At 42.6% G+C, this 144179-nt stretch overlaps 4 protein-coding genes across 5 annotated transcripts; 1 reads left to right on the top strand and 3 right to left on the bottom strand.

Moving 5' to 3' along the window:
- Positions 1-33519: 33519 nt before the first annotated feature.
- On the bottom strand, positions 33520-40869 carry RWDD3 (RWD domain containing 3). Of its 2 annotated transcripts, XM_075711456.1 has the most exons (4): positions 40785-40869; positions 34538-35022; positions 33733-33848; positions 33520-33634 (listed from the first exon to the last, which is right to left on the bottom strand). In XM_075711456.1, the coding sequence occupies exons 1-4, from the start codon at positions 40867-40869 to the stop codon at positions 33520-33522; spliced, it is 801 nt and encodes a 266-aa protein (XP_075567571.1). The 2 variants fall into 2 exon arrangements, with proteins under 2 accessions (XP_075567571.1, XP_075567573.1); XM_075711458.1 differs by lacking the exon at positions 33520-33634 and having other exon boundaries at positions 33820-33848; positions 34585-35022.
- Positions 40870-49026: 8157 nt separating this feature from the next.
- Positions 49027-53455, bottom strand: HCCS (holocytochrome c synthase). Its single transcript, XM_009486415.2, has 6 exons — positions 53317-53455; positions 52450-52586; positions 51683-51831; positions 50510-50629; positions 49567-49653; positions 49027-49317 (listed from the first exon to the last, which is right to left on the bottom strand). Exons 1-6 carry the CDS (start codon positions 53429-53431, stop codon positions 49119-49121), a joined length of 807 nt encoding a protein of 268 aa, XP_009484690.1. The 5' UTR covers positions 53432-53455; the 3' UTR covers positions 49027-49118.
- A 10934-nt stretch (positions 53456-64389) lies between these two features.
- TLCD4 (TLC domain containing 4) lies at positions 64390-106226 on the bottom strand. Its single transcript, XM_075711238.1, has 10 exons — positions 106117-106226; positions 105872-105999; positions 103375-104144; positions 101932-102011; positions 83820-83985; positions 79078-79167; positions 73329-73387; positions 71342-71436; positions 69117-69190; positions 64390-64705 (listed from the first exon to the last, which is right to left on the bottom strand). Exons 5-10 carry the CDS (start codon positions 83972-83974, stop codon positions 64390-64392), a joined length of 789 nt encoding a protein of 262 aa, XP_075567353.1. The 5' UTR covers positions 83975-83985; positions 101932-102011; positions 103375-104144; positions 105872-105999; positions 106117-106226.
- A 471-nt stretch (positions 106227-106697) lies between these two features.
- On the top strand, positions 106698-130900 carry ALG14 (ALG14 UDP-N-acetylglucosaminyltransferase subunit). Its single transcript, XM_075711443.1, has 4 exons — positions 106698-106827; positions 107702-107853; positions 115243-115365; positions 130643-130900. Exons 1-4 carry the CDS (start codon positions 106698-106700, stop codon positions 130871-130873), a joined length of 636 nt encoding a protein of 211 aa, XP_075567558.1. The 3' UTR covers positions 130874-130900.
- Positions 130901-144179: the final 13279 nt, after the last annotated feature.

Here is a 144179-nt window from a genome sequence, read left to right as displayed (position 1 = left end):
GGGAGAGATGATGTTGCTTAAAGTTTTACTAATGCTATCACAGATTCTCTAACAAAAAAAGTTGAGATTTGAAATTTTCAAGTTTTTAACCAAAACAACGCCTCAAAAGAAGCTCACTTCTGCGGGAGACTAATGTCCGTGCAATTGTATTTCCTATGTTCTTCTCAGTCTTCAAATGAAAAACAAGCTAGTTTGTTAATAATATGATGTTACTAATTCTTACCTAGAGCCCATCCTATACTTTGGGGGGCTCCAGTGCTAATCAGTTTTCTTACATCCATCCTTTCTTTCCCACGCGTACTTCTGCTCACGTGTGTGAAGGTTGAAGGACCCTCTTCCCTCACCGAGTTATTGTAAACATGTGAAATTAAAAACCCACAGAAGAGCTGACCCAAAGCACACAATACTAATGGGGGATTTTCTTTTCATTTCAACAGATTTTGGATCGGACTCTAAGAAACGAGTCGGGCCATTTATCAATTTCCTTGCAGACACCGCACATAAAATTATGAAGCCGTTTCGGTAAAGCGGCTCATTAATTTAAAAGGGTGGCTGATCCCTGAAGGGAAGACCCACTTCAGCAGGAAGGTTCTGATGTCACACCGGGATTTCATTAGTGCACTGGCTAGAAAAGATGCTAAAATAAAATGTAAATAACTACCTAATTATGCATGCACTACAAAATGGAGCGCCTCCAAAGTAATTAGAAACGTCCATACATGGCAGTCGGAACCGTACGCTGAGCACAGAGGGTTCGTGCTCTCCAGCTACGACAACTGAGTAATCACGGAGAGTTTCCAGGCTGTGATGGGGCAAAAAGAGATGGCATTTCCTCAGTGTGCTGCCTGTGACTAAATGGAAATTAATAAAATTACAAGGGGTTGAACCATCGCCAAACCAAGACACTCTGGGTTCATCCTCGTCTATCGGAGACCCATGTTGAGGAAGGTTGAAATCTTTTGTTAGATAGATAAAACTGGATAGAGAGATAAAACTGGATTGTTTTTAACTGAGCTGAACCTCAGTAAAGACAAATATAGTTCTGTATATTGCCAGTGAAAATGGTGGGAGCTACGAGAGAGGGTGAACATAGTGACAAGGCGGGAACTAAGACATTTCTCCTTCCCTTCACCAATTAAAATTTTCTTTTATTTTTGTGTCATTACTTTACCTGTAAAACCAAAGGATTCGATGTAAATGCTTCGTTATTTTTTTAGAACTCCTTGTTAGACCTTTTTAATCCTTGGCACAAAGAGATGTCATTTTGAAATTATTTTCCTTCTAATGAAAGTACCATCTTTGCTAGGAGATGTAGGAAACTTTCTTTGTAGAGAACACAATTATGCAGAATGGCACAAATTTTGCTGTCATTTGTAATCCTAAAACTCCCATGGAGCTATAGAAGCTACATGGGCATTTCAGAGAAGAATCTATTTTAACTCTCACGCACTCTCCACTTTTTTTTTTTTTTTTTACAGCAAGAGCTGTCACTTCCCACTCAATTCTTCTTCTTCTTCTTCTCCTCTACTGCAATCTGAACCGCGCCCCGCTCTGTCACAGCGACGCGATGCTCGGCACCTGGGCCAGAGGTTTGGCCCCTGACGTGGGGTCACACCTGTAGGAACATTATTAGCAGCCCGCATAACCAGCGGGCAAGGCTCCTCAGCCCAGCTGCCTCCCTTCTCAAGCCTCCCCTCCATTTTGATTCAGAAATGGGTACGCTGGGGAAGAGCCTCTCACGTCTCCTTCTTGGCTGGGTGCTGTGGCTGCTACTGCTTACACAAGCATCTGCTTTGGGTTTCTCTTTTTTTTGGTTGTATCATAGTAAAACAAGAAACACCCTTCAGTTTTAAGGTTCTTGATGGTTCGTTCTTCTTCTTTTCACTACTGGCGCCCAAGCCACGGCGTTTCCTCCTATAGATCCACTTTCTGTGCTTCATGCAAGCGTCTATCTTCTTGTTGCCTCTGTCATACAGATTCATAACTACTACTTCTCCTCCTCCCAGCGTACGTCTGAAAATGCTCCTATCTAGTAAAGCCAGATTCCTCCTCCTTTCTTCTTTTCAGAGTCATTACGCATCAGCCTTACATGTTACAAGAGGCATTCCAGCTCAACCAGCGACAATTTTATATATGTTTGTAGAATTCCTCACACGCCACAGGTCTCTTCTGTTTAAACTGTAGTGGATTAGAAACCCCTGGCCACCCTCTCCCCAAGGCCGGTCTGTATTTTACCTCTTTTGTATTTTTAGGTGGAAAGCAGAGCTCGGCAACATCCAGAACCAAAGTCCCGCTCCGAAATGGCATCGAGTCCATTTACCAGGTTCCCCCCCTTGCAAAATGAAAGCACCCAACATCACACTTGTCGTAGTAACCTGCATTTTGGAACGGGTCATGCTCGATAAAGTATAAGCTGCTTTTACAGCGCGTTTTTGATGTACTGCTCAAGTCAGGTTTGAGACGTACGCTCCTGGAGAAAGCACCGCGGTTCCCCCGCGCTCCCTTCGCACTCCCCTCAGGCCAGCAAAGTCTGTGCCATTAATAACTAAGGTTAAAAGACAAATAAATTTGAGGCAAATAAATATTCTTTCCCAAACAAGGAAAGACCCAGCGCTCTGGAAGAACAGTAAGAAGATCCCAAGACTATCATGGGCTTGGTTGCAATTCCTGCACAGTTTTTTTTATAAACTGTGATGTTTGTTTACCTCGGGCGTTTGGAGCTTCTAACGCAGGGCTGATTTTTGCATGTTTGAAGGGAGAGGCCGCGCTCGTCGGGACGAGCGAGGCGGGGATGGAGCCGGGGACGCCAGCCCGGCCGGGCTGCAGCAGAAGGCGGGGACCCTGCGGCGCGGGGGCCGAGGAGGGCTGGCCTCGCACGAAGCCCCAGCCTGGCCAGGAACGGATGTCACATACGTCTGTCACATATGTCTGTTACATACGTCACGTGTGGCAGTTGCCATGGGAACCGCCTTCATTTTCCCCAGCTGAGTACATGGATGCATCTTCTCCCAAGTAGTTAGCGATAGGATGAGTGGAAATGGGCTCAAGCTGCGCCAGGGGAGGTTTAGGTTGGATATTAGGAAAAATTTCTTCACGGAAAGGGTAGTCAAGCATTGGAACAGGCTGCCCAGAGAGGTGGTGGAGTCCCCATCCCTGGAAGCATTCAAAAAACGGGTAGATGTGGCACTTTGGGACATGGTTTAGTCTAGCCTACCCTTGATTGGCTTAGAGTAGACTTGGTAGTGTAGGTTAATGGTTGGACTGGATGATCTTAAAGGGCTTTTCCAACCTCAACAATTCTATGATTCTATGACCCAGCAACCTGCTCATTGTAAATCATTGCTTTCTCAGGGGGTCAGTAGCTTAGGGAGGCTCCTTTCCAGAAGTTGCTGGAAGTGTTATTAAATAAACTCTGGCTTGGGTTATTGGAATGACACCTGTGCCCAGGAAGGCGGGTGTCTGCCCCGAGAGAAAAGGGGAGCGGAGGGGCAAGAGGGGCAAAGGCCATTCGGCGCCCCGGAAATAAAGGGGAGCAGTTCAAGGAGGGATGTCCTATGTCGAAAAAGGTATCACGGAAAAACAATTTCAGCTTAAATACACCGCGGATATTGTGACCTGATTGATCAATTATAGCAGGTTTCACTGGAGCCACTATTGTAAATCCTTAAAACCCATAGGGTTTGGGGTTTTTTTTAATAGCATGTCATTGTAAAAACCACCTGCAAGTTTAAAAACCACCTGCAAGTTTAAAAATGTACCTAGGTTGAAGCTGAGAATGGAGAACAGGGCATGAACAAGGTGGGCTTATTTTGCTGTGATTATTAAATAAAAATAAATGCTCTTTTCAAAGTTTCAGAAGTGAAAAATAAACAGTTTAACAACACAGGTGTACGCTGTATATCCTTTCAGAATTACAAAAAAAAAAAAAAAGCACCCACATTAGAAATCCTTTGGCATAAAAGTTAGTTACCAAAATAAAATAAAATTAAAAAAAAAAAAAATCAGTGCATTCATAGTCAGTTACTTCTTTGCCTTCGCAAACTCTCCAGAAATAAACATACAATTATTAAACTAGAAATCTGCTCTCTTGAAGTGGAAGGGTGAACACCAGATTCTGAAAAGACGACAGATCCAAAGGGCAAAACACACTCAAATTTCTCTGGGAAGCATTTGCTGCATGAGCAGAGCATTTACAACTCTCCGTGTGCAGTCTTCGGCATTTTTTTTTTCTTTTTTTTTTTTTTTCTTTTTTTAGAAAATAAAGAAGGGGGCAGAACCGCTTCTGGTTTACAGGCTACAAGACGGGATTTGCAACATGCCATATTTTGTGTGGTCTAGCAAGCTACTCCTGGTTCAGGGAGCATACTATTTGCAACTGTTTTCCTGGATAATAACAGCACGTGCAAGTGTTTTATACCCAAGTCATATAGAAGGTTTATAATCCCAATGTATAAATGCTCAAATAACCTTGTGCTAAAGCAGGTAAGAAATGCTAGAGGGAAAACAAGTAACAAGAAATTGTGTTTGGCGGAAAGGGGGGAAAAAGAAAAAAAAAAAAAAAAGAAAAAGCAAGGAGAGCGAGGGAAGGTGCTGCTGCTATTTTTCTAATGCAGTGAGGTGGTTTGTGAGGAGCTTTACATTCCTGGAAGATAATGTGAAATTATAACCATGCTTTACCCATTCAAATCATTAACAAGATGATTTAAGCTATCTCCTACCGAGGACTTGATCTGGGGGTAGGAATACACAGGAAAGAAGAAGGCGCTTCACCGCTCGCTATGTTCTGGAAGTATGACTTAAATTACATTCAAGTCATCAGATAATTAGGAACTTTCTTTTCCTTTATATTTATATGGAATATTTATTGAATTGCACAGTGTGCTTTTACAATAAAGTGCTTTTTACGTCGGTTTCTTTGTTCATCCAAAATAAAACTGACAGTTATCCTTTTATAAGCTATTCTGAGAACATTTTCTCTTCTTTGAAACTGATTGATGCACTACTTTAAATGTTCCTGCAAATATCGTTTCAATTCAAGTTTCTGCATAATGTAATAAGAAGATAAAAGAATTCTATACTTCAACAAGAGACATTACAAAGCAACTAGAGACATTATCAAGGGCATTAACAAGCTCCTAATAGCAATAAAACCTTTTAACTGTCTGATGTAGAACATGCTCCCACCAAACCACCACATATTATGGTAATTGGCTCCAATTTCTGAATCTTTCATTGTAAAGTTACGAAGAGTTAGGTAGAACTGAAAAGTGAACCTGGAATCCACAGTTTAGTTGCTTATCCTTTTTTTTATTATTATTATTGTTATTGTGGTGTTTTTCCTTACAATACACAGAATCAGCATGAGTCGCAGCTGCAGCAGCAGCATTTTATATCCCACTCTAAGGTTGCTGACTCTCATCTTATTCTTGTTTGTCAATATTTAAACGTATATGGTTTTAGTCCTTCTAACAGCTTATCATTTAAAGAGTATTACACCATGTGAATTAGTCGTATTTCAGCCGCTTCACAGGTTGATTCACTGGAACACTGGAAGTTTAGAAAATGAAATACAACTTCAAGGCTCTAATTTACCTTAGGAAATAATGTGGGCTATGTTGCTTACTTTTCTTTTTCGGGTTCCCCTCTCAAAAACATAAAACTCAGGCTCCAGCCAGGGTCCCGTGAAAATAGATACAAAATTCAGTAAACTACAAAAATAAAACCAGAACCTGCAGCAGAAAAGCAGAGAAGTGACATGAGGCACTCCGGTGATTAAGCTGCGGTGTAAAGCCATACGTCCCGCTGACACGTCTATCATACCATGCCACTCTTCACAGGCTGGCGACCTGTTTACTTGAGAAGGGTATCTGGAATCCTATTGGTATCTAGAATCATACTCCCCAAAAGAAGCTGTCATTTCATGCCTCTGGAACAATCCTGGCTTAATGGACAAGACACCAAGAAACAAAGTGCAGCAAAGGAAACTCCAAGGGGAAAAAACCCAACCAACCAACCAAATAAACAAACAAAAAACCCCACCCCTGTGATGTTTCCAGCCCAAAGCTTGGTGTTCGGACACCACAAAAGCTGTCAGGCTCAATCTGCGTTAAAATGATCAGCTTTGGGGGCATATGCGCAAGGTCTACAGAAGAGGTGGTGGAGTCCCCATCCCTGGAGGTGTTCAAAAAATGGGTAGATGTGGCACTTGGGGACATGGTTTAGTCTAGTCTACCCTTGATTGGTTTAGTGTGGACTTGGTAGTGTAGGTTAATGGTTGGACTGGATGATCTTAAAGGGCTTTTCCAACCTAAACGATTCGATGATTCTAAGAGACCGCGCGCTAGAAACACCAACAAGGGTAACTGGACTACGCGCGTCTCCGTCTCGGAAGAGGGAGGAACTGCCGCAGTTCTGAAGTTCTTGCTGATGGCGTGAAAGAGGATCGCTTGGACTTCCCCGAGACCATAAAAGCACAGCATGCAATTTCTATTTGCTCTGGAAAAGTAGTTCCACTATTTCCTGTAATGTTTAATGGCACAATCCTTTCATTGCAGTGTAAATTAAAGTAATCCTTTATTATTGCCATTATCAAAGGCTGCTTTAATTAGACTCACATAAAGGTTTGTTAAGGTTTTTGACAACAGAGCACACAATTACTACACAGCTACAAACGTGCTTTCAGCACGGTTACTAACAAACCTCCTGAAGCCCACTCAGAACTCAAATAAAACCAGGACAAACTCCTTTTCCCCAAAACACTGTGAGTGTGCTTTTCCCATTGCAGCTATTGTAAAAGTTTGGGGGATTAAAAAAAAAAAAAAAAAAAAAAAGACTTGAGGAGCAACAGAAAGAGAATAAACCTGCAACGACACCAATGACGTAGGCGAAACATTTTATCAGAACATTGTAACTCCCGTCACTTCGCTTTCACAAAACATGAAATGGAGTTTTTGCTTGACACCAGATATTCTTCATAAATTCCACTGAAATCCTTATAGCCTTGCCTTGTGCTTGTTCCAATCTACTATATCTCTGGTGTTAACTCATTAACTACTACAAGCGGGATATTAGCCTTGCGAAAACGAAAATTGCATCACTCCATGCCATAGGATCTTACACATTTCTGCAGTGAATCAAAGCCTACTCCTAAGGGTGGGCTGTGTCATGGATCAACCTTTTGAACGGTGGCATCGCTAAAGGCATTTTTAGGGCATTTTAGATGAATTTCGTTGTTAAAGCAGTACGTTTTCAAGTTATTATTTTACAGGAAATAAGCAGAAAGAAGGCAACGATCCTAGGAGCACGGGCAGGGGAATAACCAGGCACCGCAACGCTGTCTTTAGTCTACAGTCAAGATAAAAATCTCCCTGATACCGCCTTAAGAAAGGGAGGCACGGGAGTTATCCCCTGTAAACACGTTACCGTGTTAGATTATCGCCGAGGCTGAATGACAGGCAAGCCTTTCCAATAAACAAGTGGGTTTGTTGGACCGAAAGTTTAAATCACGGGATTAACGTCTTAGGGGGAAGGAAAAAAAAAAAATTTCAATAAATAAGTAAGTAAATAAGCAAGTAAGTAAATAAAAAAATAAATTATCATGGGGAATTAATTAAAGCCACGTCCCACTGGCTGGGGGGCGAGGGGCCGGCCGGGAAAGCGCCCCACGGGCCGCGGTCGTGGGGGGGTCAGCGCGGGAGCCCGGCGGCCACGGTCCACGAGCAGCCCCTAGTGGAATCTCTGCTATTTGGGGTGCAAAACAGCATTCCTTAGGCAACGAACTTGTGTAAGGAAGACACAGCAGGAGCCCCGAAAGCGCCGAGGCTTCACGGGGATGGGGGGACCCCACTCCTGCATCCCACCGGGATGCGCCCACCCAGCAGGAAAGCCGCCGCCGCTCCGAACCCCGGGCCCAAATGTGGTCCTAGCAAAGACTCCGCACGCCTGGACCGCTCTTCCAGCACGCAGGGAAATGAAAGCGGTAAGATCAGACGGTTTCTGGTTACAAAAATCAGTTTGATTGCGATTTAGAGAGATCAGTGAAATCAAATAAACCGCTGCGAGGGGGATCAAAAGCTCCTTTGCAAGTTTCTACTAAATGTCACTTTATTTGAACAAGGGAGGGAGGGATGGATGCGAGGAAAGCAAACAGCGTGGATAAACTCACCCCTAACAAATGATTAATAATTGCTGCTTCCCTGATATCAAAAGGCACCAGGAGAGCCCTGGGGGCCAGAGCCCTCGCGGGCACTGGGCTGCTGTACGGGGGCTCGAGGGGGTTCACGCCAAGCCCCAGTCGGGGTTCAGGGGGCTCCCGCATGCGCTGCCTCTGCACCCTCTCCCCTACGTCCTTGTAACCCCCCAAAACGCAGAGGTCTGGGCACGCCGAGCACAGCTACAGGAGGTGCTGCGGAGGGGGGCAGCTCAGCTCAGGCCACCTCGCAGCCACCCACCCCTTGGCCCTACGGGATACTAACCTCCTCGGGAGGGCACGCCAGGCCACCACACACCACCCTTCCCTCCCGATCCTGCCTCCTTTTTGCAGGCAGAGCTGGATGCCCTTTCTAAGTGCTCAGCCACATCCCTGGGGTAGGATGGCACGGGCGGCTCGCGAGCTGCCGCACCGGCAAAGCACACCCGCCTAAATCACGAACCCCAGCACCACGCATGACTCGTTCTTGCACCGAGCAGAGGAGTTGCTTTCGCTCGTTCATGGAGCTCAAGTGGCACCAGCAGCTGAATTTTACAACCATCCTCCCCAGATTTGTTTGCGTCTCCCTATTAAAAGAAAAAAAAAAAAAGAAGCGTGGCCCCGCATTTTGCAGAGTATTCTCGAAAGTAATTGGTTTAGTGGTGGACTTGGTAGTGTAGGTTAATGGTTGGACTGGATGATCTTAAAGGTCTTTTCCAACCTCAACGATTCGATGATTCTACGGTTCTATGATTCCACTATTTCAGTGCAGCTGCATACTGTTTAAGATGCACCCCAGCTTAGACTAACAATTTTTCAAAAGTAAGTGGGCAAAATAAAACTTTTTTAAAAAATAACAACAATAAACCCCCAAAATAAATAAAGAAAAAGAGACTCCCCTTTGAAATCCCGCTCTCAAGTCAACAAATCTCTTCAGGGTCATTCCAGCACTAGAAGTGAGCAGGACTGGGCTCTCCAGAGTAAAAGCACCTGAAGTAGGCCACAGTGTTGTTTTCAGGAATTAGCCAACCAGAACAAATACAAATGGTTAAATATAATCTAAAAAGACTGCACTGGGCAAACAGCTTCCTAGTCAAGGGAGTCCACAGAAAATCTAAAACCAAAATGTTTAAGAGCCTCAGCATTTGGATGTCCACCACTGAATTTTTGAGCAACGTATTTTGATCAACTCTTCTTTTTCCCTCCCTGTTTCATAGGCCCCTGAGGTAATTCAGGTTGGAAGGGACCATGGGAGCCCATCCTGTCTCACCTCTGCTCAGGACAGGGTCAGCCATGAGACCAGACCAGGTTACTCAGGGCTTTGCCCAGTTTGGTCTTGAAAACCTCCAAGGATGGAGATTGCACAACCTCCCTGGGCGCCCACTGCACTGCTGGACCACCCCCATGGGGAACATCCCTGCTTGTACCAGCCTGAGCCTCTCCTGCCTCAGTTTACCACCGCTGCCTCTCGCCCTCCCACCACACACCAGCACGAAACACCCAGCCCCGTCTCCTCCGTAACCTCCTCGCAGGCACTGGCAGGGTGCTGGTCGGTGCCCCCGAAGCCATCCCCTCCCCAGGCTGAGCAAGCCCCCTTCCCTCAGCCTGTCCTTGCAGGGCTCCAGCCCCTGACTGTCTTGGTGGCCCTTTGCTGAACTCACTCCACTTTAAGGATGTCTTTCCTGTATCAGAGGTCCCAGCTTGATCTAGTGTCTAGATGTGGTCTAGCAAGTCCTGAGAAGAAGGGGATAATGGCTTTCCTCAACTTCCTGGCTTTGGTCCTCTTAACAAAGCCCAGGATGCTGTTGGCCTTCGTTATTGCTGGGGCGTGCTGCTGGCGCAGTTCGGCTCGCGGCTCGCCAGACCCCAGGCACTTGTCCGCAGAGCTGCTCCCAGCCACCCCATCCCAGGAGAACCCCAGGGGTTCCTCCTTCCCCACAGCAGGACGTTGCATTTGTCCCTGCTGAATTTCATGCGCTCCCTGGCAGCCCCTTCCTGCGTCCTGGCTAGGTCTCTCTGAAGAGCAGCCCAGCCCTCGAGCGTGTTGACTGGCGTCCATCCCCCAGTTTGGTGGCACCTGCAAACTTGGTGAGAGTGCACTCCACCAGCTCCCCCGGTTGCTGCCAGGGATGTCAAACAGGCCAGGGCCCAGGACAGACCCCTGGTACCCGACTTGTGACATGCAGAGTGCAAGCCATCACCCACAACCCTCTGAGACCCATCACCCAGCTGGGATGGTATCCACCTAGTCATCCACCCATCCACCCACCCATCCACCCATCCATCCACCCATCCATCCATCCATCCACCCATCCATCCATCCATCCACCCATCCATCCACCCAGGCCTTAATGTCCTAACTTGGACACTTGTTAGCCTCCTCCTTTTTAAAAGCTTTTTCTCCTGTCCTGATGTAACCTAGAAAGGAACGCCAGCGTACCAACCTGCTCAAGAGGCGGAAGAAGCAAGCGGTCACTGATCTCATGGAAAAGACCGTTCCTCCCAGGAAAGAGTGAAGTAAGAAAACCACACGAATGTCCTACATTTGACTTCAGAGACAAGCCTGTTTACGCAGTTTGCCTTGTACCGTAAGTGCCTGAGCAATTCAAGGAGTTATCACACAGTCTAACAGATGTTTAAATACCTTACAGATCTAACAAACAAGTAAAAGCCACACCAAGTTGCTGTCACCAGCTTCAGTGCAGACAGGGAAAGAGGTGACCCCTCCCCATTTTTCTTTCACAGCATTAATTTCTTTCTCCATCACCGCCTCTCCCCAGAGCCCCCATTGCCTTCGCCTTTCTGTCTCCTTGTGTCAAGGCCCCCGCCTCCCCACTGTCCCTAGGGTCCCTATTTCAGTCTCCCCTCTCCCCTCTCCTCCCACTCCCGAAGGACACAAGCAGCCAAAGCCAGAGAGGCCAATCCAGACTTTTTCCATGGTCCCAGCAATCCAGGTGAGCCTCTCCTGACTCTCGCCCGTCTCCTGCTGGGTCGCTGCTGCAGGTTGCCTCCAACACTTCATGAGGAACATTTTCCATTACGCTTTTCATTTCCAACTCTCAACCTTTCTATCATACGATTTCAAGTTAAAACAGCAGGAATTTCGTACGGCTTATCTAGTTCAATATGATCTTTCTGTCAGCTGCTGGAAAAAGATTAGTAGACGTTAAAGCCAAAAGCCAAAATCCAGCTGTGATTCGTCTCCAACCTCACCCTAGAAACTTAACCTCATCCCAAATACCAGACTTTTTCTAACTGAAACCAAGGGCTTGTACACATGAACCATCATTCGTAACCTTAACGCTCACCACAACGCACTTTCAAGTATCAGAACCAGATTTTCCTCAGCTATGCATGTTTTTTTAGTGATTAACATAGTACAACAGCTAAAATAGAAAATACCATGTCGTTTCAGCGACTGAACCTGTATTTAATGGCGGCTTTTGCTACAGGCAGGTAAGAGAAGAGTGTGAGAAGAGTCACTTTCACTTAGACCACCAGTGCACCCGGGCAAGGGCTCCAACCACGGCCAAGAGGGAACGGGAGGAGAACGCACAACACCTACAGGGATAGACCCTCTGGCCATCTCTGGCCTTAAAGATGGTGCCTTTGTATTTAATAAGCAAACATACAAAGAAGAAAATACCTCGCTGCTGTTCCCTATTGCATTCCTAAAAGAAAAGGGAACACTTCTGACAAAAGGAGTCCTTCCCCGAACTGATGGTTTTCAGCGATCCTGCCAGCACAGCTCTTCCAGGGGATGCAGAGCCCTAAACCTAACGCATAACAGCTCTGTAATGCCACGTGATTTATACGTATTATACTGGATTAGCAGAGATAAATGTTATTTCGGCCATTTTAAAACTATTCCCACATTTAGCAGACTTTATATAGAATCATAGAATCGTTTAGGTTGGAAAAGACCTTTAAGATCATCCAGTCTAACCATTAACCTACACTACCAAGTCTACTCTAAGCCAATCAAGGGTAGACTAGACTAAACCATGTCCCCAAGTGCCACATCTACCCATTTTTTGAACACTTCCAGGGATGGGGACTCCACCACCTCTCTGGGCAGCCTGTTCCAATGCTTGACCACCCTTTCAGTGAAGAAATTTTTCCTAATTTCCAACCTAAACCTCCCCTGGCGCAGCTTGAGCCCGTTTCCTCTTGTCCTATCGCTAACTACATGGGAGAATATATCGGTTCACAGAAGGATACGTACTTCTGTTAGCCACCACGCCTGTACCCCGCACTAGTTTCTTCCATTTTTTCCATCTACCCTGTGTCAGAGCAGTGGTTCCCGAACCGTAGTCCACCAAGTCACAGCAAGTGATCCCCAGGAAAAGGCGCACAGCTCTGCCTTTGTACCATTCAATAAAGTTTAGCGAGGAGGACGCTTTACTCCTCCCATCAGCACACCCCTTGCAACTTCATAGTTGCAAAAAAAGCTTGGGAGTCACTGTCTGCTTTCTGTTCTAAAGAAGAATGGCTTTATAATGGAATTTCCCGACGAGAAAATTAATCTGGCCATACAACCAATTAGGATAACTAAGAACTTCACAAAAGTACGTCTCTGCAGCAAAGCACCCGGATTCCAGAATTTTGCAAATCCCAGACACTAACTGGCTTGATCTGCTAATTTACACTGACACCACACTACAATGACCTGCCTACATCTGACATTAAGCATAATTTAATGCTTGTTAATCAACAATGAGGGGAAGTGTAAGCCCTGCGTTCCTTATCTACTGCTTTCCCCCTCCTCTGCTGAGAGAGTCAGAGGATTTGCCTTGTTCTGTCTATCATCTTCTTTGGTAAACACCAGTCACCGGAGTAAATCTGATAAGTAGGCTGACTTCCGACCTCTTTGTTCATATTTGTGTCATATATAAATATGTTGCTGGCAGTATTTTCTGGTGGTAAACTTCTTGGGTTTGTTGTTTTTTTTTTTTAACCCTTTAAACAGAAATGCATTCTAGAGCAGAACATAAGGGAATTTCAAAGTATTATAAACACAGGATTAGGAAACTTGCCAGCAATATCTATTGCTGACAGCTGACTTTATTAAAGTTCATCAGCATTAATTGCCTCATTGTTGAATGACTTTTGCATGTAATTATCACCAGTCTAAACACAGATTGCCTCAGGTACAGTATCTAACGCGATCATGTGTTCTGAATCCCATTAAAATAGCCAAGATGTAGCAGAGATTATTCTCTGCCGAACAGTAAGGAAGTGAAGGAAGCAACAGAAATAGGGGGAAATTATTTTGCTCAGCCTAAACAGCGTTAATTTCTCTGTCTCATTCCAAGGTTTCCAGCAATGCTTTGGTGCCATAGATGCTGAAGCAAGACTTCGAGATGCCAGTTCTATACCAGTGTCATTTATCTCAAGGACAAGTGAAAATTCCTGTGCCCCACTAGAAAGAAAATGCCTGAGGCATGATTGCTAAAATGGGCTTTAAACGTCATGCTATATTTTCATAGACAGAAAGATGGATACATCAATGTCTAAAATAATAATTCTCAGATTATATTTATCAGAGCAAGGCAGGGCTGGAATTGTAATTTGAGGAAGTCTGAGTGCCAGTGTTGTGAGCTAATACCCAAGGAGAGAGGACACACAGCCCCTTCTTTGAACTTCTATGCTGTTTTAAGATGTTTTCAAGATCTAAAGGCTCAGCATCAAAGACAAAATTTCATACTTTTTTTACACCAACCTAAAATCTTCACACCATATTACTATCCCATTCCCAAACCCTACTTTCTCAATAAAAAAAAATTAAATAAATCAATTACTATTCCCTTTCCTCAATGTACCGGCTCTTTTGAGGCTTAACAGAATACACTTCTCTCTTCTGAATCATTACACACAATAGACGCGTGAAGGGTTTTAAAAAAAAAATTAAATAAAATAAAAGTTTGCAATTTTGCTCATAGATTTATTTAAAGTCTTCAAAAGGATCATCTTTAAAGCCTCAATATCATCTTAGGAATGAGTTGTTCATCATAGCAAATTTTGTCGATGTCAAATACCCACCGTTCTCATGTATATGCCTCCTTATATGCATAGCTACCTATCACCTGCCAGGGTTCTGGAGTGACTTTTCAGAGAAATTCATATTCAAGATTATCTTTCAGCCACAGATTTAACAGCAAAGGACTTCAAAACGATGTTACGCAGCATTTAAAAATACAGCATGAAAAGCTATATTGAATAAGGACTTTCAGCAGTGAAAAAGGATTTGACTGTGGAACACAGACAGACAGCTTCAGAAATTGTACAATATTTTTAAAGACTACTAAGCTGTTCTTGATTTGATGTTGCGTGTTGTCAAGGGCTTTTGCAGTTCTCTTGTAAGAAAAGTAGCTGCAGACGTAAATGTTTGAATAAAGACAAGACTTGTCACATATTTCCTTCCCTTACCCCTCCTCACATTGCTTTTTCTCTCAAGTTTATTAGCATTAATAACTGGAAGCACCGATGTAGCCTTTTAGGGTATTAGACCAAACCTGTAAATTAATGCATTGGTTCATCACAATTCATTAATCAAGCCTGTGCTGGATTTAACAGACAGCAGATTATTAAAGACACCAAATTACACAGACAAAAAAACCCAGCTCCCAGAGGGTCAGACGTAATGTGAATGGTTTTGCATAAAACCATAAACCTGCTATTAAATTAAAAACAGGCAAAAATTATGTCCGCTGCTTATCTAAAGTAATTTTTTTTAAAAGGGATGTTACGCTAATTTACTTCTTAACTGGTCCTGGTTACACAGCAGAGGACTAAAGGTTAACTGCAATGGCTCCTCTGATGCTTGGTTAAGCAACTTACACTAACATATCCTGACTGAGGTGAAGAAATTAATGAAATTACTACTGTAATTCATTACTAATGGAAAATTGTCAATGCTTTCAGCCAGCAGTTCACACAAATTTTCTGCAGACATGAAGACCTAGTACAGTGACTCATGCTCTTAGACTTGCTACTCTTATTTCAAGTCCTAGCACCATTCATCACGGCCGAACTTCATGCCATGCTATCCAGCAAAGTTTAGCAACCTTTGATCTCAATAGCTGAGGTCTTTCTACTTCTGTGACATGGGTTTATGAAGGAAGAAAAAATAACATGTAATTTTCAGCATCAATCCAAGGAATGCTAAAATAAAGAGAGAAGAGAGGCAGCATCGCGGCAACCAGCATCCAAAGTACAACACACAGAGGAAAGATTGTAATTTGCCAACTAATGATGCCAAAAGCAAACAGTGTAAATGAGTGTAGAATTTATACATCAATTACCAATTTAAAGGACAACAATCATAACAAATAGTGAACGCTAACAGTTAGCGAAGAGCCTGAACAAGACGGGTCTGTTGTGCTACACAGTCCTGGCTCCCCTTTACGTTCTTCACTAAACCACAAAACAGAATATCAAACTAAGATAGGAGAGCAAATCATCCACCCCAAAAGAGAGATTCATCTGTGACTACTGGAACAGTTGTCACCTACACATAGCAAGAATACGTTATATTCAGTGACTTTGACAGAAATAAAGGATTTAGTATTACTTGACTGCATATAACATGAAACTCCTAATAGGAGCATTCTTTTACGTTAATTTCTAGGACAACTTTAATTTATAGGATAACGTTGTTTTGTGGTTGTGGGGTTATGCTGGGAGGAAGCTAACAAAGTTAATCTTTATGATCTTCCTGTTGATTTGCTTTTTCTTTGCGAGCAAGAAAGATACTGTTTTCTGATGGTCATAAATACCCAGGAGACGAGATCTGTGCAGCACGGTTCCCACCGGAGCAGCAGGGTTAACTTATGCAAACAAAAATTAAAGTTTGAGTATCAGTATGGTTTTCTCCCATGGGGAAGAGCAGAATTAAAAGAGGTAGGGAAATCCCTACCCATATAGGAACTGGACAAAGCTCACCCAAAGCTGCTTTGACTCTGCTCTGTGCCTCCCACCATGTGAAATGGAAAGAAGATCTGACACAACGAGAGTGACACCAGCATAGGGAGAGCTTTTAATGGAAGAAGGCAGCAGGTTTGCTGTCGCATCCATCCCTCCCTGTGAGGAGTGGGGCTCTGCGGATGACATTCAGCAAGCGTGGCCAGAAAGCTCCGGTACGTCACCTATTTTAAGTGATATATGGTCCCCTCAGGAGACGCCAGTGCAAGTAAAAGCCAAAAGGACGCGGACCGGGGAAGAGCCCCTCTGTAGATGTTGCCCATTCCTTATACTCGGTCCACAAGCACCCCCTCGGCTGCTTTTGGGGAACGAGTGCTGAGGCAGACAGGATCCCCATGCACCCCAAATGGTAATTCTCAGGCTAAGCTTTTGCAAAGTTCAAAAAGTAGCATTTCTCATAACTCAGTGAAGGTATTACAAGAGCTCTTGCTCAAACCCCAGCTAACCCTGGCCTCACAGCGCACCCTGAGAGCCAAGCGGCGTGCAGGAAGGTGTCTCTCTGCTTCGCTTTGCAGTTGTTACTCCTGCAGATTAGTACCACGGCAGAGCTCAAAAATTAGGTAACGCAACCTAGAAATCAAAGGAATGAGAAGGTCTTCGCGGACAAAGGATGCTCAGAATGCATTCAATGTAAAAGCAGCTGGTTATGTTATTTAATACATAAAAAAGCCTTACACTTCTACGGCAATTCTCACTGAAATCAGCTGAGTGCTGCCCTTGCGTGTGTATGTATATATATATATATACTGACAGACTATAACGCGTTGTACCAAGGGCAGTCCCTTCGCCAGGTTCCCAGGCCAAATCTTGACTTCAAACATGGATCTCATAACATCTGACGATGCAAGTTAGCAACTCTCCTATCGAGTTTTTAAAGCATTATTTGTCAAACCCCACTTTCGCTTTCAGTGGGATGGTATACACGGTCCCATTCCTTATGCCAAGTGTCCCGAAATACTCGGGGGTTACACACATGTGTAACACTGCTGCAATAGCTGGACTTCTCTATATTACAAGCAGGTGAAAACAAGGGCTAGTTTAACAGCAAAGTACACCTTCCACGCTCTACAAAAATTACAAAATTTTCATGTCGAATGTGTTCCTTAATTATATAGAACTCTGCAAAGAATAACATGGTTTAAATTTATTATGCAAATGCTCTTAATTTATGACAGATTGCTACTTCAAATACAAGTATTAAATCTCTATTAGATTCGTTGAGGTAATGCACTAATATGCATCACTAAGGTCTTAAATTTCCAAGCAGCAATAGTGTTTGTTAGATGCAAATAAGGATTACCTTAATTAAAACACTATCCTCAACATCTCAGAAGATTTAATCCAAATCTTTATATAGGGCACATTCATTATCTATCTCCAGTTAATAAAAATATGACCTACTTTGGTTACATTTTAGAATTTAACGTTGATTACCATTTTGTTAATAGAAATAAGATACTAAAGACTTTAAAGACAAGCCAAAAGCAATTTTGCCAGCCTAATTAAAATACTATTTAATGGCCTCAGAAGGAGCTTTATATTTATTCATAACTGTAGAGTAGACTTTTTAGAAATGTTTTTAAAATACCGAATTAGACAACAGACGCCTAAAAATATACCTGAGGATAACAAGGGAGATTTATAACCAACGAGCTTAAAGCAGAGCCTGAAGAGATTCAGAGAACTCCTAAACCCTACAGGGACGCTTTCGAACACGCGCTGTTCTGATAAGCTCAACGAGACTCCTCACTTCTGGAGGAGGAGGAGGCCCATACCATGTGTCTTTGCAGAAGCAAGGCTTAAATTAATCATAACACTCCAAATGTAGCGTCAAGTTACCGCTAAGTAGTAGTTTCCAAGGAGACATGATGCTTATCAAAATACTCTGATGCGCTGCAGCCTGCCAGATCTAAGACAGTATCTGAACGGGTTAGTGCACTTCTTAGCAGAACACAGCGTATTCTGGACTAAATCAGGGACGCAGAAGGCTCGGCGAGAAGGCAAAGTTTTGGGAGAGCAGGGGGAGCACACGTCCTCACCATAAGGCTTCTCTGGTACCTACTACTGCCATATTAAACAGGATAAAGGGGGACCAGAGGGACCACGGCCAGCCGAAGCGTGTGGTCAGAGGCCCCACGGGGCCACCGCTTCCCCAGAGGCATCCACTCACCTCCGTGGATTTCTCAAGCCCATGCGCAAGGTTGTCTTTTCACAGCGTGGCTCAGCAAAACGTAGCCTCCCTGTACGTATCCTCTTCTCCATACAGAAAGGTTGGACAAAACCATGCATCCTACAGAGAGAGCGTGTCAGGATTTGTCCTTCAATCCCCCCCACAGGCGCCACTTACAGTATCCTAAAGCAAAAACACTTATTCTTGAAGGTAAGAATGCCAGGTGATGGCTGAATCCAAAGCTTTGTCCATTTATCACCCAACAAAAACTAGCATAGAGTTTCTCTTACTAAAACTAATTCAGATTGGACACCTCTACTTATTGCTGGGGTGAGTTTATTGAGAGGTTTTGAGGGTCTGTCGTGGTTTAACCCCACTCGGCAACCAAGCACCACCCAGCCGCTCGCTCACCCTCCCGCTGCAGTGGGATGGGGGAGAGAACCGGAAAAAGAAGTAAAACCCATGGGTTGAAATAAAGGCAGTTTAATAGGACAGCAGAGGAAGAGAAAGTAATAATAACAATAATAATGATAAAAGAATATCCAAAGCAAGTGCTGCCCAATGCAATTGCTCACCACCCACCAACCGATGCCCGTCCTGTCCCCGAGCAGCGATGGCTGCCCCCGGCCAACCCCCCCAGTTTCCATACTGCCCATGACGCCGTATGGTATGGAACAGCCCTTGGGGCAGTTGGGATCAACTCTTCTGGCTGTGCCCCCTCCCAGCTCCTTGTGCCCCCGGCAGAGCATGGGAAGCTGAAAAGCCCTTGCCTGGTGTCAGCACTGCTCAGCAACAACTGAAACATCCGTGCGTTATCAGCATCATTCTCATCCTAAATCCAAACCACAGCGCTGTACCAGCTGCTGGGAAGAAAATTAACTCTATCCCAGCCCAAAGCAGGACAGTGACTGAAGAATCTCGCCGCTTTCAAGAGACACGACGTTTATGGCTTTCTACTAAAAGTGATTATCAATTCCTACACTGTAAGCCTGAAAGTAGTACAGGTGAACAGTGCCACAAATCTCTCTCAGGTTCTCCCCACAAGTGGAAATCCCCAGTTTAATTAGAGTCAGTACATAGTGTTTTCTCTTGATCTCCATCAGGTAGAAGCCACCCGCCCCACAAAGGCAGCGGGCCAGGGGCAGCTCCCTGCGCAGAAGACGTCTCTGGTTGGAAACACAAGGAGCAGGGCTGGGAACAGCAGTGACCCTCATCCTCCGCTTCTCCCCCCGGCGCGGGGCGGGGAGCCGGAGGGGCAGCCTGCCTCAGAGCCCCCAGGCACCCTGCAGCCCCCGGGCACCCTGGCCTCACCGGCAGCTGGTCAGTGAGTGGGGCTGTGACCCACAGGGCAGGCGGGAGGCGGGCGTGATGCCCCACAGACCCCAGGCACGGGGCAGCCGGGGGTCCCCGGCACCCACGCAAAGGCTCGCCGCTGTCTCCATCCACACTTTCTGCTGTCACACATTGCGCTCTGCCTGGCACTGGTTTTAGCATCGGTTTCTAGTCCAATGTCACAGAATCATAGAATCGTTCAGGTTGGAAAAGACCCTTAAGATCATCCAGTCCAACCATTAACCTAACACTACCAAGTCCACCACTAAACCATTTAAGGGTGGAGTAGCAATTTCGTGTTTCCTGGCTTGGTGGCTGGATTCTTTTTAATGAAAGTAAAAACTAGGAATCATTAAGCTTGGAAAGGATCTCTAAGATCATCATTCCAACCATCAACCCAACACCACCATGCCCACTAAGCCATGCCCCAAAGTGCCACGTCTACCCGTTTTTTGAACACCTCCAGGGATGGTGACTCCACCACCTCTCTGGGCAGCCTGTTCCAATGCTTGACTACTCTTTCTGTGAAGAAATTTTTCCTAATATCCAATCTAAACCTCCCCTGGCGCAGCTTGAGCCCATTTCCTCTCGTCCTATCGCTTGTTACTTGGGAGAAGAGACCAACCCCCACCTCACTACACCCTCCTTTCAGGTAGTTGTAGAGAGCGATAAGGTCTCCCCTCAGCCTCCTCTTCTCCAGACTAAACAACCCCAGCTCCCTCAGCCGCTCCCCACCAGCCCTGTGCTCCAGACCCTTCCCCAGCTTGTCTTTCTCCTTCTCCCTTGTTCAGTATTTCCACTCTATTTCATAATCCACTGCTGGCCCTATATCGCTAAAAAGTGACGGAAAAGCTCCTTCCCAGCTCCCAAACACGCTTTCAGAAAAAGCAAGGGTAACGACACATTTTTCCCTCCACCTCTTTCGCCACGCTCAGTCCGACAGCAGCGTCCTGCCCCGTCCCTCCCCGGGTCCCCAGCCCTGCAGCCTCCCGGCGTGTCCCACCACGTGCACCTTCGGGGCTGTCCTCTGCAACCCCCAAAGCCGATCGCCGAACACGAGGAGTTAATTTGAGGAGCGAAGGAGTTTTTTTAAGCCTAAAAAAACTGATGACATTAGAAAGCTCATTGTAAATTTTACATAAAGAGGTCTTGTCTCTTTTTCATGTACATAAATGTCACCCACTGAAAGACTGTTGTCACAAACGCCTCCCATGAGTGCCGGATCTGTCTGTAACCTGGCATCTAAGATGCTTGTTCTTCAAGTAATCTGCACTTTTCAGCAATTATTAATTCCTTAAACGTTTAAAATAGACCTTTTCAACCGTGCTCTCACCTCTTGAGGTCACTGCAGCGATCTCAGCCCGTGCGGCTCATAGTCCCCCTTTTAGCATTCATTTTCAAAGACATATAAAACACCCAGACAAACCAAGAGTCAAAAGCAGACTCCTGAGGCTAAGATGTGTTTTTCCCCAAAACTCTTCCATATGTTAATATCACTCCTTTTTACCAGGTTTCATGCATGAGACAAGGGACTCCAAAATACTCCTTATCTCAGGGAAAGCACAATAGTCAGGATTTTTCCCCTTTCAACTCTCAGCTACTCCTCTCCATGAGAGTATAGGCTGGTAAGACGATAAGGAGAGTATTCGAGCAGATCTATCCCTTTCTCTTCCTCTATTATTAAGAAAGCAAAAAAATAAAAAACCCATTACCTCCAAAATGGAGGCAGGCTTTTTGTGAGATAAGCCACTCCTCCACATTGTGTATTCCACCGAAGGGATTCGTATTGGGCTCAGTATCTTCTAATGGTTTCATCAGTTAATATTAAATTGGTTTCAGATAGGAAAAAAAGAATTTTCCTTGCACTGCACTAAATAATTTGCCTTTATATAGGCTGCATAAACTACATTTCTGAAGAGGAACAAACAATTATTGTTCCATTTATATAAGTGGTAGTGGATGGATTCTCACAGATTGACAGTCTGCATCCCATACCGCCGGTATTCTGCTGCATAGCTGACTTTCACTACTGGGTCATTCTCTTACACTTTATAAATGGAAAGACATTTCACGGTAAAAACACAAAAGGATGGTCTTTTGTAGGACAGAGCTCTGGAATTAAGGTCTTCCCATCCTCCCAGCGGCAAGATGGTCCCCAGCGTCAGGGCTAGAATTGCCCGTATATAAAAACAACCCGGGTAACACCTTGGAGAGCTCATGGGATAACGTGGCGTGTAATAGAATCATAGAATCATCGAATCGTTTAGGTTGGAAAAGACCTTTAAGATCACCCAGTCCAACCATTAACCTACACTACCAAGTCTACTCTAAGCCAATCAAGGGTAGACTAGACTAAACCATGTCCCAAGTGCCACATCTACTCTAAGCCAATCAAGGGTAGACTAGACTAAACCATGTCCTAAAGTGCCGCATCTGCCCGTTTTTTGAACACTTCCAGGGATGGGGACTTCACCACCTCTCTGGGCAGCCTGTTCCAATGCTTGACCACTCTTTCTGTGAAGAAATTTTTCCTAATTTCCAACCTAAACCTCCCCTGGTGCAGCTTGAGGCCATTTCCTCTCGTCCTATCGCTAACTACATGGGAGAAGAGCCCAACACCCACCTCCCTGCCCCCTCCTGTCAGGCAGCTGCAGAGAGCGATCAGGTCTCCCCTCAGCCTCCTCTTCTCCAGGCTGAACACCCCCAGCTCCCTCAGCCGCTCCCCACCAGCCCTGTGCTCCAGACCCTTCCCCAGCTCCGTTGCCCTTCTCTGCAATGCACGTGGGGTGACAGTCAGGTGTCCCCAGAGGCACTGCCAGCATCAGTGCTCACACAGCCCAAAAGCAGCTCTGATGCCCACCTTGTGCCTGTCACCAGGTTGGCCAGGGACAGCCACTGCCTGGGACAGCTTCTGCCCGGCCAGAAAACACGGCGCTTTCCCATTTCTTCCAGCCCCAGCTGCCGGAGCTGCTTTCTGAGTGCTGGGACCAGCCAGACTGAATTCGCGCCCCTCGGGTGCTCCTTCAGACAGCGGCCGCGCTTACACAAACCGCAGGAGAAAGCGAGGAAGACCGCGGCTTTCAGCGCACACCCGTGCCTTCAACAAGCAAAGCTTTGCTCTCCTCTTCAGGTCAGGATTGGCAAATGCAGCAACTGAAGTGACGCCCAGACTGTCCCGACCACAAGCATCCTCCGCAGGAAGCAGCGGCTTCGCCACTGCCAGCTCTTGTTCTCCAGGGAAATGACGCTGCCTCGCTGAAACCCTTCGGATGCCGCCGTCATAAGCCAATCGCCCTTTTCAATTGCTCGCCTGCCCAGGTTCCGTACAAAAGGGGCTGTGAAACAACACTGACCAAACTAAGAGCAGCCCGCTAACCACCGTACATTTCTGATTTTTACCACCCTGTGCAATAATTTTCCAAAACTGCCAAAGCTTCCCGTTTCTGCGGAGCCGCAGTTTTCTGCTCCTCACGGGAAAGCCCACCCTTTTTACTTCATATGCAAAAGGAAATTACTCCCTTTTGGAACAACTCACACCGTATTTGCCCTTGAGTAACGACCTGAGGTTTACTGTAGGTTATTTGCTCACATACTAGTTCTTGTTGAAAGGTTTGAACATGTTCCAGCATCCCCTCTGGCTTTAATAGGAAAAAAACCCCAAACCAAACCAAAACCAAAACCCACCCCTTATCCCTGCAGACAGTAGTCTCTCAAATACATCCCTGCACTACCTAAGAGCTGTCCCTGCAGATTGCCACAAGCTATGTTTTGCCATAAAAGTCATCTTTTCCAGGCCTCTGCTTCCTCTCCTGCTTGCTACTGGCCACTACAAAAATAAGTCTCTTACACAAGAAAAAAAAAAAAAAAAAAAAAATCTTCTGTTCAGGATAAAGAACCAGAATCCGCTAGAAAGTTTTTGATATTTCCATGTGTGCGTGCTTTGGGTTTTGGTTGTGGTTTTAAGTTATGAATGAGACCTACAGATTTGTTAAAAGTTCTGTTACCCCTTCATGGCACGCTTCCGGAAGAACATCCCTTTTCTTTCTGCTATTGGAAAAATGGCCTAAATAGAATCCCTTGCTGCTGGCTCAGGGAGAAGAAAAAAAAAAAAAAAAAAAAAAAAAAGAAAAAGAAAAAAACCCTTATTTCTATCCAGAAAAATCTTAGACCCCCTTGCTGCTACTCCTAAGAGTCCCTGCAAAATACTGAGACACAGGAATTACATGCACTCACATCTTTCTCTGTGGTAGTTTATTCCACAGCAGCTGAAATTTTGTAACCTTTGTTGCTCCGCTTCTAATGATTTACTGTTAATAAGAAATTTTCAGTGAGCTCTACCCCATTCCTACTTTAGGTCCATAGGAAACCTAACAGCTAAAATTTCTCCAAGGACTTTCAATCTCCCATTCTACCTAAAGGCAGGAAAACTTATTTTGCTGCCAAACAATTGTCCACAACTCATTTGTTTCAACTTAGCAATGAATTTATAGGAAAAAAAAAAAAAATCCATAAACTACATGAGTAAGTACCAATTATTTCCCTTTTTTACATAGCTATTTCTAATAACTATGCCAAAAATCCCAGTGATGAGCTTTTCATTGTCCCAGCTACCGAGAACATTCCAAGCGCCCAGCTTTCCAAACCAGCGCTCCCCAGCACTGAACGGCTTCACCTTCTACAATGACCGCCTGCCTTTGGAACCGATCCCATGGTTTCAATTTAGTTACCTTTTCTGATAGATTTGATCAGTTAAATAAATATTCCTGAGCCAGCACCAGGGCTCCGGTGGGTGTTAGCTACACATCACACAGCCCAGCTTCCACGACTGTTTAAAAGCCGGGAACTTAAAAATTGCCAGGGCGCTGCCTGCTCTTCCGAGCTGTGCCTTTGCCTTTTGCCGTCCCCAATTTCTCCCCGAAAATTGCTCTTTAGTGCCAGCAACAGGCACTGCTGCACAGGTACCTGTTCTCCTCTGCCGAGCACTCACATCAGCCAGGAGCTGGGAGAGATGGCAACTCCGGGCCAGTCTGGGGACATGCCCTTATTCCCGCTCCACTTCACGATTGTCCTTCTTGTTATGATAATTTTTTTTTCACAGCACCAATATGCAAATGAACTGCTTCTCCCGAGGTTTTAACACTGTTCCTTTTTGCATCGTTTTAAAAAGCATTCCCCTGATTCTTCAAAATTAGTCTGGAAGAAACCTGTAGCATCTTTTCGTAATTGGTATCGTAGCAAGTAAATAACAGAATTCACAGCAAGCAGCTTCCAGCTCCCTTTCTGCAGCTGCCTTTAAATGAAAGAAAAAAAAAAAGAAAAAAAAAAAAAAAAATCAATCTGGTACATGTGGCAGGGAAGACACACGCTCCGTGCCAAGCTCCAGGCGCTCTCCAGGTACCGTACAGCCCAGAAACTCTGACTGACGCCCTCACGCCCAGCTGAGTTTCCAGCATTTGGCTCCTCGTCAAGGCAAAGGTAACCTTGAAGTCCTCCTCTGCCATACCGGTACCTCAGAAACACGATTTTCCGGAACTCTTGTAGCCATTCCAGTGGAGTATTTTCTATCTCTCCCATTTTTGCTCCTATTAGGTGTGCCTTGTCTAGCCCATACTTAAAGGGCGGCTCTTAATCCCATAGCAAATCCTTGACCCAGAATGGGTTTGCAGCACTTAAATCTTGTAACGCCGCTGACCACCGTTATCATCCAAAACGATCTTTGCAACTGATGCGGAACGGAAATACATAAGCCTCGCGAGATGTTACGCGCTATTTGAGCAAGGACCATCTAACATCTCCACGCCAGGTCTCTACAATACCAATGCAGAAAAAGCCTCATCAAAATTAAACACTTACCTGTGTTCTCTGATTCCACACATAAGTGGACATTCTTGGGTTTTTTTCCAAAAGTGATTTGTCAACCCTCTTAGTCCTTGCCTTCCAGAACGCCCCTATTTTGAAGATAATCTGCTCCTGACAGCTGCTGGTCACCTCTCCCATCAATCTTCCCAACCACCCGGAGGTACGACAGCCTGGTTTCCCAGTCTGATGAGACTTTTGGAGGTTGTTGCCTCAACAAAGCCTCTGCCATCCCTGGGTCATTTGAGGAAAATTTCTAAGAATTACTCTAATTCCTTTGCGGACAGCCTACGGCTCTTGAGTGAGGTTAGTCATCTCTATACCCGTGACAACTTCCATGACTTGCTCTCAGTTCTACACGCCGTTTCTGCTAAAAAGAGAAAATGACAATGACGCTGCGCATTTATTTCAGGCATTTCTACTCAAAGCTTGGATACAGTAGCAATTTCTTTGCTCATATTCCCAAACCTCTTTCCAAAGAGTAATCGATCCAAAAAAGCTTTCTCTTGGCTTCTCTGGGAGCCACATCACCAGTGTTTTTATTGCCATCTGTGCCTTTCTAACATCTCCACTTCTACCAAATAAAAATCAGCCTCTGGCATAGCTCTACCCATACAGCTCAGCTTCTGTTCAGCTTCTCACGTGGACAGTGTTCTCACAAGTAACTCAAGTTATTTTTCTTTAAAAAAGAACTGCTTTTTATATTATCTTGACTGAAAGGTACTCATAGCATCAACTCCCATAAAAGCATACCCTGCCTCTGTGCACTACTCCCATTTAGTGATTGATCAGAGACCGACAAAATCATTTGGCGCTGATTATTTTTTCCAAGCACCTCCCAAGAACATTGATTTTAGCACCTTCAGCCTCAAAACCGGGGCACTGATTTTGCTCTGCAGCGTTCTCTGCTTGCTCTGCAAGCGTAAACTTTAGGTTACTAGCCCCTGTGGCACTAACATAAAAGGAGTAGCGGGCTGCTCTCCTGATGTAAGGCTCAGATCAAGCAGCAGTCAACCCTTCGTTTTCTGCATAGGTGAAATTAGCTCCCTCAATTCTCTCCATAAAGTTCAAGAAATATCCAGCTAACTGCTTCAGCCGAGCAGTCAAGATGTTGCCAAAAGTGGTCCCGTGAAGGCGTAGAGAGGAGCCCGCCTCCCACCAGCAGCTACCAAGATCTACTGCAGCACGCTTGAGTTGGCCTGCAAAGCTCAGCTCAGGAAAACTCTGATCGTCTGACTACTCCCCACACAAATCAGTCTTCATTTCTTACAGGAATGTAAAAGGTGACGATAGAAAAGGAAGCACAAAGTAGAGTTACTGTTCTCATGCAGAGATCTTCTGTTGCAAGTTTCATCCTAAAACAACTCTTTGCCTTCAAGCTGCAAGAGGTAACAATGCACACATATAACGAATCGTAGATATTTATAATGGGAAATACTAAAAAAATATTGACCCCAATTCCACGATCAGCTAGGTTCTAAAGCAGGATACAAACAGACTACTTGTATTACATGAAGAAACACAAAGAAAATCAAAAGTGTAATGGTTGTTACCTTATTAGCATAAAATTAAAGCACCTGAATGCATAATTAACTGAAAATATTAAGGGATTCATTTTTAGAGTCCAAAGAATTCCTTAAATTAATGTGTCTTTTAAGCAAATTTTTCTGTCACTCTGAAGATTTCTCTTCACTGCAGGTTAATACTTTGAGGTTAGAAAACATGAACTAATATTGATATAAAAGCCAATATATGAAAATAGCACAGAATAACAACTGCAAAATGCTATTAGCATATTTACATTTCAAGTTCCATTTGTCTATCAATAAGCATACAAACAACCGTAACTCTTGCATAAGGTAACATAAAATTAAGTATACATATAAAATATAAAACCAGAACAGACTGCTGCCAGTGTTGCATGCATTACGCACAAAGAGACGCGATGATAATGCTTAATACTGCTGTGAGATGTATCAAAGCCGATTCCAACGATTGCACTATTTCATAATATAAGCAATTTCAGTTTCAGACTCTGGCAGAAATACAGCGCGTCCGACATTTCATCATCTTATTTCAAATGACCTATAACACGATGTGGAGACAGAGAAGCAGGTCCCAGCAGGGATGGCTCCAGGCAGCAGAGACATGGGCAGGGAGCGAGAGGGAACTGCGAACTAGCGCTGAGGCGGGCTGCGTTCCGGCAGCTTTCGGTCCTTTGCTGTAGGTGTCCAAAGAAGGGCAACGGAGCTGGTGAAGGGTCTGGAGCACGAGTCCTATGAGGAGCAGAGGGACAACAAAGCTGGTGAAGGGTCTGGAGCACAAGTCCTATGAGGAGCAGAAGGACAACAAAGCTGGGGAAGGGTCTGGAGGATGAGTCCTATGAGGAGCAGGACAATGGAGCTGGGGAAGGGTCTGGAGCACAGGGCTGGTGGGGAGCGGCTGGGGGAGCTGGGGGTGTTCAGCCTGGAGAAGAGGAGGCTGAGGGGAGACCTCATCGCTCCCTACAACTACCTGAAAGGAGGGGGTAGTGAGGTGGGTGTTGGGCTCTTCTCCCAAGTAACAACCGATAGCACAAGAGGAAATGGCCTCAAGTTGCGCCAGGGGAGGTTTAGGTTGGATATTGGGAGAAATTTCTTCACCAAAACAGCTATTAAGCACTGGAACAGGCTGCCCAGGGAAGCGGTTGAGTCCCCGTCCCTGGAGGGATTTAAAAGACGTGTAGCTGTGGCGCTTAGGGACATGGTTTAGTGGTGGGCTTGGCAGTGCTAGGTTAACGGTTGGACTCGATGATCTCAAAGGTCTTTTCCAACCCAAATGATTGTATGGTTCTATGATTATGTTTGCATTTTCACGGATAAAGCTGAACAAATGAAGGGATGCTAGGTTTTACATCACCCATATGTGGGGTTTATTAAACTATTTTTAAAAGAAACAATGTAAACAAAATATTTTTCCACTATGAAGTTTCTTTGGGCGCATTACAGCACTTCTGCATATAATTTACACTAATCTCCATGTTTTTTGTGGGTCATTCACACAGAAACAGGAGACAAATAGTCGTCTTATAGGAAAATGAGACAGAACTACAAAACCACAAAAATTGGCCTTATTCACAAAACAATCAAAACTACTTTCAATTTTTTTTAATTGATTATGTCAAGGGTTTTCATCTATGAGTTCTCACAGTATCTCGTTCTCCCTGTAAGAGCAAGTAACGGGGGGGGGGGGGGGGGGGGGGCAAGAATTATAACCTTAATGAGACTGAGTAAGTAAAAAAAGCTGATGAATTCCCAATACTGACGATGTCCCCCGTTAAAAGTATTTCCCTCCTCCAGAACTTGGCATTACTTCCACTGAAGTCATGCTATTCTCCTGAATAGTAGGCTACTTCACAGTATGTGCTGCTCATAAAGGTTTCTTTCCAAGAGACGATAATAAAACCCCTTAAATATAAATACTACATATTAATGCTATAAATAATGCCAAAGATTAATACAGAAAAGAAGGGAGTTTTACTCCTGCTCCTCCCTTTACCAAGACAGAGATGGTTTTATATACAGACCTCGGTCACAATGGCGGTCAGTAACGATTCTAAAAAACAAAACTGTAGAAAGATTGATTTCTTGCAGAATTGAGTAATTTAATCTGGTAGCACTCTAATGCCCTTGTTTCCACAGACATCACTACTCTGCCATAGTAGTAGCATAATTATGTAGCAAGACCTGATGTTACATGTAATAGTAAAAATTATCTGGATCTCACGCTGCCCTTTTGGTTACTTCAATTTACACTCGCTGCACAAAGGGTAATGAGAGAGAAGTGCTCCTCAGATGACCAGACCATCCTCCTTCTCGTACCACAGAAAACACAGGCATACGACATTCACAAATCGTATGAAAGGAGCGGAAAAAGTGAGTGCATGCCGTTCGCCAGCAAACCCGCCCAACACGGCCAGCGCCATCTCTTCCAGAGACTGGCAGATGCCCGCCCAAGGCATTCATTCAACCATGGGTTCGCACGCCCTTCTGCGGATCACGCACGTCTCTTCAGGGTGAGAAAGGATGCTTTGGATGCGACATACTCCATGCAAAAACAACGGTGCAAACAGGGCTGATGTCAAGTTTGGGGTTTTGCTCCTATTTCTATGTAGCTTGCTTTCATTCTCAATCCATTTCACACTTAATAAGCCAAGGGATTCAAAAGGCCCAACCAAACCTCAGTTTTGTCCTAAAACTCGATTCTTCAAGTAGTCAGTCCTATTGCAACAGCTTTCATTTTAGCCTGATTTTCAAAGGAAACCATGGTTATGCGGCTGTGCTGTCTGTACAGAAGCAAGCAGATTTATACTACAAAATTCTTCTAGAACTTTTGAATTCAACTAATTTCAATTAAAACGAGCGGTTAACGGCCTGAAAGAAACCAAGTTCCTACAGCTTTGGTGAAAACAAAGAAGAAAATAAATAGCAGAGAAAAATACTATTGATACTTTAATGATTTACGCAGAGAGCACAATCGGTATCGGGCATTGGGGAACCCACCTGGGAGAGCACCATCACGAATGTCCCTTCTGCAAGACAGGCAATTTTTCAGACACGAGAAAGCCCACACGAAACGAGGCTTTACTAACCACACTGTTTGAAGAACTATTTATAATACAATACCCACAAGAAAGCGAGCTGCTTATTTGTTAAACCATTTTTTGCTTTGTGGATTTCTTTTTCCTTGCAATTGCATTGTCTGATTCTTCTAGCTGTACACACTTCACTAACTTTTTGGACACTGATATGCATTCTGTAACGATTCCCAGCAGCTTTGACTTCGTTTCCCTGCGTTTTGTTCTCCTGCGCCTGCTTCAGTTCCCTTGGAGGGCGGAACATGCACCACAGTATGCATTTCGATGACTTCTGTGCCCCAAGGGCTCACAGGCTTGCCCATCTCTTTTTACAATAAATGCAAACAAACCATCAGTTAACAGACAGCTGCAACATCCTTCCAAAAGACCAACCTTTAAAAATATTGTTTACTTGTCTGAACACAAGATATCCTCCTACCCTTCAAAATAAGTGACTGATTGATGGGTAGGCAAAAGCATTTGCTTTGACAGAATCAGACTGACATCAGCTTTCATGTTCTCTGCTGTCTGAACAGTACCAAGCTGATCAGATTTGTAATTCTTCTGCAGCACATCAAACCAAGCAAAAAAACCTGCAGTCCTTTCCTACACTGGACTTGTTGATTTGTCCCACATAAGTTAGCGAGTAACAAATTCAACTATGATACAAATCCATTGTACAAACTGCTTTTTACAACTCCTGAAATACAGAAACCATCTAGCTCCTTACAACAACTTCATTTGGCAAGAAGATGAGCACAGAGCAGAAGAGAGCAGCAACTTACCCAACTGTCATTTGTTCTTTAACTTTACTTTTTTAAATTAGCTGTTGCAGAATGCTAGCTCTGACCAAATAGTTAACCAAGAAGGCATCAAGCAATAATATTCAAGAAAATACATGAGTTTCTATCCAAGTGCAACTGGCAACCACTGCCCCTACAAATGGCTTTCCTTACGCAGCTAATTACAGTAGCTTTTATAGTAGGGAGGAAAAAGTTGGATAGTCTGCCTCTAATCTTGCAAGAAAGATGACCACAACAACTGTATGCCTCATTTATTTTTGCAGTCACATGCAATTTAAGATCGCATGGTTAGGTGCACTATTCAAGCCAATTCCCAAAAACAACAGAAAGGACGTACAACAGATTTATACGCATGTGGGATAAGGCCCCAGCTAGGCTTTAATGGTCAAGATTGTGATACAGGTTGTGCTGAAGTACCGTACTATTCTCTTTCCCGCCAAGTGAAGCATTTTGAAGTAAAGAGCTGGCTGAGGACATAAAATCCATCTGGCAAAACCTTACAACATTTAGATTTGCAGAGAGATACTGGATCATGCTTTCTTAAGCTGTACACGCCATAGGCCTCTTCTTGGTTTTGATACCGCCAGATCTATCGCGCAGTGTAAGGAGAGAGCCTCTGCGTCTTTTCAAGACTTTGTACTCCACTGACACACAATTTGTTAACATAGATATTTTAACTGGGAATAGCTCGATTCTGAAAACTGTAATTTAAAATACATGTTATTTTAATATTTTAAAGATACTTGTGTTTTATTCTTCTTTATAAAAGTAAAAATCCATCTTCGCATACACTTAAAATGGTAGAAGATGAGATTTCTTTTCTCTCAGGAAGCCATTTCAAAATAATATAGAACAGATTCATAAAACCTGTTTAACCCAGTCTGTTTTCTACTGTGCCTGAAGTACTACATGTGCTACACATGAAAGACTCGTTAAGAAGAGCTTTTGCTACTGTCTCATTAAATAAGCCTTGGTCCATAAAATAACATGCAACACACGTATTTGAGACCCTCTGTGTTAGGAAAATGACCAAACTCCTTAAAAACTTCAGAAACTCTCACATAGTCTACAATCCTCTATGCATTTGATATCTCAAATACTCAAAAAATCTTAGTAGTTTGCTTTAGTTGCTTTTCTAGTATACATAAAGAAAGAGGTACGATTCCATGGTCTGAGTATGAAACTGGCAATCAAAATTTTGTCTTACGTAACGATTCACCAAACCACACTTTGGGAACTAACCAAATTGTACCAGTCTTCCCCCAGTACAATGAGGAGAATTTAATTTACACTGAATTGATCAAATCTATCCAGTTAACAAAGAATACATGAGCCATTTGGCTGCTGGGATTGAGTTTTAGAGAGAAGTGAAGTACGTGTTTAGCTACATGCTAAAACCAATTGAAATGGCATTGCTAGTCACTGAGAAACTCATGACTTCAAAATCTTTACTACTGGACAACTTACCTAGTCTTGCTAGAGAACGGTATCAGGTAAAACAGAAACCAAAGAACATTAATAACTGTAAGTATCCAATTCTCCCTAGGCAAACAGAACTTGCATAACTTAATTTGTAAAAATGATGTATATAATTTCTAGCATTATACTGAAGTAAAACACAGACTAGTGATAAAAAAGTTTATAAGCTGGCCAAGGCCACTGACCAATCAAAAAACTAAAATACCAAAGGCAGGGAAATTTTAATAAGGGAGTTATAACTTACCAGCTTCTAAAATGACAGAAGACTTGACAGAAGTCTTGACAGACAGAAGACTGAAGTCTGTATATATACTGCTCTGACAGTTTAATTGAATCAAGATATCTAAATTTGCACAGACAGTAAAACCAGATAAAGTGCAAAAAGGAATCTGTAAACTATCAAATAAAATATTACAATTGGCTCCACCTTAGCTTTTTAATGATTTCAATTCTCCACTTGGGTGTTTTTATACATTTTAGAGTAAAAACTAACATTCAAAAGGACACTTCTATGTTTTTTTCAGGCCCCAAGTGACATGAACTTTTTCTTTAAATGAACAGTCTAGCATTTATAGTCAAATAAATGGAGAAGGAAAAGTTAGCAGATGAACACCTAAGGGATATTAAATATATGCTGTCATCACATATTCAAATCTGTGTTTGCTATTCTTTTTATAGAAATATCTTCACATAAGCTTTCCAAGCAAAATTAATCATGCTTTCTAGCAGGCCAGTATGAAAAACCACTACCATGAGAGATAAAAACCAAAACAATGAAAAACAGGGATTGCAAAACAGAGTCTAATACAAGACTATTATTTTAACATGATTTCTTCCCAATCTCTCATGCTTGCCGTGCAATTATTATAATTAACTCCACATTCCTTGGAAAAAGTTATCAATACATAAATGTCAAAAAATTATCAATTCTTAATGTATTGATTGCCTTCTCCCTCTTACAAGAGGATGGCTATTTCTGGCATTTTTTACAGAAATGCTTTAACCTTGTTTGCCAAATGAGTCCTTTTATCTGCCATTGGCATCTGCAGTCAGCTACTGCTTTGGTCAAAGAGTCCAGTGTTTTCTTTTCATTTTATTTTAAGAGAGGAGGCACAAACTCAGAGAAGAGAGTTGTAAGTCCTGCAGTTTCAAATTCCTTTTGTAGCTCATCCAGCGTTGAATATTCTTTGACTTCAAACGTCTGAAACCTACATTGTAAAAGGGAAACTCATGAATATGCCCAGATTTGTCAGAATGTAATTACCGATTCCGTTACTTTTCTATCCACAACAGCACTAAATTATACCTTTTATGCTGTGACTGTACTTTTGTCTCACACAGTACACTAATCATTTTCTCCTTGCATTTCTTTCCGCTTGAGTCCACATCTACCTTAGAAGTTTTCTGAAGAATCAAGTACTCCTAAATGACAAAAAAGAACAAAATATTAAATGTCATCTAGTATCTTTGAAGTTCAGTAAAATGCAAAAACCTGTACGAAACATACAGACTTTTTCGGAACACAGCGATCAAATTTTGAAAGCGCCCATCCCAAAACGTGCATGACTGTTTCTATTCCTAAGTGATCTAGAGAACGTGAGTCTGAAAAGCCGAAACATTCTCCTCCAATATCACCGCAAAAACCTGCCTAACGCAGCGGGAGTTCATAAGTACAGGCAAGAAGTTCAAAGCCCAGGCGTGCGCTAGGAGCGCCATGTGGTCTAAGTCAAGGAAAGAGACAGTTAGTAATGAGCTAGAAATATATCAGTTATTAATGTCTCATCGCAAATTTTCTGTTTTCTGGGGCATTTGGGAAATACAGGAGACTGAACCTAGGCATATTACCGTCAGGAAACACAGGGAATACAGGGGTATAATTACAGTGGAAGCAAAGCAATACAGGCCACAGGTCTACAGGTATCACCAGTTTCTTTCCCATAGAATACCTCCTTTTTCTTAAATACAGAATAAAGTTGTTGGGCCTTTCTACTCTCCTAATGATCAATCTGCTTCCAAAATTGTTCATCTTAGAAAAACACACACAAAATATTCAGACACATAGGTTTCAGTGGTGAATCGATAGAACTAGTCAACATTCATTGTTCCTGCACCTTAATGTTGCTCCTGTCACCCTGAAGAAGAATCAATATTATCTTGCCCATGAACATCAGTCTTCCAGTCAGCCTTAGATCTGAAGCCCATTTTTCCACAGTTTTGACGTATTTTGCCTTTGCTCTCATGTGATCTAAATGCAAAAGAAGCATCCAGGTACCATCCTCTATACTTGTTCCTTTTGACAAAGCAGTTTTTTCACTGGAAACTGTTGCTGATTGCTTAATGACATATTTAAGATGCTGCTGTACCCAAAGAATCAGATCGTGTACCATGGGTTCAGAAAGATGCTTCTTTGCTTGTTCAAGTAATTTATCTTTCACGTCCATACATTGGGCCCTTGTAAGCTGGTCTGAGTTAACGGAAATATCTGGCAGAGTTGATGGATAATTGACTGGCAAATGAAATATCAGCTTTAAAAGTACATCTGTATCCAGCAGTTCTTTCACGCTGATTTGAATTCTAAATGTGATTCCGTGCGTCTCTGGAAAGTATCAAAAAATAAACATTAATAGTTTGCTTGAAGTTAAAATACATTAAGTCATGTTATTTTCTTTAACAATTCAACTCAAATGACTGCCATTCTGTATAAAATAAGGGGGGGTGGGGTTTTTTTGCGGGGTGGGGGGTTGCATCCAATGGCTCAAACTATACTTGTAGGGAATCCTGAAATGAAACACTTCCATATCATACTGGAAGGAAAGTTATTAACACATTATAAAAAGCATTCGCACCTTTTGGCTCTTTCAAAGTCTAGACAAGCCAGTAATAAAGAATTGTCTCTCTCAGAAACATGTAAGTCAGCTTCTACAGCTCAATAGCAGCAGCAAGGACAACCCAAAATAGAGACTTTTCTGGATGGACTCAGCACTGCCCTAACTCTGCTCCTCAAGAAATCTGTAAGACTTCTAACATCAATACCAGTGCAAGGTAAATAGGCTCGTACTGAGCTTTTTTAAGACAACCATTCCAAGGCAGTTCCGCACTAAAGAGAGACTTGGAAAGGAAAAAGTCAGATTCTTTGAGTCCACCCTACAACTTTCAGAGAAAATAGGCTTAATTCTTTTCTGCCAGCTTCTCTACATTTACAACAGTTGGACTGACTTAATGAAAACATCTCTGCTGTACTTCTGACCCTAGATACTACATACATACATATATGCATATACTTATATAAATGCATGTGGGTATATCTCCATATCTGCTCAAAACCTGTTGTTGGTCTACCTTAGAACAGAATTATTTTCAGAGTGAAAAGGATACGTACAGTATGTAGCAGGAAGGGCAAAAGACCACATCCTTCTGATAAATCACATAATTTTCATATTCAGCATCTTTGATTATGTACAGTAATTCCTGCAATAAAACCTTCTTGACTAGAACATGTTTCACAGAAAAACAATACAAAACTTCATAAAGTGAAAAGCGGGGACAAAGACCTAACCTACTTTTGCTCCTCTGCCATGAAGAGAGAGGGTATCAGATAAAAGATGATCTTCTTCAGCTGTTCTCCGCTTCACCCCTTTGATGCATTCTAAACACTTCACCCCTTTTCTTTTAAAAAATTGCTAAAATGTCAGGTTGATTCATTCTATGAGGGCAGGAGAAGCCAGATTTGAAAGGCAGATTAGAGCAGAGCTGAGTTTCAGAGGAGCTCTTTTGAAGTGACTTGCCGCCTTCTCCCCCTACCTTATCTTACCTTCCTTTACATGACAGTCGGTTGAATTATGTTTGATTAGTATTGCTGACGCCGCTAACCAACCTCAGCGCTCTCTCTGATTTTTATATTTGAACCCTATTAAATAAGTGAAAGAACCTAAAAGTGACTTGGACAGACAGAAACACTTTAGAGAGCTTAGCCAAGGGCTTGTTTCCGAACCTCCTTCCTGGGTCATACGAAGAACTCTCTAGGTCCAAGCAGTCACAAAATAAAATAAGCAAACCCTCCAAACCCAATAACCAATCTCTAGCATTACTATAAAGAAGTCTCCAAATGTCTACAAACCATCGCTACCTGAACAGAGTCAAATCCAGTGCTGAAAGTAGTGGATGCAAATCCAGTGAATTAAACGAAATTACACCCAACCACGCCCACACCTACAGGCACTACCTGCCAAAGCCTCGTTCCCTGCTAACAGGAGTTGGTCTCCAGTCTTCCAAGACCCTATGAAAGGTTCCAGACTACTTTTAAGGTGAGTTTATTCCTCAGAAACGCACCATCCTTGGAAGAGACTCCAGTCTCCGCAGCATCCATCTGGCAGCACGCAGCCCTCGCACAGGGGCAGCAGCTACGCAGGAGGACCTCAAGCCTTCCCATTCCAATCTCTGTCCTCTGCTGCCCTCTCAAACCTTTCTTAGTGGGCACCAGCAACAACAGCTCCTCTGCCATTACGCCAGGCTCAGTACACGTAACCGCACACACGAGAAGCAAGCCTGCGTTGCACCTGCTGGGACCCCCCAGCGCCCTCTCGGCTGCCGTGGAGGATCTCCGCACACACCTGAGCATCGCACCGCATGCAGACAGCGCCTGCCCACCCACCTCCTTCCAGCTCCCCGCTACGCAGGGCAGCCCCCCCGGGTACACGGCCAGCCGAAGGCAAGCTGCATTTGCCTGAACAGTATTAACGTGATCACATTCCTGTCCGTGAATCACTTATATTTTAAACTACGTTGCCAAGAAATTTTAAAATGCACAGCCTATAAATGAGTTGAAGACTACCACTCTATTGCCAGCTTAATTACAGCGACAGAAAAACATGTTACCTTTCTGATAATCCTCCTAGGATTTTTTTCACTAGCTTGTCGCAACAGATCTCACCAACTCAGAAGTAACTGGGGGATAAACACACAGGCCAACCTTGCCCCTTCGGCAAGGGCCTCCTGCCGCAGCGATCATATTCTTAAGCCTGCAACGATCTCACACCTTTCCCCATGATGATGAACTAATCCGAAGGAAGCGGCGCAGCCTCGCAGCCCAAGGTGTATCACCTTGAGCCATCGCGAAAAGCCCAGCCACGCTCATTTACATCTGCTTCAGACTTACTTTTGAAAAGGAGAATCGGTTCAAAACATTTTGTGTGGCTACAGCGTCTGAAGTTTATTTAAACATTCCAGCGTCCATTTTCTGCACCAGCGCTGCAGACGGCTGGCAGAACAAAGAGCAAACCACCATCGCCCTGCGTAACGAGGCTCTAAAGAAATATTTCCTTTGTTTGCACACGCTACAAGGTCTGAGTTGTCTTCACAGCAAAATGGTGATTATTTCTGAAATAAAAGGTTGGGTAAGACCGTTCTGCTGGCATTAATGTGCTAATAAGACTAAACTCAATACATTTTAGCTCATTCTGCCCCATAGCTGCATGCTTATCAGTATATTTAGCTCTAGCATACTTCAGATTTTTTCTTATGCTCCGTGTCAACCAGATAGCCCCCTCCTCTCCTGCCCAAAGGCATTTTATGCAACACATGCAGTCTATTTTTAAATTCAGAAAATGGCACCTACTAACGTACAAGCTTAGAATATATAAATATATTTTTATAGCAAGCTTGGTGAGCAAACCAGACGAGAAGAGATTAACAAGTAAATTACGGATTTCTATCTGTAACGCTAGTCTTTGTAAATAGATATGTAAGGTGAGAAAGATATGCTGTAATTAGTTTATTTGAATTCATCAAGAGATTGGTTTTGATAAAAACATATTTTACATTCTGAATACTTCCTTGCTAAATTCCAGAAAGTCGAAGTTTTTAGCATACCAAGAGACCTGAAAAAGCATTTTCTTACATTCCTCAAAACCATAAATCCCCAACGGCGTCCTTTTGGATCCTGTGGATCTACACGCAAATTACTCTTAATGTATTAGGGATAGCACAACGTAACAGTCCTACTGGGATAGCACAACATAACAGTCTTACTGGAATTTACTTCTGTGCGCCATTTGTCAATGACGATTTATACTGTTTGAAGAGATAAAGCAAACGTAAGCTAATGAATACAGCAAAAGTTAACTGTATACAAACGAAAGGATTCTGTAGCACCAACGTAAAAGGGAAGTAAATTCCCAAAGTAAGAAAACTACCAATAATCATCGAAAACTACCAATAATCATCGCTGTAAATCATCTTTTCAATTCCAGCAGAAAACAATGCAAATCAACCAGATACGCATGATCCTAACATATCATGAACACAGCCTGGCTAAAGGCCCTGCAAGGTCACATAACATCAATACAAATATAATAGCCCATTCCCGTTGTGCACTTGTGGCGCTTCATTTTATGTTCCAGGAAGGTTTCCAAGCCTTTTACATCCTGGTGACTTATAAACACAAAATAATTTTTCTGTATATGAAGCACAGAGAAGGATGTGCGTACATTTCTCTAACAGATTTGGAGGAACAGACGTGCATATGCAATGTTCAGATGCATTCACATTTTTTAAAATTAACATCTGTTAAGCCTAGATACCGTATTTTCAAACTATGCCTGAAGTAACATTCCTGAACTTTTTGACTTTAAGAAAATAAAACTCAGTCGAAACATTTCATCAATCATATTTTAAAAATACAACTGTAATGCCAATCAAAAAAATAAAATGGCAGAATTACCTGCCTATGCTGGAGCAAGAGGTGTGTCATGCAGATCTAGACACAAAACAATTCTGCTTTTAGTTACCCCGGTTAATTGTGCTCCATGCAGACACCGACGTCTTCATCCCTCTGAGGCTGTCTACACACAAAGTCCTCTTTTCAAATAACCGCTTGCTGTTCTGTGCAAAAATATTTCGACAACTATTTTCAAATAAAAGTTGGAGGTTTATTCAATTGACTTCCTAGGAACTTTTTAGTTAAAGGGAGTCACACAAGAGCAGCCACGTGTCATTTCACACCAAAGCAGCTCAAAGTTATTTTCACAGCAGCACAGAACAGTTGAGGTTGGCAGGGACCTCCACAGGTCACCCTGTCCAACCTCCCCGCTCAAGCAGGGCCACCCACAGCAGGCTGCCCCGGGCAACGTCCAGGTGGCTTTAGAATATCTCCAAGGATGGACACTCCACAACCTCTCTGGACAACCTGGTAACAGTGCTTGGTCACCCTCACAGTAAAAAAGCATTTCCTTATCAACCCCAATTCTTTTGGGCTGAATACATAATGCAGACAAAACCTGATGGCAGGCCACTGGATCCATTTTTAACAGCGTTCTCCAGGGTTTTACTGCCCAGGACACCAGGGAACTTACTGTTGTTAAGTCAGACAGAATATATGCATATTCTGTGTGTGTGTGTATCTCTCCAACAAATATATGAGAGTTGTCACACCTGTGGTAAGCGCTAAGCAAAATTTACTTACGCTCTGGATCTGAACAGGCGTGCAACACTTGCATATCCCACCCAAGAATTCCTTGAAGACCGATAGTAACTGCTGTTGTACACTGGAATTACTGAGATTTATTCTCCCTTGCTGAAGGGGCATCTTCACAGCACTGTGACAGCACAGACTGATAAAAGTCATCTCTTAAAATTACGTTCTGATCAGCGGCCACCATGGCTGGTGCAGGAAACATGGAGCAAAGGCGTCTACGCTTACTGCGTCCCTAGCCTACAGCATCCAGCAGCTGATGGGAGCGAGCGCTACAAATCTTCTCACCTTCCCACCCACGGCAAACGTGGCAGATGAGCTTTAGCATCCTGTAAAACCGACAGCTGACACAGCGCTGAAGCTGGAGAATATTTGGCACGTTGTGAAGCCTAGATTATTACCTTACCCCCAGAAAAAGAGATGACCCAAGGCTTCTGACGCATAGCAACAGCTGGACGCCTATTAAATATTACAGGATAAATACCTGGTCTTGTTACACGTACGAGATGCAACTGCTTATTTAACTAAAGAGCAGCCAGCCCGTTCCCACTGCTGCCCTTCGCCTACTGCAAGTTGCTGCACGCCCGGCGAACAGCTGGACTTAAGAAGGTCGCTAATTAAAACCGAGCAGGACTCGTTAGAATCGGTCCCCTGCAGCAAAGACACACGGCAGGACAAGGGAGAGGCGAGAAGGCACCCATCTTTGGCGCTGCTGCTAATAGCAAGCGATTAAGCCGGTGTTGCCTCGCTGAGGGAGAGACATGTCCGCGGCCCGCCCCCCCTCCCCCCCGCCCCGTCGGCGGCCCCGGAGCGCCTCCTCCCAACGGGAGGACCCTGCCCGAGGTCTTCTCAGGGAGGAGGAGGAGGAGGAGGAGCGCGGCTGCCTTCACCTGAGACCGCCAGCACCTCGCAGGCGTCCGGCTCGCAGTAGATGGCGGCGAGAGCCGAGAGCTCCTCCAGCGCCAGCTCCGACATGGCCGCGGCTGAAGGCGGCGGCCGGGGTGGCGGCGGCGCCCCCTGCCGGCGGCGGGGCTGGCCCCGCCGCCGGCAGCGGGCGCCTCCGCCACCCCGGTCGCCGCCTCAGGGAATTTTCTGCTACCGGTCGGCTTCTTCCAGCCCCGCCGCCGCCTTCACCGCCCGCTGCCCCTCGGTTGAGGCACGACGCTATGCCGAGAAGCCCGGCAGCCTCCGAGGCAGCCAGCGGCTTCAAGGGGCAGCGCCGGAGGCGGTGGCGGGAGCGTCTCTCCCTTCAGCGCCGACAAAATGGCCGCCCTGCCCCTGTTCCTCGCTGCGCACCTTTGCCCCGCAGAAAGGAATAATCTCGTCCTCCTCAGGGTGCGGACAAGCAGCCGAGGAGCAGCCCCCCCACACTCATACAGCAAGTTTTACGAGAATATAAATCTATGCTTCGTGTATTCGACGGTTGTGGCTTCATAATCCCACTAATAGCCATCTGCCTGAGGTCTTCTACAGCCAACGGGCACCCTTAACTCCCAGGTACAATCGTCTCAAAAGATTTCAGTGTCTACCATTCCTACAAAATCGCTTTTAAAAGCAAGGGAGGGGTGGTGCAAGTTTTCAGGAAAGTGTATCACGCTGCTTTTAATCCCCTAAATTCTGTTGAAATAAGGAACACGAAAGCGCTGAGCTGGGAATGAGGGAATTAACATAAAGGCAAAGAAGACGCAAGCTACCAGAAGTACCACCAGGTAGTAAGTAGTCCATGCAGCTGTCAGAAGGCTTCGGTGGAAATTCGCCTTAAAAGTGCCTCATTCTATTATTAAGAACTTTCTTGCCCCTGGTCCTTCCCCCCTTCTCCTCATCCGCTTTGCATATTCCATTTTACACGTTTAAATAAAGAAAAAAGTCGATGTAAATGTCTTTTAAATTGACACTATCACAAGAGATTGAGGTCCCTATGAATAAGTTACTGCACTCTGACATTTGGAAGTCATCAAATGAGACAGTATAATGTCAGCTTGATATTTTTCACACTATGAAAATATCAGCTTCATGTCAAAGATCTAAATTCCATCTTAATGTAATAAATTTTCTTGTAGTCGCAGACTAGTGAAAATGCCAAATATTTAAATTTGAAATGAACTTCTACAGTTACAATCTGGCCTTCATATTCCATTATTATTAAATTGGAAGTCAAGATCTTATTTTCCCTCTTTTTTTTTTTTTATGATTTCTTCAAACATTGCAGTGTTTGCTAGAATAACGTTAGCCATATTCATTTCTCTAAACAGATGCTTTCCCATCAACATGTGGCAAATAAAGTTTAAAAAAAAAAAAAAAAACCTTGCTTTTTAGAGTCAGCCTACTTAAACCAGCCCTAGCATCCTGTCATAAATCAATATGCCACTGACAATACCAGTATTTTTCCACTTTGCCTGGCAAAGCAAGCAGAATGCAACCTTTCACACGTGGGTAAGATTAATCTTCCCAGTGTTATCTGCAAAAGTAGTATCCTTTGCTTTCCACTCAGTATAATGACGGCCCCGATCAATTAGGTGTTGCGTCGACAACCGCTAGCCATTATATAGAAAACCGTGCGTTCAGCCCTGTTTCCCCCTAACCTGAGTGGCAAATAAGAGAGGAGGAGGAGACAGTCGTTTGGAAAAAAATGTCAATTTGGAACATCCACCTACATCTTTTTACCATCACTTCCACGCCAGCCCCGCTGCCATCCCAGCTACCGCAACTGTAAGCGGTCCTAAAAGCCCGTGCTCTAGAAGGTATTAAAGGACCATTAGGAAGAGTCTAAAAAAATCACTGAAGTTGGCCATTTTGGGGTCACAAGACAAACACTAACGAGGAACCCATAACCACAGCTAAGTGTGACGGCTAACCCATGCAACACAAATGACGTCCACCTTTTGGCACTGCCGTAGGACAGCTGCAGTTCCTGTATTTTCTGCTACGACGAGGTTGAGAGCTCTAATGCAGCCAGAATGGTATTCTTACCAGCTAGAACTGTTCTTAACTGAGCGAAACAGCGCCGATTTTTCGGATACCTAAGAAAGAAGCCGTTATTTCTGTAGCAACAACTGCAAGTGTTATCGCAATGGTAGAAGTTTTCCCAAAAGTGGCTTGTATAGAAATGGCAGAGAGAAAGCAACATGAAAACCTGTAAAAATCACTCCAAATAAGCTAAAAGGCAAAAGTTTAAAGAAAACAGAAGGAGAAGCAACCCCTGTAATGGTGAAAAATTGTGATAAAACATGGAGATGCTTTTCCTCAGTATTCTCAAGTACAGCTAGTAGAAAAGTATTCATTGGGTTTTTTGGCCCAAAGCATGTGATTTTTAAAGTTGGGATACATTAATTTAACAAAAAATTTACGTTGCAAAGTAAAGCTGCCAAAATTTGGATGGTTGATTCTAAGGTTACATTCAATATTTTCATGAGGTTTTTCCCCCTTGGTTTTTTGCAAATGAGCTAATGAATTCTCATTGATATATTAAAAAAAGCCTTTTCTAATTTAAGAAAAGACAAAATCAGAGGAAAAATCTTTTCTATCACTTTTCCTTTTAAGTATTTTAGAAGCAAGTTTTTCAAGGATCTGTGGTCTAGCAGTGCTTTTTAAAGGCACTTGCATTTATCTTCCATGCATCAAACTGCTCTAAGTCAATTCCCTAAGACACTTAATCTTTTGGCAGATGGAAACTCATTTTGAAAGTCTACTAATGATCAATTAAAGTATTAGCTATCTCTATAGACAAGAGGTTTATGGGGTCACAGTCTTCAGAAGCTGGAGGCAAGAGCAGCAGCATGTTAGAAAAATAGCTAAAACTTTCTGTAGTTACCCCAAAATTGGCAAAACATCGGAAAACAAAAATCATGACTTAGTCATTTAATGGGTTTTTTTTGCCATCATACACTGAAAACAAATGTGATGGTTTCTTTTTTATAAGAGAGGCCGTGGTCCAAACTGAACGTCAGCAAAGGAAACTATCTGTTCTTTTAAATTTTTTTAACGAGGCCTAATAACAATCCAAATACTTCCAATAAAGTCACGTTATCCTTCGAAAACGGGATTCATTCAGACTCGAGTCATAAAAATACGTGCCCGCGCTGCAAATACACAGACACGTCTTGTGAGTAGCTGCCGTGGGCATCAGCGGTTCGCTGGTAGATAATGCGTCGTTCCACGCGTGCTCAAGGCCACGCATTTAGGTTTGGAGTCCAGACTAGTACTGTGCCCACAAGTTTCTATACAGCTTGATGTACAAGTGGTTAAGACCAAATAGATGCAAACTGTCACATTCCTAAAAGAATTTAAGATTCTTTCCCTAGGAGTTTGGCAAGCCATTTCTTCTGGAAGGAGATGCACATAAAAGCGATTAAGCGTCTAATGCAAACTAAAAAGATGCTTCTTGCAAAATGACATCTCTGCTGTGACCATAGGTTCCTATTATTACTAACGTTGCCGAGAGAATCAATACTTACTTGATTCACTGCATATAGATCTTTGCCTGCAATTTACTTTGTACAAAGTAAGATAGAATAATAAATAGAAGACATTTTCTTTCCGTGAGAGTAAATATGCATGAAGTTGCCTCCTAAAAATTTGTAGAAAACTAGCAATGCTGTGTGTTTTTAAAAAGAACTTATGTAAAGGTACTTGTGGGTAGGGAGGGGTGTGATACTGAAGACATAAGCACAGCTAGCATTACGAGTAGTACATTCTATCCTCAAAATAAGTTCGGCTTCCACATCAGGTACACCTGCTCGTGGAACCTTACTACGTGGATTTTCCTCCAGGTGTAAGCAAAGGGAGACAAAGGATTAAAGTGTCCTTTAATTTAGTAAATGTTGGGGACAGAGCTCTTCAAAAAGTAAAGGAGTGGTGGTTTTTGTTTTTGAAAGGGGCATTTCTATCCTCTATAAATAAACACAACATTAGTAAGAGTCCAGAAATTAGGCAGTGCTCCTTGGTTTACCAGTTCCCATCATTTTTAGCTGCAGAGCTACAGCAACCTTCATATCTGTGCCTCCATCTTTTGTACTTCAGCACATCAGCCATCGTTCCCCCACACTTTGGCACAAGAGCTGAACGAACAAAAGGGGAGCGCAGAGGATGACGGACTATTTATGATCGGTTTTGAGAGCACCGAGAGATCCTTTGCCGCTCTCACACCTTTTGGAGGCAGAGCAATATGCGCCCGTGTATTTTAGACTTCAAATAATTATTTACAGAGCACATTAAAGTCCTGATAGTAAATACATTATGTAAGCATTAGACAGCATCGCTGTCCCATTTCACACCAAACTAGCGTACCTCTTGCACATCATCATTCAAAAATGGTAATCCAGAACACTGTGCTTTGGCCCTAAAAACCAGCGATAATCGACAACGGACACTAATACCTTCTTACCGGCAACAGTGCCTCTTTCTTCTACAGCAAAGTAGGGCAGAAATTCCAGGGCTTAGCTGAAAAATTCTTAAAGAGACTGTAGCTAGGACCATTGGCATAATATGAAAGAGAGGAGCAAAGTTGTTTCTAGGGGAGAGGGAAATAACTAACTAAATAAATAAAAGGTGACAGAAGAGCTACAGCTCCCCTTTCTAAACTGCCTGCTAGCAAGACAAGGGCAAAACATCACAGGATGACTCAACAGAGCCAGGAATTCCAAGCATCCCGGCAGGATGAGCCTGTGAATTACTCCCTAATTACAGGGCACTTGCCTTGGCCAGATAGTAAGAGGACGGAAGAGCAGAGAGCTGGGCCAGCCAACATCACTGAGTAGAGAAGGTGTTGCAGGCAGAGCAACCACGGGTCCGGTGCACCCAAACCGCAGGGTAGTCGCCGGCTGCCTCAAGCGATGCAGCGGCAAGAGGCCAAAACCGGGTATTTGAATGCAGAATGGTCTCCTGCTCCAGGTGATAAAGATCAGTACCACGCTCGGCTGCCTGTGTATGACCCAAGACCTGATTACAGTCGGGGCGTTACGCCGGAGTCCTTTTCCATCCATCAGCCAGAGATGGCAGTTTCTGAGCACCACAATATCCTCGAAGGATGCATCTTCAGCCTGCGGACCGGGAGAGCTCTCCTAACTTGTTTTAACTGCAAGAATCAAACACAATAGGTCAAGCAGGGCTTCAACACGGTAAAGCAGAACACAGGTCAACTTGACATACTTAAATACACAACTGATTTAAAAAGCAGCCCTGCTTTAGTGACAGTGTTCACATGTTCCCCTTCGCATGTGCGCAAGGTTAACCTGGTTTGAGATGCTGGGTTCCAAACTCCTGTTTCGGCCCGACTGGGACTGGGAACCTGATGCTGCTGCAGAATTCCCTGGAAGGGTCAGATCAGGATACTTCCTCACTTTTTTGAGCCTCATGAACTCTCCGTACCTTTCCATACTTACAAAGGAAGCATATAAATGAATGTATTGACGCATACACACACACAAACACACACACTACCTTTAATCCAGCCTCAACAATAGCTTTACAGTTAAAACATCCTCCTGAGGGGTTAAAACCCATCAATTTAAATAGCTGGTTTTCAACTTTACATTAGAATTCTAATCATTCTGACACCCGTTGTCTGAGAAACAGTGAACTGCCAACATCATGCATAAAGTAACCCAAATCTAAAAGAGAAAACTCCGTGTTTACTTCCTTAAGTCTTACTGTGTGTAGAAATGAATTATTTTCATTTACACTTCAAGGACTATTTGGAAAAAAAAAAACCAAAAAACAAAAGCTTGCATTCCTCTCTTCAGAAATTAGCCAGACTCAGGATGAATGCATTTGTTGTCATATGCTCTTATTCTGAGAGCTGCTGGTTTGGTTGGCAAACGCTTTGATTTAGTCTTTGGATTTTGGTTCTGTATTCACCTAAATAAATTAGTATATATTCAAAGACGTGATTAGTTGGAACAGACTATCATCTCCTACGACACATGCAAGAGCTCATCTTAAGAATTCTTACAGCTACAAATATGATCACCAAATACCAAAGTTAAGAAAAGTGTATTTATTTGATTCTCATTTTTGTTTGATGACAAAGCAGTACATTTCTTTAACAGTAGCAGAGAAAAGAACAATTTTGAATCTACATGAGATGGAACATAACAGAAGGCGGGAAACACACGAAGCGGCGCGTCACACCTTTCGCTGGATTCAGCAGCAATTACAATTTCCATAACGCGCGCAACATCACGCTTCCAAAATCAACAAAGCAAACCAGTTCTTTTGAAGCTCCTGCAGCACTCCCAACATTGGCATACCTTTCCTGTATTTAGTTGTGAGAAATACAGAATTCTGCGTAGATCAAGTGACCAAACGTATACATAAACCAACCAAACAAAAAAGATAAACCTCCCCAAGAAGCAGTAAGCCTCAGTCTTTACTGTGAGAACAGAGGAGCAGCTCTTTCGTTATCAGATACACTTCGTACAAGCGCACCCACTTCTCATATATCTCATATATACATTGCCTATTCAGATGGAGGGGTTTTTTTACCCCAAACTATTTTTCATTTTTTTATATATATATATGAATCACTAAAAAGGTGAAAAAGGAATGAGGAAAGTGGATAGGGGTAAGAGCGTGGTTTTCTCTTAGGATTCTGGACTTCTGGGTAATATTTATTCCTTCCATGCAGGACACTTGCCTCTGAAGTGGGAATCATTCATCTCCATTAGTACCTTAAAGTACGGAAAGAAGCTTCCCTGAGTAATTTTTTCCTAAATGGGAAGTTACTGACTGAAACACTGAAGGGCTTTCCTCTCAGGGGAAAAAAGGAAAAAAAGAAAAAAAAAAAGAGGGGGAAAAAAAAAGCTTCCAACGTCAGTTTCAGAAACAACCACTTTCAGAAAATGAATGTACAGCTGGTTCCCAGTCAAGGTTGTGAAGATTCATGAAGGAAGCTTCCTCCATTTGAGAAGCTACAATGCCATACTCTCTTACTCCTTCCTTGCCCAAGTCTTGTGCATGGAGGACTCATTCTCAAGAGTAAGATATGCTGAAAGGGAGGAATAATTTAAATTTAGGGGTCTGCGGCACCTGGAATTCACCAAGCCATGCGAATTTAAAGCTATTACGGTGGAAGACTTTAAAAAAAAAAAGTTAGTTTCCCTTATTAAGCACAAACGTTAACCAAATCTTTAAGCCGCGCCACATTAACATGCATCACTCCCAGAAACTGCTCACATCTGCCTTATTTCTCAGTGCTTTTGATACCCTTTTAGCCAAGTTAATGGTATGATATGCCTCACTATAATCACTATGCAGAAATGTGTGCGACTGTGTGTCGTCACACACCCTTGTGCGATTCCATATTATATAAAAAAACCCACGCTGTGGTACAGTTGATGAAGCCACCATGCAAAATACAGTTTCTTTAAATAAGGCTTAATTCTGTCCTGAATGCATTACATGAGATGCGCATTAAAGACAGGAAAATAGTAAAAGAATAGTTTTCTTACCTCAGAAAACAAACCTTTTAAATACTCAAATAAATAGCCATTAATATCAATTTTATCTCCTTTTTGAAATGTTGTTTTAAAAGTAACTGATGCTCATTTCCTGCTTCTAACAGATGTTCTTCTGTTCAATGATAAATTGCAGATTAAGGCATGAGCACATTCTCCTTTTCAGCTTAACGTACCTTTAAAAATACTCATACTACACTACACTCCCTTTAACAGAATAAACTTGACTAAAGTTTTCTGTATTTGAACAGGTAAAGTGCCCACGTGAAAACAAATACACGGTTTTATATAGTTAACAACACATGCAGTTTGAAGCAGTCCGGTATCTTTTACCCTTTATTCATCATCTAAGTATCCAAATACTGTAACTACGTGAAATCGTTTATGAAATTTCCAGTTTTCGCTATTTAATACTCAAAACTCCCGTCAGAATCAGAAACCAAACGTATTTGGTGCAGTGTTGGAGTCGTGAAACGAAAAGGCGGCAAGCTTACACAGAACCTGTGACAAAGCCAGAGAAGATTTCCCAGCTCTGAAGAAAATTTAAGATGCGTGTTTTTGCTACTATAACTTTATTATTTCATTCAAAACACCATAAAGCATGGGTGTACCTAACAACGGATTTCCCCATCCTCCCTTCCCGCCCCCAAAGAACAGTGGTGATGATGAAAATAATGACAGTTGCAGCGAACTTCTAGTTCAAGTCCTAGCATTCGCTCCTCCTTAGTCTAGGAGGAAAGTGGTTTACTTTTCGACTACACACCGTAGTAGTTACGAAGTCCACCGCCACCAAGCTACCTTCATTCTGTCCCACACAGCCGAGAGAGAGTCAAACGCAGGGCGAACATCCAGGATAGTGAACTGGTAGTTCTTATCTACTGCTCCACCATCATAGTAATCGATAACGTATCGCACTTCTTTTCCGCATCGGTCAACAATCCAATCGTGTCTGTCAAAGGGAAGTTCGTATCTGGAAAGACAGGTGATAGACCAGGTAGATATTTTAATGGATATTATGAACCTGGGAGAGGGAGCGGAAGTCCTATTTAAGAAGATTTATTTATCCAGATACTGGCATATGATCCCCACTAGCACTTCTGGTAATTATAACTTGCAATTCCAGTTCTGAAGTATCTTAAAATTCGTTCTACACCACGTTTTCAGACACATCTCCCTACCCTCCCACCTCACTGGAAGACCTTCTGCCCTGCCCACGTACCCCATCCATGACCGGATTCTGGCTCTTGGTGAATACTCCTTCGCTTTGCCTCCAAACCGCATCAGCGATGGTCCACACGGACATTCCCTGTGCACACAATTAAAAACGAAAATAGTTTTTACCTTTTAAAACAGTCTTATTTTATGTGTGTAAACCACTACGGTCATTTGGTTTAGTAACAGAAAAACCAAACAAGAGAAAGAGCAACAGTAAAAAATTAATTACAAGTGATCTAAACCAGCTGTTGGTTTTTTGGTTTTGTTTTGATTTTTTTAAACGGTTTGAAAAGTCCCACAGTTTCTGACAGCACTTACTGCTGGTCTGAGAAAGTACCTTTGCTATGCTCCACACTGTTGTTCTGACTTATCAACAGAGCAGTTCTCAGCAAATCTAATCCACAGATTGCACAGATTAGAGAACAGAAAACCATTAAAGAACAGAAAACCATAATCCCAACTGCTGTGTAACAAAGATCATGAAATCGCAGAGAACAATTTCTACATGCAGAACGCTTGACTACTCTGCCTCTCCCAGGAACAGGGACTATACTAACCTGGAAAAGTGACAGTTTGCTTTACACCAGTGGCTTTTAATCTAAGTTTACATCTCATATCTTTTTCGTAACACAAAGATCTCAATTAAATAATTCCCAGATAGGTACAATAAGAAGTCGATTTCTCTAAATCTACATTATACACACACCACCAAAATGCTCATCAGTTTTATCAACATAATAATTATTCAGTTCTAGTTAAGCTCTTCTGGATAATCTTCCTCCATATTAATCAAAACGCAGGCTCCTGCAAGACTGTAACTTTTGAGACGTAGCAGCACAAGAACATTCCTGCCAAAACTAAAGAGACATTCTACTCTTTCACTTTCAAAGAATTACAAAAGCAAGAGCTAAACCAAAGGAGCTGCTTTTCATTTCGTATGTACGTACACAGCATGAAGAGCTTCCCACTTCAAAATCTCCTTCCAGGCTTGCTCGTTATTTTGGTTGTGAATCTTAATAATGTTGGTCATGTCTTCACCCGTTATGTCATCATCTTTCCACCTCCACCTAAAACATAAGAATTTGAAAACAGTTTAACAGCATTACAGCATAACTACTCCACCTTCCTCGGTTTATCTGCTGGGCTTTTGAATTGAGATTTAAGGTTTTATGCAAAGACACAAAGCAAGTATGGAAACTTCTGGCTCCATCTGCTTCAGCATCTCGAGAACTGCTTCATTTTCTGTGTAAAAGCGTAGTTATCGAAGTTACCATCGTAGAGATCCACAAATTCTAGTTAGCTAAATTAACAGCTTAACTGGATCAGGAAGTTATCAAGAATGTGCAAGCACCAGCACATCCACGGCATTCGTAAAAATCCCTAAGAAAAATCCCACTCGCTTTCCTACCGCACAGAAGTCCTGTATTCAGGACATTTTGCGTACACTTAGAAATGCCTTTCATCTGTGACTCTGCACGATGACCACGCACGTGCTTCCTTTTCAACGGGCATAACATTGAACACGTGTAAGCGTTTACAGGATCAAAACTTGTGCGTTCAATACAGACTGCTTATGACATACTGTCTTCGGAACAGTATCGATAATGCAGAACAAAGAGACAGAAGGTTTTTTAGGCCACAGGAGACATCATTCAGTGGGATCTTGTCTACACTGAATTTTTGTAAAGGCTGAAAACATCCACTTGTCAAACAATTTTTCCATTTTTAGCAATTTTGCAAAGTCAAGTTAGATGTTCTCACAATTGCACAACTTTTACTATCGGTTGATAGGATTAGCATGAAGCCGACTGAGTTTGAAACCTGGCAATCGTGCAAAGTTTGTCTGTGCACTGACTTGTAAGAAAGTTTTCTGAGCTAGCGGCAGTTGCCTGACACTCCCTACCATCTTGCTGGTGACTAGAGGAGGCGTGGCCTTTGAGACCAGCTCATCCTTTAAAACAAAGCTGCTTACAAACCCAGTAATTTGTAAAAGAGCTCGTTAATTATTTGCCGCTTAGAGTCCACAAACTCTTGAATAATACCGATGAACAGTAACTAATGGTATTAGTTCATGAATTTCATGCTCACCGACTCCATCTGACAATTCACAGTGTATTTACCCTTTTCTTAGCATAGCATTCCAGAACATTTGCTCGGAAGGGTAGACCCATTTCTTGTCAGAATGCGCTCTAGGAATGGAAGATTCTTCTCTAACAGTTGACAATGGAAACGGTTGATCTGGGGATGGCTGCTGATTAGGAGGCGGCATCTAGAAAACAAGGAGAATCAACAAAAAGCTAGAGTACGAACATTTTTTTATGTTATGGTGTTTGAGAAAAATCAAAGCATCAGCAGTCAGCTGCTACAAAAGTCAAGTAGTTCAGCCTTTATGTAAGCCCACTAAAATTAGCTTTCTCTTTCGCAGTAGAACTCTGCACAAGTTTGTCATCCGAAGACTAAAGGAACCCTTTTGCCTAAACTTCAACTTTCAGAAGAGCAGTGCTTTTTGAAAATCAGAGGAAATCTTGGCGAGACCTGAATCAGAACTTACCCATACTGCTATTACACCGAGCCTAAAACCCACCAACACGGCATAAAAACCATGGCTGTAACTAACAAATAGAAACAGGCAGCAAAAGATAGTCACAAACTGGAAAACCACCTCTTATCAGAAAGATGGAAACGCAAAGAGGAGAATGTTAAATAAGATGTAACCTGGTTTCATACAGGTATTTGCACACAAAATGAGAAAAAGCAGTGTTAAAAACTACAAAATAACATTATTTGCCAGAGTTGCCACCTGAGACAGTATCACTATTTACATTTTGGGGAGAGTATTTCAGAAGAAAGGAGACTGAAGAAAACAGCTGAAATAAGCCAAAGTTACCATATTGCTAGGATCGATGTCATCTTTCACTTGAGATGCACCAGACTTCACCGGACATGCTACAAATTCATACGCTCTTTCTTGATGCGCAGGAACATCGTCTGCGTTCTCAGGAGCCTTCATGTGCATGGGGCAACCTGAAACACAGGAAAAAATAGTATAGCTTTTTACTGCAAAATGAAAACTCTAAGACACGACAGGAAGCGGGAAACAGTTCATTGAACGCTCACGTAAATACAAACTATTTCGCTTTTTCCTCTGAGCTTTGCAACAGTTTTACCTGTTCCCTTTCCTGCATTTTAGGACCCAGCACCACGGTAAGATCTGAGCTTCTTACGCAGTCCTTGAACGCTCTTCCCCACCCCATGCCGGCCCTTACGCTGACCTGCCTGTGCTTAAAGACTTCCACAACAACGTTAATCCAGCACGTGCTGATCGTGTCGATGGAAGAGCCGCTGTCCTCCTTCTCCAGGCATTCACCTTACTGCACCCTTCTGCTGCCCTCTCCAGCGACAACCCCCTGCTCCCAGTCACCACCTTTAGTCGGGGCCCCCGCGCCTCCCTGACCCTCTGCGGCCGTACCCCGATGGGAACAGACCTGCAGGAGCCCTGCGAAACGCGGCAATCAGGAGCGACCCGCAGGTTCTACAGCGAGCACCTCCTGTCTCTACGGGCAAAGCAGCTCACGCGCTGTTCTGGTGAACAACTGACTCCTTTTCATGGGAAGTTACTTGAGAGCTTTTGCTAAAGGAAAAAACTCAAAATTTTTATTTGCAGAATCGTTTGGTTCCCCCCCCCCCCCAAAATATTTATTTTTCAACCCATTTTTCTGGGTAAAGAGTTTATTTAAGTTTCAAGACCAATTACCGCTCATCTTTTCCTGATGCATAGGACATTCCGAAGGTGGAGATGCCGCCTGATGTTCCTTGGACGCATTCGGTGACGGACCCGCAGCAGCCGGGGAGGACGCAGACAAACCCATGGCTTCCGCAGGCCGCGTTTTTAAATCAAGTTTCTAGAGAAGAAGAAGGGAAAAAAAGAAAAAAAAGCAAACATCCGTTATACAAAACCACACCGGTTATTTCTTAAGGTGAATGCAAGCACCGACACGCTGCTGCGTGACAAATTAAAAATACAAATAATAATAAAAAAAGGTTTAAATAATAAGCAACCGAGGAGCAGGAGGGGCAGCGAAGGAGCTGTGGTGGGGCAAGAGGTACGCCGGCTCCCGGCAGCCCACACCCGCGCTTACCGCCGCCTGCCCCGGCTCCTCAGGGCGAAGGGGGGCCCTGTCCGCCCCCCAAACCCGGCTCCTCAGGGCGAAGGGGGGCCCTGCCCGCCCGCCCCGGCTCCTCAGGGAGAAAGGGGGCCCTGTCCGCCCCCCAAACCCGGCTCCTCAGGGCGAAGGGGGGCCCTGCCCGCCCGCCCCGGCTCCTCAGGGAGAAAGGGGGCCCTGTCCGCCCCCCAAACCCGGCTCCTCAGGGCGAAGGGGGGCCCTGTCCGCCCCCCAAACCCGGCTCCTCAGGGAGAAAGGGGGGCCTGTCCGCCCCCCAAACCCGGCTCCTCAGGGCGAAGGGGGGGCCCTGCCCGCCCCCCAAACCCGGCTCCTCAGGGCGAAGGGGGGGCCCTGCCCGCCCCCCAAACCCGGCTCCTCAGGGAGAAAGGGGGCCCTGCCCGCCCCCCAAACCCGGCTCCTCAGGGCGAAGGGGGGGCCCTGTCTGCCCCGGCTCCTCAGGGCGAAGGGGGGCCCTGTCCGCCCCCCAAACCCGGCTCCTCAGGGCGAAGGGGGCCCTGCCCGCCCCCCAAACCCGGCTCCTCAGGGCGAAGGGGGCCCTGCCCGCCCCCCAAACCCGGCTCCTCAGGGAGAAAGGGGGCCCTGCCCGCCCCCCAAACCCGGCTCCTCAGGGCGAAGGGGGGCCCTGTCCGCCCCCCAAACCCGGCTCCTCAGGGCGAAGGGGGGCCCTGTCCGCCCCGGCTCTTCAGGGCGAAGGGGGGCCCTGCCCGCCCCCCACACCCGGCTCCTCACCTACCGCCCACGACCGAGGGCAAGGTCAGGCCCGGCCGCCCGCGGCCTCCCCCGCCTCCCGCCTCCTCCCGCCGCCCCTCACCTCCGCCCGGCCTCGCGAGAACGCGGCGCTGCCGCCCGCTCCGCGCCTGCGCCCGCCGGCGGTAACCGGGCAGCGGCGGCTCCTGAGGCGGCGGCCGGGCCGCGCTGGGCGGGCAGCGAGGCGGCGCTGAGGGCAGGCGGGCGCCGGCGGAGGAGCGGGGAGGGCCGGGCCCCAGGGCTCTTCCAGCGGGAGGGCGGAGCGGCGGCGGCCGCCGGCGGGGCGGGGAGGGCGGCGGGGGCCGGCCCGCCGAGGGCAGGGCCCTGCCCGGCGGTGGCTGCGGGGCGCAGGCGGTGAATGGCGGCAGCGGGAAGGGGCTGCGGCGCACGCTCGGGAGGGCGAGAGTCGTGCCGACATTTGCCGGCAGCTGTGAGTTGTGTACCTTAACCCCCGCACAGGCGGACACTCATCCTCAGTCATGGTGCGGTGCTGTTCGTGAAGCCATTATCCCTTACAACCGCAAGTAAGCTTAAGTATAGAAAAAAAAAAAAAAACGCTGAATGCATTAGCAGCATGGATCGCTTATTATAAAGGTGTATCCTTGCTGGTATTAAATTTAGAGATACCAAGCTTCCTCAAGACACTTTTTAAACATCAGCTAGTCAACAAAGTATCAAGCTCTCAAAGATTGACTGAGATTTTACCTTATTTCAGTGCCAGAAGATGCGCTTTATACTTGTGAAACGCAGTGCGTAGCTCCGCAGCTTGACGATTCAGGAAATGGAGCTCATCTTGCATCGGAGCCAGGAAGACTGCTCTCCTCCCATCCCTTTTTGGCCATCAGATGGCAAGATCTAGCTCTGCCGTAAGAGCTGCAGCAGCGACTCCGAACCCGGCAGGGCTGTTCCAATGCTCATCCCACAGCGTGGGCGCTCAGGAAGCCATCGGGTGCAAAAGACAGGTGGGGAGACACAAGACAAACATTCATTGTAAATATGTAACAAAAAAGAAATCAAAAACTTTTTTTTTTTTTTTAAAACATCCTGTTTTCCTTGGCGCAATTAAAAATAAAGTAGGAAGCTTCAAGTGGCCCACGTATTACATGAACTTGGGATGAAGAACATCCAAATTCAAACCTGGAAGTGGGGTCTCTTGCACCCTCTGTACGTATTTTGGTGGAAAGAGAGAAATGAGTGATTCTCTCCCATTTCTTTTAAAAAAGGTCAGAAAGACAAACACTATACCACACTGAAGCAGTTCTAACAAGCACTATTTCAAATTACATAACTACCTAAATTTAAAAGCTTCTTTTACACATTCCTCTCGAGTGCTTTTAAGAACACATTCACATACCACCTTCCAAAATAGGATCTTTCTTATTAACCAGGATGTTGCTGTTCAGCATGAACACGAAATCAAAATACGAGTATAAAGCACTATCAAATATCCATCCTTTCACTAATTTTTGCTCCTTTATTACTTGTCTGTATTACTTAAGAGGAAATGGTTTCCTACCCTTTCTGCATGCAGGCATTATTAGCGCAGCACACTGAGAACCCAGAGTTGGGACGGGGGCACCATGTCAGTAACCGAGTCTCTGTTACATGCCGTAGAAAACATTATGCTTGCCTCCATCGCTGCCCAAGTTTTGGGCATATTTGGCTTTGCTGAAACCTCTAAGACTGCATTCACAGCTGCGTGAGCTGCACTAAACGAGATGCAATCATTTTACTCTTTGCTTGCTGCGCTTGACACCGCGGTTCAGCGAGAAGAGCCTCCTGTAGACCAGCTGGCATCTCTGCTTCCAAATATTTCAGGCTGGTGGCAGAACAACTCTAAGGTAAAACTCGTTTTTTTTTCTCTGACGTTCTCAAACGGGGAATTGGTCCTACACCCTCCTCTCAAAAGTACGTTACGTTGTTGACGTCAGTATGCCATCTCCCTGCTTTCCACCATCACGCTCCGCCAGAACCACAACTGCACTACTTATTAGTCATTGTATAGGTAACAGTTTTCACCCTTTACAAGGCAAGCCAAGTAGCAAATACTTCTTCCTCAGTGTAGAGCACTGCAAATAACACCAAGGTCACGATCCCAACGAAGCGCACAGCGTACCCTTAGGTATATTACACCGTGAACTCCAGAAAAGCAGAGCAAAATAAAATACAACAGTAGCCCACCATCTAAAAAATGACAGAAAGCCACTGTGAAGATTAAATTAAAAAAAAAAATTAAATAAAAAATAATAATACACACACACCCCCCTCCCCCAATGCAGAATTATCACACCCATACAAGTACAGAAAACAAAAGTTTTCAGCAGGAACACAAGAGAGTAATAAAAAAAATAAATTAAATTTTGGGAGAAAACGAAGAGCAACTTTGCACCAGAATGTCCTGGTTTCGGCTGGGATAGAGTTAATTTTCTTCCTAGTAGCAGGCACAGTGCTAAACCACGACACAGAACATGACGAAGTAGATATGCGAAATGCCTTCTACACCCTACATCTTAGGGAGAGGTACGTTTCTCACGCTTTAAGCAAGATTGATCGAATTTGTGAGGTTAAGAGTGGCTGACTGAAAGGCATCCCTTGTTCCCAGCCACGCTTAGCCCTTCCTTTCCGCCATTCAGCGTCAAAAGCTGCGCAGCGCCAGCGCGGAAGCCTCCCCCCAAGCCCCCATTGTCCTTCCTCAAGCAGTTGGAAGTCTGACCTATATAGCATGACCCCAAATAACATTTCCAGACATTCCCAGTCACTTCCAAAACAGACCCACTAGTTAACGGGTAGTTTTCTACCCTAAGAGTGTAAAATCGTTACCCTAAGAATATCATTTACAAATAGAACTAAATTCCCCTTAAAAGATGAGAGGAAGAAAGTAAAAACCACTGGAACGCTTTGTGTTTTCTTCTAGTAACTTGACTGTTGCATAACACAAAAGAAAAGTCACAGAAACACAAGCAATTCCTGTGTTTGGAAGTTCAGATATAAAACGGCAGCAGCTTCCGCCGAGGATGCTCAGAGCGCGCTAGGAGTTTTAAACCGCACAATTCGTGGTTCCGAGGCATCCGTTCACTGCGCATGCAGGATCTAGGAATTGCCGTATTTGAGGAACTTAATGGCCCATCTCAGTATTCGGTGAGGGACTGTGTAGCGTGTCACATTTACAGTACGCTGACAACAGCAGCTCTGTGTCCCTAGAGCCTGCAGACAACTGTCCAGCTTGTGTCCTGAAACACGTGGTGTTACCGTACAGTGCAATATAATTATGCTATCCAATATAAATACTAGTTTTTCCTCAATACGCAACAAAATTTAGAGTTTAAGTTCCCTTCCTGGCCCCAGTGATGCCCTACATACAAGTTTCACCCTTGAAAAGTCCAGGCACCCAAACAAGTGTGTGGCTCAGACCTCATACTCCCTCCCCACCTTTTTTTAAATATAAAAAGATAATGTCAAGATACCATCTAAGCCAGTTGTCTATGAACTGAGCCCAAAGAAAACTGTTCTTTCATGATGCATTCATTATAGGTACATGACCTATTACCGTATTAAGAAAGAAAAATTCACAAAGTCAGAAACCGTGTTCCTTTCCTTTATTATGAAGTACTGATACCTTGCATACAACATGCAATTTATTGCTTATTGACATTATTGCATATATCAAAGGGAAAAAAAATAATCAGCCAATATCATTTTATGCAAGCTCCTAAACTGCTCAGACAAAATACAGAAATGCTTACAATATCACTGAAATGCAAACAAATCATTCCAAAATTTTTTTATAATAAAAAGGAAATCTAAACCCATAATACTTAATCATTCGCCTTACTACGACTGATTACTTTTATCCCCAATCTGCAGAACTGTTATATTGCATTTTTAAGTTCTTGTGCCGTGATAAGGATTGCTACTACGATCAGGCCACGTTACTATTTGAATTTAGTAACACGATCCTGACATTTTGCGACAGTATTAGTATTGACTGCAAACCCGATTGTCAAGATTTACCAGAAATCAGTCTAGCAGAATTTACAGTTTTCATCCTTGCTCTGCACATAAGTTAGATGTATTTACCAAGTTTCTTTTTAGACAGAGGATTATATAAACATTTTTGAATTACAGGCTCCGTTACTTACGCCTAACTTGTAACTCATTTGTTCCCAACAGGTTTTGTAATTTGGTTTTACATCAGGTTAGCTGTGCTTACGTGTTAAAATTATTCTCCATATATAGCTAGCTAGCTGTAGATATTAAAGAAAACACTGTTTGGTATATGCATGCTAGAAACAAATCCAGGCTATTTGGATGTGTGCATATAAAGTGTGCAAATGATACAGCCGTGCTCGTGATTAGCCCTTTTCCTCCTTTCCCCCCATCAGATGATCTTGTGAAACTGGAACAGGGTTACACTGAACAAAATCAATGCATCCCGCATTGCATTCAAAATGTTATGTTCTGTACTGCAGCTTAGTATTAATATTTAAACGTTGCTTTCAAACCTAGCAAATTTTTTAAAATACCGAAATTTAAAAACTTAGAAGACAATTTACATGCAACATGTTCCACCTGGGTGCAGATTCTCATGTACTTAAATATTTATAGGCTCATAAAAGCATGTCCTGTCCACAAGACAAGTACAATGTTTGACATCCCACGCATACATTAAAAATAAAGATATACTACAGAATATTTCATTTGCTTTTATATTTTCAATTTCAGTAAGTAGGAAGTTATAAATAGCACACTGAATCATTATATGGTTGATACCAAGCCATGCTGAACTCTTCATAATTCACTCTCTTGAAGACGTTTCCTTTACATTACAACTGGATTAAAAATTTATATACATGGTTATAATCGGATGCCCTCTCGGTGCAGGACATCACACAATGAAACTGATCTCAGAAGAAATTTTGCCAAAATATTTCTTATACCGAAGAATACAATTTATTCTTCATAGCTACCTTCCATTCTTTACTGAGCGATAAAGTGCTTGGTTATTATAAATAGAGCAAGAATGTCAAAGGAGGTAGCTAGTAGAGATTTGTAATGGATAAGAAACCTTACCAAGTGTTACCACCTACAAGTATGATTTGATGCTTAATCCCAGATCTCCAAACATCCCAAGCAGCACATCTTTCATCTTCTCTACCACAAAAAGAACTTTTAAGTTGCTTTCAGAAAATCCTAAGACCTTCACCTGTGCAACAAAGAGATTTTACCCGGCTGCGGATGAACGTTAAAGTTCATAAATAATGGATTGCCATTTCCATCTGACTGCTGTCAGGATCTCCGTGATGAAGTACTGTTCTTTTTCCAGCTGTCAAATATATTCCACAGACAGAGACACTCCACCAGGAACAAATCCTTCCTCGTGAAGTTCCTCGTAGCCAGATAACAATGTTGTACAGTAGGCTGTTCAAAATATGAAAGAGGGCTGCCCATACTTTTCAAAGTCCTCTACACTTGCATTTTTTCATCTGAAAATTCTAGTCCCTTTCTCTTTGCTTTACTGACGGCTTTCACCAGCAGCCAACACTGCACCAGATCCTAAGCTGGAGTAATTGTCAAGCAGCCCTTTATTTTCCTCTGAATGGCTCAGCAGAAGCATCACAAAACAATTTTACAAACTTCTCTATTAAATGATCTCGTACGGAAAGCTTGTATGTACATATACTTAAACACGCACAAGTCCGTGAGAACGAGTCCCCTTCGTGCAGCAATCAACAACTGATAACCCATTTTATATAGCTTGAAAACTTTAAAGAATAAAGTTTCATTTTCCACTGTGAACAGAGATATAGAAATACCTAGACCTTTCTGCTACGTATCAGTCTGCTGCTGTCCCAGCCACAGCAGTCGGAAGACATCTGGATCTCCATACTTGCCTTCTCAAAGTCTCCTCCGCCTCTCCTCTTTAAGCCTGCTTGAATGCATTTGCTCACTTGTGTAAGCTTTTACTCTTAGGTTAACATTACTTCTGCAGTATGAGTAATCTTCTCCCGTAATTTTCTAAGTAAAGATGGAAGTAATTCTCTTCCAAACATTGTAATTAAATTTAATTTTTAAGAAATTTTAATACAAAATTTGGAGTCGTTAAAAATTTATATATAAAGTCAGCTCCCCTCATTTTCCTGTGCATAGGATACTTTTCATTATTCAACAGATTTTATTTTTTAAGCAATTAAGTTATCAAATTACTGAGCTCACTCAAGATAGCATGTATTTGTAGAGGTAGAGTAGGCTTCAGAGATGTAATTCTTACCACTGAACAATGCGCACAGATAACCCACAAAGCATCTCCGTAGAGTAAGGCTCTCAACTTCATTGAAATCCACTGGAACACTCACTGAGAAAATGAGCGTTTGAAGAACATTTCCTCTCGGCGAGTACGGTATCCACAAATCAATTATAAAAGCAAAACTTGACCTACCATTCCCCTGCAGTAGTTCTGAAAGTGATATTTACTCATCTTTTGATGAAAAAGTAAAGCCATAAAAAAGGGAAACTTGCATTCCTCCATACAGCCTTACCGGTATAAATAGACTCTCCCATGATCATTGTGCTAATGTAATGTCACCTGCTACTGAAGAATGTAAAAGAAAAGAAAAAACAAGATATCCGAGCATTTTTTACAAGATTAACTCCTTCCATTCCATATGCAAAGACACCTGGTGACATACCAAGAGCCCACTTTTACACTGGGCAATGCATCCGTTAAAAATAGAAGTTTTAAGCCACTAATAAGATAACGTTACATTCTAAAGGTAGCATTTATTATGATGCTACTTATCATGCATTTACTTTTTTTGCATTAAAAAAGCAAAAGACACAAGCTTGCAACATTACATTTCATCAATATTTCACCACAGTTTTTAAATTAATAAAGTGCAATTGAAAAACGGGTGCCGCGGCTATCTAATTTGCTGTATTATAAGCCTTTAATGGCAGGCACAAAGTGCCCCTTGCCAATGTATTCAGCACAGCACAACTTTGCAGACTGTTGACTACAGTCCTTCCTGAATACAAGTGTTAGTCATTTTTTTCATTAGAAAGTTGTCTTCTGACACGCAGTAGCTGCATCAGGACACAACTATAATGCATTAAAGTAACAAATTAGAAAATTGAAACCTAATGCACTGTAAAATATTGTTTTAGTTACACTAATTTTGTACAGCAATCCAAAATATTACATGTTTTAAAATAATTATCCCACCGCCTTTCCATTCTGGATTGTTGCCCAATGTGTATTATGCAGGGGTTTGGTTTTTTTTTTTTCCATCTAGTTTTAACTTAATTTTATTATCGCTTGACTTACTTCCCCCCCTGCCCCAAATCAGACAAAAGTCTATCTAGAAGTGAAGGAAACAGACCATTTTAATTAATGTTCTCTATTGAAAACAAAAAAAAATTAAAATACCGAAATATTAAAGATTAATGCTAAGAAGGGATGAATTTCAAAAATTTTTCATGAGTTACCACCTTAAAAGTTGCACCAGATCATCTTCCTTACTAGTTTTTTTAATCCTACTTCCCAAATAACAAAAGCAGACTTCTGCTTTCAAACGTATTCTCCAAAATGTCTGCATTTACAAATTTAAAATTTATTTTAGAAAGGAACAAGCTACTACAAAATGATTCCCTGATCTAGTGACTTAAAAAGCACAAGGAAAAAAAAAAAAAAAAAAAAAAAAAAAAGAGTACTTCATTTACATCTTTAAACCATAAAGGTGATATAAACATAGAGCCTTCGTAGCCTGGATTTTGCATTAGATACACTGAAACCGCTATTTTGAAAGATAGCGGCTTCTGCAAATGAGTATAAAAGGGAGTCTGTTTCTTTCGGCAAAGCAGGTCACAGGATCAACTCACAAAGACTCTGGATTTACTGGGACCCAAACGAGGTACGGTGCTCACTCAAATCACACAGCTGAACAGATTAATTGGTAACTCTCCCAAGCCATAAACAGATCTTTTGTCTGCAGGCTTGTGAGGTATTAAAAAGCACCGAATCTAAAAAAAAAAAAAAAAAAAACAAAAACCCAAAACCAAAAAAACAAAACAAAAAACCCCCACAAACCACCAAACCAGAAGTATTACCAATCCTTGGTACCTCCCTTAACAAGGCAGGATTGGGGAATGGTTTTGGAAAAACACCTGCCCAGTTAAACAGCAGAACCAGGCTTCTAAAAGTGCGTATGACGCTTCATTTTAACTGGGGAACTGAACTCATCGTGGCCACCTTGGGTTCTAAGGCATTTCAGCCTACACAGCCCTTCGTTCGAGGCAACAGAGTGAGAGGAAAACTAATTATCCTACACAGGGTAAATATTTTATCTTTTTGTTTAAAAATAAATTGCTTGAACAGTCTGCTACAACAATTGGGATGTGCACTGAAGTACCGAGGGAAAATGGATACTTTCAGCACACCTTAACAGAAGGTATAACAAGTAACGTCAAAAAACAAAGAAACAACAACAAAAAAACCCACCAAGTTAAAAAACAGAAGTTAGTCCCAATTCAGATATGGTTTAAAGTAAGCAAAACAAGACCAAACTACACACAAATACAGCTCTCAAGATCATTTAAAAATAAAACAAAAAGCAGAATTTCCTCAAATTCTATTATAAATTAGATTCTAGACTATTCCCAAATTTTCTAAGATTCTTCTCTGATGGCCTCCAAACCTCTAAGCTTGCAGAAAAAGGACCAGAGTACCTATTGACAAATAACTGGTTTAAAAAAATAACATAAAATAAATAAAATAAAATAAAAAGTTGTGCCTACAGAAGTGAACTGTCATTCTACAGATTACCGTACAGCTTTCCAGAAGTTTGGAACAGTTAATTCAAGAACGTTTTTAGTCAACACCCTAGATTTCTGATGTGATTAACAAGGAAAATGTGACCAAAACCCCTCAACGCTTCATATCAAATGGGTCATTTCTGTGATAAAAGAAAAAAAAAAGTATTACTGGAAGTTACACATCACATATACAGAAGAATTTTATCTCTTTACTACTAATCTTTGCATCCAAATAGCCAACGGTTAAAAAAAACCTCTGAGGAGAGTTGCAACACTTCTCAAAGGTAATAGCAGCAAAGGAAAAAGCACTCCAGTAAGACTGATGCCATTTCCCAACATACTAACTTAAGAAAAAAAATTCCACGGGCAATTTAGAAGATGTACTATTGCATGTAATCCAACACAGCAAAAGTGAATCCTTCCCATCAAAATCAGAGAATTTTAACAATTTTTACGATATTCTGTAGTCTTATAATACAGCATTTTAGATAAAATTCTTTCATGAATTTCCCCAAATGGTTTGCATTCATATAAGGCAGAACACAAAGCAGTAAAAGACTTCACAGAATCAAAGCTAAAGTTTGTAGCTTTTCTCGCAAAAATTAAAAAGTTGTCAAGAATGAAATCTTGATTGCTATTCCTAGAAGAAAACATAGAAACGTGCCAGGAAAATTGCACCATCTCAGGAGTTTGGGGAGATTTTTTTGTTTTCTAAAAAAAGAGAGATGTCAGTGTTCACTGGATTTATAAAACACATTAATCTGAGAAACCTGAGTGAAACACTTCAAACACACTGGTGGACAACGAGCAAGTAACCAGTCTGCTCCATTCTAATTCCAGGAGCTTGTAGCTGCTCAGAACAGACGCGTGGAACTCATTTGTGTGAGCTTTTGCTTTCATTCCTCACCGGACAGGATCCGTAAAGCGTGGCCCTGGGTGTGCAGGCAGTGTGGCTAGGGAAAGAGTAAGGTCAGTACAGAGGTAATGCCTTGTTTCCTTAGGAGGAGCATTCCATGGCAGAAATGTGCACCGTTTCAGTGAACCCACGTTATCTTCATAGCAGAAATTTCATTTTACACGCATAATTTCTAGTCAGATTTTCCATTTCTGTGAGTTTTGGCTTCCTCCCGTCCAATAAGACAAATGACTTTGTAGCATCCTTTTGCAATTTTGACCATCCACATCACGTTCATAACATCCAAGACAACACTTGAGATAATCCAGGCACTCTGGGCTGCAAATCCTAATCTCTGGAAAGCCTCTGTTCCAAATGAAGAAATTACATGGCTGTAATATATAGGCATGACGGCAATCCTCACCACGAAGAACACGACTGTCATCAGCACACCATTGATGATGTTGGCCTTCGAAGATTTGGGATATCCCAGTACTTCAAAAAACCACCTGCAAAAGAAGCGTTCACAGATACCAGGCAGACTTGAAGGCATCTCATTAAAAAAGGATTTTCTTTTTTTTTTTTTTAATTAATCATTTAATTTATTAACTGCTTCTACCCTTCTCATTTCTAAATTATTGCACTGTGTCTTGGCTTAGTTGCAGATTCTTCTGCTTGGCTGCATTTTTTCCCCCCATTTAAGCAGCACGTGATATCCAGTACATTGCAGAAGAACATGTAGACAATCCCAGTTTGAATTGTAAACCAGCTGGCAACCAGTGTGCATTTCAGCGACTACTGCACAATACACTATAATTCAAATTCTCTTTTAAAACGATAAATACAAATTTATTACTTGTTACTATAGTTTACACCAATGGGCACCACAATTCTGTTTGTTTCCCTGAAGGCAATTCTAGTATTGTATTTGGATATGGTAATCTAGATAAAGCTCCGATTTCCAGTTGCTCACATTTGGTATTTTCTGACGATAGGACGAGAGGAAATGGGCTCAAGCTACATCAGGGGAGGTTTAGATTGGATATTAGGAAAAATTTCTTCACTGAAAGACTGGTCAAGCATTGGAACAGGCTGCCCAGAGAGGTGGTGGAGTCACCATCCCTGGAGGGGTTCAAAAAACGGGCAGATGTGGCACTTTGGGACATGGTTTAGTGGGCATGGGGGTGTTGGGTTGATGGTTGGACTGATGATCTTAGAGGTCCTTGCCAACCTTAGTGATTCCTAGTGTTTACTTTCACTAAAAATAATCCAGCCACCAACGCAGGAAACATGAAATTATTCCTCTCCACTTAACTGGTTTAGTGGTGGACTTGGTAGTGTACGTTACTGGTTGGACTGGATGATCTTAAAGGTCTTTTCCAACCTAAACGATTCGATGATTCTACTACTACTGGGTCATAAATGGCCTTTAAAAAAAAAATTCTTGCATATTAATTCCTTAGTAGACAGGCATAACTTATCTACTGCCTAGCACACAGAACCCACGGGCTGAATTCCTAGAAAAAGGAACAACAAACTCCTCTAATTCTTTATCATTCACACTTCAACCAGAATAAACGCAAGGCAAATTTGTGCAACGATGGCAGGTTAAAGACAGGACGGGAGGAAAATTACTTAAATCACTGTATTCATGATTGGGGATGGGGAGGGAAGTAGAATAGAATCATCAATTTATTTTCAAGGAGATATGGGGGTAAAATTATTTAACAAAATAACAGTTCTAAAACTGGTTTTAAAAGTCATTTTTAATTGAATTACCTACAGATTACAACCTAGGTAATTACAGATATACTAAAAAGATTTGCCAGACATCCAGCTCTAACAGAAGTACTCTGGGAATTCATTAAGAGTGCAACTGAGACAATTAAAATCCAGGCACTCCAGGTGGCAGTCCAGCATGGAAGTCAGATGCCTCACCACAGAAACACTTACTGGGACAATGAAGAGAGAGACCTGATCTATTTGGTCAGACTAACAATCAGGGCCTGTACTTTCATTGATATATATACCATGAAGATTCCAAAAGTAATGGAAAAAAAGGTTTTAAAATATACTGCGATGTGCTAATACAGGTAACTTAAAAAAAAAAAAAAAAAGGGTAACTGCATATCTGCTTAGCTACTTCCATCTCCCCGCAAATTCAAAAAAAATAAAAGTCAGTAAATCACAGTTATCATTACAATTTTACCCACCACCGTTCATAGGTAGTTACATAAATGCTAACACTAAAAGATCTAAATGCTTGGCATGGAGACAACCTCCAATTAGATATCCCTAACAACAAAGGCAGGAAATACGAAGAAAATACTACAGTTCTGAGATTAGAATATCATTTTATATTTTAATAATAGCTCTTTTGGTAATACTAAGAATGCAAACAAGAAACATAATGTCAATCATTATCATTATCCACTACTTACTGTCTTAAGGGTCTGGTTTTCTTCAAATTTAATGAAAAAAAAACCCAAAACCAAAATAAACCAAAAAACAAACATTCATGCACTAATGAGATGACATCCCTTAGTGCAAGGGACTTGATTATCTCCTACAGAGATTTCAGTTTTTCTGAGAAAGCAGTAGATGTCGGTATTCAAAGACACGTGATCTCCCCGCAGGCCTTTTAAAAGCGTAACATACATTACTTTTAATAGCCAGATGTATCATGGTGCTTCCTAACGCCACAGTCTGAAAGGTAAGCATCGGCATAGGCACCACTTAAACCCAGGATGAGCTCCTGTCTTGGTAGAAGTCAGTTGGGAGAACAGCTATTCACTGGGATGTGAATTTCAATATAGAAACCTAGAATATAACACCACCTTTTTTCATTTTTTCTCCTCTTCCTTGTATTGCTAAAATAAGTTCAAAGAAGTGTTTATTTACTTCTCAGCCCAGACTACATTAGACTATAATCTCCTACTCAACAGTGCTTGGGTAAATGAAAGCAACCTCTGGAAAGCCCCGTTATCCCACCCTGCCCTCCTGTAAGTTGCGTTTGCCAAGCTAATATTCAAAAGGGATCTCAGCACAATCTTTTTTATTCTTAGAGATCTGAGCAATGCTACAGTCTCATAAAATACTTCAGAGTTTACAGTCTCATGCAGTAATGGCTAATACTCAGATACCCTGTTTGCAGGAGGATTACAGTTTCCCTCACTCCAAGAAGGACACTGAGGTGCTGGAGCGTGTCCAGAGAAGGGCAGCGGAGCTGGGGAAGGGTCTGGAGCACAGGGCTGGTGGGGAGCGGCTGAGGGAGCTGGGGGTGTTCAGCCTGGAGAAGAGGAGGCTGAGGGGAGACCTCATCGCTCTCTACAACTGCCTGAAAGGAGGGGGTAGTGAGGTGGGGGTTGGTCTCTTCTCCCAAGTAGTTAGCAATAGGATGAGAGGAAATGGCCTCAAGCTGCGCCAGCGGAGGTTTAGGTTGGATATTAGGAAAAATTTCTTCACAGAAAGACTGGTCAAGCATTGGAACAGGCTGCCCAGAGAGGTGGTGGAGTCCCCATCCCTGGAGGTGTTCAAAAAACGGGCAGACGTGGCACTTCGGGACATGGTTTAGTGGGCATGGCGGTGTTGGGTTGATGGTTGGACTGATGATCTTAGAGATCCTTTCCAACCTTAGTGATTCCTAGTTTTACTTTCATTAAAAAATAATCCAGCCACCAAGCCAGGAGGCATGGGGTTGCTACTCTCCCCTGAACTGGTTTAGTGGTGGACTTGGTAGTGTTAGGTTAATGGTTGGACTGGATGATCTTAAAGGGCTTTTCCAACCTAAATGATTCTATGATTCTATTTGCCTTACAAACCTTATTCTTTCTCTACCTGACACCTGGAAAAGACAAGAGATGCCACACACATAGGATCAATAAAGTAGAAACACACCCCAAAAAGTATGGGTGAGGAACAGGCATCTGACACACTGAAAGATCTGATCCTACCTTGCGAGAAAAATGGCGGGAGAGGAGAGGACTGCAGCACTGCCCTCTCCTGAGGTGAAGCCTTCCTGGGGCAAATCCCTGTCCCCAGCTGGGTCATGGTGGCTATGGTGCAAGGAGAGAGGCCACCCTCCCCAGAGCACCGGGAAACTCCACTGCCCGCTTTCCCCTACCTGTGGTATGTGGCACCACCACGCTCCTTTTCGATACTCACAGCGGCAATTCCAGCAGCAACGCTGTAACCAGAAGCCACGGCAGGCTTCGGCTGTCCCTGAGCTCTGCAAAGAGCCTTCTGCCACTTCCTTCTCTGACCACAAGTGTCAAGATAGATTCCAGAGTGTCAAGATAGATTCCATTCCAGATAGATTTAGGTCCTTTACTATTTTTCTAATTTACGTGCTCAAAATAACTTCCAGAACTATCTTTGAAAGTAAATAAAGAATATACATTTGTATTATTCTACGTATTCATATGCATACATTAATATTGATCTATATACATGCAGTAGTGCAAAATAAACTTCAAATTATCTAGGGCAATGCAATTCCATTCTAGGATTCTGATGACAATGTTATCCTGCTTCTTTTCCTGGTCCATGACACTAAAAAAGAAACCCTGTTGAAAATTATGGCTTTATTATAATAATTAAATGAATACACAAAGGCTAATAAAAATATTATATTTGTGAACTTTTTTGTTCAGTAGTTTCATAAAAATGTGGTATTTCATATGAAGGCTGGTCTACTCTACAAAGGAAATCAGGGGTGAATACATTAGTTACACTGTTGTAGCTGTAGCAGCAAAAAGTTTTCATAGCAAAAAAGGTTTCCACGTAGTAATCCTTAGTTCAATATATATAAATTCCCTTTCAGCAGGCATTCAACAACAACAGAAAAAATTCCGAAGTGACAGAAATAATAATAGAGACTAAAATTGAAAAGAACTATGCAAAAATTCCTTAACCACTTACCGCTGATTGACAAAAGGAGTGGAGAACTCTGCAAGCAGACGGAAGTTTCCGAAATAAGCCAACAGACCTTTGCTCTGGTTAGCAAAACAAAACAGACATACAAAAATCAACAACGTAGATGTGGAATCTTGATTCATGTCTTCAAGTATAACAGAATGATACAACGTCTCAACTTCTTTATTAAAACTGACAGAAAGCCAGTTTGCCAGCTGTGGCCAACTTCCTTACAATTTCAAAATTAGGTCTACTACAAAAGCTGCAATTGTCCTTCAGGTAGATCCAGTCAGTAGTTTCTTATTTTAAATAAATCTTTAAAAGACTTACAGTTAAGTGGCCACGGAAAGCTAGCTAGAGAAGACTGGCACAAGTAGTCATAGGTTGTAATTATAATGATGCTATTACTAAGAGAATTATAAATATTTTTAATTTCTCAATGCTTAAACAAGCCCAAACAGGAACACTGTAAGCTAAAGAAAAATGTCCCCGCGTTGTTTTAGGAACATAATGTGCCAAGGCGAAGATGAGTTCTTATTTGGCAGCAGAAGGGGCACATAAAGCCCTTTGTTCTCTCCTCCCCACTGCAGGGGAAACCCTTTCCACCAGCTCTGTCGCGGTCCCCGCCGTGCCCTGTGGGTTAGAAGAAGAGCACGTCCTCCCCGTGCCGGTATCCAGATAACCGTGTGGTACGCTGACACCGATACACGTTCCAACTGAGCACTTTCCTCCAAATGACAAAAGCAGAGCATATTCTCTGCCTTATCCTTTGGTCGTGCTGAAATAGTATCCCATTACACAATGGCTGGCAAGCAGCAATTTGCAGGTGTAGAGATAAAAAGATTTAAAAAAAAAAAAAAAGTCAGTAGGTCTCCTGAACAACCTATGGAGCGTGTGTCATCACTCCTCTTTCCCCACCGAGCGTGCTCACACCCTCTACTTCAGGCATTTCATGTCAGTTCGCGCTACACCAAACAGAAAATCTGTGTTCTTAATCAAATTCTCTATCTTCAAGACCAATTTTTGAAATAAGATACTTACGAGTAACTTTGAAGACAAGAGAGAGTAACACACAGACATCCAAGGGCAGAGCTAGATCCAAATAACAAGAACTGCTTTAAAAGTAGTTCATGCTAACACTACGCTTTCTCTTTACTCCAGAAACAACTAATGAATTTTCTGCATCAGGGATTGGCCTTGGCAGTGGTATTTTCATTTCTCCAATATTCAGCTCTAATTCACTTTCATCCGTGATAATATCAGTAGATCTAATTATCTTCAGCCCGAAACAGAGTATTTACTTGTCCCCTTTAAACTGTACATGGGAAATCTGACAGTAATCTGGCATCTTGACACTTTTAATGTTGTAAGCCTGGGATTCACACAGTAGGCAGGGAAAGAAATGTGGTAAATGAAGTAAATTGTATTTTGTAAGATGTCTTTATGTACTGCATGAGCTTTTCTGAAGAAATTCAGGAGCATTATTCTGGAGGTCAGTGGGATTTCTACCAAGTCACATGGGCATTTTTGAGAAATTCCAGCAGCAGCAGAGAGTCACTGTCTTTTTCTAGAACAGTAACCTTCTCTTCCCCTTTTCCCTTCAATATATGTACGCCACAGATATTTATATATATATACAGTTAATCATCCATTGTTTCCCCACCAAAGTAACCTTAAACAAGAAGTCTCCAAGGATCAGTTTGTGTCATAACTGATTTTTTTAAAAAATTAAAATGGAAAAAGAAAAAAAAAACACCCCAGAAAAAACACACCCAGCTGATTGTAGTACATTGACCAGAGTCAGGGATCACTGACCTCTGGCCTTGCAAATACAATCACAAGCAGAACATAACCACTTGAAACCATTTCCTTCTAATTTTCCAACTAAATATTCAGGCTTGTGGTTTTATTTGAAACCCTTCTCTATAACCATGTGAAAAGCCCCTCTGTCAAAGTCTCTCTACAGCAAAAACCGAGAAGAGTTTGAATTTCAGCAGTTAAGTTACACATTTTTGTTGAAGGACTGGAACACTGAAAAGGCACACACTTATCTCAAACAACTGATGAAACCATTTAGAAAGTAATGATGACTGAAAATATAAATATGCCTTTCACAAAGGTAACACACCAACCAGTGAAGAATTTTTTTCAACATGAAGCAAACGAGACCTATAAAAGCAGTGTCTTCAATCTCATCTGCTTCTAACGTTACTGGAAAATACAGCACTCACCAGTACAAAATAGTAAGCGTACAGAGCTGCCAAGTGATGCATTACAAAAAATTTGTCACCAATTGCCTTCCAGTAGTAAATAATAAGCAACAAATCTACAAGAGAAAAGAAACAAGTATAAAGAACAATTGATTATACTACCATTGACCTCAGAATAGCATTTCTCTAAGTTTTAGAGGTATAAATGCCAACATATGGCATCAGTAGAAACTCTCTGAATTAGTTATCTCTGAAGAGAAGATCTTGATCCTAAAGACTTTACTGTAGTCAAAGCATTAAGCAACAGTATTCTTCCAACAGTCACCATAAAATACTACCTTCCACATCAATGGAAGGACAGAGGCAATAGCTTTAGTTGAGATATTTTGGAAGGAAAACATGGATCCAGAATCTCATAGCAAGACTTCACACTTACGAACCCAAAAATTTGGAACAAGTGACCCAAAAAAAAAAAAAGGGGGGGGGGGGGGGGGGGAAGGGGGCTACAGGGAGCATAGCCAATACACAAATACGTGTAATAAATGCAGGGATCTATTATGGGGAACTTCTGAATCAAAAAGCAGTTATATTAGCAAATAGGGAATCATTTACCAAAAATATTTTGCCCAAAAATATTTTGCAAGGGGCACTTGGAATGAGAAGCATGTCTGTTTCATTTAATCACAATTTTCCAATTACTGCAAAAGTGATATAATGGACCTGAGCTAATGTTACAAGGAAAGCTTTGACAGAAAACTTCTTTCTTGTCCCATGACGGTCTGAGATTTCAGAAGATTTTCTTTTCTGTACTGGCACAAGCAATTTCTGCCCCTACTTTCTGCAAATGAGTACTCTGGACTGCAATATTGGTGACCGAGGTTTCAAATCAAAAGACTTTACCCCTGTGCCTTTCATATGTGCAGTCAGTGCCTTGATCTCTTTTATATTAGCTATCCTCAGGCAGGACTCTCTATCATCTGACATAGCCACTCCACTTTCTATTAATAATTAAACATTAACTATGTAAGGAAGTGAGAGAGAGTGAGTGGCCAGGTTCAGGTCTCTGTTCAAAGGCATTCATTAATTCATAATGCAAGTCTAATGCATAATTATTCAAAAATAGATACCCATGAATTTAAACATGGGAGCTGATGTTCTTCTTATGGAAAAAAACGGAGACTTATATTAACCCACAGTTTAACTGGGTGTGCCGATCACCAGATTATCAGTTCCACTGGGGAGAGAGATAATCAAGTCCGTGACCCAGTCTCTGACCACAGACTCCATCCTAACTTCAGAAGTTTTCCCTGAAAGTAGTCCAAGTCACAAGAAGTTTTTGCTTTCCTAAGTCAGCATTATCCCCACACACCAGAAAAGAAAGCTGCAAAGCATTTTGTAGCAAAATTCCCATGCCAATTTCAGTTGACACGAAATAATTGAGAACAAAAAAATATAGGCAGGGGTAAATGCCATACCAAGAAGATAATTTGAAATTTCTATGTTTTTTATATGACTAAATTTTGGCTGAAAGTGAGACTAAAAGGTGGGCGGGCAGGATCTTATAGCCTCACTTGCCTCAGCTTGCATTGAGGGTTACTAAAATTCTTCTGCCAGCATTCTGAGGTCACAGGAAGAAACATATGATAAAAGAGCTATGAGTTGTAGATGCCCCAAAGGGAGTGAAGGGCGCTGGCTTAACACCTTTGCAACTGGCTGAAGTACAAAACTGAGCTGGAGTTGGCGGTTGTGTATCAAACCATCATAAAGCCACACAGTGGCACCTCCTCAGCGCTTGGGGAGATACCGTTCCATCTTTCACATCCGCTGGCAAGGCCCTGTGATTTCACCACAACCCACAACTCCATCAGCAATTTTAAAAGCCACAGTACAAACTGTATTCTATACACATATCGCATCTCCAGCACAGTGGCTCAGTATAAATATATAGGCATAGTGACTCAATATAAATATACAGGTTGTGTGTGTTATAGACACGTTGCATAGTTACCAGAAATGAGGTAGCCTGTGGTAATAGCAATATTCAGTTTCACAATTGAAGGGTCACCCCTGTAAACATACCAAAAATACACAGTTACAGCCTTTGTAAGAGGGTAATTTGCAAAGGACATACACATTATCAAACACATAACGTCCATCAGGTCACCTTATTCTTGGCCCATCAGGAAGACGGTACGAGATTTGGTTAAGAAAGGTCCTAGTCATGAAAATGGATTCCTTCTCCACCCAGATATAAGACATCTACTAACAACCCTAATCAGGATTACTCCCTGCCTCTGGGTAGAGACTGCCCCGAGAGCCTTGCTAGAGACTAGATCGGAAACCCAGCAAGTACCCTGAGCTGGCTTCTCTGGAAACAGAGGATAAAGGAGAACGGCCCAGGCAGTGTCTCAGCACTTGAACTGACACTCTGCGTCTCCTTTTTTGTTCTTCTGCCAATGTTAAAACTTTGTTAAGAATGACAAAAATATCTTGCTCAGCTGGTGCTTTTCCTATTCCTAAGAGGATGGATGCTTATAGGGATAAACAGAGTAGAAGGAGACATGAAATTAATTATTTGCCAGTGCTTTGGAGCCAAGGAACCTTCAAGGAGAAATGCTTTTCAGAGTAGTTTCACACCTTCTGTCCCTTTCCTTTTGGTGCTGAACATTCAGCAGGCAAAGCTCGTAGTAGCACACACACAACTTCAGTTTCTCTAGGATGTCCAGCAAACCCAAACTTGTGAATACAGCTCAAGAAAGGGAAGCATCCACATTACGGCAACTAACATTTGTTCTCTCCTCCACTGTCCTCTGTGCATTCCTACTTTGAGAAGTTTGGTAAGCAAATCTCTTTCCTTTGGAATAAAGATCATAACTTTTTTTTTTAACCAAGTCGTGCATCTAATGTAGATACTTACATAAGTTTTGTGTAAGTATGAACTGAGCTTCAAGTGACAGGTCTACACATCTATAAAATGTGGATTGCTCAGGACACGCTGTGAAAGCAATCTTTGTTTTAAACCTTTTGAGAAAAAAGGAACCTAACAGCGCTTACAGCCACCCCCAATACAAAGTCTACCTCAGCTAGAAAGCAGTAAAATGCTATTACTTAGCTATTATTTTTTTAATACTGTTGGAATGAAGCAGTGGAAGAGATTTCCTGTATTATTACAATCTGTTTACTACATTTTAAGGCTTCCTTAGCATCTAACTGCTTCCCTGAGTGAGAGGGTAGCTTACAGGAAAATAGGACTTACAAAACCAGAATTCTGCCATTAGGTGAGGAGAAACATTACCAGGAGAGCCTGGAGCTCACTGCATCTCTTAAGATTGGCCACAGAGGCTCTCTTAACTACAGCTTGAGACAGGAACATTTTTCTGTGGCTTCAAAACGTGGTTTCACAAGTTACATAGGTTGTGGGCCGAGTGCTTCATTAGGCATAGCTCTTCTGAAAGTCACAACTAGACACAGAGTATACAGATGTGTTCTCACAACTTTAGCAGAAACTCTTTAAATAGTTGCAGCCCTCCCATTAGAGCTCCCAGCTGCGGCAGCGGCAACATCATAACCAAACTTGAAAGCGCTCCCAACACACTTCAGCGCATCATCACCAAGATTGAGCCTGCGCTCGAGAACCTGCATATTCTTCCCCAGAGAAGATGCAAAGGACTGAGTATATCAAATTGGTTCCTTGATATCGGTAAACGTGACTTAACTGGATGAGACAGGGAATGATTCACTTCGCTTCGCTTCGTTCTTTCCATGAGAATGGTCACCTTGCAACAAACCTCTAGACTTTCTAAACCAACACTTCAACAACACGTATGGCTGCGCTGACCACCTGTCACCTGCCTTCAAGAAGAGTACATGTTAGAGACCCAAATTAATCTCAATTAATGGAAAACTTAGAATTTAGTCTAAAATATTCTAGATTTCCTGATCTCCTTGAATCACAGAATCACAGAATGCTTTGGGTTGGAAGGGACCTTTAGAGATCATAGAATCGTTTAGGTTGGAAAAGACCTTTAGAGCCCACACAGCCCAACCCCTGCAGCGAGCAGGGACAGCTTTAACCAGATCAGGGTGCTCAGAGCCCCGTCCAACCTGGCCTGGAATATTTCCAGGGATGGGGCCTCCACCGCCTCTCTGGGCAACCTGTGCCAGTGCCTCACCACCCTCACTGTAAAAAATTTCCTCCTTATATCCAGTCTAAAACAGGATAGTGCAATAGAGCTTATCAGCCCTGATGTCTGCAGCCTAGTTTTGATGCAAGCAAGAGCCAGAAGTGACAAGCAGGGAGTGACCTGGATAAGCAAAAGGGAAGAGCTCTCTGTTTTGTGATTGCTAAGGAGGTGTGTATGGCAAATGAATTACACATGAACACGCACAGGCAGATATAACAAAAGTCCACATGACTGACTGACTTCAAACTTCTTTGCAGATACAGAGTCATAGTAGATAAAAATAAAATGCTAAACATCAGACTTCAAAAAGCATAATGACTGTGAAGTGGACAGTCATACAAAAAAGCCTGTTCTTCTGTGAAGCTATGACTTAATTCACTTATTTACATCTTCCCCCTCTCCTTATCTGATCTCTACCACCTCCACATTTTCTATCGTGTTATTCTCACCACCTCAAAAACAATTTCTACATCATCTATGTTAGCCAGTCTGTGTTACATACAGAAAAAAAGGCAAAGTGTTACGAGAAGTCCTAGACCATCAAAAAAGTGTATGGACACAACACTGATGCTTCCCTGTAACTCATCAACGGTCCGGTCTGTATTATCCTCTGTTAGGAAGGATTGTATCTAGTTTCAGGCATTACCTGACAGTAATAGCACATCCTCTCTCCATCGAACCCGAACCCTTACCAGGAGTCCTGATCCCTTTCAAGACATATGGGTATCATCATTACTTTGCATTTAAGCTTCACGTGAACCCAGAAGTCAGCCTGACACACGTAGAGGCTCAGAACTGGTGATTTTCCATTATAGGTATCTATATCTTTAAATTCCACAGAGAAGAACTGATTGGATACTGTCATACAGTCAATGACTACACAAAGATGGTGGCAATAACTAGAGGGAAAGAGTGTCTGCATCCAAACCGTCCCAGCAGTCTCAAATTGGAGCATCTGTGTAATGTTTTCAGGCTACCTGGGCTAGAAGAGTGCAAGAAAGCTGCATGAAGGATTCCTGGACATTTACTTACAAACCACTGAAAATAAATTCACAAATGTTTCTTGTATTGTTAATAAGAAACTGCTACAGAAAGGCTTATGCATCCTTCACATCTGTAAATGACCGAGTCCCACGGCTTATGCCTGCATTTCAAAAGGGCATTAGATTTCCAGACCGGAGCAGCCTAGGATGGACGAACAGTCCATCTGGCATTTCCCACATTTTTTTTTTTTTCCTCTTCACTCTTATTCAATTAAAATCAAGACTATGTGGATTCAGCTACAAATCAATGTACAGATGATAAGCAACTTAAGACTTAATGTACAGCTGAGCCATAAAACAGATGGAAAAAAAAAATGGTTAAAGCTCTACATGGTCAGTTAAAGCTTTAATTACTGCATACTGGGAACCAATATGACATATGGGGGAATGCATAGACTAATGCTAGCCATCTCATTTTTAAGAGTAACGTCAAAGTCAGCCTTAGAAGAAAACGTGCATCTGCAGATTCTGAGGAAACCCCCCTGTGATTCTGGCTTCACTGGCAGAAGAAAGCCTAACACAAAGCTCCGCTTTACTTGCAGCCTGCATACAAGTACTTGTAAAGCCACAGGCAATATTATGTTTGGTCTTCCTTTGCAATTAATCATTTGCACAAGCATGAATTCAAATCATTGCAACTGCTTTACATACATTAAGTGATACCTCACACATTTTAAAATTATTAGTTTAATAACTAAAAATACTGATATCCATATCTAGAGAGTGTTCTGTGCACTTTTAATTGACAAATTCCTGAAACCACTAAGATATTTCTGTAAATTGTTCCTCGGTCAAAATTACTGCCATGAAATGAACCTGAAGCTTTGATTTAAGCCACACAGAGTAGATATACTTCCACTAGATTTTTAAATGTATATATAAGTTTTCTTTACTCTACCAAATCTAAATAAAACCACTGATAGTAAACATTGTAAATGTATCCAAACAGAAGGAACTATTTAGAAGCAATAGTAGAAATACAGGAAAAAAACACTCCCCCAAAGGCAGATGGATTTTGTCTTTTAAGATTTAATGTTTTTACCTAATCTAGGATGCTAAGGCTCCATAAGCAAGATTAAGTTTTCAATGCACTATGCAAAAATATCCAACATAACTTTTCTCAAACTTACTAAGAACAAAAAAGTGGTTCGATTTCTGCTTAATTTGAATTTTTCCTGGCATTACACCAGGAAAATTTAGTAAACATGAAGACTCCATTTATTTATGATCACCAAGAGGCTTTTAGTTCTGCCATTCATGACTTCTTTTGTACTGTTTAGAACACGGTCTACTCAAACAAACCAGGATAAAAGCTTCCATCTGATAAAGCTTACCACAACACACACCGAGAGAGTTACAATAACACACTGCTTTTCAACGTGGTTAACAGATCTCAGAAGATATTTAGACTGTATTTGGTCTCTCTAAAATACTAGAATGCAATGAAAAAAATCCAAAACAGCCAACAGTTTAATCATATGTCACTACATACAAAAGAGGCCAATGTTGCCTAAATTTGTGTTATGAATTAGCATTACATTTATTAAAGCCACTTAACGAGTCAGTGGCAGAGCACTTCAAGCACTCAATCCTGTCTAGTCTACACTGCATTGTCATTAATTTACAATATCAAAAGAGCAGAGCAAGCATTGGATGTTAAATTTATGTAAGTTTAAACTGACTCGCAGTTTGGTCCTTTGACAAGGTTAAAAACAACAGTCCATGACAGAAATATGAAATTAAACGTAGAGTAGTTAGTCTTCAGGAAAACTAGGGCCTCTTCCTTCTATAGGGAAAGAGTTCCAGAGAATAACAGATAAAATGTCAAAACACCAACAGCAATCTATAATTAACTTGACTAAACCAAAGGCATCTTGTTCCTCCTCCCTCAAAAAAGTATGAAACAAAACAACTAGGAATTAAGAAAAGATAAGCTTAATATAGAATATTTTGTTAACCAGAGAAAATATTAGAAGTCCATTTATTAACTATCCCTATTGCTTGTGAAGACAGCACTTGAAACTTTCATACTTTTTTAAAAACAAAGATTGACAGAAGCTTTATGGGAGGTGGAAATACAAACGTCTTAGTTTATCAGTTTAGACGTATATATTTTATACATATAATAGGCCCCTCCAGCTTCTTTTTCCTCCCTTCCACCCTCCAGACCTGCAACAGCATTTCAATTTCACTTTAAATGATTATAGTAAAGAGCATAGTTTCAGTCATGCCGACTTCCAGTTACACTCTTGGTTCTATGCTTTAGTAATTTAATACGCTATTGCAAATCAATTGCTTGTATTTTATCTATTCCACTTCACAGAGACACAATGCACTAAGACATTAGTACTGACAGAATAATTTGGAATTATCAAACAGTACAGACGTAAAAATGGACACATCACGACTGCATATTTTAATGGGAAATGAAACAATTATTTCAGTAATTAATAGACTGCAGGATTATTCTTTTTCTTCTCAGTTACGTTATTTTATTGGGTAAACACAACATATATGTAACACGCCTTACCAGAGACGGTCAGCGTTAACAGCGTCGTCGTACAACAAAATATAGAGGCAAAACCCACCGACCACCAAGGCGTGGAATGTGGACACTGTCCTGCAAAAGAGATCACAGTCACAAGGAGGCACTGCCATGCACAGCTTCATACACTGTGCTTAAGGCAGGATGCGCCCAAAGACATCCTCAACTGCATCCAGATACCTCTGCGGAAGACAGTCGTCCCTTCTTTACGCTACATCCAACCACTTATACAATGACAGGTGGGAAAAACAGTCAAGAAGGCGGCATCTATTAGATTGGGGGGAGGTGCAAATAGGGTCTTAAAGTAACCAAGATCTACATTTTCCTCCAATTATCCCATGTATTAATGAATCTTTAAAGACAATATGACATCCAGTTCTCTAACAAATACTTACTGTATTGTCCCACTTGCTGGAAAATCTACAGGCATTTCACATTCAGATTGGCCCCGACTCCTGCAGCAGCAGGTTTCTCCTTTCAGGCACCAAATTAGTTGATGACCCATAATAAATCTCTGCCAAGTTCAGGTTTTGGAAAGAGGGGCATTAAATGAAAAATCCTACATAGGACAACTTCAGAAAGAATTTCTACTGCATTTGAAGTAGATTCTGGTTTTCAAAGAGAAAACTTGTGTAACAAAAGGTTGTAGCCGAGTAGGTGAGGTATAGCAGCTACAGGCTCCTACGAACTAGCAGCTCACAGCTTTATTTTATACTTCTCTTGTCCTATATAAAGTCACAGTAATCAGAGTTGCCCTGTCCGTACTTGGGTATTAAACACTTTTTTTTTTTTTTCCCCCCCAGACAGCAGTCTCGTGTATAGAGGCTGCATACACACTGTAGATAAACTCTGAATGTTAACAAGCACTTAAAGAGAATTACCTATTTACAGAGGCCCCGACAGGGTTTCTGCCAGCAGGCAGGCCAGGGCCATTCCTGCCCTTTTGAGTCCGCATGTATTCTTGGAAGGTAGAACAATGCAACGGGCACGGGTCCAAAATATGTAACCTTGTTCCTCTAGCCACGGGTTTAACACTACTATAAACTGCATCTAATACTGCGTGGCTACCGTCTGCTTTCCCGCTTTTTAAGCGTGACTAGGAAGAAAATAAAATTGCGTGCCAAAATAGCTCTACTGAACCACGGACAGCATGTGAAAGATGAGCACGCTACATTAGAGGCTGCGTGATCAGAAACACCTTTGCACCATAGCCACGGCATTAACAACACGCACACAAACGGACAGATGCTGTTAGTGATTAGCCTCCCGAGCGTGACTTACGCACATTTAAAACATGAAGAACTTCCAAATACATGTATCCAATATGTACCAAGACAAGACTAAACTCTACCACGCAAGATTTGAAGAAAACATCTTACTGCTTGTGGAAGATTTTGCAAAGAAAGAGTAGGTTATAATCCCTAGGCTGTTTCCAGAATATCATCTATTGGCCTTAAAAGATTCTATGACTTTTCATAAAAGAAATCTCTATTTACAATTTGTTTAAAGAGTGTCATCACGCTATTTGCGGCAGCTTTTTCAAAAGTGTTCCAAAAAATGAATGGAGGTTTATATAATATAAATAGCCAATTGTAACAAGCTGGATGAGAACGTTTACTAACCATTATAGCACAGGCTGCTTTCCCCCACCCCCCTTTTTTTTTTAAGCAATGAAAGAAAATTTAGTTATCAGAATTTTAGTAATAATTAATGATTTAATTAAAAGTGTCTACTCTTGCAACACAGAACTACCGGAGAGCTAGGAACTTTGCTTCCTTTTTAAAACAAAGCATGGCACATAATATTAGTGTTTGAGAAATACTTGGGATTTTTGAACTTTAGGAGAAGATAATGCTGAAAGAAGTAAAATTTGTCCTAGAATATAGCTCAGGAGCTTACAGTTGCAATTTGTCTCAGGAGTGGCTGTTTATCCAAACCTTAGTGTTTAGAATACAAGCTACACACATGCACAGCACTTGAAAGGGGGGGCGGGGTGGGGGTGGGGGGGAGAAGAAAAAAAAAAAAAAAAAAAGCATATTTCCTCCTTAACTCTGGACTTTGAGGTTTTTCCATAGACAAGGGGACAGAAGAAGGGAAACAGTGCAGCACTCCATTTTAATATGGAATCTAGGTCAAGCTATCAAGCTCAGTACATTTCTTTGAAATTACTGTCAAAGCTTGCATCCTTTAACTCCTCAAGAAACTGGGAACAAAAACGTTGCACTGCTAAGTTGCATACTTGTTCCTTTGTTATTGAATATATGTATTTTTTCACAACTGCGTAATAGCAGTACAAACATGTACTGTAGAAGAGACGACAGGAATTTATACACAACAAATTAAAGAGTTGTACTACGTCTGTGTCGAAGTACAGTTTTTTAAGTCAATTTGAGCATCTGCATACTTAAGATTCCAGAAGCAATTACTTTATTGGTTCTTAATTCTTGGAAGGTCAGAATGAACAAATTGACAGTATGGAACTACAGTCTGGAGCTGCAGCTCAAATGCTCGATTACAAAACCCTCCAAACTACGTACATTTTCAATGCTACAGCTCATTTCAGGCAGATGCCCTCTTCCAGACCCAGCTGAGCTGATAAAAATGCACAACCATCCTCTGTGCCAGTTTCCTTCAGGACTGCCAACAGAACCATTTGTGTGAGCACTCCCTACACCAGTTCAATATAGGACAAAGTAACAAACATCTACTTTGAAATCGGTGAAGTTAACCCAACTCATTTTACTCGGAGATAGTAACTTTCTCTACCCGCACAGCTGTCTGCAGGGTCCATACACCTCCATCTACACTCTCTGAACATAGAAGATACTCCTCGGGGCGTCTCTTCATTTTGGTGAAACACTGGAGCGATGAGGCAGTCTGACAAAACACTGTGTTTGGTCAGCAGAGTTAACAGTCGCTCTTTTGCAGAAACACAAGCACAGTTAGCCTTTCTTTCACTTCATGGCCTCCTCAGGTGTAAAAATCAACAAGCTGTTGATAAACCACGCTTTGCGTTTCATGCCTTCTAACTCCAGAACTGAACGTAGCACTGGTCCACGACTCATCCGTGTGCCGAAATCTACATCCTGCTATCAACCCTGAGAAAAAAATGTGCAAAGAAGTAAAAAAGCACACAGCCTGGGGTGCTGTATCAACCTCAGCAGTTAAACACTGTACTACAAAGTAGCGCCGAGATTACAGAGCAGCTTATTTCCAGCACACTTGTGATGTGTGAAACAATTCATATGTTATTATGCAAAGCACCACAATTTAGCATAGTGCTACCAGGCATGGGATAAGTTCTCAGAAAGCCTATTATGCAATTCAAGGGTCACTTGATGTGGCTTAGAGACAAAAAGTTCAGCTCCAACATGGTAACAGCTTAGTTTAGTTTCCCCGTCTGCCTCTATTGTCGATTGTAACAGAGATAAACGTAAGCTGGCACTGATATCATGAACTGGCATCCTACAAGGTTGTTCTGGCAGGTAGGTAATTATTCAAAGATCGAACTGAAAAGAAGATGGTGCCTTTAAGAATGCTGCAGGTGGACGTTTGCCAAATGGAAGGGCAAGACTATTTGAGCTGCTAATGCTGCCTAGAACAATGGAAACAACTTTAAAAGTATCCACCTGATATTGCTTTTAAACAGCACTGAGGAGGAACAGCAATACGACTAATGCATTTTGAGTGCAGCAACAGCCATACAGTACACAAATTTGAGCTTCAAATTTGAGAAACACCTGAAAAATATTTTAGAGTTGTAATAGGCTCCTCGAGCATAAAGTTATACTCTTATCAGTTCATTTCAACCGGAGAAGCTCGTGTACTATATATACACCTTCTCAGAGTAGTATATTGCAAATAAAACCTCAGTGATCACCCATTTGCAATTGCTACCCTGTATTTCCTTCATGGCTTAAAAGAGAGGAAAGCACCCAGGAAAGATTCACAGAGTCAAACAAGTTTCTAACAGCGCTCTGCCTGAGGAGACAAGTGAAATGCAGGTGGATCCATCCCAGTGACGGAACTGCAGAAACACAAAGGGAGTGAGGAAGGTTTTTAGATGGAATTTCCACAGCTCCCTCCTGAATGCGTACCCTGGGTCTGTCACAGCTTCTCCCTCCTCTCTTCTTGCAGTTTCCTTCCCCACCAACACACAGACATACCTGTCTCACCCTGCCTCACTCCAATACTACACCAAAGATTCATCAAATTTCTTGGAAAACTGTAACTTGCATAAAACAGGCTGCAGTGTAGTAGCACCGGGAGAACAGAGAGCAATTTGCTTTGCACCCAAAAGCATGACCAGAGATAGACTAGCACTTAAATCATGCAATAAATGCAGTAGTTTTGATTTTCACGCATGTCTGAGGGAAGGGAATTTTGTACCTCTTTTTACTATAAGCGTCACAGAGAAGCCATTTAAAATTAATCCACTTCAGCTTATACCTCTCACCAGTCACTGTTGTCTTTTTCTACTGACTCTCACTTGGGCATCACTATCTAACAAAGCATTTCATGTACAAGTGTTTGTAATGCTGGGTGTTCAAGAAGGGGCCTCAGCTTTTTACACGCAGAATTTGTCAAGTGCCTAGAGCCGTCCCTCTAACCTTTACACCTGTTTAACTAGTAACATTTTCTCCAGTTTTATGTATATACACACTCAGGTGGTTCGGATGTTGACAATTTCAGGTAGGTCATTAGCTGTAGTTTGTTTTGAACACTACCTTGAATTCCATTCGATCTTCCTTTTTTGGCTGAGATTGTTAAAACCAGGTGTTATTCGTGTTGACACCCAAGAACTTAAAACATGGAACAGGAGCTGAAATACAGTAAAACTGGCAGCAGCAATGCCAATCGTCAGGTTGCTGAAGGAAGCCATTGTTCTTCAGCCTGTGAAGAGAAGCAGAAGGTAATTTCAGTCCATTCTCCAATTAACTATTTTAAGCAGCCACAGAAAGTGTTTTTGACAGCTAACTTATCAACGGAAACACTATTCACTAAAAGTTTCATCCTGTTCAACGTTTCTACTTAAGTCCTAATACTATAAAAGTATCCCCAAACTTCTACATATGAAGTTGCATTTTGGTTTTGGGTTTTTTAACATTTGCATACTATACATTTTCATTGCCTAAAGTCACGTGTATTTTATCTACACAGAAAGGGCAGGGAGGACAGCCGACCAGTGCAACCACCAGCTCAGAAGCCTCCACTCCTGTCCCAAGAAGCTCCAAAGTTAAAACTCATCTCATTCTTACCAGATTGACTGCTGCCGACGGGGTTTTAAAAAGCAACAATGAAATCAGGTAAGCGTAGTAGAGAGATTTTCAGGTCAGCCTCGGGAAGGAGTAGCCTCACTGCAGCTTTATGTTTGTATACTTTACAGAGACAGTAGTTCTCAATTTGCACTTTGTTCACAGTTGAGGGCTTCTCTCTGTGATAACATGTAGGCTATTGTATTTCAGCTTTTTTCTTCTTCACGTGAAAGTCTAAACCTCGCACAATTTCAGGGCACGCCAAAAAGCTTCCTATCATAAGGAGCTAATGCACTGTCCAGGTGCTGGATGTTTAGCTGTTTCATGAGGTCTAAATAAATAGCTAAACAATTCCAAACAGGAACACCCAGTCTCTAAATGCTTCAGTCATTTCTCCTGAGTCGCCAGTATTTTGCAAGACAGAATGATATTCTTCCCAGAAGCCACAAACTTCTGACATACAATTCTGGTTTGATGGTGTTGTGAAGTATTTTATATTCTGAGGCTGGCAAAGGTTGCAAACTCATAAAAAGTCCATTTGTATTAAGTTGAACAGAAAAGGGGGGGAAAAAGCCAAATGGCTTCATTTAAAATATTTAAATAATGATTTTAATAGCCATTTAAATAACTGCTGTCAGTTATTTTACTTTTACTGAAGAAAATATCTGAAAATAAAATGAAGACTTAGAGGCTAACATAATTTGATGTTACTCCAAAACCTAATGGTCAGCAAAAACTGATACAATTATACAAATCCTTACATCCACCTCCAGTTCACATGCATTATACAATGAGGGAACATGCCTTAGTTTTTTGAAATTGTATCTGCATTGCAGATAGGAAAGAAACTTGAACTTCAGGGGGGGGAAAAAATAGGAAGAGAAGTCCACCAGGTAAAACTTTTAAAAAAATTAAGTACAATATTCTCACTTGGTGGTGTAAATGGTGAGTATATTGAAACACAGTTTGCATTTAAACTTAGAACTTTAACAAAGGGTGTATTACATATAGATCAGGAAAAAAAATACTTCTGTCTTCCAAGAGTTAGAAGCAGAAGGTTCAATGACTTCAAACTTTTTACCCCTCCTTCTCTTTCCTTTTCTTCCCCCCCGAACTGAAAAATAAAAAAAGAAAGCGAAGTATCTGAAAACGTCCTCTGACTAGTACCCACAGTAAAAGCTACAGCTACATAAGCAGAACGCAGGACAAATAAGAGCAGATTTGCTGAGTGAAGCCTGCATCCATGTCGTACAGATTTCAAGTGTTTGTTTCAGCCCAGCCTTAATCCTGTCCTAGGGACTCCGCAGTTATTAGACCATATTTGACGTGCTCTTCGGACCTATCTTCCTGCTCAGTTTAACCCCAAAGGAATCCAGCTTGCGTGCTCTGGGACAGCTATGCAACACAAACCAAAGGCCGGTAAATGGGGATGATCGGAAGATTCAGTTCATAAGTGCATTTTTACTCCAGACTAAAATTTTAATGTACACACGCAGCAGTGCATTGCAACAAACTCTGGTTTGTTGCAGCTGTTTATCTGATGACCTGTTCTTGTTCAGCAGCGTACTAGTGCTGCACACTTTTTAATGTTAGTCTATTGAAACTTCCAATTTCAAATACTATCCTGAAAATTCAGTATTCTCTCAAGTACTTTTCACACTGTTCTCCATGTACTGCTCCGTTTGCCTCCACTGACCAAGAAGATACAAAATACAAATCAAATCTTATGCGCTTTTTACACAATTTAAAGTACTACAGACAATGGGTGTTAAGCTTGATTTTCTAAAATTTTTCCATTTGAAGGAATAAAACCATCAATTCAATTTTATATCTTCCAGTTTAAACCCACTGATAAGCACTGCACTGTGTCCATTCCAGATTCTACTCCCAGGGCCAAAACTTCGTTATTACATCCTCTCATTTGTAGTAAGCAAGTCCTCTCTTGGACCACATAAGCAAAACAAACAAAAAAAAAAAAAAAACAACAACAACAAAAAAAAATATCAGTTGGTTTAATTCCTAAAGTGAAGGAAGACAAAATGCATGTTGAAGGCGATTCTCTTCAGAAAAACAGCAAAACCACTGAACATCAATCACACCTACTTCATCCTTTTGACTAAAATGTAGCAATTCTCAGGGTGCTACCAATTTTATTCATCTGCAATGACTATACTAGTACCTCTGAGTTTCAAAGACACTGACATAATCCTTTGGACAAAAGAAATCCATGCTCTGTTTTGTTTCCTTAGTACCAGAACATTTTATTAGATAAGTAATGTTCCAGTGCGTGACAGGTATTCATTTTAGTACAGGAGATTATGGAATTAAACAAAAAACCTCCCAACTGTCCCTTGCAAGAAACATGTTAGAAGAGCTAATCTTTCTTCTCAGGAGCCTGTACGGGGAATTCATTTTCAGAAAAGTACTTGCGTGGAAAGTGCACGATCTGACTTTCAAAAGTATTATGTACCTCTCTCTCTCAGAAGTTTTAGCAGCAAGTACAGAACCATGCTGCCCGCGAAGGAAAAAGGTAGAGAAGGAACCTGTCACCCAGCCTCTGCCGTTGGTTTCACAGATCCTCGTAAGAGTTTTGCAAGACTGATTTCAGAAGGTGATTTCTTATATGCTTATCAAGATGCTGTTTAAGTACATTAAGTACCAAGTCCAGGAATAATTTCATGTTTTACCTAGGCAAATTAAGAGCACTGTATTTTAATTCAACTCAAGGACCAGGTGTAAACACAGTGTGTTTACATGTGAGATGTGACATCCATGTGAGATGGCAGAGCAGTTCAGCTATAAATATTTTCTCCAATCTCTAAGTTGTTTTCAACTATACCCCGTTTAACGTGAAAAGTAGCTGTTGTTTACCAGATTGTCTTTTTATTTGAAAGAAAAGTCATTCACATTGTGGCACCAAAGCTTATCACTTAAAAGAAACATCATAAGCTTCTGATTACACGTGATTTCTTTGCCCTGAGGACAATGGCCAAAGTCAGTAAGCCAAAGGCGGCTTCAACTACACCGTGTTTTTCTGCCCCAGTATCCCCTTACAGCTGCCCAGCGAAGTCTGATCGAGACACAGAACTTCATGGATTATAGATGAGCAGACACTTTACCGCCCAAACTGCATAGTCATTGATTACCACTCAGTCAGCCGATACGGTTTGTGAGCTAGTGGCAGGCTGGGTGGGGAGGGAGGTTTACTGTAACTACTCTGTAATTCAAGGAAAAAATAGTATATCCAGGCTGGTTCTTCACTATTAAGTTTTTTAGCAGTGGTCTTTTCCTGGCTTACCCAAAATTACTGTCTTAACCGTTCAGCTAGGCAGTAATTACAAATGATCAGAACTTCACTCTTGCAGCTCTTCCAGGTAGTTTTTAGGTAAATAAATATCAGCAAACACTCGAAACTAACAATTTTCAGCAAGGTACTGCTTACACATCTCTAGCGCAGTATCAAATTGCTCTATTGACCCCAGTAATTTTGAAAAAGCTAATAACATAGCTTTTCAATCATACTCAGCAAGAACTGAAAATACACTCTTTTCATCTGCTATTAGCATGCTGTGGTATTTCCCCGTTTTTCTGTTTCTACCTGAAATTTAAAAGAAAAAACCCGACAATATTAAGACTCAACATCGATTCACACCCAATATGAAACCATTATGAACTTCTGGCAGAAACAAGTCGGCGCTTACTGAAAGGGGATGAAGGAGCAGAAGAGTTACCAAGCGTTGTACCGTCAACGGCATTTAGCATTTCTGTTCTCATTTCACTGTTTCCACATCAATTTTTCACATCGCAAAAATACGAAATGCAACCGTATAGCCACGAGACATAGCAAGGAGGTGCAGAGGAAGGTGTAAGGCCCGCGGCCCGCCCTTTCTTCAAGGCTGGATTTCAAGATGAGCTGGATCAATTTCCAAACAAGATTACACCCTAAAGCCGACAGCGATACCAGGACATCCCGCTCAGCCCTACGCTCTCCTGATCCGTTTAAAACTGAAAGCCAAATCCCACCGTTGTAAAACTCGCCACGCTCGATTTGCAAAAGAGCAACGCGGGACGACCGCCTGTTTGCACATTTTACAATAAGCCCAGTAATAAAACATCTGCCGCGCTCGAGTTTTGCTGTGCTGTGGGTTCTGGATGGTCCTTTCTGGGGCTCACGATCAGCCGCACCGCGTTTGATAGCTCAGCTCCCTGGGCGACACGAAGGAGACGCGCAACAAAATTCCGAGCTACTCACAGCTTCAGCCGTTCTCGTTTCTACGCTAAGGCTACTCACACCCCAAACTCCGCTTGGCTTTCTGCTCCTGAGATACCAGAGCGACCAGCAGATGAAGGAGGCTTTTTACAAAGGCGGGGTGAACAGGGCGAGCTGTGGGCTTCTGCCTCATTCACCCACAGCGCCCGTTTCCTCAAGCCCTGCAAGAAGTTTGCAGTCGGGAAGCAGGGAGAGGGGACCCCCCCCCCCCCCCCAAAAAAAAAAAACAACCCACAAACAAAGCAAAGAGACAAACTCGGAGGATGTAGCGAGGGGCAGGGGCGCGGAGGGACCCCGAGAGCTCACTGCCGAGAGAAGCCGGGCGTTACCTGGCTTTCCCCGTCAGCCGAGGCGCCCGCCGTTCCCGCCCGCGGCGGCAGCGCCAGACGGCGGGCAGGGAGGCGGAGAGGCGGGCAGGGAGGCGGGCAGGGAGGCAGGCAGCCGCCTCAGAGAGCCGCCGCGGCGGCGGGAGAGGAGCAGCCGCCGGACTTCGCGCTGTCAGAGCGGCGAGAGCCGCCGGCTGCGGCCCGCGGGCCCCGGGGGCGGCAACGCGCGGGGGGGGGGGGGGGGGGGGGGGGCGGCCCGTCGTGAGGGAGGGAAGGGGCCGCCCCGCCAGCCCCGGCCGCGCGGCCCCTCGGCGCCCAGCCGGCCCCCTCCCTCCCCTCCTTGCCGCCCGCCGCACCTGGGAGCGAGGCTAGCGGGGCCGCGCCGCCGCCATGCCTGCCCCCCTCCCGGCAGCGGACGGGACGGCCCTTCCCGGCGCTGGATGCTCCGGCGGCGGCGGCCCGGGCTGCGGCGGGCTCGGGTTACGGCAGGCGTAGCCTTAAAGGGGCCGAACCGCCGCCGCCGCCGCCTTCACCTGCCGCCGGGCTCCGCTCGCCGCCCCTGAGGAGAAGGCGCCTTCCCCCGGCCCGCCCCGCTCCCCCGGCCCCTCGCCCCCGCCGGCAGCCGGGCGAACGGGCAGGGCCGGGGGGGGGGGGCCCGGGCACCGGGGTGGTGATCTAGTAGAATGATCATGACCTCAGGCAGCTGGGAGAAATAACATCTTAAAACAAGGCAGCTAAATCTGCCAGAGCTTGTTGTTCAGAGCCTGTGGTTTTTAACCATGAGTGGAAAGAGTCCTTGCCTGTGCCTGCAGGCCTGAGGCCAACCATTCCTGCCGCCTGGGCACCGCGGCGGGCCCCGCAGCCCCCGAATTCTGCTAAACGCACAGGGCCGAGAAGGCCTTGCGTGCGGCGGGAGGGAAAACGCCTGCCAGGTACAGCATCTCGCCTTCCAACAGCACGGGGGTCGCCACGCCTTTGGTTGAAATCGCCCCCTTGCCTAAAACACATAGAATCCTAGGATGAATCGTAAATACATCACGGGAACGGTGCCGGTGTTCCTGCTGGAAGCCGTTTGCGCTTTCCTGGAGGGCACTGCACAGCGCAGGGCCGCTGGTAGCGCGGCCACAGAACCACAGAAGCGTTTGGGTTGGAAAAGGCCTTTACGATCGCCCAGTCCAGCCATTAACCTAACGCTGCCAAGCCCACCGCGAAACCCACCTCGGAGGAGACACGGGAGAGGAGTTGTCTTCATTCCCTCTTGGGTTTATCTCCTGCGGATACACGGAGAGATTTTTTTAACCTGGACTGCAAACTGGTGGCTTTCGCTAGTATTTTGTTGGCGTTGTTGACTTTTTCTTAGGAATTCAAAGATCAGACTTGTTCATAAGGAAATCTTAAACTGACGAAGGACTTTGAGAGGACGAATGATGCCAATGGACTGCGGTACAAGTATTTTGCATTTTGCATCTGTACAAATTGCCAAGTAATCAAAGTTAAATATCATATGGAGAACAGGTATTGCTGCTACTTGCTATTTTTTAAAATAAATGCTGTGATTTTTGTCAGACTATTTTTCATTTTGCATTTTTGAACTGTTGTATAGTATGTAAGAATCAAAGAGAAGCAAAATTATGTTGACCAAATTGATGATGAACGGCCTTAGTTTTTCACCAACTAGAAAGCATGATGGTCAGGGCTCTGACTATGCTTCTACTTCCGTCGGCATGCTTCTGCTATCATACGCATCCTAAACCACCTCAACTTTCCATTGCCATTAAGGATTCCTGATCTTTCAGATCAATAATTTAAAAATTCTCCTCTCTCAAAGAACATAATGTTGAAGGTATTCATGCGTACCTCACACCAGATTAAGCGTCGGCTGATGAAGAAATCATCTACCCCAACTGTCTACACTAATCTCTCTTGCAAGACGTCTCCCACGGCAGCAACCCTATGGCTTAAGCCTGAACAGAAACCAGGGTTGGCTTCCCTTAGTATGCCGATCTGCGAAACGCAGAAACTCGGGTACTGAGTAATGAGGCATTGAGCCATCCCCGCTGTAGAAATGGTAACCTGTAGGAGGTGGGCAGGGCGCACCGCCAGCGTCTGTAACCGTTTCAAGCCATCTCGGCTTAAGCCGTTGCTGAGCAGAAATCAAGTGCTGGCTAAGTGTTTGTGTAAATACCCGAACTACTGAAGTTTGACCTCCTATGGACTTGTGTCTTATGGCTGACCAGCTTGTAAACTGAATTTTGTTAACAAAATTCCACAAGATGTTCTCAGATGAGTGAAGGAGGAGACCCCATTCCTGCTTCCGATCTTCTTCCATTCCAGAAACAAACAGGTGGACAAATAAAGACAGCAATCATATCAACACAATTTCTTAGTGAAATTGGGATAAAAACCTCATCTTTTACTCTCATGTCGTATCATTTTATTCCTCATGTAGAGGAAGATTTCAGCCTACTTTTGGTGATGCCTACAGTTTTTAGTGAAACAGAACAGCCGCTAAAACCTAAGAAGTGCATGGTGGGATCATAAACCACTTTCAAGAGGACATAAACTAGAAAAGTTCTACGATAATTTTTTCTTCAGTAATTTACCTTCCCACGAAGAGCCCTCACTTTTTGCTTAATCCAGTATCACTGGCTTTGAAGTTTCTTTATACATACTCCCTGCCCCCTTGTTGTAATGATGACAACAGTCTTCCATATGGCCAAGCAATGGACTCCTGAGGTGACAGAGGATCTGCAGTGGCACTGAAGGCAGGAATGGTTGGCCTCAGGCCTGCAGGCACAGGCAAGGACTCTTTCTACTCATGGTTAAGAACCACAGGCTCTGAACAACAAGCTCTGGCAGATTTAGCTGCCTTGTTTTAAGATGTTATTTCTCCCAGCTGCCTGAGGTCATGATCATTCTACTAGAGCACAACAATGAAAGTAGGTCGTTTTTTAATATGCCAGCCTATGACCTGGAGTTCTCCACCATAAGTGTGGCAATACCTAGCAGCAGGGTAAAGCAGACAGTTGAGAGCGGCAGTGTCTTAAACTGAACAGATAACTTTGCCAGAGACCACCTATCAGAGCTCTAAGCCTCAAAATAACCCATCACCATTATGCACTTACAGGTTAGGAAGCACCTAGAAGACAAAACAGACTCTCCCTGAACCTCCGTATCAGGCTTGTGTAGCACACAGCCTACCAAACAATTCCTTCGGCCCAGAGGGCTGCGTGGGTGAAAGAAACTAGTTTGACTAGTTGCCTCACTGCTTTCACCTTGGCCCATGATCAGCACGTTGTCGAGCACGCAGCAGGTCGTGACCAGAGGCAATGCCGTCTTTCAAAAGCCCAACAACTCATGCTGGGTTGAGTGCTGCTGACTGTAAAGCTGAGAATGGTGATGCACTGGGGATTGCTGGCTGGCAGCTGCTCTCCATGTGAGCATACAGCAGGGACTCTCTCAGCTTTTTGATAAAGAGAGTTTGCAGATAAAAGAGAACTGGCTATGGGGGTACGAAGGCATTGCAGTAGAAGGGAGGCCTGTAAACATCGTTAGAATGAGAGGAAATGGGCTCAAGCTGCGCCAGGGGAGGTTTAGGTTGGAAATTAGGAAAAAATTCTTCACGGAAAGGGTGGTCAAGCATTGGAACAGGCTGCCCAGAGAGGTGGTGGAGTCCCCATCCCTGGAAGTGTTCAAAAAACGGGCAGATGTGGCACTTGGGACATGGTTTAGTCTAGTCTACCCTTGATTGGCTTAGTGTGGACTTGGTAGTGTAGGTTAATGGTTGGACTGGATGATCTTAAGGCTCTTTCCCAACCTAAATGTTTCTACGATTCTATGATTCTGTATGGCTACCATAAGTCCCGGTTTCTTTAGATTGGTTGTCTGTCCTCTTTTCCAACCAGAAATGTTCTCCAGAAAGATTTTGAGAACTGCCTGTATATCTGGGATTGTTGGTAGCTAATAATCTCATCGGTTTGGATGTTACTGCATATGTGCAGCAGCCTCACCTTGGATGTCCCATGTCCACCAATCCCAAAGAGATCCTCAGAGCAAACACACTAGGCCTGTATTGCATGTGCAAAGCAACTCCAACAAAACCAAGAGAGTCCTCTACCACTCTACAAAGTGTTGCATGAACTTACCACACAACTACTTTGAGCATTTCCCGAAGTCCTAAAAGTAAGAGGCTTACTGTGCTTGCATGATGCAGCTTGTGCACATATTTCTGCATCAGAAGTACAGTAGCCAAAGGGTGGAATAAGCAGTCACCATAGTATCATGCCAACTGGTTGCTATAGAGTAGCCACAGCTTGGCTTTCACAGCTAATACACCTCTTCCTCGCTCCCTCGTGATGTGCAGGCACCGTCTTGCAGCAGCTGCAAACCGGAGTTGCCACCGCTAAATGGTAACTGTCAAGAAATTCCCCAGCAACAAATGCAACTTCTGAAGCTAAACTTCAGCAGGGAAGTACGGGCAATGGGCTCGCTAAGGTGAGGTGTAGAACAGAGATTTAGGAAAACACGGCGAAAAATAAAATTATATTCCCGTGTCAACAAGGGGCACATATGCTGAAAGACCATAGGGAAGGTAGGGAGGACATGTAGGTATCACAGTAGCATGCGCAGATAACAGCATAAGTCTGTTGGCTTCAGCTGAATCATCACATTCATACTATGTAATAAAAAAATTGGGCTCTGCCTTTCATCTATGCTTTAATTACAATTAAACAACGTGTTTATATTGATGATTTTCAGTGTCATGCCACTTAGGCCCAGAAATTCCATAAATGAGGAACAAATTCTCCTGAAATGGAGGGGGTCTGCTACGACAAGGTGGTAAAGAGAAGGTAGCCCAGCGTAAGTAAGTTGAAGTCTGCAGTAATCCATCCTCAGCCAAGTTGTACACAACTGTTCCATACCCTTCTCCTTCTGTAATTCACTTTCAGGGTGGCACTTCAGGTATGGTAAAAATTTGTTGTCAGATGACTGCTCGTAACTCCCACCAAAATCTGCGAGAGGGATGTGACCATGAATAAAAAAATGACACAGTACCCTTTCCTAAGTACGCCTGTAATTTCAGCACCGTGCTTTCTCAGAGCTGAGCCTGCCTCTGCCAAGAATGAAGATTTCTCATGGTTGCTGTACTGAAAAGTGAGGCATATGTGAGAAAGGAAAATACTTCCAGAGCATTTGAAAATTATTTCAGTTGTGGTTTTGAACTTACACAGGACGTAACTAACCTTTCTGTCTGAATTTACCAATTGTCGTAAGAATAGGGTCTTAATGAATGTTTAAAGCCTCATCAGTTTATGAAAGAAATTATATAACATGGTGTTGTAGCAGCAGTGGACTGAACTCAGTGACCTAAAAAACACTTAAATTTAATCTCCATCTTAGGAAGCTCCTAGGTCTACCTGTCAGCAGCAGGAGATAGTCCCAGAAAATCAATTATACATGTAAGCAAAAATATCACGGAGATGAAAGAACATATGAAAGAGCAAGCACAATTCTCCTTTCACAACACTGTGAATCAAGAGTAACTCTGCTGAAGCCAACGAGTTACACTGGTGCGAGTGAGAAAAGAACCAGCTCCATTGTCTGAAAATTGCTCAGGCCACCCGTGGAGTCCAATCACAGTAACTGTACGCAGCTAATATTGCAGCGTTTAATTCAAAAAGCTCAAAACTGAAAAGAGGAGACTGAAAAGAAAGGATCTGAATTTGGTTTTAGCCAAGAAAAGCTGAAAAATAGCAGGAAAATGGTGAATGAAAAAGGAAAAAAAAAAAAAGATTCCATTTATAAAAAATCCTCCCTCCCTCCCCACCCCCAAAATTTGCATGGAAAAACCAGACTGAATCTGCATGCCTTGTTTTTTTTTTAAACACTGTGCATGTACCCAGTTAACAGTTGCTGAGCTGTACGCTTCCCTGAAGGAAAAGTGTTATCTTCATTCTCCAAACAGCAGACACGTTTCGCGTGTTGGTGCATATTGTGTTATACCTACTCAGATCGAGCGCTACCGAATGGGAGTCTTCCCTTTCCAGCACAGGTCACTGTAACGTATCCTGTCACATTTTTAGGTAGCAGCGTACTAAACGATACCTTCGTTTTGCCCTGCTTTAGTTTGCTTGCTCTAAACATACCCTCCCTTTTTCATCCTAGATCGGTTAGTTTAGCTTGCCTAGCTGCTGTCACCTCCCCATCTGAAACAGCATTTCTGCCGGTAGTACTTACTCGCAGTAACGGAACAAAGGCTTGTTTTTGGAAAGCTGTCTGGTCCCTGACCTCTTCCTGCATCTCAGCCTCCCTTCTTCAGTTTTCTTCCAGTTTTTCTGGCTTCTCTTCTCCATTTCTCTCTCATCACACGCTCTCTTTCATCTACTTACACCTCACCTGCAGCATTACCCTCTCTGTTGGTATCACCGTCCCGATTATAACCATCCAGAAGCTATCGAGGACCTGTAAAACAGCACATTGTGAGCTTCTGGTGCTGCACTACAAACCGCTACACCGATGCACCATGTCAGCATTATGACAAAACATCAATCTGCATTAAGACAGATGTGCTGAGCATGATCCGCAGAACTCGCAGGAACGCCGTCTCTTTTTTTCTTTGCCAGGTCATTCTGTCTCCTCTTTTTCCCCCCCGCTCCCACTTTATCCTCTAGTTTCTTATCACCTTTTCCTTTTCTGTCACTTTATTTTCTTCCTCCCCACAGCCAGCCTCCCCTGCCTGCCTTCCTTGTCCACCTCACATTCCTCCGTGCATCTTCCATCCTCCGATGTGCCCGCACAAAGGACTATAAGAGAGGCAGCGCTGCAGCTTTGTGAAATGTGTCCTTGGCTCTTTAGTAAACAAAGCCGCACCTGGGCGCATCTTGGGGATCAGCAAACTGAGAGACTAGAGAGCATTCCATTCCCAAAGGCTTAAAGCCGAGAGCTCCGAGATTAACAGGACTTCTCGGTTCCCTAATCTCCGAGCTGGAACACACCAGAAACAGCAGGAGGAAGCTTGAAGTAATACCAGATTCTTTTCTTCACATGCACATATTTCCTTCTGCCTTGTGCGAGTCAAGGCTCTTAGCAACAAGAGCGCTGTAGAATGGGGTAGTGACTGGGATTTGATGATGTCAGAACCGCAGAAAATGAAAGAAGATGTACTTTGTAACGGCACACAATTGAAAAGCATGAAATTGGTGCCAAGCACTGCTAAAACCAAACAAATTATCTCCCCACAATTCAACACGCAAAGGGTCAGAAAGCAACGTGCTTTTTTTTAAATATTCAGACTGTTAATTAAACTCAGCGTAATTCAAGTCGAGAACGAAACGGTGCTTGTTGATACCAGGTGTTTTGTTTTACACGATAGCATCGGATTGTCAGGAGCCAGCACATCAGGTAAAAAGACGGAGCGCACGCTCGGGACAGTATCACTCATCTGTATGCTAAAGATAGCTTCTAAGCCTCGCTTAGACCAGCCTAAACTTTGGCACATGCCACAGCAGCTGCACAGCATTTAGCTATGCCTCTTTCAGCACGCACCACAGGGCGGAAAAAACGGTTTATTAAGATATTTTAGTGGCAGATATATTCACCTGGAAAGGGTAAGTAGTTTCTTCAGACAATATAGTTTCCTCTGAGCACCTGTCAATTTTTAAGATTTTGCAAAAATTTGTCTATTGTTTTTAGCGATTTTTCCATCCTTTGTTGATCTGTGAAAGCCTTGAGGAAACAAGGAAGGAAAATGATTTCATGGCACAAGGAAACAATGAAACCTGGTGCACATTCACATATGTCTAAATGCTGTTGAAATCCATCAAAAAAAAACCTTGAATAAGAAAACAAAGAATTATCTTTCATGTAGTTCTGAAATAGCGTACTCAATAATACTTGTAACAATTACATATTTTTCAGAGAAAGTGATTTTAAAATTGGTATCTCTTAAATATTACGGCTTTTTAATTTCATATTTTGGGGCAGAGATTAAAGCGGTGTGACACATTGTTTCAAGAGGAAAGATACTTTATGTCCTAATTTTGTCAATTTAGGAGCCCCAGAATGTACTATTCATTTTTATTTTACTGCTAATAATGTCTTTTAGCAAAGACCCTGCTTCTAGCAGTACTAGTTGTAAATAGTCATTATTTTCAAATTTTCTATTGGCCCTATTCTGGCTCCTTACCTAGAGTTTCATTCTCAGTTTCCATGGGTATCAGCAGGCCTAGCGATTTCCCCCCTCTCTGCGTGTGATTTCATACAGGCAGATTTCTGTGCCTCTGGGCAATAATTCTAGTCATATGAAGGAGACCACGCTCTGTACAGCAACTTCCAAACTTTTCTTACTTTCTGGTAAGAAAGTCTGATCTAAGACAGCGGTCCTGGTAAGAAAGATATAAAAGGAGAAGGAACAGTATATTTAAATACACCAGTGCTAAAACACAGAATGAAAGCTTGCCTTTCAGATCAAGTGAGGAATTTTTTTAGGCTTCCACTTCCAATAACACTATTCAACACCATCTACATTTTTGCTGATGAGCAACACTCGCTCTGATTAACATACTCAAGTATCTACAGATATTAGAAAAAAATTAATATAAAACCCAAGGATAATGTCCTGGTTTGGGCTGGGACAGAGTTAATTTTCTTCCCAGCAGCTGGCACAGCGCTGTGGTTTGGATTTAGGATGAGAATGATGCTGATAACGCACGGATGTTTCAGTTGTTGCTGAGCAGTGCTGACACCAGGCAAGGGCTTTTCAGCTCCCCCTGCTCTGCCGGGGGCACAAGAAGCTGGGAGGGGGCAGAGCCAGGCTCCCTGACCCCAACTGCCCCAAGGGCCATCCCATCCCATGGGATCATGGGCAGTATGGAAACTGGGGGGGTTGGCCGGGGGCAGCCATCGCTGCTCGGGGACGGGACGGGCATCGGTCGGTGGGCGGTGAGCAATTGCATCACTTGGGTTTTTTTCCCCTCTGGGTTTTGTTTCTCTCTCTCATTGTTCTCCTTTTCATTACAATTTTTATTACTATTATTGTTATTATTTTATTTCCATTACTAAACTGTTCTTATCTCAACAAACGAGTTTACTTTTGCCCTTCCGATTCTCTCCCCATCCCACCGCAGGGCAGGGTGAGCAAGCGGCTGTGTGGGGCTTGGTTGCCGACAGGGGCCAAACCACAACAGATCATGAAAAAGAAAGCACCAGAGATCATTAAAAATAAAGAAAAATACAAAAGTAATCCTAATTGTATATGTGGTATATATGGAAAAATGCTAAGGTGAAAGAGGTTCACCATAAAAACGTATGGTGCAAACATTACGAACAGCTTTGAAATGTCTCTTTGTGAATTGCACCAAATAGATTGTGTAACTGAATAAATTGCAGGAAAATCGCATTGCAATATACACTAATCACATCATCGTGGTTTGTTTTTTTTTTTTTTTCCCCAGTGTTGCACATTTATTTTGTTGTACAAATATGCATTTTGCTCTAATAATTCTCCTGGGACTGCTTAAAGAGCCAACATCTCAGCACCTGTTTGTTTGATTTGCGGAATAATGGATATTACACATCTGGAGTTCCTCTGGTGATGTCCTCTTTTTCTACGTGGAAATCACGCCCCAGCGGAAACAGGAATCTCCCCACCGAAAGTGGGAACTTTCAGATTCAGGCTATCTTGGGCAACTGTACCTGCACATACGCAGACCGAGATGTTCTAGTCCAACACCACGCTCTGCAGCACACAAGTCAGATGTCTTCTGGACATACCGTACACCACGCACACGCACCGAGTGTTGGACAGGACATCTCTGATTCACTGGCTGTGCCAGACATACCCTGCAGTAAGTCCACGGCGTTCAGAATTCAGCAAATTTGATGCTCGTGTCTACAGGGCGTCTGGGCACTGAACAAACTCTTACATGTCAAGTTATCCTAGGGAAAAATACATGAAGCCAGGTGCCGGAGCAGGTAATGCTCTGCACCTTATGCAATGGATCTTTCGTTAAAAAAATACATATTTCAATAAATCTCCTTAAAACAGGGACAGTTTTTTCATCTGACTTTTGCATAGTGCCTGTCCCAAGGAATTCCCGCTTGTTGTAACAATAAACAAAATAATCTGGCTGAGGACACAGTACTTCATCCTCTCCGTCACCACTGTGGAAGTTACAGGAATCAAGACTTCTCGTGATCTGATTCTTAACTACAAAAATACAGAACAAAGGGAGAAGGCTACAAGTCAAGGGCAGAAACTCTTCAGTTTCACTCTGAACAAACTTTTTTTTTCTTTGTGTGTACAGTAATCTTTAAAGGTGATTGCAGTTTACCTTACAAACAGTTGCTCAAATAGTTTTTTTAAAAAATAACAATAGTAACTGAGGCTTATACAAGCTCTTGACTTGACTCTTACTTACTTAAGAATTGCTCATATTTACCATTGTACCAGTCCTCAAACACAAAGGTACGATCAAAAAGACAATACAGTTTGTCTTCAAAGTATTCTAAAAAGAATATGAAATCACTTACAAGATCCCTATTTGGAAATTACTTCTAGTATTCATTTGTCTTTGGTCAGTGTTAGTAAATCAGAAGCTGCCACGAAAACTCATGAGTGTTTCCACATGAATAACATTTTTTTTCTTTTCAGTAATATATTAATCATCAGTCAGCAAAATAATTAATACCATAACTTAACTCTAAGCAATTGTCTCATTATCACTGTTTAATTCACAACAACAGGAATCGACCAATTCTCTTGACACCTTAACAATGCATTAAATTCACAATAACTAATGCAAATGGTGTATAATTTCCTAACATTCGTTTAAGCTGTAATATAGGCAAGGACATTTCTTGTACTGTCAAGCATAGAGAGAACAGTGTTACACATCACCTGTGGTTGATGAAAAAAATGTGAGGGCTATGTGTTTTAAAATTTTGTGTTATCACATAATTAAAGACTGTTAAAATGTAGTGCAGAAGGCGAGTTATATTGGCTATAGCTGGACTTCAAACTGTGACAGCTTTTTGTTAACATGGTTTGCTGTGCTTGACTGACATTTTTAACTAAACAGATAGAAGCAATAGACGGAATTTCAGATTTCAAAATTTTAATATTTTGTCTTGCGAGAATTATACACAGATGTACAGAAATGAAAATGCTGAGATAACTTGGCCAGCCCTTGCAAACTCAACGAAGTATTCAATTTATCTCCATTGAGAGCTAGTGGAGTCATTACATTCAATTTACTTTAACAGGATTTGGACAAATCCCCAAACCTACAGCCATACCTGGCAGCATCCCCAAAACAATAGTCAATAAATGACATATTTTTAAATACAACTAAAGAAAAAGGCAGTAAAGACACAAGGAAAATGGGAGGAAAAGAAAATGAAAGACAGCGTAGAGCAAAACCAGAACAGATCATCTCTTCTCTTTTAACATGGCCAGTTCTTTCCAGCTCCAGCATGTCATTAATTCAATGCTAGACCTTTAGAAAGCTAAACAGCTCAGAAAACTGTCCTCACTTTCAACTCAGGAACCTGTCTTTACAGGGGAGGGTATCGGTTCTGCTGCATTTTGTATGCTCATAAGGAGAGGATGGAGAGAGTGTAAAGGGGCTTTCCTCAAGCCTGAGAATGCAGCGGGCTGAGTACTGAAGTCTAGAAGATAGAATCATAGAATCGTTGAGGTTGGACAAGACCTTTAAGATCATCCAGTCCAACCATTAACCTACACTACCAAGTCCACCACCAAACCAATTAAGGGGAGAGTAGCAATTTCATGCCTCCTGGCTTGGTGGCTGGATTATTTTTTAATGGAAGTAAAACTAGGAATCACTAAGGTTGGAAAGGACCTCTAAGATCATCATTCCAATCATCATCCCAACACCACCATGCCTACTACACCATGTCCCAAAGTGCCACGTCTGCCTGTTTTTTGAACACTTCCAGGGATGGTGACTCCACCACCTCTCTGGGCAGCCTGTTCCAATGCTTGACCATTCTTTCCATGGAGAAATTTTTCCTAATATCCAATGTAAATCTCCCCTGACGCAGCTTGAGGCCATTTCCTCTCATCCTATCGCTCTTACTTGGGAGAAGAGACCAACACCCACCTCACTACAACCTCCTTGACAGCAGCAGCCCCCCAACGACCTGATTTCCAGCCAGAGGTATGCACCGACACAAGCTGATGGATGAGGCCAGGCTATCTCCCTGCACAAGCAATGGCCAGTTTTCTGACAGCAGGAATCCAGGCAAGGCTAAACACATGTGCATTTCTCCTCATCTTCCTTACAGATCCGTGGAAAGCTCAGGAAAACCCCAGTCAGAAAGCAGCAGTGAATATGTACAGAACCCTACAGCCTAACCCCCAAATGCCCTGCGAATTTCATTTTACATTATAAACAGATTTGAAGATATGTTTCCAGGAAGGTAATATCAGACTCCAACTCTATTTTTAGGCGTATTTTTAAAAAAGGCCTTATTTTTACAGGCTGAGTGGCCAGAGGCACCCATTGACCTCCAGGACGCTCAGCACTTTTAAGATGTGAAACAATAATCTCTTTCTCCTGGCTTTATGAACAGACAGAAGAACATTAGTTTACATTATGTTACAGGGACCGCTCCCTAAACATGCTATCTACTACAAATGTTCTTGCTTCGTAAAATGACGCTCAGAATGCACCCGAACAGTTACCAAACCTTGTGTCATCACAGCTACACGCACCGTCTCTCTAGCCACGCTGTCAGATGTAGGAGGCTGAAGAAACATCTGCTAGCAGCGTGGCTCGTGCCTGTTCGAAAAAAACATTTTCCCGACAAATTGCTACTTTGATTCTAAATTTGTCCACGGTATTTAGACCCAGACACATTTCTAAAAACAACCTCCTCCCTCCTCCCCCATTTCCGAAGACTATATACAGAGAACTTATCCTTGCCAGAAAGAGGGAAATCATTAAATAGTGGGAGGGAAGGATACCTTATTTATTGAGTTGGTGTAAACTCACAACCACTTTGTTGTCTCTCACTGACGGCAGAGTTAGACACCACAGCACACCACTGGAAATTAAGGTATATAGAACAGCAAACATCAATGGGAGAAATAATTCAATTTTAATACAGAATAAATCTCATTATTTGAGGGATTTGGTTCCAGCTTTTTAGCTATTTAGGACAAGCAGTGTTTAAGTGTTTGCAAATGCTCTATCTTTCCATCTAAACAGATGAGAGTCATCTTAAATATATATGAGAAGCGCTGCTATACCAGGAAGCACAGCACTAACTGTAATGTTAACATAAATATTACAGATGTTATTGATTACAGATACAAATCAGGACTTCTAAGATTACATTCCTATAATTGTAATGACTCACAAGAAAGTAAAACTGCACTTAGCCCAAGGTAATTGAAAGTAACTGCTGCTAAAAGGGACAGACTTTGCCACAGACTGGCTCTGATAACATCCTAGTTCTGCCGTCGAGTGAGATCAGCCAGTAGCTTAGGTATTATCATCAGCTGCCTGCTTCCTCTCGTCCCCAGCTGATCCCCAATCCTCTAGTCCACTGATTTAATTAAAAATCCCTTTCCTTCCCAACAGCAGAACTTTTTACACCACCTACAATGTTTTTAATGTTCTAGAGTCTTCCAGATGCAGCTTGCATTTCTAATATTAAAGAAGAATCATTAGAAACCCAGTCAGAATTCTTCAGGTTTTCTCTAATCAAAGAACGTAGTATGACTGCTCTTTACCTTTCTAAAAACACTGGCAGCACCTAAAATGAAATATCTGCTTTCTGCAGAAAATCAAGTTTACTTATACAGCATATCTTGTTTTTCAAATCACTTATTAAATTATTGTGCAGAAGCTAAGAAGAATATTTAGATACATTTAATACATGACTGAGGTTTAACATGATAAATGGTTCCACACTACAATTTTTCCAGTCGCAAAGCCTGACTCCGAGGTTCCTGCCCTTTTCCTCACCCAACTCCACCAACCATTTTGCTAGTTTAGCCCTCAGTCGTGCTGCTGCAACTGTTTGCAGAGGTGCGCTCTAAGCCAAAACAAGGCAAAATGACCTCATTTAAGAAAACAACAGTACAACCGCTCTTGTTCATAGGTCTACTTTTAGAATTCATAACTGGAAGAAAAAAAATAAATTATTCAAAATGCCAGTTAAGAAGTCATGAATATAAGGTGTATTGCAGCTGCATGGGAAGACTCTCTAACAGTTAAAGTTATTTCACTTGGAAGTGGAATGTCAGAAAGTGAATGACCATCAGGTAGCCAAAGCTGCCCACATTTCATTTCAGGGAAAAAACCACTTTTGTTTATATGCCAACTGCAGCCTTTCTGATTGGAGTCAAAAGAAACTGAAACACAAAGAGAGGGAGCTTTCCTCAATTCCATTTAGTACTCACCAGCGTAACTTTCAAAGGGGACACGCATCAGGTGTACTAGTAAGCTTCCGCAGAGAACAGTCACACATAAGAAGTCTGGCAGCAGGTTTTTCTTCGGAACGTTGTCTTACAAGTGGTAAATGGAAAAAAATACTATACCATTCTATAAAAAACTATTTTTTCCTATTCAAGAGTTTCTGAGTTTTCTTTTGGAAAGCAGTGATCAAATTATTAAGAATGAGCATAGTTTATTCCTCCTTCAGTAAAGAAGTTCAAAGCTAACTTCCTGCATCGGTAGCAGAGGTACCAGAGAGAGCCCTTGTAATTACTTGTAATTACCTTGCATCACTCTCTGTCAAATGACTTTTCAGGGCAAGTGCACTGCTTCCTCCCAAATAAACAGGTTACACCTTCACTTTGCAGTATTATTCATTTTACAAGCTGCAGAACAGCATCCAGCACTAGCCACTGCCTTCCTCGCAGAAGTCCTCCACTTCACCCGCTTCACATTATTTAGCTGATGTGACCATGACGTGCTAAACATTGGGAGAGTTCCTACTTTTTCATATTAACTTTCACATGCACGTCTGACGCTGAGACAAAGCATTCTCAAGGCACTTGACAGATGGGAGTCGATCACCAAGCATGCAACACAGCTGGATGAGTAGTGAGCAACCTGCTTGCTCCATGACTCTCAGAGTTCTTGGACTGAAGTCTCCCTGGTCCAGAACATTGTATCAAGTGAGCAGGGAGTTGCCATGATGAAAAGAAAAAACAAATACACCTGTGTCCTAGTGAGAAAAGACATAATTAGCAGTGTTATACTGCAAATGGGATCTTCATGGGCTCAATTTTCACAAAGGAAAAAAAAAAAAACAGCAAAACTTTATGGCAACTAGGTTGCAGACTGTTGCTTCAATCTTTAAATAGTTATTTTAACCAGTCTCGCCAGACTCCCGACTCCTCCCTCAAGCCTTGTAATCTGCTGTGGATACTACTTGAAAGCTATACTCCTTATGCAAGCAGAATGCCCAATGAGTAAGAAGACTTCAGCACTCGTTCTAGGAGTTTACGAGGCACACTCCCTGGTTAGCTTTTTAGACTCCTTGAAAGTCAGGATCTTTGCTTTGTGTCCAAGGAACTCTCAGATCCTCAGTTTTCTAATCCAAAGAACAGGTATTTCCCTGTATGCCTCACTCTTGGTTTTCCTTGTTTTTAAACAACCTGCCTAGCAAAAAAAAGGCCCTTCCAACTTTACTGGGTTTAGGTCAATTGCTCAGGAATTTCACTAAACAGCCTTGCAGAAGAATTCTATATAAGGAGGGGAAGTATGTACTTACAGAAGAAATAACACGAAAAGGAGAAAGTAAGTTGAACTTTTTTATATTACTCTCTGCTGCCAAGATTCCAGGATTGTTTCTCTGAATAAAATGCCTAAGAAAAGCAGTACTTTTAACACTTCTTATGGTAGGAAAAATAAGGGCAAAGGGAAGATATAAAAAAGCCTTGGAAACAAAATCCTTAAATAAAACAATTGCTAGCTACACCCCCCGTGGCAACCTGGGATACATTCTACATCACTGACACTATTTTCACTGAAGAAGAGGGGAAAGATCACCACAGACAAAATTAGTATTTAAACTGCCTGTAGAACTTACTGTCTTGTTTTAACATAATAGGGTTTTTTTTGAATATTTTTTGAAAAAGGACTGTGGTGCTTTCTTCCTCTTTCTTCTGTAATTTAGAGACTCACATCTCTATTGTCCCTAATTGTTAGTTTTACGTAGCTAATTAAGTGGAAAGCAAAATGAATTTTTAAAATTCATGCATCATCAACAGAACTATTAATTAAAACCTTGTTGCTTCCAAATGTCAACAATGATTAAGCAGTGAGATATTTTTGTGAGCTTACTCATTTGGGTGGAAGAGCTTACCATGGTAATGCTGTTTTTAATAGTCTCTGCTTAAAACAACTGCAAAATTACATGTTGTACTGATGTAAAGAAAAGCAAACATAATCTGTAGAACCGCGAGACACGAATCAGAAAGAATCACTTTACGTCAGATGCTAAGATGGCAAAGGGTAGCTAGAAAGTATATCTTTTATTTGTAAATTATGCAATAACCACTGGAATCTGTGGCTGGCACAAGTTTTGGGTAAAAATGAGAAAGAAACATTCAGCTTCCAAGGCTGGTAGGGATACAGGAAAGTCCAACTTGTTCAGAATGAACAAGAGTTAAAAAAAAAAGCCAGAGAAACCACGGCAGACAGATGCAGAATTGCAACGTGTTTGATTTATTGTGTTTGTGCACTTGAGAGACAAGCGCACAGCCGTCACGTTGCGGACGCTTGACAAGTCACCCCATAAAGCAGCGGTGTCAAACCACTCCAGAAAGTTCTAGAGTTCATTGATCCTGACTCGTAGGCCAAGTGGAGGGCCTCGCTCCTTGGCAGGTAGTTTAAGGATAACGATGGATAAACTCTACTGTTTCCGAACCGTAAAATGTAGTATCTTACTCTTTCTAGCAAACGCGCAACTCGTCCAATGGCTGAATCATCACAATCTCCGCAACAAGGGCTGGATGCTGACAGAGATGAAAAGAGTGCTGATCTCTTGCTCCACGCTTCTTACGTGAAATAAAAAGCTAAAAAGTGTCAGAACGGATAAAAACAAGAAGCGTGAGAGGCGGTGAAGTACTAATCTTCATTTTATGCGCTACTGCAGGCTACGTAAAATTACGGTTCCACATACGCATACATACCTGGGTAACGACTATGCCCGCGCACGCTTGCGCATTCCAGCGGGAATCTGTACGCGCCGGTGCCTGCTCCTTCAGGATGTTTTTCTCCACGCACACATTCTCTGGAGCAGTCAGACCTCCTTCCAGCTGACCGCAAGCCATGCAGAAGAGGCAGGCCGGGGGCACGGCGGCCTGGCTCAGGCAGCACTATGAAAGCATTGGGAATTCTTTAATCGACCCTCGCGGTCAGGCTCGGGCGCGGGAGCGTTTCGGAGCTGCAGGGGCTCGGCCGATGAGCGGCTGAGGGCCCGCTGCTGCCGCCCGTGGGGATAAAGGACAGCCCTGCTGGAAGGCGAGGGCAGGCCCGGCCTTGCTGCCTTCGCGACGCGCCCCAGGCCGCGGGGCCGCCAACACGCCCCGAGCCCCTCGGCGCGGCCTGCGCCCACCCGCGCCGAGAGCAGGGCGGCGGCCCCGGCCCCCTTCCCCCCGCCGCCCCGGCCCCTCAGCGCCCGCCGCCCGCCCCGGCCCTTGGGCCGCGGGGAGGTTTGAGCCCCGCCGGCTGCCGTAGGCCGGGAGGCGCTACCGCCTGCTTCCGCGGCGCCATGGAGCCCCTGCTGCCGGCCGCCTTTCTCCTCCTCCTCCTCCTCCTCCTCGTCCCCTTGGCGCTCCTGGCGAGGAGGCGCCGCGGCCGGCGGACACCTCCGCTCAGGCTCCTGGTAGTGGCCGGCTCCGGTGAGTAGGGGCTGCCCGGCAGCGGGAGCGGGTCGCGCCGCAAAGCACCGGCCGCGGGCACCCCGGGAACTACGGCTCCCGGCATGCAGCGCGGGGCCAGGGCCGGCGCCGCGCTCGGCGGCGCGTCCCGGTGCATGCCGGGAGTTGTAGTCGCGGTGGCGGCAGCCCGGGGCAGGGCAGGCCGCGGCCGGGTGTTCCCGCAGGCGGTCTTTAGCTTTTGTAGCTCTTGATTTGAGTAACCGCTAAGCTTCGTCTGTCTCTGGGGCATTTTCGCCCGTTTCCGCGCCTGACAGTTGGGTCTCTGAACCTTTCCTCAGGCGGCGCCTGCGTTTCGTAGAATCACAGGATCATGGAATCGTTGAGGTTGGGAAAGCCCTTGAAGACCACCCAGTCCAACCATTGACCTAACGCTGCCAAGTCCACACTAAACCAGTTAAGGGGAGAGGAATAATTTCATGTTTCCTGGCTTGGTGGCTGGATGGCCCAGCTCTGAGCCGAGTCCCATCCAGCTCCGTTGCGACGGCCGCAGCATGGTTTGGCTTCTGAGCAGGGACTAGAGCGTAGCTCTCTGCCCGCTTGGTTTTGCATCATGTACGGGACGTTAGACACCAGCGTCGTACTGCTGGGTGATCCTGGTTCGATCCCGTTTCACTGAAAAACTTCCATCCGCGCAGCTTCAGTGGGAGCTGGATTGTCTTCGTGTTACTTAAACGGTCTCAAGCATCCTTTGGTTGAATCCCCGACTCTCAGAAGAGTGTCACTGATAGTATTAGCACTCATAAGTTTTAAAAGGAAAAGTGACTGATTCGGCTAAAGAAATCAAAAGTTACAAGATTTTTCACATCTTTAACTGCAGTTTATTTTGTTTTTACAGGTGGGCACACGACAGAAATCCTGAGGTTACTTAGCTGTTTGTCGGAGTCATACTCCCCCAGACACTATGTTTTTGCAGACTCGGATAAGATGAGTGAAGCTAAAATACGTTCTTTTGAACAAAAAAGGTCTGAATCATTCCCCGATTCACAGGTAACTTGTTAAATATGCCCTTGTAAGCTAAAATGATCTTCATGATGTTCTATTTCAAGCCAGTTTGGAAGCGATTCTTCAAAAGGGTATTTTTAAGATCAGCAGGTGCTTTTGATTTTCTAGGTATTGATAATCACTTGCACTACAGTTCAGCTAAAGGTGCCATTCTGTACATATTGGGTTTTACGTTTCTAAAAGTGAACTAAATAAACACTATTAATTAATGCTGTGCTAGAGGGACACTGAAAATGCAAAGTAAATATACCTAAAAATAGCAAATGCCATTCTTGCTACCAGTTTTCACTACCACCTTCCTTACTTTCTCTTAAAACAGTCTTTACCTCCTGTTAACATGTTAATCCATTTAAAGCAATGAGGGAACATACTTGTAGTGGAAGTGGCCATACAAAGAAGGCTATCTCTTGCTCAAGAAAAGCATGCTGAAAATAAATCTCTTAATTTTGTAAACCAGCTAGCCATCAAAGTGTTATTTATAGCTATAAAAATACTGGGGCAGAAATATGGTGGGGTTTTTTTCCTTTTATTTTTTAGTTTGGCATTTCCCTCAGTGACACCATGTATTTTTTTTGAAAGAAATTATATCTAAAAATGTTTCATCTAAGAAAACTTAATTGAAATTGTATTACTTTTGCATGTTTCTAGACTGTGTTTTGGTTGGATTTTAAAATTGAGCATTAGTTACACAAGTTTTAGAAGTATGCGATGCCTCTTAATGTCAGATAGTTTTGTTTGATGACCTGAGCAAATGCTCAACTCCTAAAAATCGTGAAAAAATCATGAAAGTATTTTGTTTATCTTTTTAGCAAACATTTGCTTGCTTTGAACTAGTTTGCTGTATGATTAACAGATGACTCCCTGGTGACTTAAAGTGTGATCTGATACCCAGTGAAATGAGTAGAAAGATTATATTTTGATTTAGAAATTGGAATAAGTACAATGGAAATGAATGTTCTAACTACGAAAATCAGTCCTTTTGAGCAAGTTGTACAACACACAGTAAATTATTTACATGGTATTGATTTCATACGGTGCACTTCTGATATTTCCGTTGTCTTCAGTAGCGCTACTGGGACAAAAGATTGTAGGACTCGGTACCAATGGTTTTCAGAATAAACCCTTTTAATGTAAAACAACTGCTGCTAAGGTGAGCAACAGGCTCACTTAGGAATGACATTTTTAAGTTTGTTTACCCCACTTTCACCTTGGAAAACGAAAGTTCCTTGCCTACCACAAGCTGCTGAATCAAGTGGGGATGACATTTCAAAATGGAGCGTGGCAGTCTCTTCTCTCATTGTGCACCAAGGATGAAAGTTTAGTAAAGTGACCGGAGGTACTTCCTGTTTACAGAAATCTTGTTTGCTAATTAGTCATTCACACAGTCATACTCATCTGAAAAATGTCCAACCCTAAATTATTAAATTTCTTAAAAATACATATTATGGGTATTAAAGGATTATGCAGTTTTCCACTAGTTCACGTAGTTTTGTGAAGCAGCTTCCCTTTCGTACCCTCTCCAACTGCTAAGAGATCATGTAGTTATATTTTCCTTCAACACTGAAAGCCAGAGAAACATTTTTGGCTGCTTCCAAGTTTGCTGTCTGGATAACAGATGCTCATTTTCCTTTGGCCATTCCTCTTCCACTGAGCAAAAATATTTAGAGTGAAAATGGAAGATAAATTTTGGAAAGTAAAGGTCGTGTGCCTATAACATGTATTTGCTAACTTTCAGAGTGTGCTTTCAAGTAGTAAGTGTTTTGGCACTGGGGATGCTGGAGATCATCAGGCATTTAAAAATCATGTGTTAGTAGCTTCTTGCAGCTTTGAACAAATTAAAGGGAAAAGCCTGAATGCTTCAACTCATTCAATGTCATTCCCTTCCTCATCTTGTCAAGGAAGTAAATTTTTCCAGAACTAAGGACTGGACACAAGACAGATTACAATAATGACCTAAGAGAAAATCAGTGTACACATTTAAAAAATTCCGATGTAAAAACCCACAAATATAACCAATTCTTCTTTTTGATCCATGGTCTAGCCCAGGTCTAAAAGCTACAGTATTCAGGAAGAGGGAAAGGAAGCCAGAATGAGCATCTTGCTTACAAGAAGCAAAATGCTGCACCTGTACCCGCTAAGTCTCAGGGGAAAAAAGAAAAAAAATCCAAAATGCCTCCTATGAAAAGTCTCTGGTCCTGCTTTCACTTGCCCCTTTGTTCTCTGTTGCCGCCAGCCTGTAACCACAACTATTCTACGTGGATGCCCCCAGAGCTGTTACTCAGGGAACCTTATGCTCTCAGCACAGAGAACCTGCTTCAGCTCCTGCTGACCTACTCTAGCAGTAGAAAGACAGCTTAGATTTGTTGACTGAAGAACATGAATTCTTCGCTGGATCTTATACCCCCATTTATCATGTGCAAGATAAGCAACCAGATTAACTAAGCTTTACATAGAATAGAATCATAGAATTGTTTAGGTTGGAAAAGACCTTTGAGATCATCAAGTCCAACCATTAACTTAGCAGTCCCAAGTCCACCACCAAACCATGTCCCTAAGCACCACAGCTACACATCTTTTAAATACCTCCAGGGATGGGGACTCAACCGCTTCCCTGGGCAGCCTGTTCCAGTGCTTGACAATCCTCTCAGTGAAGAAATATTTCCTAGTGTCCAATCTAAACCTCCCCTGATGCAGCTTGAGCCCATTTTGTCTCGTTCTATCACTTGTTACTTGGGAGAAGAGCCCAACACCCCCCTCCCTGCCCCCTCCTGTCAGGCAGCTGTAGAGAGCGATAAGGTCTCCCCTCAGCCTCCTCTTCTCCAGGCTGAACACCCCCAGCTCCCTCAGCCGCTCCCCACCAGCCCTGTGCTCCAGACCCTTCCCCAGCTCCGTTGCCCTTCTCTGGACACGCTCCAGCACCCCAATGTCCTTCTTGTAGTGAGGGGCCCAAAACTGGACACAGCATTCCAGGTGCGGCCTCACCAGCGCCGAGCACAGGGGGACAATCACCTCCCTGCTCCTGCTGGCCACAGCATTCCTGATACAAGCCAGGATGCTGTTGGCCTTCCTGGCCACCTAGGCACACTGCTGGCTCATGTTCAGCCGGCTGTTGACCAATGTCCCCGGGTCCTTTTCCACTGGGCAGCCTTCCAGCCACTCGTCTCCAAGCCTGCAGCGTTGTGTGGGGTTGTTGTGACCCAAGTGCAGGACCCAGCACTTGGCCTTGTTGAACCTCATACCGTTGGCCTCGGCCCATCGGTCCAGCCTGTCCAGGTCCCTCTGCAGGGCCATCCTACCCTCCAGCAGATCGACACTCCCACCCAGTTTGGTGTCATCTGCAAATTTACTGAGGGTGCACTCGATCCCCTCATCCAGATCCTTGATAAAGATATTAAACAGAACTGGCCCCAGTACTGAGCCCTGGGGAACACCGCTTGTGACCGGCCGCCAGCTGGATTTAACTCCATTCACCACAACTCTTTGGGCCCGGCCATCCGGCCAGTTTTTTACCCAGCAAAGAGTACGCCCGTCCAAGCCATGAGCAGCCAGTTTCTCCAGGAGAATGCTGTGGGAAAACAGTGTAAAAGGGTTTACTAAAGTCTAGGTAGACAACATCCACAGCCTTTCCCTCATCCACTAAGCTGGTCACCTTGTCATAGAAGAAGATCAGGTTGGTCAAGCAGGACCTGCCTGTCATAAACCCATGCTGACTGGGCCTGATCACCTGGTTGTCCTGTACGTGCCGTGTACTCAAGATGAACCGCTCCATAACCTTCCCCAGCACCGAGGTCAGACTGACAGGCCTATAGTTCCCTGGATCCTCCTCCGTTGTAGGAGGGTGTCACATTTGCTAACCTGCAGTCAACTGGGACCTCCCCGGTTAGCCAGGACTGCTGATGAAGTATTGAAAGTGGTGAACCCTTCTGCCAGCTCCCTCAGTACCCTTGGGTGGATTCCATCCAGACCCATAGACTTGTGAGAGTCTAAGTGGTGTGGCAGGTCACTCACCATTTCCCCTTGGATTATGGGGGCTTCATTCTGCTCCCCAACCCTCCCTTCCAGCTCAGGGGGCTGGGCACCCCAAGAACAACTGGTCTTAAAGACTGAGGCAAAGGCAGCAGTAAGTACCTCAGCCTTTCCCTCGTCACTATGTTTCCCCCCCGCATCCAATAAAGGATGGAGATTCTCCTTAGCCCTTCTTTTGTTAATGTATTTATAGAAACATTTTTTATTATCTTTTACTGCAGTAGCCAGGTTAAGTTCTAGCTGGGCTTTGGCCCTTCTAATTTGCTCCCTGCATAGCCTCACGACATTCTTGTGGCGCTCCTGAGTTGCCTGCCCCTTCTTCCAAAGGTTATAAACTCTCCTTTTTTGCCTGAGTTCCAGCCAAAGCTCTCTGTTCAGCCAGGCCAGTGGTCTTCCCCGCCGGCTCATCTTTCGGCACATGGGGACGGCCTGCTCCTGCGCCTTTAAGACTGCCTTCTTGAAGAATGTCCAGCCTTCCTGGGCTCCTTTGCCCTTCAGGACTGCATCCCAAGGGACTCCGTCAACCAGGCTCCTAAACAGGCCAAGCTCTGCCCTCCAGAAGTCCAAGGCAGCTGTTCCGCTGACCCCCCTCCCTCTCCGAGAATCAAAAACTCTGTCATTTCATGATTGCTGTGGCCAAGGTGGCCTCCAACCATCACATCACCCACAAGTCCTTCTCTGTTCACAAACAACAGGTCCAACGGGGCGCCTGCCCTACTTGGCTCGCTCACCAGCTGCGTCAGGAAGTTCTCTTCCACGCACTCCAGGAACCTCCTATGAGCACATAACGCTCATCTGACCACATGCTCTTTTCCATTTTATGTTTCATGAGAGATATCATGCTAAAAAATCTCATTCCTCAGCAGGAAAAAGAACTACGTAAACCCGGTTTCTTTGCAAGCGTTGCAGTATATTCAATTGAGCATATTATAATAATTCACGGCAGTGGCAATTTTCCACCTACTTTTCCTTGCATGCTTGCAAAACAACAATATTAACTAGGTAAAGGACTACATCACCGGTTTTGAAATTGCAATACCCAGTCAACCTTTACAGAATTGCCAATTTGGAACATTTGTCTTCAAATAACAAAAAGGTTTCTGACTCCACTGAAGATGTAAGGAAAAATAAATGCAACAATATGACACCACAGAAGATAGGGGAGCAATTTGTCTGTTTCTGGTATCAGACATGCTACGTGGTTTTCCAGCAAAAGATGCAGGAGGTACCTTTGTCTGGAATACTAACGGCACTCCATCCGATGAGAGGCTGGGATTGCAGAAACATCTGGCAGTAGCTTTTAAACAAAGAAACAAACAAAAATCTGGGTTTGTTTCTCAGCTTAATATTTAAGTGTTGATTGATATGTGGGCTGAAGTCCTAACATACGACATAGGCACCAATGTGCAAAGTTTCGAGCATTTTTTTTGAAGAGCATAGATAAAATCAGTTTGATCTTTACTTGAAGTCTACCAATAAATTTCTACTTGGATACTGTTTGGGGTCCCTGCCAAGTGTTGCTGAAATCAGTTTTTTTTACGATGAAGAAAATCACATACAGGTTTTTGGCAAATGTTGTTTAACACCATTCTTACATTGAAAGGAGCATCCTGAATAAATAGTTCCACTGCAACCTGATCTACCTAAAACTTCCTTATCATACACATATTTCTTGCAGGACTGAATACTATGCAAGGGTCTAAACTCCACTTAACGGCATTTCTTTTTATCACCTGATCTCTTCCAAAGCTTTAAGAAATAGACAGGTAGTGATAACCAGAATCCTGTTGAATGGGGAGCAGGGGGCATGTTTATTTTTCCATATGCTGTTGTCAGACTAATGTAATCGGAGTTTCGACACCTGCAAATAAAACATAAAACAAGCAGTTTGTAACATCTGTTAATGCCTGCCAGCATCACCGCAACTGAAGAACCTTATGACAATGAAACAGGATAATTTCAGTCAAGAAGATTAACTTAATATTCTCCATTTAGAAGTGTTTTTTTTTTCTTATTCTTTCCACCTTATATATTAAAAAAGTCCTAGTTATCGCTATTCAAGACTGATTTGTAGTTTGTATTGGCAACAAATTTGTAGTACAGCTATTGGCAACATAATCTTTCCTGGTCACAGATCACTAGCGCTAAGCTATAGCATTGCTAATTGTCATATTTGAAGTAACTGGGCAAATTTTCAGTATTTATAATGATATTTAGAGTCTCTCACTCCCGATACAAGTTCTGCCAGAGTGGTAGCGATCTGGTGTCCCATATGAAGCCAGGTAGTGACCATTGTCCAGATCTAAACAACGTCAACACCAATGAACAGCGCACTGCAGCCGTTATATTTGTCTTTCATTTAAACAGTCAAAAATTTCATTGGCATCAGGGCTGCCTTCTGATGTAGCAATAGTTCTTAGGTGTAGCTCCTCTGCATCAAGGTGAAAGCCATCCGCAGAGAGTGCGGGAAGCCTAACTCCTGTTAACTGCTTACAGTGTTCCAAGACAAACAGAAAACATCTGTGTTTTATTAATTTGATACCTTTTACACACAGTGGATAACCTCTACTTTTTCCTAGGGAAAGAACAAAGAAAATTATTTCTTAAACTTCTTTTTTTATGTAATGATAAGATGTTCCTTCCTGTTTCTTTACGCAAGTATTTTGCATTTTGAATATGCATCTTGCATATCTTTTGAATACTCATTGAGTAACTGATGTAAAGGATAGTGATATTTGCTGTTACATTTTTAATAGCATGCACCGGACATTAACCGAGAAAAGTTGTTACGTTTTCCGCAGCGTAAGTCCACAAAGAATTTAAACAGGCAAGAGCCAGGAAACATGAAATTATGACTCTGTCCTTGATTGGTTTAGTGTGGACTTGGTAATGTTAGGTTAATGGTTGGACTGGATGATCTTAAAGGTCTTTTCCAACCTAAACTATTCTATGATTCTATGATTCTAAGAGGCAGAAGAGTCATCGTGTTTGGATTCTATCTAATCAGAGCTAGACTTGTGTCTCAGTGACCACGAGGTGGGGCACTACGTTAACATACTGCGGGTGAAGCTGCTCTAACCGAATTGTTTATTAAGTTAGGAATGTTTTAAAGTAAAATTCGAAGAGATTAAAAACATAGATATATAGTTCTAGTATTTCGTCTTACTTCATGGCCAGGAGCACTAAGCACAACGCTGAATAAGGCATCTAAGAAAAGATTTCATACCCAAACATTTGCAAATTAGATATTAAAAAAAAAAGTTGGCACAGACAGATCTAATAACTCCATAAAAGGAGCAACAACATTCTTAGAAGAATAACAATTCAGCTTATTGCCTTCTCTTCCAGTTCACCCTTGATTGCATTCCCAGAAGCCGTGAGGTTAGACAGTCTTGGACCTCCTCTGTGGTAACAACCCTGTACTCCATACTTTATTCCCTTCCTTTGACCTACAAACGGAAACCAGATTTGGTAGGTAAAGTAAATTTTAATTTATTGGGAACTTGCTAATCTGCATCGTAAAAGCATTTGGAATATCAAGACTGTATCTCATATGTATGCTTAGATTTATAGTTCACAGGGAAACTTATTTTTGAATATAAAATTAAAGCTGAAAGAGATATCACAGCAATAGACCAAGACAGAGAAAACGAGTTGCACTGCTGGTGAATTGAGTAGCAAATACCAGTTTCCCCTCTCAAAGTCTGCAGGTAACATCAGAGAGTGTGTCACTCCCTTGTTAATGCTGGTGGAGCTAGCACAAACAAGGTTGCAGGCTCTTGATAATATCTCCTCAGGATTGCAACAGCACAAACTGTGCCTGAAAGCCTGGTTATCCTGTTGGCTGCTCTTGCTCCTGAAATGGTATGACCAGTCTGGAACAGGCAGGTTCAGACCAGCAGAAATATATACAGATTCAGTTCTCGTGCTTACGTGGACTTTTCAGCTACATGCATATTTATTTAGTCTTTGGCTGACCGACGTTAATTATCTCGTCTAATGGCAAAAAAACATCACTGCTGAAGTGGCAGCTCCTCGGCACTTCACTAACTTTTTCAAGCTGTTCACAAAACTGCACTCTCATGCTAGTTACAACATTTATTTTAAAATATTCCACACACTTAATCAAGTCAGAAGCATTCAGGGTCATCAGATTATAGAACTAAAAGAGATATCTGATCAATAAAGTTTTGTGTTAATGCAAGACTCAAAAGGTTGTGCACTAGACTCCCAGGTTTAGGTCCTACAATTCTTTAAGAGAAATTTTGGTTAAAGCTGGCTTTTTGCTAGAGTTGTTGCATTAAGGAGTCAGTTATCCAAACCTGAGGTTTTTAAAAAAAAGCATTATTTTAGCAGAATTTCGAATTAATATTTTATGGGGTTTTAAATATTTTAATGAAACCTGTAAAAACTTGTGCAGTTACAGGATATTTTTCATAATTTAGTAGCATCATATACCTACACCCACAGAGGATATTGGTGAGCAGACCTTTTTTAGCTCTCACTGTGAACCGTATGGCTAATTCTAAAGAGGCTCAGATATATTTGTGATGTTTTGAATGTTTATAGAAGCTGCTGTGAATAGTTTGATCTCCTTGGCTTCAATAGTACTGGTCAGTTCCTATCAGATCAAAAGCTACTCGCTTGCTGGAGTTTTCAGGGCAGTTTAGTGTGCAGAACAACAGAAGTAGCTTTTTGCAGTTCTTGTTTTTCAAGCCTATTCTGAAAACGGGAGATAAAGTTGGGAGGGAGGGAGGGAGATGGCATACTATTCTTTTTACAGTGATTTTAACTTGGGGGGTGGGGAATAGTAGAGGGATGTTTACACAAAGCAGACGTGAGTAACAAATATTTAGGAATCACTTTGCTACACCACTGGTTTTGGTTAAAGTATATACTTTTTTTAACTTCTTATTGCAAAAGAAATTGACTGGAAAACCTCGCTGTGTAGCTTAATATATTACCAAAAGTGTCAACAGAACACATCATAGGAGAAGAGCAGGAAGTTACTAATCTAATTCCATGGTTTCTCTGTTTACAAGAGGAATTTAAAGTGACAGTGGGATTTACACGTAGAATTAGTAGAAAATTAGAATTAATGGAGTTGATAAACTGTGATAAGCTGTCAAAAGCCTAATGCTTTTGAAAAACACTTGTCCTTGTAAAATTAAGGATACAGTTTAGTAAAGCCTTTAAGCCCTTTGTAGTGTTTAAGGGAACCACTGACTCAAAATGCTGTCCAAAAAGTCCTTATCCATGATTAGAGAAGGGCTGGAGGGGAGGGAGTTCCCAAATATTTTTTTGCCGGGTACCATCATCAACTACAATAGCAGCTGGTACTGCAGAAGCACCTCTGGGGTTGTGCCAAATCTTATAGCACTTGAAAGCTGCTTGCATCCTTCTACTTGTATGCATGTCTTAGTTTAAGAATTCTGTAAAATAGTAAGTCAGAGAGCTGTAAAGATTTTAAAACACTTATCATAGGAGAGTGATTCAGGGATTAAAGTGCCTCATGTTGCCAGTGAAAGGATTCTGTGTGGTAAGTGAAGCAACTGGTAATACTGAATTGCCTTTGGAAGAAAATATTTGTGGTGACTTGCAACTCCCCCTACTCTTGGCAAAATGTAATGCTTAGTAGCTTAAAGAACTAGAAAGGGTGGGACAAATGCTGGCGTTTACAGGACTCATCTATAACTTTTGGCACGGAAATCAACACCCAAGTTTAGAAACAAGCACAGTATTACATCATGCTGAGCGCTTTGTAAACAGTAGAGCTTACGGTACTGTACATTTTCAGTCTAGGCAACTGGTTTTGTTTAACTGCAGGAGGGAAAGACACTAAGTCATTTGGACATGAGTGATCTCCAGATCCCTACACTCGCTAATTTATGCTTGTCAGAAACATGTGCATGTTTGAAGGAATGACTGAAGTCTTCTCCAGACACCCAAAAGCTAGAGAAAAGCAGAAATGTTGGAGTTTAAGGAATGCAGGACAAGAGAAGTACTGCAAAGGGAGCCTGAAACCATTAGGTGCACAAAGGCAAGATTTGGAGCAGATAGGCTTAGGTTGGCATAACTAGCCTGTCTGTGGAGCCAAAATAGCTGTTAAGGGGAAACAGCAAACCTAGCTGCACAGGAGTTACTTTATATGTGCTTATTTACATGAGCACTGTGTCCCTTTTGTATCTCACACTGATCCTCTGGCAAAGCTTCTTAGTTTACTTTGCATGAGAAAGCAGTTCCATCTAACCCTTCTTCAAGATAGTGAGTTCAGAAAGAATGGAACAACGTCCAGGAGACCTTTGCTGTCTTGCAGGACTTGACCCACACTTGAAATGGGCCCCCAGAGAGTTTAAGAAATGTGAAAGTTAGCTTAGTTGTTTGGTTTGAGATCATCCCTAAGGGGCCCATTTCTGAGTTATGAACATCTGCGCTCTGCAAGGTAAAGTCCCGTTAGAGATATTAAACCAAGTGTCAAGACTAAGATGTCAGAAGTGGTGATCGGCTTGCGTTCCTGTAGCCAAGAATTATAGAAATATAGGTGTCAGACTGTTTCAGACTGTTCTGCAGGAGCATCTATGCTGCCCGGTTTTTACAACATGTCAACCTTAGAGAGCTTCCTATGCAGAGGCCTACAATTCCAGGAAAGCAAGGCTTGTGCCAGCACACTCTGCCTACACCTTCCTTCTCCCAGAAAGCTTTTAAAACCATTCATCAGTTGCAGCCAGATTTAATATGCAGTCATAGCCTCAAAGACTGCAAATTCCTACCATGAAAACAGGCAGCTGGTCAGAGAAGAGAGACTTTTATTGCCTTCACTGAGTGAAAGGCTGAGAAGAAACATAAAACCAGAATAAGATGTTAGAAGATCTACCACCTAGGGAAAGATGCAAATCCTTCTAAGACAGCTACAGAAAATTAGACAAGCTGCACAGAGATTTTTGCCAAAGATGGAGAAAATTACTGGATCTTACGTAGATTATTTGATGTCTAAGAAGGAATAAACTAGTGTTAACAGCCTTCCTATAATACGCTTGCAGTCAGTCAGTAGGTACAAGTTCAGAGGAAACCAGTCTTCAGCTCTCTTGCTGCCTACAGAACTATTTTCCTTGTCATCTCTGGGCCAGTTTGCCAACCCTGAAACCAGGTCTTCAGGTGATCTAGCCCTTTGGCTGGGTCGTGGTTATTCCAGGCATTCTGGCGTACCTGACGTGCAAACTGAACACACAGGATACGCGTGCACCACACAGCAGAAGGCCGTACAGAGATTGCATCCAGTCCTTGTTTTCAGCCATAGATGGGCTATGTAATCGGGTCAGTGATTTGCTCTCCTTTAATGTAATTAAATTTCACCTAGAATTGTGCAGAAATGCTGCGTAAAGCTCCATTCATTCGCGGATTGTGCATCCTGGACCCTTAGGACCAGACTTTTGCTTTTCTGGGGACACTTCTCAGCAGTTCCTACTAACTCAGTGCTCTACAGAGCCCGAGATAAACAGATATTTTCAGATCACTGCTATTTGGAAAAGCCTGGGTTAAATCAGGCAAAGGCAGCAGTCCCTGCCCATTAGGGCCTCCTTCCCGTGGGAAGTCTGTAGTAAGAAGTTTACATTTGCACAGCAAGTACAACAAGCTCTGCCGTCTCCCTCCCCACCAGCTGTCAGAATGGGTCTCTCCTTCTTAAAACTTCTTTCTAGAAGCCTGAAACCTGCACAGATGATCATGCTTCTAGCAGTCCACCGATTCTTTTATGACTGCATATCCCATCACACATGCCTAGTCCCCCCGACCGGTTAAATTCACTGCAACAAGCTTCTAGAGTTGTTACAGAAGTGTTCGCACAGTAAGCTCTATGAAAGGAGATCATTATTTCATTTAGCTAAGATTTTCCATTCTTTGTGCCCTGCCCAAAATGTCTTAAGTTCATAGCACTTTAACAAATCCCTATGATGAATAATAAGTTATTGTCCCTTATATTGCGGCTCTTACTAGAACTTTGTGGAAAGCTACAAAATCTGGGTGGTGGCATTTTTTCTCTATTCACTTCATAACAAGTGAACTTTGTATAATGCAGTCGTAAGACTATCTTGTGCGGGTTTTTTTGTACACTGAATCTTTCCCCGCTATTTATAATTCTTTTGGACCACATTGATTTTACAGTGTGTCTGATCTACTATTGTTCTTCCGGGATCAAAACAGTCAGAAGAGGCAAGAGTAAGCAGATCGGATTAAGACCATCGGCGATACAAATTGCATAGTCTAAAAAGAAAGCAAGTTAAGCAAACACAAATTTGCGTTTAACTTCTCAGCATTAATGAAAATATGAGTCTTCCTCACCCCTCCTCTACCTTGTGCACTGCGTACAGCTACCTTGCAGCCACAGCGTAGAATTACCCTCCGCTGAGCGCAGATAAATGTCCAAAGCTATTCAAATCAGTCAGTTTAAAGCTAGGTCGTAGCTCTGCTCTTTCTGCAAGTGCCAGGTAGATGTGCCTATAGACACGACATTTCGGAGGGAGGGTAGAAGTAGCAGTAAAGATGAATCACAGAATCACGGAATGCTCTGGGTTGGAAGGGACCTTTAGGGATCACCCAGCCCAGCCCCTGCAGTGCCAGGGACAGCTTTAACCAGCCCAGGGTGCTCAGAGCCCCGTCCAACCTGGCCTGGGATGGTGCCAGGGATGGGGCCTCCACCGCCTCTCTGGGCAACCTGTGCCACTGCCTCACCACCCTCAAGGTAAAAAATTTCTTCCTTAAACTGAGATCTCAGCTTAGATTTAAGCAGAGTTTAAACTAAAGACGGATCAGTCTTAACTCACCAGCTATCAGGTGCATTATGAACATAGTGAACGCCCTGGTCACACTTCCACATATGCTACAAAGCGTGGTTTCAAGCAAACAGTCTCGCTAAATCTGACCACTGAACCAGGCCACTGGTATGCAGGTACAGATTGCTAACACCTCTAGGTTTTGCGCTGTAAAGACATTTCAGGCAGGTATTTGCTGCAGATTCTTGCTGTACCAACGGCAGTGCCTAGGCAGTAGCCTCAAAGATGTTTATATACATATAAGATAGCAGTTTTAGCTAACCTAAAATACCGCTTTCAAGTTCTAGTTAAATGAATGCTTGATGAATGAAAGACACATTGAGATTTGCAATTAAAGGTGCATTTTAGGCCATTATTAGTAATATGTATGGTTATATTTAACAATCTTTGGATTTCATTTCTCCTTTCCTTTTGAGTAGAAGCAGGCTACTATAATAAGCAGTATTTTTTTTGATATCAGGAAATGAGATAAGCCCTTATTTTTAAGTAGGCTCTAAAAGGTTAGATGGTATTTCTCATGGTGCTCTGACCAAGAGGCTTTAGTCAGGTTCAGACTCAGCAAAGGTGACACTTAGAACAACAACAGCTTGCTGAAAGCCAGCTAGTACCTAGTGCTTGTAGCTACAGATGTAGTTTAACTACCATTTCACTTACTTGGCAAAAGCCTTTTACTGAATTGTTTTATGACCAACTTTTTCATCCACATCAAGTCAAATTTCCTTTACTTCCTCCTAATTTATCAGCAGCAATAAACCACAGACCCACTCCATGGTAGTGTAGGTCGGGAGTTGGTTTATTCTCCAGTCTGCATCTGCCTTGGTAATCTCGTTCTTTTTTAACCAACCTTCTATCCATCTCCCACAGTTTCTCACAAGACTCACTGGTGCCACTGTTTCTTGACACAAACTTCTGGCAGAGATGATGTTTGGTTGGTCCCACTGCCAGTCTGGGTATTCATTTAGTGTTTTAATAGCCAACACTAACATTCCGATAGATCTGAGCATTAATACCACTTTCACACCTGTCATTTATTATTATTTTCAGTTGATTGCTTCTATGTTTCTCATTTTACATCTGGCAGCTAGGCTGGCGTGTATGCTGAGCTCGCATGTCCCATTCTGCTTCCGCATACCTGCGGAAGCATCATACATATGGATGGAAACTACCACTCCAAAGACCTTTTAATCCTGATGATGGACCTGCCACCTTTCACCTGAAATACAGGGGCAGTTAAGTAGGGTGCCTAAGGTTAGCTTCACCAGGAAAAAGAAAAAAAAAGAAAAAAAAAGGAGAAATCAAGCCTGCATATTTCTTTGTGTCCCCAAATCTAGATTCTCAAACTTTTCTCACTAAGCTGTTGCCTAACTTCTGAGGCTCTTAATGACCCCAGTTATCTTTCTTTTCATCAGAGGAGCCCCTAGGCATAGCCAGAAACAGGCCTGAGCTGTTTAAGTCTTTGCAGCGTCAAATAGCCACGTGCATAGCTGAACTTCTGAGCTCTGCCGAGATCCGGAAAGTAGGAGCTTCTCTCGCTACTTTGCATGTGGATGCGGATCCAAAGCACATCAGCTGGGCCCCTTCCCTTGTCTCTTGCCCCTAAAGACACGGGGCTGGTACCTCTGGGTCAGGCCACTAAGTGCCTAGAAGGCAGAAGTGACAATGCCTAGTGCTGTTGCAATTAAATCCTCTTGTTGAGTCTTGTTCCTAGTGGTTTTGTGGAACCTCTCCATTCCTCCCATAGGAAAATCCACTAGATAGGATTTTTGTCTCCCTCTCCCCAAGCTTTTATAAAGTGAGAGCTGGAGAAATGAGGGAGTTGGTGATGCTTTCCAATATATTTCATTCCATGGTGAAAATAATACTCAGAAAAAAGTAGTGCACATTAGAAACCCAACTCCACAGTGTCCTAATTTAAGTCCTTGCTCTTCCACTTCTCTCTTCCCCATCCTGGCATTCACTGATCTTATTTATCCTAGTTAGGTAACCTGCCGGTAGGACCACACATGTCTCTGCTCGTTTTGAGGAGCACCTCACCTACTGCGTGTGCTGTATGATAATAACAACAGGAACCATAGCAACAAGATGTGCAGAAGTGGACTAGAAAGGTTTTCATGGCAACGCCACAAGCTATAGGTGCTGACCAGCCTGAGCACAAGCTGTTCTATAGCACAAGCTATAGAACACTATAACTATCTTTTTGCACCCCTGATGATTCAAGTGATTTGGAGAATAGAAAATGAAAGTGTACCTAGGTATAATTCAATTCTACCCTAATTACCTGATTTACATCAGACTACACATCTAGATTTTTTTTTTTTTTTGTCCTAGCCTGCATTCCGCAGGCACTTTCAAACAGCAAATAGGGTGTGAAATTTTAGCTGGTTTTATTTTCAGGTTGTGGAGGGAAGTGAACTGGATAAGATCTTCACTATTCAAAAAGAATAAGCCAGTAGGTAGTTTAATGACCTTTATATTGTTCAAACAGAACCTGAAATTCTTCTTTCTCCCCACCAATAGCAGTAATACAGAATTCTTGGAAAAGGTTCCTGCTTTTATTAAACCTTAAAAAATATTAAAAATTCTAAGCTAGTTTTCCTCAAGGTTCAAAACTTGAATTTTCAGACATGCTGAAGAGCCAGACTAGCAAAAGGTTTAATGAGGACACTCCCTCCCACACACTTAAGTATTTGAGCTAAGGAGAAATCCATTTCTCTCTTAAATTCTCAGATTTCTCTTGTTTTTCTGATTAGTAAATAGATTTATATTCCCTAGAAGAGATCTTATTTCTATCATAACTACATTACCTCCATGTAGACGAACAATATATCTCTTCAAACCTTTTAGAGTTACTCATTTATGAAAAAAGTAACAATTTTTCTCTGTTTGCCATCCAGGCTTAAGTTGCCATCAAAGTTGCTAGCAGAAATGGATTCTTAATGCTATGGCCTGCTATGTCTGAACATGCTACAAAAATAATTCTATTCAAAGGAAAATAGCACGTACATTTTATCTTATTCTCAGAGTATGCTACTAAATCAAAACACATGCTAATAAAAACAATACTCTCCATACCTGGAGATCTTCATTGAGAAGGATATACAGGAATCACGATGTATCCTCTGTGAGGAGCAAATTGTTGTTTTCCTAGTGTTAAAGTAGAAAATACTGATGTGAGAGAAAGTAAGTGCTGTGCCCCAAATCCTGTGGTGAGTCCGCAAAACAAAAAACAGAAACAAAAACATTTATTACACTGAAAACATAAAAGGCAATAAACTCCTGAAATGTCAAAACCTCCTAGCTCCTACCTGATGAATGCAGGAGCCCCAAACCAGCCCCGACAGAAAAATGAGTATGTTGTTATGGTTTTTCTTTTAGTTTTCCTTTCAGTGTCCAAGGACCTCTACTCAGCTTTCACTAAATGTGACTGTTCAGGTTCCCCATCACTGGAATCATTCTCTGCTCCATTTCCCTTGTTTCTGAAAGATCCTTCAGGTTATTCTGCAGTCAGATTTGTAGGTTCATGAAGGAGGCTTTCTTTGTGTCAAGACAGCGTCTTCTGCTCCCTGTTAGTTTTCTGTATTTGTATGTCATGGAATTGTGTTTATTTTTACTTCTGCTACCTTTGTGAAAGGCTTATTATTTTTGTCTGCTATTGCTTCTAGAATTTCTTAAAGCTGATTTTTTTGTAAGGTTTCCATGTATTCTAACTTGCTATGGCACTTTTTTTTCGTGATGTAAGTCCAGGTACCAACACCACCACATTTGGGTGTCTGTCATCAACTAAGAACATGCAATGAAAATAAAAATATATAATGCACAGACTACGATCCCTTTAGCTGCTTTCTCTAATTGGTGAATTTCCTTGCTGACCTTTGAAAACCTCATTCCAAAGCCAGAATTCACTTAGCCTAGCAAGGTGGAAACTTGTCAAACTTGGTCCAAATCAAGGAACTTTCTGCTGAAAATACCTTTTACTGAGGAGTTTTGCCAGATCTGTAGATGGTCTAAGTTGTCCATCAGAGCTGAGTGAGATTGGTCTATGCTCTTCCTTTTTCTTGATAGAATTAAGGGATTTGGTTTACGTTTGTTTGTTTTTAAATGAAGCCTTATTTGTAAGCAGTCAAGCTTTTTTCTTAAGTCTCTTCTATGAGGGTATAGCAGTACACTCATGTTTTAAAACTCCTTTTTCTTCTGTGCTAACTTCCTTTCAATTGTAAGTCAAACTGGTTTCCCACATCCTCTCTTCTATGCTTTCTTCTTTTTTTATCCCCTTTCCTTTTCCCTTGCCTTCCTTAAAATATCAGGAACAGTTATTCAAATTTCCTTGGCTTTTCTGACAAACTTCAGGGATGTTTTCTGGGCTTTCATATCTTAACAGGCTGAACAGTTAGTTTTTGTTCCTGAATGTTAAATAGCCATTGAAATGAAGGATTTATCAACAAAAGCTGAGTTTTAGCAGTCCAGCAAAACCACAAACAAAATAAAGCTATTAATAGATTACTGCTTTTAGACCCATGTGGGTTCCCAAGAAGCAGAAAATACCTAATTGGGTTTTTTTTCCCCCTACATTGTTAAAAAGTAGGTCTGTTTACTTGCATAGATATACAGAGATCATGCAGTTAACCCAGCTTGGGTCAGATTTGTGCCGCTCCACTTGCCTTTGCCTCTTTCAGTAGTTCTCCATCACCACCATCTCTTCCCTTACTCTTATCCCCAGTTGTTTAGCACCATGGGGAAGGGAGCATTACCAGGACTAAGGAGGCCCAAGCAACATCCTAAACATGCTCCTGGAGGTAGCTCCATAGCCGGCAAGCATCACAGCCTTGGTTCACACATGTGCATCACCCCACAGCAGCAACCAACACTCCCACACCATAAGCCTGCCCAGCCCCAGAAAGCTGGGCAGTTTTTCTGCTCTTGCCCAGGTGGCAAAGGCCAATCTCTGTGGAAGTCATTAAGGAGATCAGCAGATGTTGACAATTTCTTATGCAAAGCAAATCTCACATTAGTTTTCCACTTTCTACAAAAGTTGTTGTCCTCCCTTTGATTGTTATAATTTGGGAACATAAGCAGCACTCAAACACTTGTTCATTAAAGGTATACAGCCAATGTATGTCTACATACTTCTGAGAAAAACTGGAAGTTTTCTGCTTTACTCATTTTTGTTTTAACCGGTGGCCTGACATTTAATCCCAGTGAAGCTGTGAGCTACACTTGGAGTGTTTTAGCTGGTAAATGTCACTCTGCTACAGTGCTGCATTCACCAGCTCTAAAGCAGCTTTTATCAGCAGTGGTGCCATGTGCCAGTGTTCCCAGAGTGCCAGACTGCTGGCTTAGCTTGTTTTCTTTCAACAGCTGTAGAAAGGCAAGAACTATTCCATTTTCATATGAAAAGAGATTCATATGAAATTAGTTACGGAGTTGCTAAGTATGAATGGTGAATTCTGATCCTTTACTTTTAAACTTCCCTTAATGTATAGATTGATTAGTTTATTGTACTGTCTAAAAGTCTGGTTACGTTGAGTTGGTAGAGGATTTTAGTACGTAGGATTTAGTTTATAGGCCTAGCTGTGAAGCCAGGCAGCCGGTGATCCATTTCAACAGTCAGCTGGACATTTCTTTGCATTAGAGGCAAATGGAAATGGTGTAGCGAGACCTGCAGCACTGCCTTCTGGCACGATCGCTTCCAGCTTGTTGGCAGCAAAGTCGGATAGGCCAGGGACCAAGAAAGTCCTTGGGCAGTTGCAGCTCAAGAGGTCGCAAAGGTGACACAAAAATTGTCTTTGGCCCCTTCTTTCCCCCTTTCTGCTGCCTCACCGAGGAAGGCTGAACCAAATAAACTAGAGATCTTCGGAGACGTGTCTCATGCAACGCAAATATTCTTCAGGCAGCCTTGTAGCTAATGTAAATAGATATTGGGAAACACTTACCCTGACCTTGTAGAGGCCCTGGGCCTTTCTTGCCCAATAGATGCCTGCTTCTTCTCCACGGCACACTAATGATTGCTGCTGGATTCCCCGAGAGATACTTGTATTCTGCTGGAGGGGAAAAACAAAAGCCTTGGCCTTTTTAAGGTGGAAGACATCAATCCTTCTCCAAAATTTACTTTTGAACAGTGTTTTGAAATTCACTAGTAGGACAGCTCGTCTCCTCCTACACGTTTAAGGCAGGCTGTCAATGATTCGGTTCCTTTCCGCCATCAGCAAGTTCGTGTACTGGCAGGAGCTGAACAGCAGCATTTCTAGCCTACAGATTCCACAACACCTCCTCTTCTTTACAACGTGCCTACTTGTTTTCTGAGAAGTTTCCCCCGTATCCCTTGGTGAGTGTATGACGTTGGATTCCAAGCAGCAGGAACGCTGGTCTGCCTTCCTGCTGACGGTGTCAGAGGGAGTGAGTAGGACTGGTCAGACCACATTTTTGGAGGGGAATTGCCACTCCAACGCGTGAGCAACTGCCCCAGTTGTAGGTACGACATGTCTCTAGACACGCACTGAAGGTTAAACGAAGGTTAATTTTTAATGATCAGAAAGGTTGATTAATAGTTCTCGCTTACAGATCACGACCCCAAATGCAGATAGCGATCTATTTGTCTGTTGGCTTCAGCAGGTTTATACCAGAGTCTCTTTCAGAGGACAATTCCTAAACCCAAGCATTTTAGAATAGGAGCATCTATAGTCCGAATATTTTATGGCCATTTTGCATACAGAGATGTTGTAGAGCCACATCTGCTTTGTCTTGTTTGAACTGGTTCATGTGGAAGGGGAAAGAGCAGAGGACATGAGTTATGATCAGATCGTGCTTTTTGGAGATGCCTAGTCCATAATTTTCCTGATCCTTTTTCCTGCATGCAAGTACTTTTCCATGAATCAAAGGGCATCTGAGAAGCAGCTTACAAGTTATGAATAGTCAGTAGAAGGTATAAATTGAGCGCATTGTATCAAAACCTGGCTACAGTAAAGGTATTTTATTACGATTTTAATTTTGATTATTGCTTTTCTGGTTTGCACCTCAGCAAAGTAATAACAGCAACTCTGTGTGGCCTTTAGAGCTTCATATAGAGTCACAAATAGGCCCATTTACTATTATTTCATTACGTCATCTTTTGTGAATACTCTTAGTTTGGAATTCATTCTAGCATTTGCCTTTGTGTGTGCATCTAGACACAAGAATACCAAATGCCAAAAAGACTGGAGCTGCTAGCCAAGTTTAATAAAGGGGGGAAGCAGGGTGAAGTGTATGGCACCGTGGCTTGATAAAGACCATGACTGTAATAATTCAGCTTTTTATAAAACCTGTTCTACCATTCTCAACCTCCGGGCTGAGGAGAATGTTAGGATAGGATGTCTACCTGACCTCAATCATATCTGCGATCGGTGGGTTTTTGTGTCAGGCTGTGGAATGTAAGGGACTGATGTGAAACTCTCTCCTTGCTTTAGACAACTGGGCTGAGCTTTCATAGTAGTTGGAGGCTAAAAGAGCGCAGAGCCAGTACGGGTCCAGAAGGAAGACACGTGGAAGGGCGCCTGGGAATAGGGATGCAGGGGGAGATGAATACCGGAGATCACGAAGAAAACCAGGGAAGAGAGGATGGGTGGGAGACATCTCAGAGGGCTGGGTAGAGTACAGAGAGACATCGAAATGGAAGACGCTGAGGACAGGACAGGGGAGAGGACTGTAATGCAGCAGAAAAAGGGCTTGGGGAGCAATGAAGAGTACAATATTTGTACTCCGGGTAGCTCTACTCAAGGGAAGGGAAAGTGGAGTTTCTGTTTAGAAGTGGTGCACGTTTTTCGGTGTTCGCTTAAAGCTGAATTTTGAATGTGAAATTAGTAGTCAGACTGAATATTCGACTCAGAAAAAAAAGTAGTAAATCACTTTTTTTGGACTGTTTTGGACTGCTTCTTATGCACTTGTCTGAAACGGACCAGATTCTGCAGCAGGGACACTGGTGGGTTTTGCCTGCAAACACAGGAGAACACTCCAAGTTGTTTCCTATGCCTATGTTTACACAACAGTAAGAAACGTTATTACAAATAGAGATACCTAAACATGCCTTAATTTAGATATCCGTAGCCACGTACCAGTAGCACAATCACCGTCAGTGCAAATTAATGAAACTTGTCAAGAAAGAGGGCAAAATGCCCGGTGTAGTTCACAGGTATGGAAAAGTTTCTTTGAAGTGCTAAAAGGCAGCATGTGTGGTTGGCTTACGTCCTCGCTTGCCGAGCCAAATGTATAAAAACCAGATCTTCATTCTCAGCAGATCGTAGAGTAGGTTTTTAAGTCCCAGCATGGATTTACTTGAAATCAGGTTCAGCAGGAGGTTTGAAACCGTAGTATAGCGCTCTGAGTTCAAAAATCTAGTACGCAAAGTTGATGTGTTCCGCTTCTTTGCTTCTTAGCTATGTGACTGCTAATATAAAAGAATGACACTGTTGCAGTGTAATTCTTCTTGTTGCAGTGTAATGCTCCTTATACGAGTATTTGTGGCTGTTGATACCCTAAAATTTCAAGATTAAAACAGCATACAGCATGTTGCTTGTAAGGGTCTTTCAGAAAATGTCAGCAAGTCATGAATAAATAGTTCAAGATCAACAATAAAATCAGAATAATTTTGCATACAGTATTACATTCTGCTGATTCTGATAAGAAAACACTGCGTTTTGGGCATCACATCCCCAAGCTAGATTTCTGGGGCCATCTTACAGGCAAATAAAAGTATAGGGGAGAGAGTTGGGAACTCAATAGCACCAAAGCTGCTGCTGCTTTTAACTGAGGCAAGGTGCTGTTAGCCAGTTTATCAGTGGGATCGTGCCACGAAGCAGGGAAGGAAACATTCTGAAATGCTTGCTACAGCCTCAAAACAGAAACTCTGATATTTTTTCCCCCCCACCAATATAATATCTTTCACAAGCTGGTGAACTTGGAACAAAAAAATGTGAGTTTATAGGATATAGGGCCATGATTTTATAAAAGAACTCTTTATTTCCACGTAACCCCCAGCTGTGCAGAAAAGTGCCGATTACATGGCAGTAGTTAAATTTAGTAAGAAATTCCTTGCCTGAAATCAATTTTGATACCCAAGTAGAGTGCCTAACATACCCTGGTTTAAACCTTTTACTTTTAAGCAATCTGTTTTTCAGTTTGCCAATGTCTAAAATTGGAAGAGCACTTCCTTTTGCTGTTAACATTTATAAGTGAATTTGAGATCCTCTGCTACAAGGACATGACATGTATTTACCAAAACACCTTCCTTCTCTATGCTTGTTTCTATGTACTAGTGTTTATTGAAAGGAGAAAAAAAAAAATCCAGTCATGCGTATCAGCTAGTAGATTCTGGTGAAGGTCTTAATTCATCAGCACATTTTTGCTGAGCTCTTAAGTGTTTTGCTGACTTAAGTTTGTGGCTGTTGATACCCTAAAATTTCAAGATTAAAACAGCATACAGCATGTAACTTAAGACCGAAGTTCAAGAGGTTTATAACTGGATCCCAGGCTTAGTAATCCTAATTAAACTTCTTTGGCCTTATTATGCCTTAATCTGTGCACAAATCTCATGGTTGATACAACACAAAGCTGTGACTGAGCTTGGAAGCTGTTTTAGTTATATACCCATGAGTCAAGGAATTCTGCTTCCTTCATTGAAATTAACTGTGCCATCTCAGAGCTCTTCTCCTCCTTGACATGTAAAGAAAGATGATCTTTTTTGGTAGCTACTTTGAAACAATGTCTTTTGTTTGCCCCATTCCCTACCCTTTTTTTTTTTTCATATTCACTTGCCTCTTCTGTTTTTTATCTTTGGAAATAATTTTTTTTTTTTTGTAAATGTAATGTTATATGAATATACACACTTTTAATTCTTTACCGTATGAATAAAACTCACGTTTTACTTTTGTGAAATGTTTCATCTCTTTTAGATATTGTGCAATGGACCAGGAACATGTATTCCTATCTGTATATCTGCTCTTCTTCTTGCGCTTGTAGGAATAAAGAGAGCAACCATTGTGTATGTAGAGAGCATCTGCCGCGTGGAAACTTTATCCTTGTCTGGAAAGATTCTTTACTACTTTTCAGATCACTTCATTGTTCAGTGGCCTGATCTAAAGGAAAAATATCCCAAGTCAGTGTATCTTGGTCGAATAGTATAACGACGGAAGACACGCTTTACCTAAAATAAATTCTGCAAGCTCCTCACTGAAGAAATGCATTCATGTAGCAATTTATTTTCAAGGATCCCTGTTAAGAAATTAGGCTGGTACTGGAAAAGGAGACAATAATAAAAATATCTTGACATTTAAGTACATTTTTGTGGAGTTGTATTTATTGCCATCATGGAGGTCTGTTCACCAATACCCCATAATGGCCCTAAGTCTACGCCGTCTCTGTTTTCATCTAGCTTTCCTGCTATGTGAATGGCAATTTTCGTCTACAAATAAATACGGGAATTTGTATGAATTGTAACATTTCCTGTAAGGAAACTTTGTGTAGTTTTCTAAATTGTAAGAAACAAAGTCTTGTTCTAGCACAACAGACTTTATTTCCTGTATGCTAGCAGTGAAGTCCCTTGTGAATCCTTAGAGTATAAAGGAAACAGTTATATTAAGTTGGCTTCATGACAGTTTGTGTTCCACAGTCTTCCGAAACCCCCAAAGCATTAAACCAGTATCATTTTTCCTCTGGGCTTGTCAAAGCTGTCCTTATAATCTGTAGTGCACCTTTTGACAATTGTTGCTCACTTCTTAAGATAAATAAAAAGGTGACAAGTGTCAGGCTACAGGCACAGTGCTTATAGACTTAAGAAGTACTTTCTTCAAAGCTTATGTGCAAAAATCCTTAGCAGGTTTATATCACGGAGAGCAAACTGTCACTTGGGAAAATTGCACTGGGTCAGGCTCAAAAATATGGAAAAGAAAAAAAAAAGAAGTGTTACTATTAGTAATAGGGGAAGGAACAGAGTTTCCCTCTCTTTTCCTGATACAGTGCATTTGACTTTCAGTATATCCTGTTTTCTCATTTTAAGCACCTTACTTTCAGCAGTACAATAGGCACTTAAGATTTTGTCATGGAAAATGGAATTCTGTACGTTGGAACAACTTTTAAACGGTATTTTGTTGGAGCTAAGCGTGTTGAAAGTCAACTTCAGCATTTCGCATTCATCTGGCAAAACGTAATTCTACACACTGCTCCACCTATAAAGCAATATAAACACATCTGTCATCCGTACACACACAGAGCTATGAGTCTGGCTACGGAAACATATACAAAGAAGAAAGCTCAAAGAGAAGTCGAAACGCTCTGCGGACTGCACAGCCTGACTCCGGCCAAGCCACCAGCAGCTCCTCGCGCTGCCGCAGGAGGAGACTCGCTCGCCGAAGCCTTTTCCTCAGCGTCAAATGTTGAAACCTTGCAGCAGCTGTTCTGCTAGGGAACAGGGGGTGGAATTTAGCTGAACAGAAGCGGGGGGTCCCGCTGTTCGGAAACAAGGGGCTAGAGGAATAGTCTGCTTTACCCAGAAGATCATGAGAAAACATCAGAAAACCGTGTGCAGAAAATTACTGTCGTGATGTTGCGAGGCCCTGTGGGGAAGCCAGCCATTATAACCTGTCCAACAGGCTTAATAATCCTCAGCGTAAGTCGAGGCCCTTGATGTGGTCACATGTGAGTTCAGAACAGAGAGGTTTTGTATTTTGTTTTTTTCTTTTTAACCTAGATCGTATCTGACATTGAAGAGCAGCTACGTTAAAGAGCAGCTAACAGGTTAAGACGATGTGGGAAGGACTCTCTGTGCAGTACATACTCAGGTCCTTGAAAATGACCTGGCTGAAGTAAATCTGGTGTGTGCAAGGGCTTTTTTTTCTTTTTTCCCTGAGCTGGAGTGAGGCCTGCCTTATCAGGACTCTCTGCACAGTTGCAGATAGTTTGGTGAACTGGAGATAGACCGGACTTTATTATGGCTAATGGTAGTTTATTTTAGATTAGCGCTCTCTGCGCTGAATCTTGCTTTGCATCTTGCTTTGTTTTGCAAGGCAACTGGAGTAGAGGGGAACGAGGACAGAGGCAGCCTCTTCCTCCGCTCCGGGTAAGGGGCAGCAGCACAGGATCAACACCCCGAGGCTTAGAGAAGCATGAGAAGAGAAAGGCAATGAATGCTCCCATTCATGCACCGCATCCCTGCCTGAATAGCGCGCTGGCCTGGCAGGGAGGCAGACTCCTAGACCATAAACACAGCCAAGGCTCAAACGGCGCTGAGTTCACGCGCTGCTTCTGTTTAGAGCAAAGCGGAATGTAGCCCATCCCTGTTTAGAGCAAAGCAGAATGTAGCCCATCCTCATCCCGCTCTAGATTTATACCGCGGCGAAAGCATCTCTGGCTGCTCGGTTCCTCCCCTAGCGCCCTGCCCAGGGCGGGATTTGGGGGTTTGGTGCGCTTTCAAACCATGGGTTCATAAATTTGTGAGTCTGCCTTTGAACGCCGGGGAGTTCCAGGCATTTTCTTCCGCCTGTCACCTGCGTGGCAACAACTACTGCTAAAGGAAACCGCTTGCCTGTTCAGACTCGTCCCCTCCCATGTAAACGCTCTGAAGGTAACGGTAGATTTCTCCCCAAGAGGCTCTTCAGAAAAACTGAACTGCTTCAGGCCATCTGATGCGGAGGAATCGCCTTTTCAAGCACTTGGGAAGACTTTTCCCCCTTTACTTCACCACCAGCCTTTTGGGAGAGCAAAGCTGAGAGAATCTCCGCCTGCGTTCCCCCAACAGCACGTTCTTTGCTGTGTTTGGTCAACCTGGGAGACACAGGTTGAAATAGCATATATGAAGTGGTTTTTAATCCAGATGATCGGCTGAGAGAGTGGGATGGTACCCATTTCCTTATATTCATTGCTATTTTCCCTATTGGTTACTGGCTCAAGTGCCCGCTTCAGTTAAGGACACTTACTTCTCGGCAGTTTATAATTAGTAAGTGAAAACTTGGATTAGAAATGACCCAGACATCTGTAAAGTTGAAGCAGCTAGAACTACTCAGGAGAGCTCAGAAACGGAAAGATCACAGCCTAACTCTGGCCAAAGCCTTCAACAAAACGCTGCGTCGCAACCGTAGGGGACGGAACACAGAAAAGAGTTCCTGGCTTGAATTCTCTTAAAGGAAGTTTTGTTATCAACTACATTGACTTTTCCTTGAAAGGATTATCTCAAGTAACGGCTAGTTCTCTCCAAAAGCAGGGAGCCGAAGTAAACTAGCATTTTGTTGTTGAGTAGCTCTTATCTTTTGTTTGTAGAAGGTGGGTACAACCAAAACTGTCATTGTTCTAGGGGAAAACTGCATTCTCCCTGCTCCCGGCACGGAACAGAAAACAGCGCTGCCAGGGTCTGTCCAAAGCTTAAAGGTCGCCGACTGGATTCCTTGTTTAGATTCTTGGGTTTTACTGTGTGACTCTGTGTCATCCTTTCCCTTAAATATTAACATCGAGGCGAACACGTTTGCGTTATGTGTATGAGGGACGTTTGGAGTGAAAGACGTTACCTCTTTCTTTTCCATTTCCAAAAGAGGAAAACATAATACCTTACGGTTTTAAAGCAAAACAGGGAAGAAGTGTGTTCTTAAAGAAAACAAATACAACTTTATGGAAATATCATCATCAAAATTGGCAAAGATTCAGAAGAGAACAGAAGGCATCCAAAATTCCTTCCCTGAGTCCTAGTCTGGAAGCCAAATTTTAAATGAGTTTTAGTTATCAGACTGTTTTATCTAGATATGCATTAGTTGACAAATATTAAGTATTCAGAGTTGCTTCTCTTTTGACCTGGTTGTCTTCTAATGGAGAGTGTATATTGCATGTACATTAACAAAAAAGGTTAATTTTATTTTAGAAAAGGAGGAAGGGAAGATAGAAGAGGAGCGCCAGTTGGACTGTAATAAAATAACGATATGAGAAGGTTGACTCTTGATAAAAACAGCTTAGAAGATTATTTCCAAGTTATGCCAGAAAAAAGCTAAACAGACTGATCTGAAAGCTAAACAGACTGATCTACTTTCAGCCAATGAAGCAAATCTCTCACAACTCTGCAGCGACCGTTCCAATAAAGTTACGCTGTTCTGTAACATTTTGCAAGCCATTAAGTACTTCTGGGGACAGTAGTCAAAGCCTCAGAAGTAACTTCTGAAGTTCTACTTGCACCATTCTTCAGACACCTGTTTCTCACGCAAGAACACCCTGTCATAGCAGGTGACTGTTAGGGCCTTGAAACAAAAGATTGCTGCATACAAATAGCACGTAGACCGCTTTAGAGATACAAATGCAAATCTCGTTTGCAAAGCAAAAGGATCCTCTTATATCTGCGCAAGGGGCCACAGAGCATAAACAGACCCGGTGAGACCATATTTTCCATCCTTTTTTCACCCCCAAATGAACTTAGGAGTGTGCCTTAGCCAATGTGCTATCACAAATCACATCCAAGCAGCAGCCTGGGACAGGAGAGGAAGCAGGCTGTCTACGTGGAAGAGCATCTCAGAGAGTTAGGTAGCGGCACGTGCACAAAAACCTTTGCTTGGTTCAGTGCCAAGCGGCACGATCCAACTGAACGCATTTTTGCCCCACGCTTCAGTCCCTGGCAAATAGCACAGAAGGCTTGCTGTCACCATTTCTCTCTTAAGGGCTGTGTCTCCTACATCTTCATGATGGAAGTGAAGGGTTTGAACAGACACTTGCTAGATGTCTTCATGGTTACGCCATATGTAAGGGCTGTGTCTCCTACATCTTCATGATGGAAGTGAAGGGTTTGAACAGACCCTTGCTAGATGTCTTCACGGTTGCGCCGACACATGGCGTACACAGTACTTGTATTTCCCTTCAAATCATGTCGGTGCTGCCTTTCCCTCTGCTGATCGCACCTGAAACCGTGACAGCGTGGTGGGCTATGGAGTTACAGTCCCGCAGCAGATACAAGCTGCTGATCTTACACTGCTTTTATTTCTTCTTTAGAGGAACTTGTGCTCTCCCAGCTGGAGGCACTGGGAACGAACGCAAGCGTGCAAGGACTGTAGCCATGGCCATCCCACTTCGCTTCTGGTAGTTTGCAGTGGTGCGCTTAGTAAAAGCCTGACTGTTGGACTCGATGATCTTAAGGGTCTTTTCCAACCTAAACGATTCTATGATTCTACTACTAGGTCGTGCTTGTCATAAATGTTGAAGCTTTACAAAGTCACTTTTTTTTTCTTCAATTTAAAACTTACTGTGCAAATCAGAAACGTATGTTTTTATCTAACATTGGCTATTTTAAGACAGTATATCAGGGATAAGCCAAAAAAAAAACCCTCTTCATAAACATTTTCTACAACAGCTTGCAATACCCCTCTCAACCTTGTATAGGTCAGAGCAGATTGAGTTTATATTGTCCCTGTAATGCATTCACCGTTAGTTTCGACACAGGTAGAGTCTTCCCTTCCAGTCAAGCACGGGACATCAACAACCATGGTGTAGGTAAGAGCTCTGATCACTGAGGCATGTGTCAGAGACTGGGCAGCACTAGGAATAGTTCATACAACCCTTAATCTACATTTTCAGACTGATTTCAGGAAACTAGTTCCTGAAAGTAATTATGAGCCCGTCGTTGAATGTAGTGTTTAAGACAACCATACCCCAGGACATTAGTTTTTAATTATCATTTCAGAAAAAAAAAGTCTTCCATTCCTTAGCGATGCTATGTGAATGAAGGCCAGCTTACATGTGATGAACGCCCAAAGATCATTTAACTGAAGCTTATTTAATTGTCAGTAAAGTAACGCACTGGGAGGGTGGTGTCTATATTACGGGACAGAAAAAAACCACAGTTCAGAAATTGTACAACAGAAAATGAGAGCTTTCAAACAAACGTACATTTAAAGAAAGCTGAATTGTATTCTCGTACTAGATCGGCCAGTCACAGAAGTTAGAAAAGCGCTAGTACCGGTCAGCGTAAGGCAAAGCACAAGCAAGCACTGTGTGAGGTGTTTGAAGGAGCTCCCCGGCTCTCAGTCGGTATTCGATATTCCTTCCCTTTTGCTGGCCCGTGCCGAGACCACGTGCTGTACCAATGAACACCCGGTTGTTCTAGGAGGTGAGGATCTAGGAAAGCAAGCACTGAGCCCTTCTGCTTGTTTGCAGCACGACTTGAACCTAGACCTTTCTGAAACTTGGATTTGACTTTTTTTAATCACTGTACTTCCTTATAGCATAATGATAATCTCATGACCGGTACTGTTGAAATCAATAGGAAGTACTTTGAGGCAGAGGTCACCTTGCAGAAAACAGCTTCATAAGGGACAGGATTTTGCATGAAAATTTAAGAAAACCAGCAGCTTTCGCTGTAATAGCTTTGGGCAGCATTTTTCACCTGCATTGCTCTTTCATGCTGCCGTGGTAATGGAGAAGGACGAGGAAGTGACGTGTGATACGAGAAGATCAACCTTTGTTGACATGCTTATTTAAACTCAGGTGATTATTCTACACAGTGTAAAATTTCCCATTTAATCTTTCTCATACCTTTTTTACCTCCTTGCCCCAAAAATTTGTAACATGATTTATAATCGAGTTAATGGGTCACGCAGAAATACACACGCAACGGAAATAAGCGGTTTCACATTTAGCTGTGCCAGTGGTAGGCTTTAATCATGCACGTATCTATAAAAAGATGTATTTGTTGATTGATAACATCAGTTTGACACATACCTTTTTGTTATATTTGCTCATACCTGAGGAACACAGCTAAACAAGACGTTTGACATGTTTGGTATTCTCAAACCAGAGAGAAACTGAGGGCAATAATTATATTTAATAGCCAAAAACAGGGGAAGTGAGGGGTCTCTTCAAGGAACATTTCAAATGAGTTCTAGCATTTTATCAATTAAGATATTATGCATATTAAACAAGTCTATTGGAAATTGATGCTTCATGAATGGTAGCGCAGACACTAGTCCAGTACTACCAGATCTTTGTCACTGTTCCACCCAGAATGTTTTATGTGGGGTTTGGGGGGCTTTTTTTTCTTCTTTTTTTTTTTTTTTTTGGGGGGGGGGGTGTTTCTTTTGTGTTGTTTTTTGTGGTTTTGTTTGGGGTTTTTTTATACAGAAATCAGGTATTTGTGACTATGCAATGAGATGACCTTCTGGACCAGTACTGGATTTAGACAGGTGCTCAAAGAGCTTCTGTATAAACTTCAGAGAAAGAAAGAGAATATTCATAGATGAAGTTGTCCTTGCACTGTGCAGCAGATAATTTTTAAAGGAGTCCATAACACAAAGTTACAGGGGGTTTTTTGGGGTTTTTTGTTGTTGCTTCCTAATATCAAGATTTAAGAAGTATTTTAAACCATGCAGTGAAGCTGTTGTGCATAATCCTCCCCCTTCTATGCAGTGGTGCACAGTAAGTTCTTAAAATCGAAAACCCCTCTGCTTGGTTTAAGAAAGAGTGGATATTTATAATGTTCTATCAGTCAGATCTGCTCAGCTAGCATTACTGTAAATTCTACTTTCAGCTGCCAGTAGTTTGGCAATTGGTGTTTCCTGCTTTATTGTTGTACAGTGCAATCGAACTCTGCTGCTTTTCATTTATGATCCAGCTCGGGATGTCAGCTGACACCGAAATGAATGTCCTAACCTCCAAATCAGTGGCTTAAAGGATATCTCCCCGACACTCACTGCCAAGATGAAGTCCAGAAATTATTATTCAGCAGCAGTAAACAGGGCCTGTTTTTGCAGGCAACCGTTTGTAAAAAAGCAAGCATGACAGCTGGGAATCACAGTTGATGTTCTTTTTATATCCACACTGAAAAGCAAACTATTAAAAAGTAATGCTGCAGTATGTGAAGAAGCGCTTAAGTGGTATCTTAACAGCGCTACATTAATATTTGTAATAATTCCTTTAAAAAAAAAAAAAACAACTGGCTGCAAAAGGGTACACTGAGTCAGCTTTTGCGGTGTAGTTAGATACAAAATAGATACCTTCAAAAATTATTGGTGTAGGGATCTCCGCTCTTCTGTCACTTATAGACAGAAGCTGGCCACTGAGAAGCAAAGGTAGCTATCTGGGAGCACAATCACAATCCTAAGCATATTTGTAATTTAACTCCAGACTAGAGCTAACCCCTGAAAATCTTCATCTAACTTTTTCCTTGAATAAGAAAAATGGGGGTAGAATAGGAAGGCTGGGGAAATGCGGAGAGTGCTGCTTCCATGTCAACCACTACGTTAGGAAAAATTGAACAGGCAATTCTGAGAGGAAAGAAATTACTGCTGCCCTGACCCCCTACCCACCCACACCCCCCATCCCAGTTCTTTCAGGTTTATTGAAGATTCAGAATATATAACACACAAGCAATTAAGGTTTTATACTGTGTAGGCTGGATTTACTACTGGTCTGTAATGCTGAAGTGTGCTGGCTGTGATGTAATGAATATTTCTAGAATATCACGCTCGTTTGCCAAGCTTTTCCTCTGAGGAACGTTTATGATACGATGCAGATACGAAATAAAGTTGTCTCTGCTTACTTACAGTTTTTAACCTCCATAACAAGAATCTCCCTTTGCCTTTACAAGTAAACATTACCGGTACTTTCTTTTTGCCACGCAGCTCTCGCTCCGCCCCACGCACCCCGCGTTTGGAGAGATGTCAAGAACCAAAACGCGTGCGAGTTCTGCGGGTACAGAACAGTACCGTCCCCGGTGCTGCATTTACCGCTGAGGAAGCACACCTAGCACACACAAAGTACATCATATTAATATCACCGAGTTTTAAACGATAGGTATTACTTGCATTAAAACTTAAGCAAGTAACTACTTTGGATATTAAATCTTTGTTCCAGTTTGAGAAGGGGAAAAAAAAAAGGGGGGGGGGGGGGGGGGGAGACTTCTCCATAGCGTGCACACACAAAAAAAAAGAAAACAAAAAAAACCCCACACTCAACCTCTTTTGGAAATTCTGATGTTTTGTGGGATGCAGTACAAGCATAAAATGGACAAGATTAATGATCTGGGATAAAGTGGCTAAAAACCTCAGGATTCCGTATTCTGGTACAGTCTCGGTTATCTGCGCATCAGCTATTCCTAATTCCCTTCTCTCCCCCCAAGTCTGAATCACATCCTCTGCCATCTACTGAAGTAGATTAACAGTGACACGGATTATTCGAAACCTCTCTTATCCAAACAGATTTGAGATCCTCACTATTGTAACAACTGAGTTTCCACGCCGGTGGTAGCCAGCCTCTGGCTACGTGCCACTGTATCTCAGCTAGTCGCTCATCGTGTGCAACACTCAGCACTCTTTTCTCCTTTGCACCATTTCAGTCCCAAATAACCCCATCGAGCACTCCAAATATCACTTGCTGTGTGTTGTTTTGCTCTTGAAATTACCTTAACTTCTAAGTAAAGCTTTACCATGGAAGTTCAAAGAAGGATAATGAACAAAAGTTAACAAAAAGGCAAAAAAACCCCACATTTTCTCAAGCTTGTAAGAATATCATGTCAGAGGCAGGAAATGTTTCTAATAAAGAATTAGTCTAATTTAGAAAATACTACCTAGATAATTAAAATTGGAAGAAGTCACGGAATTCAGCAGCAAGGAGGAGGTTTCTGCTCCTTTTTTCTATATTCAGATTTTAACTATTAAGACAAGAGTATTACTGGACAATTAACCAGCCTTTTAAAATATCAGCACTGCTCAAGCAGTCTTGTTTCAATAAGTGAGCATGAAGATTTTAACTATCGGAAAATCATAGAATCATAGAATCGTTTAGGTTGGAAAAGACCTTTAGGATCATCCAGTCCAACCATTAACCTAACCAAGTCCACCACTAAACCAATTCAGGGGAGAGTAATCATTAATTTCATGTTTCCTGGCTTGGTGGCTGGATTCTTTTTTAATGAAAGTAAAACTGGGAATCATTAAAGTTGGAAAGCACCTCTAAGATCATCAGTCCAACCGTCAACCCAACCCAACCTACCACCACCATGCCCACTAAACCATGTCCCAAAGTGCCACGTCTACATGTTTTTTGAACACTGACCTATTCATAGGTCAATATGTTTTAATTATTTTGTGTTTGGTATCCAAATAAATAAGTTTGAATAATGCAACATGAAGTTGCATAACAAGTTACCACATACTACTTTATATCAATTCTGTTCTGAAGTTACTATTGGGGAACACAATGGAGGACAAAGAGAAAAATTGGTTGAACACACCGTTCCTTGAAAGACGTGAATTTGTCCAGACCCTGTTAAGAGCTGCACTCAAACAGAAGCAAGAACATGCTCAAGTGGCATAAAAATCAAGTTTTGGGATTCGGGGAGGGAGATAAAGAGTTCAAATCAATCTCAGATCACGCTGAGCAAGCACTAGCCGGATGGTAAATCTAATAGCCTCTGTCCACATCCTGGAGAGCCAGAAATTGCCTCTTCAAAACATATACATGGAAAGCTATATTTTGTATTTATATATGGAAAGTTAAAGTGGTAGCTAAAAGCCAAGGGTTATGGAAGCACAAAATATCACAAAGTTATTGTTGCCTCCCTTCCTCTAATTCCGTAGCAGGGTGATCCTCTCCAAAATAGAGCAGAAAACTGACTCGTGAAGCTTAACAGAAAAATAAGGAAAGGTTCAAGCTTCGAAGCCATTCTGCAGCAGCATTAACTGGTTGTATCATTCACTTCTGCATCTGCTCAGAGCTTAGGAAGAGTAGGACACTTACTTAATGGTCAAGTCTTGATAATTTTAAGGTGTTTGGCCAGCAGCCCCTTCCCATCGGGGCGGAGGTGCCCCATGGCTTTGAGCGCTCCCTCAGCTCCCGGAGCAGCATGCTCCCAGGCTAACGTCACCAGCTAGCGTGAAGGCCACTTGATATTTCTCTCTGTCACTACACTATTACAGTTCAAATACAGTTTGTCTGTCGGCAATAGGTCTGTGTACTCATGGCCTCCGCTCCATGCCACTGGGAGGAAAAGTTCTGGCATATGCCGGTCAGTCGGTCCAGGCCTCGGCGCTCTGATGTCCAGGGCTGCCAAGGAAGCAGCCTGGTGAGCTTCAGGAGCAACAGTGCAACTGATGGGAAGTTTTAAGAAGAGCTTGCAGAAGCAAAATAATTAAAAAGCAAAAAGCCACCATTTTTTAAGGGGTCTAGTGTTCTCTTTAACAGGAGCAGGAAGATACAGTGCCAAGTGACTTGCCTACCAAAGTCTGCCTGAAGTAGAGATATGAAAGCTGAGTTACGTTTTCTTTCATGCTTGTGAAGAAAGAGGGGAAAAAAAGGACACATGAGTCTCATCTCCTTCACAAGGAGCGGTTCTGGGAACGCACACTGTCCCTGCACGCGTTGCCTTTGTGTGTTTTGCTATGTTGTAGGTAAACAGCACTATGAAATAAAACTGATGGCTGTTAATATTTAGCTTGTTGACGGACGGAATCAAGCACTTTGGACACTTTGGTACATGTACGCTGGTGACACAGGCTGTCTGCAAGTGTTTTAGGTCCTGCTGACGGAGAAGTGAAGCCGACCAAACAGGAGGAGGAATGACTCTCTGACCTACCTGCTGCAAGCCAACAAACTTCCTTGCTGTTCCGATGCTCGAGGAAGAAAATTGTGAAATATGTCAGGCATTTTGATTGCACAGCAAGCAATCTGAAGTCCTTTGTTGCCTTCTGCTCGCGTACTGGTTTTAGCAAGTTAAAAAAACAATACCAGCAGCAAGCCTTTCAGCCAGATACAGGGAGATGGGGTGGGGGGCAGACACAGGAGACACATGGGGGGACACAGGACCCCCAACTCTAATCAAGTTGCAGGTAAGTTATATTTTTAGTCTTTTTCTTTTGTATTAGCTCGATCCAGGAACATACTTTGGCATTCAACTACTCTCTAGCTATACCCCCGCTGTTAAAAATGCAACCATCGCATTTTAAGGGAAGGTCATGGATCTCAAGTAAAAATAAGAAAGCACAAGAGTCTGCCTTAAGCTTATTTATCAACAGCTAGCACTACCAGATAACAAAACCCACCCTCTAATTTCATAAAAGGATGGCAGACAGAAAAAGGCATCGGTGTTAGAATCAATGAAAGAGTGGTGGATTAAGAAGCAAGCATTTCGATATTTTAATATTCTGAACATACTCGGTTTTGTTTTAAATAAAGCTTAATCTCTACAAACATTTAGATAAGTCTTTCACTTCAGCAAGTTATTTTATCACGAATGTGACTAACAGTTATATCCTTAAAAACCAGACACAAAGGGGAGTCTTTCCCAAAAATAAGACTCGGGCTCCCAATCTTACAACTGCCAGAACTGATTCTTAAAAACCCTTCCCAAATCAGGGATTTCCACCACTACTCCCTTTCAAGAAAAGTCTGGGTTTATATTTCTTTTTTTTTTTCCCCTACGACAGTATTTTAGGTTTGTTCCTATGCAATTCTCTGAGTATTTTGGCATCGTGAGCATCTCTGAAGACATCTCCATATAAGGGAATTTACTCAAGCAATATAAGGAAAACACAGAACACAGATATCAGATAATAATTCCATCAAGGCTGAATTCGGCCCCATGATTCAGTTTGTGGTATTTGTAAGAAGTCCGCGTACTTAGTTTTTCCAGATGTTGATTTTTAAGACACTTGTAAACTGGCCTTTTAGGTAGAATTAATGACTGCCAAGAAAATGTTGTCTTCTGTAGTCTGGTAGAGAGGAAAGAGGAGTGGGCTACAAACACCTCATAGCATCTGTAATTGTTCTACAAGGCAGGAGGATCTCAGATGGGATGAGAATACAGTCTGCTAAAGTAGTCAAGAAGCAATACAGCACACATACAGCATGGCATGTTTAATTAAAGTACCGAGGGCAGTACCGCATACCCCCAAAATCTTCCAAAAGAACTAGCAGTATGAGCACAGCAATGTTTTAAGTAAGTATTTGAACATATCAAAAGGTGTTATACAAGCTTAGCTAGGACACCGGTTATTTTCAAAAGGAATCCTAATAAATGAAAGATCAAGGACAGTTTTGGGTACTGCTAAGGCTCACCATTGGCTCTTCCGTAGAGTTCTTACTTTGCAGTTTCTTCTGGCTCTTCTGCAGAGTTCTCATTTTGCAGGTTCTTCAATGCTACTGCACGCCGTAATAAGGTTCGGTCCTAACAGGCATCAACCAGCCATGGAAGCCTTACGAGAGTCATAAGCGGTATTTATCCTACAGCTGCTTTACCACATCAGCTAATTAGGCTAAAACATTACTGAGTGTTAGTGTCACTAGCACCCCGGGACAGGCCATTCTACAAGAGCAGGACTAGTTAACACACCGACGTGGGACAGGACAGCCTGGGAAAGGCTCCCCCAAGTTCAAGGGAATTGCGAAAGGTCTTAGCTCCTTGCCTCGTAGCTGAAGCAAGCAGTACAGCCTTCGCCTTTCCTCACCAGCTTAGTACTCACTCGCTAGTAATTTTTC

The sequence above is a fragment of the Pelecanus crispus genome, chromosome 5 (genome assembly GCF_030463565.1).
Source record: "Pelecanus crispus isolate bPelCri1 chromosome 5, bPelCri1.pri, whole genome shotgun sequence".
Lineage (NCBI taxonomy): Eukaryota > Metazoa > Chordata > Aves > Pelecaniformes > Pelecanidae > Pelecanus > Pelecanus crispus.
This window is presented reverse-complemented; position numbering and strand designations above follow the sequence as displayed.

Coding starts and splice junctions, on each gene's coding strand:
- RWDD3 (XM_075711456.1), bottom strand. CDS start 40,869: ATGTCGGAGCTGGCGCTGGAGGAGCTCTCGGCTCTCGCCGCCATCTAC. Junction 35,023..40,784: donor CGAGGTGCTGGCGGTCTCAG/GTGAAGGCAGCC, acceptor GATACTTTCCAG/AGACGCACGGAATCACATTT. Junction 33,635..33,732: donor GTACAGTCACAGCATAAAAG/GTATAATTTAGT, acceptor TTTACAATGTAG/GTTTCAGACGTTTGAAGTCA.
- HCCS (XM_009486415.2), bottom strand. CDS start 53,431: ATGGGTTTGTCTGCGTCCTCCCCGGCTGCTGCGGGTCCGTCACCGAAT. Junction 51,832..52,449: donor ACATCGATCCTAGCAATATG/GTAACTTTGGCT, acceptor CTTGTTTTCTAG/ATGCCGCCTCCTAATCAGCA. Junction 49,654..50,509: donor TGGGAAGCTCTTCATGCTGT/GTACGTACATAC, acceptor TTGTGTGCACAG/GGAATGTCCGTGTGGACCAT.
- TLCD4 (XM_075711238.1), bottom strand. CDS start 83,974: ATGGCTTCCTTCAGCAACCTGACGATTGGCATTGCTGCTGCCAGTTTT. Junction 73,388..79,077: donor GTTAACGCTGACCGTCTCTG/GTAAGGCGTGTT, acceptor GTATGTTTACAG/GGGTGACCCTTCAATTGTGA. Junction 71,437..73,328: donor CACAGGCTACCTCATTTCTG/GTAACTATGCAA, acceptor TTTCTCTTGTAG/ATTTGTTGCTTATTATTTAC.
- ALG14 (XM_075711443.1), top strand. CDS start 106,698: ATGGAGCCCCTGCTGCCGGCCGCCTTTCTCCTCCTCCTCCTCCTCCTC. Junction 107,854..115,242: donor AATCATTCCCCGATTCACAG/GTAACTTGTTAA, acceptor CTTCTCTTCCAG/TTCACCCTTGATTGCATTCC. Junction 115,366..130,642: donor ACAAACGGAAACCAGATTTG/GTAGGTAAAGTA, acceptor CATCTCTTTTAG/ATATTGTGCAATGGACCAGG.